The sequence below is a fragment of the Leucopleurus acutus genome (genome assembly GCF_964270905.1).
Source record: "Leucopleurus acutus genome assembly, chromosome: 4".
NCBI lineage: Eukaryota > Metazoa > Chordata > Mammalia > Artiodactyla > Delphinidae > Leucopleurus > Leucopleurus acutus.
The window spans coordinates 101,366,636-101,510,450 of NC_139146.1; positions in this window are offsets into that span (position 1 = coordinate 101,366,636).

Sequence of the window (143,815 nt, forward strand, 5' to 3'; positions counted from 1 at the left end):
TTCAGTTCCTGTGTAGCCAAGTATACATTCCGTGTAGTAGTGATATCTTATGATGTTTCTTTTTCTGTGTGACTTATTTCACCTAGAATCATCGTACCTGAATCCACTCATTATGCTGCTACGGGCCTGATGACATAGATTTCATTGCTGAGTGATATTGCATTGTACGTAAGTACCACAACTTCTTTATCCATTTTTCGCTTTCTGTGATATTGAACTTGTACCGTAAACGAGGTTCTTGTAAACAGAGCCGTCCCAAACTTTGGGGTGGCTGTGTCTTTTTGATTTTCATTTCCCTAAGCTATAGGACCATAAGTGGAAGTGCCCTAGGCTCTGTTGCTTTGTTTTTTGGATGTTTCAGGAAACACCATACACTTCTCCAGAGTGGCTGCTGGCAATTTACATCCCGCCCATCAGCATAAGAAGGCTCCTAGTTCTCCCTGTCCTGTCCTGCCTTTCTGGATTTTACACTTTTTTCAGATGGCCCTTTTGACGGGGGAGCTGTGAGACTTCATTGTAGTGCAGATTTCCTTTGCAAGCTTGCTTGGTTGGCCAAAAAGGGCGTATGCGTTTTTTCCTGAATATATTCAGGAAAAAACGCATACGCCCTTTTTGGCCAAGTGCATCATTGTGGACGTTCTGCCTCTTTTCCTATGCTTTACATGCAATTCCAGTCTACCTCCTGAAATCGGTTTCCTGCAATTCTGCCCCGCTTTCAACTATTCTTGGCTGCCTTACTTCAATATATTTTTGGAAGATAGCTGTCATTTATAACTCTGCAGGTTTGTGAATTACAGTGCCCCTGAGCTCCTTTCTTCAACTCGCTTTCTTGTGAGCTGGCCGCAACACCGCAGGATTGCTTCAGGCCCTAGTTTGGTTCCGGCATGGCATGTTGAGCCTTTGGTTAATTCCTCTTCCTGGTGGGAAATGAGAGTTAAATTTGCCCGTCCAGACACCTCCACCTAGTCTCTCATTGTTTCTCCCTATTCCTGTTCATTTTCCACAGAAATTGCAAACTGGGCCAAACAGGAGGTTAAAGGCACCGACTCTCCAAGTGGGGAGAGTGTTAGTAAAGCGTCTGGAATGTTGCACCCGAGTACCAGGGGACGAAAACTGAGACACATTTGAACACGTTTCCCGATCACACGGTGGATTATACTCTGGGTTCCACATGCATGTTTTAGCTGAAGGAAGAATCCCTTAAACATGGAGAGTTGAGACCCATGGAATGGGTACCATGCAATATGACTTCAAAGGGTCTGCATTTGCTCACCGAACCTCACCAATCCTATCACTGCTGTGTTTATGCCACTGTACACACGCTTGATTCTCTTTCGGAGACATATAAATCCATAGGTTTTAAGATTCTTACTAGTCAGGTATATTCTTAGGCGTTTAATATGGGGTGTTGAGTCCACTTCGTTGAGCAAGGAGTAGCTCTTGTCTATTACATATTTGGCTTATGGAACGGTATCTGTGCTAATTTCAATCTCTTGTTGTATGCAGCACCCCAACTCACCTTTCCCCTTAAGCAAGCATAAGTTGGTTTTCTACATTTGACACCCTGTTCTGTTTTGTAATTCAGTTCCTGTGTAGCCAAGTTTACATTCCGTGTAGTAGTGATATCTTATGATGTTTCTTTTTCTGTGTGACTTATTTCACTTACAATCATCGTACCTGAATCCACTCATTATGCTGCTACGGGCCTGATGACATAGATTTCATTGCTGAGTGATATTGCATTGTACGTAAGTACCACAACTTCTTTATCCATTTTTCGCTTTCTGTGATATTGAACTTGTACCGTAAACGAGGTTCTTGTAAACAGAGCCGTCCCAAACTTTGGGGTGGCTGTGTCTTTTTGATTTTAATTTCCCTAAGCTATAGGACCATAAGTGGAAGTGCCCTAGGCTCTGTTGCTTTGTTTTTTGGATGTTTCAGGAAACACCATACACTTTTCCAGAGTGGCTGCTGGCAATTTACATCCCGCCCATCAGCATAACAAGGCTCCCAGTTCTCCATGGCCTGTCCTGCTTTTCTGGGTTTTACACTCTTTTCAGATGGCCCTTTTGACCGGGGGGCAGTGAGACTTCATTGTAGTGCAGATTTCCTTTGCAAACTTGCTTGGTTGGCCAAAAAGGGCGTATGCGTCAGGAAAAAACGCATACGCCCTTTTTGGCCAAGTGCATCATTGTGGACGTTCTGCCTCTTTTCCTATGCTTTACATGCAATTCCAGTCTACCTCCTGAAATCGGTTTCCTGCAATTCTGCCCCGCTTTCAACTATTCTTGGCTGCCTTACTTCAATATAATTTTGGAAGATAGCTGTCATTTATAACTCTGCAGGTTTGTGAATTACAGTGCCCCTGAGCTCCTTTCTTCAACTCGCTTTCTTGTGAGCTGGCCGCAACACCGCAGGATTGCTTCAGGCCCTACTTTGTTTCCGGCATGGCATGTTGAGCCTTTGGTTAATTCCTCTTCCTGGTGGGAAATGAGAGTTAAATTTGCCCGTCCAGACACCTCCACCTAGTCTCTCATTGGTTCTCCCTATTCCTGTTCATTTTCCACAGAAATTGCAAACTGGGCCAAACAGGAGGTTAAAGGCACCGACTCTCCAAGTGGGGAGAGTGTTAGTAAAGCGTCTGGAATGTTGCACCCGAGTACCAGGGGACGAAAACTGAGACACATTTGAACACGTTTTCCGGTCACACAGTGGATCATACTCTGGGTTCCACATGCATGTTTTAGCTGAAGGAAGAATCCCTTAAACATGGAGAGTTGAGACCCATGGAATGGGTACCATGCAATATGACTTCAAAGGGTCTGCATTTGCTCACCGAACCTCACCAATCCTATCACTGCTGCGTTTATGCCGCTGTACACACGCTTGATCCTCTTTCGGAGACATATAAATCCATAGGTTTTAAGATTCTTACTAGTCAGGTATATTCTTAGGCGTTTAATATGGGGTGTTGAGTCCACTTCGTTGAGCAAGGAGTAGCTCTTGTCTATTACATATTTGGCTTATGGAACGGTATCTGTGCTAATTTCAATCTCTGGTTTTATGCAGCACCCCAACTCACCTTTCCACTTAAGCAAGCATAAGTTGGTTTTCTACATTTGACACCCTGTTCTGTTTTGTAATTCAGTTCCTGTGTAGCCAAGTTTACATTCCGTGTAGTAGTGATATCTTATGATGTTTCTTTTTCTGTGTGACTTATTTCACTTAGAATCATCGTACCTGAATCCACTCATTATGCTGCTACGGGCCTGATGACATAGATTTCATTTTTGAGTGATATTGCATTGTACATAAGTACCACAACTTCTTTATCCATTTTTCGCTTTCTGTGATATTCAACTTGTACCGTAAACGAGGTTCTTGTAAACAGAGCCGTCCCAAACTTTAGGGTGGCTGTGTCTTTTTGATTTTAATTTCCCTAAGCTATAGGACCATAAGTGGAAGTGCCCTAGGCTCTGTTGCTTTGTTTTTTGGATGTTTCAGGAAACACCATACACTTCTCCAGAGTGGCTGCTGGCAATTTACATCCCGCCCATCAGCATAACAAGGCTCCCAGTTCTCCATGGCCTGTCCTGCCTTTCTGGATTTTACACTTTTTTCAGATGGCCCTTTTGACCGGGGGGCAGTGAGACTTCATTGTAGTGCAGATTTCCTTTGCAAGCTTGCTTGGTTGGCCAAAAAGGGCGTTTGCGTTTTTTCCTGAATATATTCAGGAAAAAACGCATACGCCCTTTTTGGCCAAGTGCATCATTGTGGACGTTCTGCCTCTTTTCCTATGCTTTACATGCAATTCCAGTCTACCTCCTGAAATCGGTTTCCTGCAATTCTGCCCCGCTTTCAACTCCTCTTGGCAGCCTTACTTCAATATATTTTAGGAAGATAGCTGTCATTTATAACTCTGCAGGTTTGTGAATTACAGTGCCCCTGAGCTCCTTTCTTCAACTCACTTTCTTGTGAGCTGGCCGCAACATCGCAGGATTACTTCAGGCCCTAGTTTGGTTCCGGCACGGCATGCTGCGCCTTTGGTTAATTCCTCTTCCTGGTGGGAAATGAGAGTTAAATTTGCCCGTCCAGACACCTCCACCTAGTCTCTCATTGGTTCTCCCTATTCCTGTTCATTTTCCACAGAAATTGCAAACTGGGCCAAACAGGAGGTTAAAGGCACCGACTCTCCAAGTGGGGAGAGTGTTAGTAAAGCGTCTGGAATGTTGCACCCGAGTACCAGGGGACGAAAACTGAGACACATTTGAACACGTTTTCCGATCACACGGTGGATCATACTCTGGGTTCCACATGCATGTTTTAGCTGAAGGAAGAATCCCTTAAACCTGGAGAGTTGAGACCCATGGAATGGGTACCATGCAATATGACTTCAAAGGGTCTGCATTTGCTCACCGAACCTCACCAATCCTATCACTGCTGCGTTTATGCCGCTGTACACACGCTTGATTCTCTTTCGGAGACATATAAATCCATAGGTTTTAAGATTCTTACTAGTCAGGTAGATTCTTACTAGTCAGGTATATTCTTAGGCGTTTAATATGGGGTGTTGAGTCCACTTCGTTGAGCAAGGAGTAGCTCTTGTCTATTACATATTTGGCTTATGGAACAGTATCTGTGCTAATTTCAATCTCTGGTTTTATGCCGCACCCCAAGTCACCTTTCCCCTTAAGCAAGCATAAGTTGGTTTTCTACATTTCACACCCTGTTCTGTTTTGTAATTCAGTTCCTGTGTAGCCAAGTTTACATTCCGTGTAGTAGTGATATCTTATGATGTTTCTTTTTCTGTGTGACTTATTTCAGTTAGAATCATCGTACCTGAATCCACTCATTATGCTGCTACGGGCCTGATGACATAGATTTCATGGCTGAGTGATATTGCATTGTACGTAAGTACCACAACTTCTTTATCCATTTTTCGCTTTCTGTGATATTGAACTTGTACCGTAAAGGAGGTTCTTGTAAACAGAGCCGGCCGAAACTTTGGGGTGGCTGTGTCTTTTTGATTTTAATTTCCCTAAGCTATAGGACCATAAGTGGAAGTGCCCTAGGCTCTGTTGCTTTGTGTTTTAGATGTTTCAGGAAACACCATACACTTCTTCAGAGTGGCTGTTTGCAATTTACATCCCGCCCATCAGCATAACAAGGCTCCTAGTTCTCCATGGCCTCTCCTGCCTTTCTGGATTTTACACTTTTTTCAGATGGCCCTTTTGACCAGGGGGCAGTGAGTCTTCATTGTAGTGCAGATTTCCTTTGAAAGCTTGCTTGGTTGGCCAAAAAGGGCGTATGCGTTTTTTCCTGTATATATTCAGGAAAAAACGCATACGCCCTTTTTGGCCAAGTGCATCATTGTGGACGTTCTGCCTCTTTTCCTATGCTTTACATACAATTCCAGTCTACCTCCTGAAATCGGTTCCCTGCAATTCTGCCCCGCATTCAACTCCTCTTGGCAGCCTTACTGCAATATATTTTTGGAAGATAGCTGTCATTTATAACTCTGCATGTTTGTGAATTACAGTGCCCCTGAGCTCCTTTCTTCAACTCGCTTTCTTGTGAGCTGGCCGCAACACCGCAGGATTGCTTCAGGCCCTAGTTTGGTTCTGGCACGGCATGCTGAGCCTTTGGTTAATTCCTCTTCCTGGTGGGAAATGAGAGTTAAATTTGCCCGTCCAGACACCTCCACCTAGTCTCTCATTGGTTCTCCCTATTCCTGTTCATTTTCCACAGAAATTGCAAACTGGGCCAAACAGGATGTTAAAGGCACTGACTCTCCAAGTGGGGAGAGTGTTAGTAAAGCGTCTGGAATGTTGCACCCGAGTACCAGGGGACGAAAACTGAGACACATTTGAACACGTTTTCCGATCACACAGTGGATCGTACTCTGGGTTCCACATGCATGTTTTAGCTGAAGGAAGAATCCCTTAAACATGGAGAGTTGAGACCCATGGAATGGGTACCATGCAATATGACTTCAAAGAGTCTGCATTTGCTCACCGAACCTCACCAATCCTATCACTGCTGCGTTTATGCCACTGTACACACGTTTGATTCTCTTTCGGAGACATATAAATCCATAGGTTTTAAGATTCTTACTAGTCAGGTATATTCTTAGGCGTTTAATGTGGGGTGTTGAGTCCACTTCGTTGAGCAAGGAGTAGCTCTTGTCTATTACATATTTGGCTTATGGAACGGTATCTGTGCTAATTTCAATCTCTGGTTTTATGAAGCACCCCAACTCACCTTTCCCCTTAAGCAAGCATAAGTTGGTTTTCTACATTCCAGACACTGTTCTGTTTTGTAATTCAGTTCCTGTGCAGCCAAGTTTACATTCCGTGTAGTAGTGATATCTTATGATGTTTCTTTTTCTGTGTGACTTATTTCACTTAGAATCATCGTACCTGAATCCACTGATTATGCTGCTACGGGCCTGATGACATAGATTTCATTGCTGAGTGATATTGCATTGTACGTAAGTACCACAACTTCTTTATCCATTTTTCGCTTTCTGTGATATTGAACTTGTACCGTAAATGAGGTTCTTGTAAAGAGAGCCGGCCCAAACTTTGGGGTGGCTGTGTCTTTCGGATTTTAATTTCCCTAAGCTATAGGACCATAAGTGGAAGTGCCCTAGGCTCTGTTGCTTTGTTTTTTGGATGTTTCAGGAAACACCATACACTTCTCCAGAATGGCTGTTGGCAATTTACATGCCGCCCATCAGCATAACAAGGCTCCCAGTTCTCCATGGCCTGTCCTGCCTTTCTGGATTTTACACTTTTTTCAGATAGCCCTTTTGACCCGGGACAATGAGACTTCATTGTAGTGCAGATTTCCTTTTCAAGCTTGCTTGGTTGGCCAAAAAGGGCGTATGCGTTTTTTCCTGTATATATTCAGGAAAAAACGCATACGCCCTTTTTGGCCAAGTGCATCATTGTGGACGTTCTGCCTCTTTTCCTATGCTTTACATACAATTCCAGTCTACCTCCTGAAATCGGTTCCCTGCAATTCTGCCCCGCATTCAACTCCTCTTGGCAGCCTTACTGCAATATATTTTTGGAAGATAGCTGTCATTTATAACTCTGTAAGTTTGTGAATTTCAGTGCCCCTGAGCTCCTTTCTTCAACTCGCTTTCTTGTGAGCTGGCCGCAACACCGCAGGATCTCCTCAGGCCCTAATCTAGTTCCAGCATGGCACACGGAGCCTTTGGTTAATTCCTCTTCCTGGTGGGAAATGAGAGTTAAATTTGCCCGTCCAGACACCTCCACCTAGTCTCTCATTGGTTCTCCCTCTTCCTGTTTATCTTACGCAGAAATTGCAAACTGGGCCAAACAAGAGGTTAAAGGCACTGACTCTCCAAGTGGGGAGAGTGTTAGTAAAGCGTCTGGAATGTTGCACCCGAGTACCAGGGGACGAAAACTGAGACACATTTGAACACGTTTCCCGATCACACGGTGGATTATACTCTGGGTTCCACATGCATGTTTTAGCTGAAGGAAGAATCCCTTAAACATGGAGAGTTGAGACCCATGGAATGGGTACCATGCAATATGACTTCAAAGGGTCTGCATTTGCTCACCGAACCTCACCAATCCTATCACTGCTGCGTTTATGCCGCTGTACACACCCTTGATTCTCTTTCGGAGACATATAAATCCATAGGTTTTAAGATTCTTACTAGTCTGGTATATTCTTAGGCGTTTAATATTGGGTGTTGAGTCCACTTCGTTGAGCAAGGAGTAGCTCTTGTCTATTACATATTTGGCTTATGGAATGGTGTCTGTGCTAATTTCAATCTCTGGTTTCATGCAGCACCCCAACTCATCTTTCCCCTTAAGCAAGCATAAGTTTGTTTTCTACATTTGACACCCTGTTCTGTTTTGTAATTCAGTTCCTGTGTAGCCAAGTTTACATTCCGTGTAGTAGTGATATCTTATGATATTTCTTTTTCTGTGTGACTTATTTCTCTTAGAATCATCATACCTGAATCCACTCATTATGCTGTCACGGGCCTGATGACATAGATTTCTTTGCTGAGTGATATTGCATTGTACCTAAGTACCACAATTTCTTTATCCATTTTTCGCTTTCTGCGATATTGAACCTGTACCGTAAACGAGGTTCTTGTAAACAGAGCCGTCCCAAACTTTGGGGTGGCTGTGTCTTTTTGATTATTATTTCCCTAAGCTATACGACCATAAGTGGAAATGCCCTAGGCTCTGTTGCTTGGTTTTTTGTATGTTTCAGGAAACACCATACACTTCTCCAGAGTGGTTGTTGGCAATTTACATCCCGCCCATCAGCATAACAAGGCTCCCAGTTCTCCATGGCCTGTCCTGTCTTTCTGGATTTTACACTTTTTTCGGATGGCCCTTTTGACCGGGGGGCAGTGAGACTTCATTGTAGTGCAGATTTCCTTTGCAAGCTTGCTTGGTTGGCCAAAAAGGGCGTATGCGTTTTTTCCTGTATATATTCAGGAAGAAACGCATACGCACTTTTTGGCCAAGTGCATCATTGTGGACGTTCTGCCTCTTTTCCTATGCTTTACATGCAATTCCAGTCTACCTCCTGAAATCGGTTTCCTGCAATTCTGCCCCGCTTTCAACTCCTCTTGGCAGCCTTACTTTAAGATATTTTTGGAAGATGGCTGTCATTTATAACTCTGTAGGATTGTGAATTACAGTGCCCCTGAGCTCCTTTCATCAACTCGCTTTCTTGTGAGCTGGCCGCAACACCGCAGGATTGCTTCCGGCCCTAGTTTGGTTCCGGCACGGCATGCTGGGCCTTTGGTTAATTCCTCTTCCTGGTGGGAAATGAGAGTTAAATTTGCCCGTCCAGACACCTCCACCTAGTCTCTCATTGGTTCTCCCTATTCCTGTTCATTTTCCACAGAAATTGCAAACTGGGCCAAACAGGAGGTTAAAGGCACTGACTCTCCAAGTGGGGAGAGTGTTAGGAAAGGATCTGGAATGTTGCACCCGAGTACCAGGGGACGAAAACTGAGACACATTTGAACACGTTTTCCGATCACACGGTGGATCATACTCTGGGTTCCACATGCATGTTTTAGCTGAAGGAAGAATCCCTTAAACCTGGAGAGTTGAGACCCATGGAAAGGGTACCATGCAATATGACTTCAAAGGGTCTGCATTTGCTCACCGAACCTCACCAATCCTATCACTGCTGCGCTTATGCCGCTGTACACACGCTTGATTCTCTTTCGGAGACATATAAATCCATAGGTTTTAAGATTCTTACTAGTCAGATATATTCTTAGGCGTTTAATATGGGGTGTTGAGTCCACTTCGTTGAGCAAGGAGTAGCTCTTGTCTATTACATATTTGGCTTATGGAACGGTATCTGTGCTAATTTCAATCTCTGGTTTTATGAAGCACCCCAACTCACCTTTCCCCTTAAGCAAGCATAAGTTGGTTTTCTACATTTGAGGCCCTGTTCTGTTTTGTAATTCAGTTCTTATCTGGCCAAGTTTACATTCCGTGTAGTAGTGATATCTTATGATGTTTCTTTTTCTGTGTGACTTATTTCACTTAGAATCATCGTACCTGAATCCACTCATTATGCTGCTACGGGCCTGATGACATAGATTTCATTGCTGAGTGATATTGCATTGTACGTAAGTACCACAACTTCTTTATCCATTTTTCGCTTTCTGTGATATTGAACTTGTACCGTAAACGAGGTTCTTGTAAACAGAGCCGTCCCAAACTTTGGGGTGGCTGTGTCTTTTGGATTTTAATTTCCCTAAGCTATAGGACCATAAGTGGAAGTGCCCTAGGCTCTGTTGCTTTGTTTTTTGGATGTTTCAGGAAACACCATACACTTCTCCAGAGTGGCTGCTGGCAATTTACATGCCGCCCATCAGCATAACAAGGCTCCCGTTCTCCATGGCCTGTCCTGCCTTTCTGGATTTTACACTTTTTTCAGATAGCCCTTTTGACCGGGGGGCAGTGAGACTTCATTGTAGTGCAGATTTCCTTTGCAAGCTTGCTTGGTTGGCCAAAAAGGGCGTATGCGTTTTTTCCTGAATATATTCAGGAAAAAACGCATACGCCCTTTTTGGCCAAGTGCATCATTGTCGATGTTCTGCCTCTTTTCCTATGCTTTAAATGCAAATCCAGTCTACCTCCTGAAATCGGTTTCCTGAAATTCTGCCCCGCTTTCAAGTCCTCTTCGCAGCCTTACTTCAATATATTTTTGGACATTATCTGTCATTTATAACTCTCCAGGTTTGTGAATTACAGGGCCCCTGAGCTCCTTTCTTCAACTCGCTTTCTTGTGAGCTGGCCGCAAACCCGCAAGACTGCTTCAGGCCCTAATCTGCTTCTGGCAGGGCACGCTGAGCCTTTGGTTAATTTCTCTTCCTGGTGGGAAATGAGTGTTAAATATGCCCGTCCAGACACCTACCTCACTCTCAACCCCTTGGTGATGTGGGTCCTCTGGTTTGTGGCCACCTTTTCTGGGTTCCTCACCTTTCGATGATGTGGCCCCACTAGTGTGAGGACACTCCTGCCTGGTTCTCATCCACGTGGTTATGTGGACCCCCTGGTGAGAGTCTGTTCCTGGCTTTGTTCCTCACCCACCTGTGAGGGAGACCCTCTGCTGATAGGTCACTTCTGCATGGCTGGCACACATTGCCTTGGTGAAGTCAGCCGTGTGGTGGCAGTTGGAGCGTGCTGGGAATCTCCTCCCCCCGGTGATGAGGGCCCTCTTGCGTCAGGCCCTAACTGCTGGGCTCACCAACTTTTCTTAGGGAGCCCAGTGATGCTTTGGCACTCCTCTTAGGATCCCATCTCCATGGAGATGTGGGCCTTCTGCTCTGAGGTCCCAACGGCTGGGTTGTTCACATTTTCATGATGTGGGCTCTCTGGTGTTCACAGAGGCCTGGATCCCATAGCCTCTGTGCTCTTGGCCGCCTGCTGGGAGGTTCCAACTGCTGGATTCCTCACTTTTTTAATTTTTTGGGCCCTCTGTTGTGAGGATCCTCCTGCCTGCCTCACTCCCAGCCCCTTCGTGATGTGTGTCGTCTGGTTTGAGGCCACATGTGCTGGGTTCCTCACCTTTCGATGATGTGATACCAATGGTCTTAGGAGACTCCTGCCTGGTTCACATCCCCTTGGTGATGTGGGCCCTCTGTTGAGAGTCTGATCCTGGCTGGGTTCCTCACCCATCTGTGAGGTGGGCCGTCTGCTGTGAGGTCACTCCTGCCTGGCTTGCTCACCTCGCCTTGTGGACATGAGCCCTCTGGTGGCACTTGGAGCCTGCTGGGAGCCTCCTCTCCTGGGTGATGAGGGCCCTCTGGCGTCAGGCCCTAACTGCTGGGCTCCCCACATTTTGTGATGTGCGCCCAGTGGTGCGAGGACACTCCAGCCAGGTTCACATCCCCATTGGGATGTGGGCCTTCTGCTCTGAGGTCCCAAAGCCTGGGTTGCTCACAGTTTCATGATGTGGGCTCTCTGGTATTAGTTCACTCCTGCCTGCATCCCATAGCTTCTGTGCTCTGGGCCGCCTGCTGGGAGGTTCCAACTGCTGGATTCCTCACCTTTCTTATTCTTTGGGCCCTCTGTTTTTAGGCTACTCCTGCCTGCCTCACTCCCATTCCCTTTGTGATATGTGTCCTCTGATTTGAGGCCACATGTGCTGGGTTCCGCACCTTTCGATGATGTGACCCCACTGGAGGGAAGACAGTCCTGACTGGTTCCCATCCCCTTGCTGATGTGGGCCCTCAGGTGAGAGTCTGATCCTGGCTGGGTTCCTCACCCTTCTGTGAGGTGGGCCCTCTGCTGTGAGGTCAGTCATGCCTGTCTGGCACACGTCACCTTGGCGACGTGGGCCCTCTGGTGGCAGTTGGAGTGTGCTGGGATCCTCCTCCCCTCGGTGATGAGGGCCCTCTTGCCTTAGGCCATAACTGCTGGGCTCCCCACATTTTCTGATGTGCGCCAAGTGAGTGAGGACACTCTTGCCAGGTTCCCATCCCCATGGCGATATGGGCCTTCTGCTCTGAGGTCAAAACGGCTGGCTTGCTCACAGTACCAAGATGTGGGCCCTCTGCTGTGAGTTCACTCCGGCAAGGATCCCTTATCATCGGTGCTCTGAGCCGCCTGCTGGGAGGTTCCAACTGCTGGATTCCTCAACTTTTTTATTCTATGTGCCCTCTGTTGTGAGGCTCCTCCTGCCTGCCTCACTGCCAGCCCCTTGGTGATGACTGTCCTATGGCTTGAGGCCACATGTGCTGCGTTCCTCCTTTCGATGATGTGACCCCACTCGTGTGAGGACACTCCTGCCTGGTTCCCATCCCCTTGGTGAGGTGGGCCCTCTGGCGAGAGTCTAATCCTGGCTGGGTTCCTCAACGTTCTGTGAGGTAGGCCCTCTGCTGTGAGGTCACTCCTGCCTGGCTGGCACACGTCACCTTGGAGACGTGAGCCCTCTGGTGGCAGTTGGAGCGTGCAGGGCGCCTCCTCCTCTCGGTGATGACGGCCCTCTGGCGTCAGGCCCTAAATGGTGGGCTCCCCACATTTTCTGATGTGCGCCCAGTGGTGCGAGGACACTCCAGCCAGGTTCCCATTCCCATGGGGATGTGGTCCTTCTGCGCTGAGGTCTCAACTCCTGGGTTGCTCACAGTTTTGTGATGTGGGCCCTCTGCTGTGAGTTCACTGTGGCCTGGATCCCATAGCCTCGGTGTTCTGGGCCGCCTGCTGGAAGGTCTAAATGCTGGAATCCTCACGTTTTTTATATTATGTGCCCTGTGTTGTGAGGCTACTCCTGCCTGCCTCACTCCAAGGCCCTTGGTGATGTGGGTCCTCTGGTTTGAGGACACATGTGCTGGGTTCCTCACCTTAAGATGATGAGGCCCCACTGGTGTGAGGATAATCCTGACTGGGTCCCATCCCCTTTGTGATGTGGGCCCTCTGGTGAGAGTCTGATCCTGGCTGGGTTCCTCACCCATCTGTGAGGTGGGCCCTCTACTATCAGGTAACTCTTGCCTGGGTTGCTCACCTCGCCTTGTTGACATGAGCCCTCTGGTGGCAATTGGACCCTGCTGGGAGCCTCCTCAGCTCTGTGATGAGGGCCCTCTGACGTCAGGCCCTAACTGCTGGGCTCCCCAACTTTTCTTAGTGAGCCCAGTGTTGCTCAAGCACTCCTCTTAGGTTCCCATCCCCATGGGGATGTGGGCCTTCTGCTCTGAGGTTCCAACGGCTGGGTTGATCACAATTTCATGATGTGGGCTCTCTGGTGTTAGTTCACTGTGGCCTGGATCCCATAGCCTCTGTGGTCTTGGCTGCCTGCTGGGAGGTTCCAAATGCTCGATTCCTCAACTTTTGTATTCTATGGGTCCTGTGTTGTGATGCTCCTCCTGCCTGCCTCACTCGCAACCCCTTCGTGATGTGGGTCTTCTGGTTTGAGGCCACATGTGCTGGGTTAGGCAACTTTCAATGATGTGGCCCCACTGGTGTGAGGACACTCCTGTCTGGTTCCCATCCCCTTGGTGATGTGGGCCTTCTGGTGACAGTCTTATCCTGGCTGGGTTCCTCACTCTTCTGTGAGGTAGGCCCTCTGCTGTGAGGTCAATCCTGCCTGACTTGCACACATCACCTTGGCGACGTGGGCCCTCTGTTGGCACATGGAACCTGCTGGGAGCCTCCTGCCCTCGGTGATGACGGCCCTCTAGCATCAGGCTCTAACTGCTGGGCTCCCCACGTTTTCTGATGTGAGCCCAGTGATGCCAGGACACTCCTGTCAGGTTCCCATCCCCATGGGGATGTGGGCTTTCTGCTCTGAGGTCCCAATGCCTGGGTTGCTCACAGTTTCATGATGTGGGCTCTCTGGTGTTAGTTAACTCCTGCCTGCATCCCATAGCTTCTGTGCTCTCGGCCGCCTGCTGGGAGGTTCCAAATGCTGGATTCCTCACTTTTTTTATTCTTTGGGCCCTCTGTTTTTAGGCTACTCCTACCTGCCTCACTCCCATCCCCTTTGTGATGTATGTCCTCTGATATGAGGCCACATGTGCTGGGTTCCTCACCTTTCGATGATGTGGCCCCACTGGTGGGAGGACAGTCCTGACTGGTTCCCATCCCCTTGGTGTTGTGGGCCCTCTGGTGAGAGTCTCATCCTGCCTCGGTTCCTCACCCTTCTGTGAGATAGGCCCTCTGCTGTGAGGTCACTACTGCCTGGCTGGCGCATGCCACCTTGTAGACGTGGTCCCTCTGTTGGCAGTTGGAACCTGCTGGGAGTCTCCTCCCCTCAGTTATGAGGGCCCCCTGGCATCAGGCCCTAACTGCTGGGCTCCTAACATTTTCTGATATGTGCTAAGTGGTGCAAAGCCACTCCTGCCAGGTTCCCATCCCAGTGGGGATGTGGGCCTTCTGTTCTGAGGTCCCAACAGCTGGGCTGCTCACAGGTTCATGATGTGGGCCCTCTGCTGTGAGTTCACTGCGGCCTGGATCCCATAGCCTCGGTGCTCTGGGCCACTTGCTGGGAGGTTCCAACTGCTGGATTCCTCAACTTTTATATTCTATGGACCCTGTGTTGTGAGGCCAGTCCTGCCAGCCTCATTCCGAACCCCTTGGTGATGTGGTTCCTCTGGTTTGAGGACACATGTGCTGGGATCCTCACCTTTCGATGATGTTGTCCCACTGGTGTGGGGACACTCCTGCCTGGTTCCCATCCCCTTGGTGATGTGGGCCCTCTGGTGAGAGTCTGATCCTGGCTGTGTTCCTCACCCTTCTGTGAGGTGGGCCCTCTGCTGTGAGGTCATTCGTGCCTGGTTGGCACACATCGCCTTGGCGACGTCAGCCCTCTGGTGGCAGTTGGAGCCTGCTGGGAGCCTCCTTCCCTTGGTGATGAGGGTCCTCTGGCGTCAGGCCCTAACTGCTGGTCGCCCAAAATTTTCTGATACGTTCTCAGTGGTGCGAGGACACTCCTACCAGAATTCCATCCCCATGGGGATGTGGGCCTCCTGCTCTGAGGTCCCAATGGCTGGGTTGCTCAGTTTCATGACATGGGCCCTGTTCTGTGAGTTCACTGTGGCCTGGATCCCATAGCCTCGGTGCTCTGGGCTGCCTGCTGGGAGGTTCCAACTGCTGGATTCCTCACTTTTTTATTCTATGTGCCCAGTGTTGTGAGGCTACTCCTGCCTGCCTCACTCCGAGGTCCTTGGTGATGTGGGTCCTCTGGTTTGAGGACACATGTGCTGAGTACCTCAGCTTTCGATGATGTGGCCCCACTGATGTGAAGACACTCCTGCCTGGTTCCCATCCCCTTGGTGATGTGGGCCCTCTGGTGAGAGTCTGATGTTGGCTGGGTTTCTCACCCTTCTGTGAGGTGGGACCTCTGCTGTGAGGTAACTCCTGCCTGGCATGCTCACGTTGCCTTGGCAATGTGAGCCTTCAGGTGGCACTTGGAGCCTGCTGGGAATCTCCTCCCCTCAGTTATGAGAGCTCTGGATAAAACACATATGCCCTTTTTTGCCAAGTGCATTATTTTCCAAGTTCTGTCTCTTTTCCTATGCTTTAAGAGCTACTCCCGTGTACGTTCTGAAATCAGTTTCCAGCAATTCTGCCCCGCATTCAAGTCCTCTTCGCAGCCTTACTTCAGTATAATTTTGGATGATAGCTGTCATTTATAACTCCGCAGGTTTCTGAATTACAGTGTCCCTGAGCTCCTTTCTTCAACTCGCTTTCTTGTGAGCTGGCCGCAACACCGCAGGATCTCCTCAGGCCCTAATCTAGTTCCAGCATGGCACACGGAGCCTTTGGTTCATTTATCTTCCTGGTGGGAAATGAGAGTTAAATTTGCCCGTCCAGACACCTACAGATAGTCTCCCATTGCTTCTCCTTATTCCTGTTCATCTTCCGAAGAAATTGCAAACTGGGCCAAACAGGAGGTTAAAGGCACTGACTCTCCAAGTGGGGAGAGTGTTAGTAAAGCGTCTGGAATGTTGCACCCGAGTACCAGGGGACGAAAACTGAGACACATTTGAACACGTTTCCCGATCACACGGTGGATCATACTCTGGGTTCCACATGCATGTTTTAGCTGAAGGAAGAATCCCTTAAACCTGGAGAGTTGAGACCCATGGAATGGGTACCATGCAATATGACTTCAAAGAGTCTACATTTGCTAACCGAACCTCACCAATCCTATCACTGCTGCGTTTATGACACTGTACACACGCTTGATTCTCTTTCGGAGACATATAAATCCATAGGTTTTAAGATTCTTACTAGTCAGGTATATTCTTAGGCGTTTAATATGGGGTGTTGAGTCCACTTCGTTGAGCAAGGAGTAGCTCTTGTCTATTACATATTTGGCTTATGGAACAGTATCTGTGCTAATTTCAATCTCTGATTTTATGCCGCACCCCAACTCACCTTTCCCCTTAAGCAAGCATAAGTTGGTTTTCTACATTTGACACCCTGTTCTGTTTTGTAATTCAGTTCCTGTGTAGCCAAGTTTACATTCCGTGTAGTAGTGATATCTTATGATGTTTCTTTTTCTGTGTGACTTATTTCTCTTAGAATCATCATACCTGAATCCACTCATTATGCTGTCACGGGCCTGATGACATAGATTTCTTTGCTGAGTGATATTGCATTGTACGTAAGTACCACAATTTCTTTATCCATTTTTCGCTTTCTGCGATATTGAACCTGTACCGTAAACGAGGTTCTTGTAAACAGAGCCATCCCAAACTTTGGGGAGGCTGTGTCTTTTTGATTATTATTTCCCTAAGCTATACGACCATAAGTGGAAATGCCCTAGGCTCTGTTGCTTGGTTTTTTGGATGTTTCAGGAAACACCATACACTTCTCCAGAGTGGCTGTTGGCAATTTACATCCCGCCCATCAGCATAACAAGGCTCCCATTTCTCCATGGCCTGTTCTGCCTTTCTGGATTTTACACTTTTTTCAGATGGCCCTTTTGACCGGGGGGCAGTGAGACTTCATTGTAGTGCAGATTTCCTTTGCAAGCTTGCTTGGTTGGCCAAAAAGGGCGTATGCGTTTTTTCCTGAATATATTCAGGAAAAAACGCATACGCCCTTTTTGGCCAAGTGCATCATTGTGGACGTTCTGCCTCTTTTCCTATGCTTTACATGTAATTCCAGTGTACCTCCTGAAATCGGTTTCCTGCAATTCTGCCCCGCTTTCAAGTACTATTGGCCGCCTTACTTCAATATATTTTTGAAAGATAGCTGTCATTTATAACTCTGCAGGTTTGTGAATTACAGTGCCCCTGAGCTCCTTTCTTCAACTCGCTTTCTTGTGAGCTGGCCGCAACACCGCAGGATTGCTTCAGGCCCTAGTTTGGTTCCGGCACGGCATGCTGAGCCTTTGGTTAATTCCTCTTCCTGGTGGGAAATGAGAGTTAAATTTGCCCGTCCAGACACCTCCACCTAGTCTCTCATTGGTTCTCCCTATTCCTGTTCATTTTCCACAGAAATTGCAAACTGGGCCAAACAGGAGGTTAAAGGCACTGATCTCCAAGTGGGGAGAGTGTTAGTAAAGCGTCTGGAATGTTGCACCCGAGTACCAGGGGACGAAAACTGAGACACATTTGAACACGTTTCCCGATCACACGGTGGATCATACTCTGGGTTCCACATGAATGTTTTAGCTGAAGGAAGAATCCCTTAAACATGGAGAGTTGAGACCCATGGAATGGGTACCATGCAATATGACTTCAAAGGGTCTGCATTTGCTCACCGAACCTCACCAATCCTATCACTGCTGCGTTTATGCCGCTGTACACACGCTTGATTCTCTTTCGGAGACATATAAATCCATAGGTTTTAAGATTCTTACTAGTCAGGTATATTGTTAGGCATTTAATATGGGGTGTTGAGTCCACTTCGTTGAGCAAGGAGTAGCTCTTGTCTATTACATATTTGGCTTATGGAACGGTATCTGTGCTAATTTCAATCTCTGGTTTTATGCAGCACCCCAACTCACCTTTCCCCTTAAGCAATCATAAGTTGGTTTTCTACATTTGACACCCTGTTCTGTTTTGTAATTCAGTTCATGTGTAGCCAAGTTTACATTCCGTGTAGTAGTGATATCTTATGATGTTTCTTTTTCTGTGTGACTTATTTCACTTAGAATCATCGTACCTGAATCCACTCATTATGCTGCTACGGGCCTGATGACATAGATTTCATTGCTGAGTGATATTGCATTGTACGTAAGTACCACAACTTCTTTATCCATTTTTCGCTTTCTGTGATATTGAACTTGTACCGTAAACGAGGTTCTTGTAAACAGAGCCGGCCCAAACTTTGGGGTGGCTGTGTCTTTTGGATTTCAATTTCCCTAAGCTATAGGACCATAAGTGGAAGTGCCCTAGGCTCTGTTGCTTTGTTTTTTGGATGTTTCAGGAAACACCATACACTTCTCCAGAGTGGCTGCTGGCAATTTACATCCCGCCCATCAGCATAACAAGGCTCCCAGTCCTCCATGGCCTGTCCTGCCTTTCTGGATTTTACACTTTTTTCAGATGGCCCTTTTGACCGGGGGGCAGTGAGACTTCATTGTAGTGCAGATTTCCTTTGCAAGCTTGCTTGGTTGGCCAAAAAGGGCGTATGCGTTTTTTCCTGAATATATTCAGGAAAAAACGCATACGCCCTTTTTAGCCAAGTGCATCATTGTCGATGTTCTGTCTCTTTTCCTATGCTTTAAATGCAAATCCAGTCTACCTCCTGAAATCGGTTTCCTGAAATTCTGCCCTGCTTTCAAGTCCTCTTCGCAGCCTTACTTCAATATATTTTTGGACGTTATCTGTCATTTATAACTCTCCAGGTTTGTGAATTACAGGGCCCCTGAGCTCCTTTCTTCAACTCGCTTTCTTGTGAGCTGGCCGCAAACCCGCAAGACTGCTTCAGGCCCTAATCTGCTTCTGGCAGGGCACGCTGAGCCTTTGGTTAATTTCTCTTCCTGGTGGGAAATGAGTGTTAAATATGCCCGTCCAGACACCTACCTCACTCTCAACCCCTTGGTGATGTGGGTCCTCTGGTTTGTGGCCACCTTTTCTGGGTTCCTCACCTTTCGATGATGTGGCCCCACTAGTGTGAGGACACTCCTGCCTGGTTCTCATCCACGTGGTTATGTGGACCCCCTGGTGAGAGTCTGTTCCTGGCTTTGTTCCTCACCCACCTGTGAGGGAGACCCTCTGCTGATAGGTCACTCCTGCATGGCTGGCACACATTGCCTTGGTGAAGTCAGCCGTGTGGTGGCAGTTGGAGCGTGCTGGGAATCTCCTCCCCCCGGTGATGAGGGCCCTCTTGCGTCAGGCCCTAACTGCTGGGCTCACCAACTTTTCTTAGGGAGCCCAGTGATGCTTTGGCACTCCTCTTAGGATCCCATCTCCATGGAGATGTGGGCCTTCTGCTCTGAGGTCCCAACGGCTGGGTTGTTCACATTTTCATGATGTGGGCTCTCTGGTGTTCACAGAGGCCTGGATCCCATAGCCTCTGTGCTCTTGGCCGCCTGCTGGGAGGTTCCAACTGCTGGATTCCTCACTTTTTTAATTTTTTGGGCCCTCTGTTGTGAGGATCCTCCTGCCTGCCTCACTCCCAGCCCCTTCGTGATGTGTGTCGTCTGGTTTGAGGCCACATGTGCTGGGTTCCTCACCTTTCGATGATGTGATACCAATGGTCTTAGGAGACTCCTGCCTGGTTCACATCCCCTTGGTGATGTGGGCCCTCTGTTGAGAGTCTGATCCTGGCTGGGTTCCTCACCCATCTGTGAGGTGGGCCGTCTGCTGTGAGGTCACTCCTGCCTGGCTTGCTCACCTCGCCTTGTGGACATGAGCCCTCTGGTGGCACTTGGAGCCTGCTGGGAGCCTCCTCTCCTGGGTGATGAGGGCCCTCTGGCGTCAGGCCCTAACTGCTGGGCTCCCCACATTTTGTGATGTGCGCCCAGTGGTGCGAGGACACTCCAGCCAGGTTCACATCCCCATTGGGATGTGGGCCTTCTGCTCTGAGGTCCCAAAGCCTGGGTTGCTCACAGTTTCATGATGTGGGCTCTCTGGTATTAGTTCACTCCTGCCTGCATCCCATAGCTTCTGTGCTCTGGGCCGCCTGCTGGGAGGTTCCAACTGCTGGATTCCTCACCTTTCTTATTCTTTGGGCCCTCTGTTTTTAGGCTACTCCTGCCTGCCTCACTCCCATTCCCTTTTTGATATGTGTCCTCTGATTTGAGGCCACATGTGCTGGGTTCTGCACCTTTCGATGATGTGACCCCACTGGAGGGAAGACAGTCCTGACTGGTTCCCATCCCCTTGCTGATGTGGGCCCTCAGGTGAGAGTCTGATCCTGGCTGGGTTCCTCACCCTTCTGTGAGGTGGGCCCTCTGCTGTGAGGTCAGTCATGCCTGTCTGGCACACGTCACCTTGGCGACGTGGGCCCTCTGGTGGCAGTTGGAGTGTGCTGGGATCCTCCTCCCCTCGGTGATGAGGGCCCTCTTGCCTTAGGCCATAACTGCTGGGCTCCCCACATTTTCTGATGTGCGCCAAGTGAGTGAGGACACTCTTGCCAGGTTCCCATCCCCATGGCGATATGGGCCTTCTGCTCTGAGGTCAAAACGGCTGGCTTGCTCACAGTACCAAGATGTGGGCCCTCTGCTGTGAGTTCACTCCGGCAAGGATCCCTTATCATCGGTGCTCTGAGCCGCCTGCTGGGAGGTTCCAACTGCTGGATTCCTCAACTTTTTTATTCTATGTGCCCTCTGTTGTGAGGCTCCTCCTGCCTGCCTCACTGCCAGCCCCTTGGTGATGACTGTCCTATGGCTTGAGGCCACATGTGCTGCGTTCCTCACCTTTCAATGATGTGACCCCACTCGTGTGAGGACACTCCTGCCTGGTTCCCATCCCCTTGGTGAGGTGGGCCCTCTGGCGAGAGTCTAATCCTGGCTGGGTTCCTCAACGTTCTGTGAGGTAGGCCCTCTGCTGTGAGGTCACTCCTGCCTGGCTGGCACACGTCACCTTGGAGACGTGAGCCCTCTGGTGGCAGTTGGAGCATGCAGGGCGCCTCCTCCTCTCGGTGATGACGGCCCTCTGGCGTCAGGCCCTAAATGGTGGGCTCCCCACATTTTCTGATGTGTGCCCAGTGGTGCGAGGACACTCCAGCCAGGTTCCCATTCCCATGGGGATGTGGTCCTTCTGCGCTGAGGTCTCAACTCCTGGGTTGCTCACAGTTTTGTGATGTGGGCCCTCTGCTGTGAGTTCACTGTGGCCTGGATCCCATAGCCTCGGTGTTCTGGGCCGCCTGCTGGAAGGTCTAAATGCTGGAATCCTCACGTTTTTTATATTATGTGCCCTGTGTTGTGAGGCTACTCCTGCCTGCCTCACTCCAAGGCCCTTGGTGATGTGGGTCCTCTGGTTTGAGGACACATGTGCTGGGTTCCTCACCTTAAGATGATGAGGCCCCACTGGTGTGAGGATAATCCTGACTGGGTCCCATCCCCTTTGTGATGTGGGCCCTCTGGTGAGAGTCTGATCCTGGCTGGGTTCCTCACCCATCTGTGAGGTGGGCCCTCTACTATCAGGTAACTCTTGCCTGGGTTGCTCACCTCGCCTTGTTGACATGAGCCCTCTGGTGGCAATTGGACCCTGCTGGGAGCCTCCTCAGCTCTGTGATGAGGGCCCTCTGACGTCAGGCCCTAACTGCTGGGCTCCCCAACTTTTCTTAGTGAGCCCAGTGTTGCTCAAGCACTCCTCTTAGGTTCCCATCCCCATGGGGATGTGGGCCTTCTGCTCTGAGGTTCCAACGGCTGGGTTGATCACAATTTCATGATGTGGGCTCTCTGGTGTTAGTTCACTGTGGCCTGGATCCCATAGCCTCTGTGGTCTTGGCTGCCTGCTGGGAGGTTCCAAATGCTCGATTCCTCAACTTTTGTATTCTATGGGTCCTGTGTTGTGATGCTCCTCCTGCCTGCCTCACTCGCAACCCCTTCGTGATGTGGGTCTTCTGGTTTGAGGCCACATGTGCTGGGTTAGGCAACTTTCAATGATGTGGCCCCACTGGTGTGAGGACACTCCTGTCTGGTTCCCATCCCCTTGGTGATGTGGGCCTTCTGGTGACAGTCTTATCCTGGCTGGGTTCCTCACTCTTCTGTGAGGTAGGCCCTCTGCTGTGAGGTCAATCCTGCCTGACTTGCACACATCACCTTGGCGACGTGGGCCCTCTGTTGGCACATGGAACCTGCTGGGAGCCTCCTGCCCTCGGTGATGACGGCCCTCTAGCATCAGGCTCTAACTGCTGGGCTCCCCACGTTTTCTGATGTGAGCCCAGTGATGCCAGGACACTCCTGTCAGGTTCCCATCCCCATGGGGATGTGGGCTTTCTGCTCTGAGGTCCCAATGCCTGGGTTGCTCACAGTTTCATGATGTGGGCTCTCTGGTGTTAGTTAACTCCTGCCTGCATCCCATAGCTTCTGTGCTCTCGGCCGCCTGCTGGGAGGTTCCAAATGCTGGATTCCTCACTTTTTTTATTCTTTGGGCCCTCTGTTTTTAGGCTACTCCTACCTGCCTCACTCCCATCCCCTTTGTGATGTATGTCCTCTGATATGAGGCCACATGTGCTGGGTTCCTCACCTTTCGATGATGTGGCCCCACTGGTGGGAGGACAGTCCTGACTGGTTCCCATCCCCTTGGTGTTGTGGGCCCTCTGGTGAGAGTCTCATCCTGCCTCGGTTCCTCACCCTTCTGTGAGATAGGCCCTCTGCTGTGAGGTCACTACTGCCTGGCTGGCGCATGCCACCTTGTAGACGTGGTCCCTCTGTTGGCAGTTGGAACCTGCTGGGAGTCTCCTCCCCTCAGTTATGAGGGCCCCCTGGCATCAGGCCCTAACTGCTGGGCTCCTAACATTTTCTGATATGTGCTAAGTGGTGCAAAGCCACTCCTGCCAGGTTCCCATCCCAATGGGGATGTGGGCCTTCTGTTCTGAGGTCCCAACAGCTGGGCTGCTCACAGGTTCATGATGTGGGCCCTCTGCTGTGAGTTCACTGCGGCCTGGATCCCATAGCCTCGGTGCTCTGGGCCACTTGCTGGGAGGTTCCAACTGCTGGATTCCTCAACTTTTATATTCTATGGACCCTGTGTTGTGAGGCCAGTCCTGCCAGCCTCATTCCGAACCCCTTGGTGATGTGGTTCCTCTGGTTTGAGGACACATGTGCTGGGATCCTCACCTTTCGATGATGTTGTCCCACTGGTGTGGGGACACTCCTGCCTGGTTCCCATCCCCTTGGTGATGTGGGCCCTCTGGTGAGAGTCTGATCCTGGCTGTGTTCCTCACCCTTCTGTGAGGTGGGCCCTCTGCTGTGAGGTCATTCGTGCCTGGTTGGCACACATCGCCTTGGCGACGTCAGCCCTCTGGTGGCAGTTGGAGCCTGCTGGGAGCCTCCTTCCCTTGGTGATGAGGGTCCTCTGGCGTCAGGCCCTAACTGCTGGTCGCCCAAAATTTTCTGATACGTTCTCAGTGGTGCGAGGACACTCCTACCAGAATTCCATCCCCATGGGGATGTGGGCCTCCTGCTCTGAGGTCCCAATGGCTGGGTTGCTCAGTTTCATGACATGGGCCCTGTTCTGTGAGTTCACTGTGGCCTGGATCCCATAGCCTCGGTGCTCTGGGCCGCCTGCTGGGAGGTTCCAACTGCTGGATTCCTCACTTTTTTATTCTATGTGCCCAGTGTTGTGAGGCTACTCCTGCCTGCCTCACTCCGAGGTCCTTGGTGATGTGGGTCCTCTGGTTTGAGGACACATGTGCTGAGTACCTCAGCTTTCGATGATGTGGCCCCACTGATGTGAAGACACTCCTGCCTGGTTCCCATCCCCTTGGTGATGTGGGCCCTCTGGTGAGAGTCTGATGTTGGCTGGGTTTCTCACCCTTCTGTGAGGTGGGACCTCTGCTGTGAGGTAACTCCTGCCTGGCATGCTCACGTTGCCTTGGCAATGTGAGCCCTCAGGTGGCACTTGGAGCCTGCTGGGAATCTCCTCCCCTCAGTTATGAGAGCTCTGGATAAAACACATATGCCCTTTTTTGCCAAGTGCATTATTTTCCAAGTTCTGTCTCTTTTCCTATGCTTTAAGAGCTACTCCCGTGTACGTTCTGAAATCAGTTTCCAGCAATTCTGCCCCGCATTCAAGTCCTCTTCGCAGCCTTACTTCAGTATAATTTTGGATGATAGCTGTCATTTATAACTCCGCAGGTTTCTGAATTACAGTGTCCCTGAGCTCCTTTCTTCAACTCGCTTTCTTGTGAGCTGGCCGCAACACCGCAGGATCTCCTCAGGCCCTAATCTAGTTCCAGCATGGCACACGGAGCCTTTGGTTCATTCATCTTCCTGGTGGGAAATGAGAGTTAAATTTGCCCGTCCAGACACCTACAGATAGTCTCCCATTGCTTCTCCTTATTCCTGTTCATCATTGTGGACATTCTGCCTCTTTTCCTATGCTTTACATGCAATTCCAGTCTACCTCCTGAAATCGGTTTCCTGCAATTCTGCCCCGCTTTCAACTCCTCTTGGCAGCCTTACTTTAATATATTTTTGGAAGATGGCTGTCATTTATAACTCTGCAGGTTTGTGAATTACAGTGCCCCTGAGCTCCTTTCTTCAACTCGCTTTCTTGTGAGCTGGCCGCAACACCGCAGGATTGCTTCGGACCCTAGTGTGGTTCCGGCATGGCACGCTGAGCCTTTGGTTAATTCCTCTTCCTGGTGGGAAATGAGAGTTAAATTTGCCCGTCCGGACACCTCCACCTAGTCTCTCATTGGTTCTCCCTATTCCTGTTCATTTTCCACATAAATTGCAAACTGGGCCAAACAGGAGGTTAAAGTCACTGACACTCCAAGTGGGGAGAGTGTTAGTAAAGCATCTGGAATGTTGCACCCGAGTACCAGGGGACGAAAACTGAGACACATTTGAACACGTTTTCCGATCACACGGTGGATCATACTCTGGGTTCCACATGCATGTTTTAGCTGAAGGAAGAATCCCTTAAACCTGGAGAGTTGAGACCCATGGAATGGGTACCATGCAATATGACTTCAAAGGGTCTGCATTTGCTCACCGAACCTCACCAATCCTATCACTGCTGCGCTTATGCCGCTGTACACACGCTTGATTCTCTTTCGGAGACATATAAATCCATAGGTTTTAAGATTCTTACTAGTCAGGTATATTCTTAGGCGTTTAATATGGGGTGTTGAGTCCACTTCGTTGAGCAAGGAGTAGCTCTTGTCTATTACATATTTGGCTTATGGAACGGTATCTGTGCTAATTTCAATCTCTGGTTTTATGAAGCACCCCAACTCACCTTTCCCCTTAAGCAAGCATAAGTTGGTTTTCTACATTTGAGGCCCTGTTCTGTTTTGTAATTCAGTTCTTGTCTGGCCAAGTTTACATTCCGTGTAGTAGTGATATCTTATGATGTTTCTTTTTCTGTGTGACTTATTTCACTTAGAATCATCGTACCTGAATCCACTCATTATGCTGCTACGGGCCTGATGACATAGATTTCATTGCTGAGTGATATTGCATTGTACGTAAGTACCACAACTTCTTTATCCATTTTTCGCTTTCTGTGATATTGAACTTGTACCGTAAACGAGGTTCTTGTAAACAGAGCCGGCCCAAACTTTGGGGTGGCTGTGTCTTTTGGATTTTAATTTCCCTAAGCTATAGGACCATAAGTGGAAGTGCCCTAGGCTCTGTTGCTTTGTTTTTTGGATGTTTCAGGAAACACCATACACTTCTCCAGAGTGGCTGCTGGCAATTTACATCCCGCCCATCAGCATAACAAGGCTCCCAGTCCTCCATGGCCTGTCCTGCCTTTCTGGATTTTACACTTTTTTCAGATGGCCCTTTTGACCGGGGGGCAGTGAGACTTCATTGTAGTGCAGATTTCCTTTGCAAGCTTGCTTGGTTGGCCAAAAAGGGCGTATGCGTTTTTTCCTGAATATATTCAGGAAAAAACGCATACGCCCTTTTTGGCCAAGTGCATCATTGTCGATGTTCTGTCTCTTTTCCTATGCTTTAAATGCAAATCCAGTCTACCTCCTGAAATCGGTTTCCTGAAATTCTGCCCTGCTTTCAAGTCCTCTTTGCAGCCTTACTTCAATATATTTTTGGACGTTATCTGTCATTTATAACTCTCCAGGTTTGTGAATTACAGGGCCCCTGAGCTCCTTTCTTCAACTCGCTTTCTTGTGAGCTGGCCGCAAACCCGCAAGACTGCTTCAGGCCCTAATCTGCTTCTGGCAGGGCACGCTGAGCCTTTGGTTAATTTCTCTTCCTGGTGGGAAATGAGTGTTAAATATGCCCGTCCAGACACCTACCTCACTCTCAACCCCTTGGTGATGTGGGTCCTCTGGTTTGTGGCCACCTTTTCTGGGTTCCTCACCTTTCGATGATGTGGCCCCACTAGTGTGAGGACACTCCTGCCTGGTTCTCATCCACGTGGTTATGTGGACCCCCTGGTGAGAGTCTGTTCCTGGCTTTGTTCCTCACCCACCTGTGAGGGAGACCCTCTGCTGATAGGTCACTCCTGCATGGCTGGCACACATTGCCTTGGTGAAGTCAGCCGTGTGGTGGCAGTTGGAGCGTGCTGGGAATCTCCTCCCCCCGGTGATGAGGGCCCTCTTGCGTCAGGCCCTAACTGCTGGGCTCACCAACTTTTCTTAGGGAGCCCAGTGATGCTTTGGCACTCCTCTTAGGATCCCATCTCCATGGAGATGTGGGCCTTCTGCTCTGAGGTCCCAACGGCTGGGTTGTTCACATTTTCATGATGTGGGCTCTCTGGTGTTCACAGAGGCCTGGATCCCATAGCCTCTGTGCTCTTGGCCGCCTGCTGGGAGGTTCCAACTGCTGGATTCCTCACTTTTTTAATTTTTTGGGCCCTCTGTTGTGAGGATCCTCCTGCCTGCCTCACTCCCAGCCCCTTCGTGATGTGTGTCGTCTGGTTTGAGGCCACATGTGCTGGGTTCCTCACCTTTCGATGATGTGGGACCAATGGTCTTAGGAGACTCCTGCCTGGTTCACATCCCCTTGGTGATGTGGGCCCTCTGTTGAGAGTCTGATCCTGGCTGGGTTCCTCACCCATCTGTGAGGTGGGCCGTCTGCTGTGAGGTCACTCCTGCCTGGCTTGCTCACCTCGCCTTGTGGACATGAGCCCTCTGGTGGCACTTGGAGCCTGCTGGGAGCCTCCTCTCCTGGGTGATGAGGGCCCTCTGGCGTCAGGCCCTAACTGCTGGGCTCCCCACATTTTGTGATGTGCGCCCAGTGGTGCGAGGACACTCCAGCCAGGTTCACATCCCCATTGGGATGTGGGCCTTCTGCTCTGAGGTCCCAAAGCCTGGGTTGCTCACAGTTTCATGATGTGGGCTCTCTGGTATTAGTTCACTCCTGCCTGCATCCCATAGCTTCTGTGCTCTGGGCCGCCTGCTGGGAGGTTCCAACTGCTGGATTCCTCACCTTTCTTATTCTTTGGGCCCTCTGTTTTTAGGCTACTCCTGCCTGCCTCACTCCCATTCCCTTTGTGATATGTGTCCTCTGATTTGAGGCCACATGTGCTGGGTTCCGCACCTTTCGATGATGTGACCCCACTGGAGGGAAGACAGTCCTGACTGGTTCCCATCCCCTTGCTGATGTGGGCCCTCAGGTGAGAGTCTGATCCTGGCTGGGTTCCTCACCCTTCTGTGAGGTGGGCCCTCTGCTGTGAGGTCAGTCATGCCTGTCTGGCACACGTCACCTTGGCGACGTGGGCCCTCTGGTGGCAGTTGGAGTGTGCTGGGATCCTCCTCCCCTCGGTGATGAGGGCCCTCTTGCCTTAGGCCATAACTGCTGGGCTCCCCACATTTTCTGATGTGCGCCAAGTGAGTGAGGACACTCTTGCCAGGTTCCCATCCCCATGGCGATATGGGCCTTCTGCTCTGAGGTCAAAACGGCTGGCTTGCTCACAGTACCAAGATGTGGGCCCTCTGCTGTGAGTTCACTCCGGCAAGGATCCCTTATCATCGGTGCTCTGAGCCGCCTGCTGGGAGGTTCCAACTGCTGGATTCCTCAACTTTTTTATTCTATGTGCCCTCTGTTGTGAGGCTCCTCCTGCCTGCCTCACTGCCAGCCCCTTGGTGATGACTGTCCTATGGCTTGAGGCCACATGTGCTGCGTTCCTCCTTTCGATGATGTGACCCCACTCGTGTGAGGACACTCCTGCCTGGTTCCCATCCCCTTGGTGAGGTGGGCCCTCTGGCGAGAGTCTAATCCTGGCTGGGTTCCTCAACGTTCTGTGAGGTAGGCCCTCTGCTGTGAGGTCACTCCTGCCTGGCTGGCACACGTCACCTTGGAGACGTGAGCCCTCTGGTGGCAGTTGGAGCGTGCAGGGCGCCTCCTCCTCTCGGTGATGACGGCCCTCTGGCGTCAGGCCCTAAATGGTGGGCTCCCCACATTTTCTGATGTGCGCCCAGTGGTGCGAGGACACTCCAGCCAGGTTCCCATTCCCATGGGGATGTGGTCCTTCTGCGCTGAGGTCTCAACTCCTGGGTTGCTCACAGTTTTGTGATGTGGGCCCTCTGCTGTGAGTTCACTGTGGCCTGGATCCCATAGCCTCGGTGTTCTGGGCCGCCTGCTGGAAGGTCTAAATGCTGGAATCCTCACGTTTTTTATATTATGTGCCCTGTGTTGTGAGGCTACTCCTGCCTGCCTCACTCCAAGGCCCTTGGTGATGTGGGTCCTCTGGTTTGAGGACACATGTGCTGGGTTCCTCACCTTAAGATGATGAGGCCCCACTGGTGTGAGGATAATCCTGACTGGGTCCCATCCCCTTTGTGATGTGGGCCCTCTGGTGAGAGTCTGATCCTGGCTGGGTTCCTCACCCATCTGTGAGGTGGGCCCTCTACTATCAGGTAACTCTTGCCTGGGTTGCTCACCTCGCCTTGTTGACATGAGCCCTCTGGTGGCAATTGGACCCTGCTGGGAGCCTCCTCAGCTCTGTGATGAGGGCCCTCTGACGTCAGGCCCTAACTGCTGGGCTCCCCAACTTTTCTTAGTGAGCCCAGTGTTGCTCAAGCACTCCTCTTAGGTTCCCATCCCCATGGGGATGTGGGCCTTCTGCTCTGAGGTTCCAACGGCTGGGTTGATCACAATTTCATGATGTGGGCTCTCTGGTGTTAGTTCACTGTGGCCTGGATCCCATAGCCTCTGTGGTCTTGGCTGCCTGCTGGGAGGTTCCAAATGCTCGATTCCTCAACTTTTGTATTCTATGGGTCCTGTGTTGTGATGCTCCTCCTGCCTGCCTCACTCGCAACCCCTTCGTGATGTGGGTCTTCTGGTTTGAGGCCACATGTGCTGGGTTAGGCAACTTTCAATGATGTGGCCCCACTGGTGTGAGGACACTCCTGTCTGGTTCCCATCCCCTTGGTGATGTGGGCCTTCTGGTGACAGTCTTATCCTGGCTGGGTTCCTCACTCTTCTGTGAGGTAGGCCCTCTGCTGTGAGGTCAATCCTGCCTGACTTGCACACATCACCTTGGCGACGTGGGCCCTCTGTTGGCACATGGAACCTGCTGGGAGCCTCCTGCCCTCGGTGATGACGGCCCTCTAGCATCAGGCTCTAACTGCTGGGCTCCCCACGTTTTCTGATGTGAGCCCAGTGATGCCAGGACACTCCTGTCAGGTTCCCATCCCCATGGGGATGTGGGCTTTCTGCTCTGAGGTCCCAATGCCTGGGTTGCTCACAGTTTCATGATGTGGGCTCTCTGGTGTTAGTTAACTCCTGCCTGCATCCCATAGCTTCTGTGCTCTCGGCCGCCTGCTGGGAGGTTCCAAATGCTGGATTCCTCACTTTTTTTATTCTTTGGGCCCTCTGTTTTTAGGCTACTCCTACCTGCCTCACTCCCATCCCCTTTGTGATGTATGTCCTCTGATATGAGGCCACATGTGCTGGGTTCCTCACCTTTCGATGATGTGGCCCCACTGGTGGGAGGACAGTCCTGACTGGTTCCCATCCCCTTGGTGTTGTGGGCCCTCTGGTGAGAGTCTCATCCTGCCTCGGTTCCTCACCCTTCTGTGAGATAGGCCCTCTGCTGTGAGGTCACTACTGCCTGGCTGGCGCATGCCACCTTGTAGACGTGGTCCCTCTGTTGGCAGTTGGAACCTGCTGGGAGTCTCCTCCCCTCAGTTATGAGGGCCCCCTGGCATCAGGCCCTAACTGCTGGGCTCCTAACATTTTCTGATATGTGCTAAGTGGTGCAAAGCCACTCCTGCCAGGTTCCCATCCCAATGGGGATGTGGGCCTTCTGTTCTGAGGTCCCAACAGCTGGGCTGCTCACAGGTTCATGATGTGGGCCCTCTGCTGTGAGTTCACTGCGGCCTGGATCCCATAGCCTCGGTGCTCTGGGCCACTTGCTGGGAGGTTCCAACTGCTGGATTCCTCAACTTTTATATTCTATGGACCCTGTGTTGTGAGGCCAGTCCTGCCAGCCTCATTCCGAACCCCTTGGTGATGTGGTTCCTCTGGTTTGAGGACACATGTGCTGGGATCCTCACCTTTCGATGATGTTGTCCCACTGGTGTGGGGACACTCCTGCCTGGTTCCCATCCCCTTGGTGATGTGGGCCCTCTGGTGAGAGTCTGATCCTGGCTGTGTTCCTCACCCTTCTGTGAGGTGGGCCCTCTGCTGTGAGGTCATTCGTGCCTGGTTGGCACACATCGCCTTGGCGACGTCAGCCCTCTGGTGGCAGTTGGAGCCTGCTGGGAGCCTCCTTCCCTTGGTGATGAGGGTCCTCTGGCGTCAGGCCCTAACTGCTGGTCGCCCAAAATTTTCTGATACGTTCTCAGTGGTGCGAGGACACTCCTACCAGAATTCCATCCCCATGGGGATGTGGGCCTCCTGCTCTGAGGTCCCAATGGCTGGGTTGCTCAGTTTCATGACATGGGCCCTGTTCTGTGAGTTCACTGTGGCCTGGATCCCATAGCCTCGGTGCTCTGGGCCGCCTGCTGGGAGGTTCCAACTGCTGGATTCCTCACTTTTTTATTCTATGTGCCCAGTGTTGTGAGGCTACTCCTGCCTGCCTCACTCCGAGGTCCTTGGTGATGTGGGTCCTCTGGTTTGAGGACACATGTGCTGAGTACCTCAGCTTTCGATGATGTGGCCCCACTGATGTGAAGACACTCCTGCCTGGTTCCCATCCCCTTGGTGATGTGGGCCCTCTGGTGAGAGTCTGATGTTGGCTGGGTTTCTCACCCTTCTGTGAGGTGGGACCTCTGCTGTGAGGTAACTCCTGCCTGGCATGCTCACGTTGCCTTGGCAATGTGAGCCCTCAGGTGGCACTTGGAGCCTGCTGGGAATCTCCTCCCCTCAGTTATGAGAGCTCTGGATAAAACACATATGCCCTTTTTTGCCAAGTGCATTATTTTCCAAGTTCTGTCTCTTTTCCTATGCTTTAAGAGCTACTCCCGTGTACGTTCTGAAATCAGTTTCCAGCAATTCTGCCCCGCATTCAAGTCCTCTTCGCAGCCTTACTTCAGTATAATTTTGGATGATAGCTGTCATTTATAACTCCGCAGGTTTCTGAATTACAGTGTCCCTGAGCTCCTTTCTTCAACTCGCTTTCTTGTGAGCTGGCCGCAACACCGCAGGATCTCCTCAGGCCCTAATCTAGTTCCAGCATGGCACACGGAGCCTTTGGTTCATTCATCTTCCTGGTGGGAAATGAGAGTTAAATTTGCCCGTCCAGACACCTACAGATAGTCTCCCATTGCTTCTCCTTATTCCTGTTCATCATTGTGGACATTCTGCCTCTTTTCCTATGCTTTACATGCAATTCCAGTCTACCTCCTGAAATCGGTTTCCTGCAATTCTGCCCCGCTTTCAACTCCTCTTGGCAGCCTTACTTTAATATATTTTTGGAAGATGGCTGTCATTTATAACTCTGCAGGTTTGTGAATTACAGTGCCCCTGAGCTCCTTTCTTCAACTCGCTTTCTTGTGAGCTGGCCGCAACACCGCAGGATTGCTTCGGACCCTAGTGTGGTTCCGGCATGGCACGCTGAGCCTTTGGTTAATTCCTCTTCCTGGTGGGAAATGAGAGTTAAATTTGCCCGTCCGGACACCTCCACCTAGTCTCTCATTGGTTCTCCCTATTCCTGTTCATTTTCCACATAAATTGCAAACTGGGCCAAACAGGAGGTTAAAGTCACTGACACTCCAAGTGGGGAGAGTGTTAGTAAAGCATCTGGAATGTTGCACCCGAGTACCAGGGGACGAAAACTGAGACACATTTGAACACGTTTTCCGATCACACGGTGGATCATACTCTGGGTTCCACATGCATGTTTTAGCTGAAGGAAGAATCCCTTAAACCTGGAGAGTTGAGACCCATGGAATGGGTACCATGCAATATGACTTCAAAGGGTCTGCATTTGCTCACCGAACCTCACCAATCCTATCACTGCTGCGCTTATGCCGCTGTACACACGCTTGATTCTCTTTCGGAGACATATAAATCCATAGGTTTTAAGATTCTTACTAGTCAGGTATATTCTTAGGCGTTTAATATGGGGTGTTGAGTCCACTTCGTTGAGCAAGGAGTAGCTCTTGTCTATTACATATTTGGCTTATGGAACGGTATCTGTGCTAATTTCAATCTCTGGTTTTATGAAGCACCCCAACTCACCTTTCCCCTTAAGCAAGCATAAGTTGGTTTTCTACATTTGAGGCCCTGTTCTGTTTTGTAATTCAGTTCTTGTCTGGCCAAGTTTACATTCCGTGTAGTAGTGATATCTTATGATGTTTCTTTTTCTGTGTGACTTATTTCACTTAGAATCATCGTACCTGAATCCACTCATTATGCTGCTACGGGCCTGATGACATAGATTTCATTGCTGAGTGATATTGCATTGTACGTAAGTACCACAACTTCTTTATCCATTTTTCGCTTTCTGTGATATTGAACTTGTACCGTAAACGAGGTTCTTGTAAACAGAGCCGGCCCAAACTTTGGGGTGGCTGTGTCTTTTGGATTTTAATTTCCCTAAGCTATAGGACCATAAGTGGAAGTGCCCTAGGCTCTGTTGCTTTGTTTTTTGGATGTTTCAGGAAACACCATACACTTCTCCAGAGTGGCTGTTGGCAATTTACATGCCGCCCATCAGCATAACAAGGCTCCCAGTTCTCCATGGCCTGTCCTGCCTTTCTGGATTTTACACTTTTTTCAGATAGCCCTTTTGACCGGGGGGCAGTGAGACTTCATTGTAGTGCAGATTTCCTTTGCAAGCTTGCTTGGTTGGCCAAAAAGGGCGTATGCGTTTTTTCCTGAATATATTCAGGAAAAAACGCATACGCCCTTTTTGGCCAAGTGCATCATTGTCGATGTTCTGTCTCTTTTCCTATGCTTTAAATGCAAATCCAGTCTACCTCCTGAAATCGGTTTCCTGAAATTCTGCCCCGCTTTCAAGTCCTCTTCGCAGCCTTACTTCAATATATTTTTGGACGTTATCTGTCATTTATAACTCTCCAGGTTTGTGAATTACAGGGCCCCTGAGCTCCTTTCTTCAACTCGCTTTCTTGTGAGCTGGCCGCAAACCCGCAAGACTGCTTCAGGCCCTAATCTGCTTCTGGCAGGGCACGCTGAGCCTTTGGTTAATTTCTCTTCCTGGTGGGAAATGAGTGTTAAATATGCCCGTCCAGACACCTACCTCACTCTCAACCCCTTGGTGATGTGGGTCCTCTGGTTTGTGGCCACCTTTTCTGGGTTCCTCACCTTTCGATGATGTGGCCCCACTAGTGTGAGGACACTCCTGCCTGGTTCTCATCCACGTGGTTATGTGGACCCCCTGGTGAGAGTCTGTTCCTGGCTTTGTTCCTCACCCACCTGTGAGGGAGACCCTCTGCTGATAGGTCACTCCTGCATGGCTGGCACACATTGCCTTGGTGAAGTCAGCCGTGTGGTGGCAGTTGGAGCGTGCTGGGAATCTCCTCCCCCCGGTGATGAGGGCCCTCTTGCGTCAGGCCCTAACTGCTGGGCTCACCAACTTTTCTTAGGGAGCCCAGTGATGCTTTGGCACTCCTCTTAGGATCCCATCTCCATGGAGATGTGGGCCTTCTGCTCTGAGGTCCCAACGGCTGGGTTGTTCACATTTTCATGATGTGGGCTCTCTGGTGTTCACAGAGGCCTGGATCCCATAGCCTCTGTGCTCTTGGCCGCCTGCTGGGAGGTTCCAACTGCTGGATTCCTCACTTTTTTAATTTTTTGGGCCCTCTGTTGTGAGGATCCTCCTGCCTGCCTCACTCCCAGCCCCTTCGTGATGTGTGTCGTCTGGTTTGAGGCCACATGTGCTGGGTTCCTCACCTTTCGATGATGTGGGACCAATGGTCTTAGGAGACTCCTGCCTGGTTCACATCCCCTTGGTGATGTGGGCCCTCTGTTGAGAGTCTGATCCTGGCTGGGTTCCTCACCCATCTGTGAGGTGGGCCGTCTGCTGTGAGGTCACTCCTGCCTGGCTTGCTCACCTCGCCTTGTGGACATGAGCCCTCTGGTGGCACTTGGAGCCTGCTGGGAGCCTCCTCTCCTGGGTGATGAGGGCCCTCTGGCGTCAGGCCCTAACTGCTGGGCTCCCCACATTTTGTGATGTGCGCCCAGTGGTGCGAGGACACTCCAGCCAGGTTCACATCCCCATTGGGATGTGGGCCTTCTGCTCTGAGGTCCCAAAGCCTGGGTTGCTCACAGTTTCATGATGTGGGCTCTCTGGTATTAGTTCACTCCTGCCTGCATCCCATAGCTTCTGTGCTCTGGGCCGCCTGCTGGGAGGTTCCAACTGCTGGATTCCTCACCTTTCTTATTCTTTGGGCCCTCTGTTTTTAGGCTACTCCTGCCTGCCTCACTCCCATTCCCTTTGTGATATGTGTCCTCTGATTTGAGGCCACATGTGCTGGGTTCCGCACCTTTCGATGATGTGACCCCACTGGAGGGAAGACAGTCCTGACTGGTTCCCATCCCCTTGCTGATGTGGGCCCTCAGGTGAGAGTCTGATCCTGGCTGGGTTCCTCACCCTTCTGTGAGGTGGGCCCTCTGCTGTGAGGTCAGTCATGCCTGTCTGGCACACGTCACCTTGGCGACGTGGGCCCTCTGGTGGCAGTTGGAGTGTGCTGGGATCCTCCTCCCCTCGGTGATGAGGGCCCTCTTGCCTTAGGCCATAACTGCTGGGCTCCCCACATTTTCTGATGTGCGCCAAGTGAGTGAGGACACTCTTGCCAGGTTCCCATCCCCATGGCGATATGGGCCTTCTGCTCTGAGGTCAAAACGGCTGGCTTGCTCACAGTACCAAGATGTGGGCCCTCTGCTGTGAGTTCACTCCGGCAAGGATCCCTTATCATCGGTGCTCTGAGCCGCCTGCTGGGAGGTTCCAACTGCTGGATTCCTCAACTTTTTTATTCTATGTGCCCTCTGTTGTGAGGCTCCTCCTGCCTGCCTCACTGCCAGCCCCTTGGTGATGACTGTCCTATGGCTTGAGGCCACATGTGCTGCGTTCCTCCTTTCGATGATGTGACCCCACTCGTGTGAGGACACTCCTGCCTGGTTCCCATCCCCTTGGTGAGGTGGGCCCTCTGGCGAGAGTCTAATCCTGGCTGGGTTCCTCAACGTTCTGTGAGGTAGGCCCTCTGCTGTGAGGTCACTCCTGCCTGGCTGGCACACGTCACCTTGGAGACGTGAGCCCTCTGGTGGCAGTTGGAGCGTGCAGGGCGCCTCCTCCTCTCGGTGATGACGGCCCTCTGGCGTCAGGCCCTAAATGGTGGGCTCCCCACATTTTCTGATGTGCGCCCAGTGGTGCGAGGACACTCCAGCCAGGTTCCCATTCCCATGGGGATGTGGTCCTTCTGCGCTGAGGTCTCAACTCCTGGGTTGCTCACAGTTTTGTGATGTGGGCCCTCTGCTGTGAGTTCACTGTGGCCTGGATCCCATAGCCTCGGTGTTCTGGGCCGCCTGCTGGAAGGTCTAAATGCTGGAATCCTCACGTTTTTTATATTATGTGCCCTGTGTTGTGAGGCTACTCCTGCCTGCCTCACTCCAAGGCCCTTGGTGATGTGGGTCCTCTGGTTTGAGGACACATGTGCTGGGTTCCTCACCTTAAGATGATGAGGCCCCACTGGTGTGAGGATAATCCTGACTGGGTCCCATCCCCTTTGTGATGTGGGCCCTCTGGTGAGAGTCTGATCCTGGCTGGGTTCCTCACCCATCTGTGAGGTGGGCCCTCTACTATCAGGTAACTCTTGCCTGGGTTGCTCACCTCGCCTTGTTGACATGAGCCCTCTGGTGGCAATTGGACCCTGCTGGGAGCCTCCTCAGCTCTGTGATGAGGGCCCTCTGACGTCAGGCCCTAACTGCTGGGCTCCCCAACTTTTCTTAGTGAGCCCAGTGTTGCTCAAGCACTCCTCTTAGGTTCCCATCCCCATGGGGATGTGGGCCTTCTGCTCTGAGGTTCCAACGGCTGGGTTGATCACAATTTCATGATGTGGGCTCTCTGGTGTTAGTTCACTGTGGCCTGGATCCCATAGCCTCTGTGGTCTTGGCTGCCTGCTGGGAGGTTCCAAATGCTCGATTCCTCAACTTTTGTATTCTATGGGTCCTGTGTTGTGATGCTCCTCCTGCCTGCCTCACTCGCAACCCCTTCGTGATGTGGGTCTTCTGGTTTGAGGCCACATGTGCTGGGTTAGGCAACTTTCAATGATGTGGCCCCACTGGTGTGAGGACACTCCTGTCTGGTTCCCATCCCCTTGGTGATGTGGGCCTTCTGGTGACAGTCTTATCCTGGCTGGGTTCCTCACTCTTCTGTGAGGTAGGCCCTCTGCTGTGAGGTCAATCCTGCCTGACTTGCACACATCACCTTGGCGACGTGGGCCCTCTGTTGGCACATGGAACCTGCTGGGAGCCTCCTGCCCTCGGTGATGACGGCCCTCTAGCATCAGGCTCTAACTGCTGGGCTCCCCACGTTTTCTGATGTGAGCCCAGTGATGCCAGGACACTCCTGTCAGGTTCCCATCCCCATGGGGATGTGGGCTTTCTGCTCTGAGGTCCCAATGCCTGGGTTGCTCACAGTTTCATGATGTGGGCTCTCTGGTGTTAGTTAACTCCTGCCTGCATCCCATAGCTTCTGTGCTCTCGGCCGCCTGCTGGGAGGTTCCAAATGCTGGATTCCTCACTTTTTTTATTCTTTGGGCCCTCTGTTTTTAGGCTACTCCTACCTGCCTCACTCCCATCCCCTTTGTGATGTATGTCCTCTGATATGAGGCCACATGTGCTGGGTTCCTCACCTTTCGATGATGTGGCCCCACTGGTGGGAGGACAGTCCTGACTGGTTCCCATCCCCTTGGTGTTGTGGGCCCTCTGGTGAGAGTCTCATCCTGCCTCGGTTCCTCACCCTTCTGTGAGATAGGCCCTCTGCTGTGAGGTCACTACTGCCTGGCTGGCGCATGCCACCTTGTAGACGTGGTCCCTCTGTTGGCAGTTGGAACCTGCTGGGAGTCTCCTCCCCTCAGTTATGAGGGCCCCCTGGCATCAGGCCCTAACTGCTGGGCTCCTAACATTTTCTGATATGTGCTAAGTGGTGCAAAGCCACTCCTGCCAGGTTCCCATCCCAGTGGGGATGTGGGCCTTCTGTTCTGAGGTCCCAACAGCTGGGCTGCTCACAGGTTCATGATGTGGGCCCTCTGCTGTGAGTTCACTGCGGCCTGGATCCCATAGCCTCGGTGCTCTGGGCCACTTGCTGGGAGGTTCCAACTGCTGGATTCCTCAACTTTTATATTCTATGGACCCTGTGTTGTGAGGCCAGTCCTGCCAGCCTCATTCCGAACCCCTTGGTGATGTGGTTCCTCTGGTTTGAGGACACATGTGCTGGGATCCTCACCTTTCGATGATGTTGTCCCACTGGTGTGGGGACACTCCTGCCTGGTTCCCATCCCCTTGGTGATGTGGGCCCTCTGGTGAGAGTCTGATCCTGGCTGTGTTCCTCACCCTTCTGTGAGGTGGGCCCTCTGCTGTGAGGTCATTCGTGCCTGGTTGGCACACATCGCCTTGGCGACGTCAGCCCTCTGGTGGCAGTTGGAGCCTGCTGGGAGCCTCCTTCCCTTGGTGATGAGGGTCCTCTGGCGTCAGGCCCTAACTGCTGGTCGCCCAAAATTTTCTGATACGTTCTCAGTGGTGCGAGGACACTCCTACCAGAATTCCATCCCCATGGGGATGTGGGCCTCCTGCTCTGAGGTCCCAATGGCTGGGTTGCTCAGTTTCATGACATGGGCCCTGTTCTGTGAGTTCACTGTGGCCTGGATCCCATAGCCTCGGTGCTCTGGGCCGCCTGCTGGGAGGTTCCAACTGCTGGATTCCTCACTTTTTTATTCTATGTGCCCAGTGTTGTGAGGCTACTCCTGCCTGCCTCACTCCGAGGTCCTTGGTGATGTGGGTCCTCTGGTTTGAGGACACATGTGCTGAGTACCTCAGCTTTCGATGATGTGGCCCCACTGATGTGAAGACACTCCTGCCTGGTTCCCATCCCCTTGGTGATGTGGGCCCTCTGGTGAGAGTCTGATGTTGGCTGGGTTTCTCACCCTTCTGTGAGGTGGGACCTCTGCTGTGAGGTAACTCCTGCCTGGCATGCTCACGTTGCCTTGGCAATGTGAGCCCTCAGGTGGCACTTGGAGCCTGCTGGGAATCTCCTCCCCTCAGTTATGAGAGCTCTGGATAAAACACATATGCCCTTTTTTGCCAAGTGCATTATTTTCCAAGTTCTGTCTCTTTTCCTATGCTTTAAGAGCTACTCCCGTGTACGTTCTGAAATCAGTTTCCAGCAATTCTGCCCCGCATTCAAGTCCTCTTCGCAGCCTTACTTCAGTATAATTTTGGATGATAGCTGTCATTTATAACTCCGCAGGTTTCTGAATTACAGTGTCCCTGAGCTCCTTTCTTCAACTCGCTTTCTTGTGAGCTGGCCGCAACACCGCAGGATCTCCTCAGGCCTTAATCTAGTTCCAGCATGGCACACGGAGCCTTTGGTTCATTTATCTTCCTGGTGGGAAATGAGAGTTAAATTTGCCCGTCCAGACACCTACAGATAGTCTCCCATTGCTTCTCCTTATTCCTGTTCATCTTCCGAAGAAATTGCAAACTGGGCCAAACAGGAGGTTAAAGGCACTGACTCTCCAAGTGGGGAGAGTGTTAGTAAAGCGTCTGGAATGTTGCACCCGAGTACCAGGGGACGAAAACTGAGACACATTTGAACACGTTTCCCGATCACACGGTGGATCATACTCTGGGTTCCACATGCATGTTTTAGCTGAAGGAAGAATCCCTTAAACCTGGAGAGTTGAGACCCATGGAATGGGTACCATGCAATATGACTTCAAAGAGTCTACATTTGCTAACCGAACCTCACCAATCCTATCACTGCTGCGTTTATGACACTGTACACACGCTTGATTCTCTTTCGGAGACATATAAATCCATAGGTTTTAAGATTCTTACTAGTCAGGTATATTCTTAGGCGTTTAATATGGGGTGTTGAGTCCACTTCGTTGAGCAAGGAGTAGCTCTTGTCTATTACATATTTGGCTTATGGAACAGTATCTGTGCTAATTTCAATCTCTGATTTTATGCCGCACCCCAACTCACCTTTCCCCGTAAGCAAGCATAAGTTGGTTTTCTACATTTGACACCCTGTTCTGTTTTGTAATTCAGTTCCTGTGTAGCCAAGTTTACATTCCGTGTAGTAGTGATATCTTATGATGTTTCTTTTTCTGTGTGACTTATTTCTCTTAGAATCATCATACCTGAATCCACTCATTATGCTGTCACGGGCCTGATGACATAGATTTCTTTGCTGAGTGATATTGCATTGTACGTAAGTACCACAATTTCTTTATCCATTTTTCGCTTTCTGCGATATTGAACCTGTACCGTAAACGAGGTTCTTGTAAACAGAGCCATCCCAAACTTTGGGGAGGCTGTGTCTTTTTGATTATTATTTCCCTAAGCTATACGACCATAAGTGGAAATGCCCTAGGCTCTGTTGCTTGGTTTTTTGGATGTTTCAGGAAACACCATACACTTCTCCAGAGTGGCTGTTGGCAATTTACATCCCGCCCATCAGCATAACAAGGCTTCCAGTTCTCCATGGCCTGTCCTGCCTTTCTGGATTTTACACTTTTTTCAGATAGCCCTTTTGACCGGGGGGCAGTGAGACTTCATTGTAGTGCAGATTTCCTTTGCAAGCTTGCTTGGTTGGCCAAAAAGGGCGTATGCGTTTTTTCCTGAATATATTCAGGAAAAAACGCATACGCCCTTTTTGGCCAAGTGCATCATTGTGGACGTTCTGCCTCTTTTCCTATGCTTTACATGCAATTCCAGTCTACCTCCTGAAATCGGTTCCCTGCAATTCTGCCCCGCATTCAACTCCACTTGGAAGCCTTACTGCAATATATTTTTGGAAGATAACTGTCATTTATAACTCTGCATGTTTGTGAATTACAGTGCCCCTGAGCTCCTTTCTTCAACTCGCTTTCTTGTGAGCTGGCCGCAACACCGCAGGATTGCTTCAGGCCCTAGTTTGGTTCCGGCATGGCATGCTGAGCCTTTGGTTAATTCCTCTTCCTGGTGGGAAATGAGAGTTAAATTTGCCCGTCCGGACACCTCCACCTAGTCTCTCATTGGTTCTCCCTATTCCTGTTCATTTTCCACAGAAATTGCAAACTGGGCCAAACAGGAGGTTAAAGGCACTTACTCTCCAAGTGGGGAGAGTGTTAGTAAAGCATCTGGAATGTTGCACCCGAGTACCAGGGGACAAAAACTGAGACACATTTGAACACGTTTTCCGATCACACAGTGGATCGTACTCTGGGTTCCACATGCATGTTTTAGCTGAAGGAAGAATCCCTTAAACATGGAGAGTTGAGACCCATGGAATGGGTACCATGCAATATGACTTCAAAGAGTCTGCATTTGCTCACCGAACCTCACCAATCCTATCACTGCTGCGTTTATGCCACTGTACACACGCTTGATTCTCTTTCGGAGACATATAAATCCATAGGTTTTAAGATTCTTACTAGTCAGGTATATTCTTAGGCGTTTAATGTGGGGTGTTGAGTCCACTTCGTTGAGCAAGGAGTAGCTCTTGTCTATTACATATTTGGTTTATGGAACGGTATCTGTGCTAATTTCCATCTCTGGTTTTATGCCGCACCCCAACTCACCTTTCCCCTTAAGCAAGCATAAGTTGGTTTTCTACATTTGAGACCCTGTTCTGTTTTGTAATTCAGTTCCTGTGCAGCCAAGTTTACATTCCGTGTAGTAGTGATATCTTATGATGTTTCTTTTTCTGTGTGACTTATTTCACTTAGAATCATCGTACCTGAATCCACTCATTATGCTGCTACGGGCCTGATGACATAGATTTCATTGCTGAGTGATATTGCATTGTACATAAGTACCACAATTTCTTTATCCATTTTTCGCTTTCTGCGATATTGAACTTGTACCGTAAACGAGGTTCTTGTAAACAGAGCCGTCCCAAACTTTGGGGAGGCTGTGTCTTTTTGATTATTATTTCCCTAAGCTAAAGGACCATAAGTGGAAATGCCCTAGGCTCTGTTGCTTGGTTTTTTGGATGTTTCAGGAAACACCATACACTTCTCCAGAGTGGCTGTTGGCAATTTATATCCCGCCCATCAGCACAACAAGGTTCCCAGTTCTCCATGGCCTGTCCTGCCTTTCTGGATTTTACACTTTTTTCAGATGGCCCTTTTGACCGGGGGGCAGTGAGACTTCATTGTAGTGCAGATTTCCTTTGCAAGCTTGCTTGGTTGGCCAAAAAGGGCGTATGCGTTTTTTCCTGAATATATTCAGGAAAAAACGCATACGCCCTTTTTGGCCAAGTGCATCATTGTGGACGTTCTGCCTCTTTTCCTATGCTTTACATGCAATTCCAGTCTACCTCCTGAAATCGGTTTCCTGCAATTCTGCCCGGCTTTCAACACCTCTTGGCAGCCTCACTTTAATATATTTTTGGAAGATGGCTGTCATTTATAACTCTGCAGGTTTGTGAATTACAGTGCCCCTGAGCTCCTTTCTTCAACTCGCTTTCTTGTGAGCTGGCCGCAACACCGCAGGATTGCTTCGGGCCCTAGTGTGGTTCCGGCATGGCACGCTGAGCCTTTGGTTAATTCCTCTTCCTGGTGGGAAATGAGAGTTAAATTTGCCCGTCCGGACACCTCCACCTAGTCTCTCATTGGTTCTCCCTATTCCTGTTCATTTTCCACAGAAATTGCAAACTGAGCCAAACAGGAGTTTAAAGGCACTGACTCTCCAAGTGGGGAGAGTGTTAGTAAAGCATCTGGAATGTTGCACCCGAGTACCAGGGGACGAAAACTGAGACACATTTAAACACGTTTTCCGATCACACGGTGGATCATACTCTGGGTTCCACATGCATGTTTTAGCTGAAGGAAGAATCCCTTAAACATGGAGAGTTGAGACCCATGGAATGGGTACCATGCAATATGACTTGAAAGGGTCTGCATTTGCTCACCGAACCTCACCAATCCTATCACTGCTGCGCTTATGCCGCTGTACACACGCTTGATTCTCTTTCGGAGACATATAAATCCATAGGTTTTAAGATTCTTACTAGTCAGGTATATTCTTAGGCGTTTAATATGGGGTGTTGAGTCCACTTCGTTGAGCAAGGAGTAGCTCTTGTCTATTACATATTTGGCTTATGGAACGGTATCTGTGCTAATTTCAATCTCTGGTTTTATGAAGCACCCCAACTCACCTTTCCACTTAAGCAAGCATAAGTTGGTTTTCTACATTTGACACCCTGTTCTGTTTTGTAATTCAGTTCCTGTGTAGCCAAGTTTACATTCCCTGTGTTAGTGATACCTTATGATGTTTCTTTTTCTGTGTGACTTATTTCACTTAGAATCATCGTACCTGAATCCACTCATTATGCTGCTACGGGCCTGATGACATAGATTTCTTTGCTGAGTGATATTGCATTGTACGTAAGTACCACAATTTCTTTATCCATTTTTCGCTTTCTGCGATATTGAACCTGTACCGTAAACGAGGTTCTTGTAAACAGAGCCATCCCAAACTTTGGGGAGGCTGTGTCTTTTTGATTATTATTTCCCTAAGCTAAAGGACCATAAGTGGAAATGCCCTAGGCTCTGTTGCTTGGTTTTTTGGATGTTTCAGGAAACACCATACACTTCTCCAGAGTGGCTGTTGGCAATTTATATCCCGCCCATCAGCACAACAAGGTTCCCAGTTCTCCATGGCCTGTCCTGCCTTTCTGGATTTTACACTTTTTTCAGATGGCCCTTTTGACCGGGGGGCAGTGAGACTTCATTGTAGTGCAGATTTCCTTTGCAAGCTTGCTTGGTTGGCCAAAAAGGGCGTATGCGTTTTTTCCTGAATATATTCAGGAAAAAACGCATACGCCCTTTTTGGCCAAGTGCATCATTGTGGACGTTCTGCCTCTTTTCCTATGCTTTACATGTAATTCCAGTGTACCTCCTGAAATCGGTTTCCTGCAATTCTGCCCCGCTTTCAACTACTATTGGCCGCCTTACTTCAATATATTTTTGAAAGATAGCTGTCATTTATAACTCTGCAGGTTTGTGAATTACAGTGCCCCTGAGCTCCTTTCTTCAACTCGCTTTCTTGTGAGCTGGCCGCAACACCGCAGGATTGCTTCAGGCCCTAGTTTGGTTCCGGCACGGCATGCTGAGCCTTTGGTTAATTCCTCTTCCTGGTGGGAAATGAGAGTTAAATTTGCCCGTCCGGACACCTCCACCTAGTCTCTCATTGGTTCTCCCTATTCCTGTTCATTTTCCACAGAAATTGCAAACTGGGCCAAACAGGAGGTTAAAGGCACTGACTCTCCAAGTGGGGAGAGTGTTAGGAAAGCGTCTGGAATGTTGTACCCGAGTACCATGGGACGAAAACTGAGACACATTTGAACACGTTTCCCAATCACACGGTGGATCATACTCTGGGTTCTACATGAATGTTTTAGCTGAAGGAAGAATCCCTTAAACATGGAGAGTTGAGACCCATGGAATGGGTACCATGCAATATGACTTCAAAGGGTCTGCATTTGCTCACCGAACCTCACCAATCCTATCACTGCTGCGTTTATGCCGCTGTACACACGCTTGATTCTCTTTCGGAGACATATAAATCCATAGGTTTTAAGATTCTTACTAGTCAGGTATATTGTTAGGCATTTAATATGGGGTGTTGAGTCCACTTCGTTGAGCAAGGAGTAGCTCTTGTCTATTACATATTTGGCTTATGGAACGGTATCTGTGCTAATTTCAATCTCTGGTTTTATGCAGCACCCCAACTCACCTTTCCCCTTACGCAAGCATAAGTTGGTTTTCTACATTTGACACCCTGTTCTGTTTTGTAATTCAGTTCCTGTGTAGCCAAGTTTACATTCCGTGTAGTAGTGATATCTTATGATGTTTCTTTTTCTGTGTGACTTATTTCACTTAGAATCATCGTACCTGAATCCACTCATTATGCTGCTACGGGCCTGATGACATAGATTTCATTGCTGAGTGATATTGCATTGTACGTAAGTACCACAACTTCTTTATCCATTTTTCGCTTTCTGTGATATTGAACTTGTACCGTAAACGAGGTTCTTGTAAACAGAGCCGTCCCAAACTTTGGGGTGGCTGTGTCTTTTTGATTTCAATTTCCCTAAGCTATAGGACCATAAGTGGAAGTGCCCTAGGCTCTGTTGCTTTGTTTTTTGGATGTTTCAGGAAACACCATACACTTCTCCAGAGTGGCTGTTGGCAATTTACATGCCGCCCATCAGCATAACAAGGCTCCCAGTTCTCCATGGCCTGTCCTGCCTTTCTGGATTTTACACTTTTTTCAGGTAGCCCTTTTGACCGGGGGTCAGTGAGACTTCATTGTAGTGCAGATTTCCTTTGCAAGATTGCTTGGTTGGCCAAAAAGGGCGTATGCGTTTTTTCCTGAATATATTCAGGAAAAAACGCATACGCCCTTTTTGGCCAAGTGCATCATTGTGGACATTCTGCCTCTTTTCCTATGCTTTACATACAATTCCAGTCTACCTCCCGAAATCAGTTCCCTGCAATTCTGCCCCGCATTCAACTCCTCTTGGCAGCCTTACTGCAATATATTTTTGGAAGATAGCTGTCATTTATAACTCTGTAGGTTTGTGAATTACAATGCCCCTGAGCTCCTTTCTTCAACTCGCTTTCTTGTGAGCTGGCCGCAACACCGCAGGATTGCTTCCGGCCCTAGTTTGTTTCCGGCACGGCATGCTGAGCCTTTGGTTAATTCCTCTTCCTGGTGGGAAATGAGAGTTAAATTTGCCCGTCCAGACACCTCCAGCTAGTCTCTCATTGGTTCTCCCTCTTCCTGTTTATGTTACGCAGAAATTGCAAACTGGGCCAAACAAGAGGTTAAAGGCACTGACTCTCCAAGTGGGGAGAGTGTAAGTGAAGCGTCTATAATGTTGCACCCGAGTACCAGGGGACGAAAACTGAGACACATTTGAACACGTTTCCCGATCACACGGTGGATCATACTCTGGGTTCCACATGCATGTTTTAGCTGAAGGAAAAATCCCTTAAACATGGAGAGTTGAGACCCATGGAATGGGTACCATGCAATATGACTTCAAAGGGTCTGCATTTGCTCACCGAACCTCACCAATCCTATCACTGCTGCGCTTATGCCGCTGTACACACACTTGATTCTCTTTCGGAGACATATAAATCCATAGGTTTTAAGATTCTTACTAGTTAGGTATATTCTTAGGCGTTTAATATTGGGTGTTGAGTCCACTTCGTTGAGCAAGGAGTAGCTCTTGTCTATTACATATTTGGCTTATGGAACGGTGTCTGTGCTAATTTCAATCTCTGGTTTCATGCAGCACCCCAACTCACCTTTCCCATTAAGCAAGCATGAGTTGGTTTTCTACATTTGACACCCTGTTCTGCTTGGTAATTCTGTTCCTGTGTAGCCAAGTTTACATTCCGTGTATTAGTGATATCTTATGATGTTTCTTTTTCTGTGTGACTTATTTCACTTAGAATCATCGTACCTGAATCCACTCATTATGCTGCTACGGGCCTGATGACATAGATTTCATTGCTGAGTGATATTGCACTGTACGTAAGTACCACAACTTCTTTATCCATTTTTCGCTTTCTGTGATATTGAACTTGTACCGTAAACGAGGTTCTTGTAAACAGAGCCGTCCCAAACTTTGGGGTGGCTGTGTCTTTTTGATTTTAATTACCCTAAGCTATAGGACCATAAGTGGAAGTGCCCTAGGCTCTGTTGCTTTGTTTTTTGGATGTTTCAGGAAACACCATACACTTCTCCAGAGTGGCTGCTGGCAATTTACATCCCGCCCATCAGCATAACAAGGCTCCCAGTCCTCCATGGCCTGTCCTGCCTTTCTGGATTTTACACTTTTTTCAGATGGCCCTTTTGACCGGGGGGCAGTGAGACTTCATTGTAGTGCAGATTTCCTTTGCAAGCTTGCTTGGTTGGCCAAAAAGGGCGTATGCGTTTTTTCCTGAATATATTCAGGAAAAAACGCATACGCACTTTTTGGCCAAGTGCATCATTGTGGACGTTCTGCCTCTTTTCCTATGCTTTGCATGCAATTCCAGTCTACCTCCTGAAATCGGGTTTACTGCAATTCTGCCCCGGTTTCAACTCCTCTTGGCAGCCTTACTTCAATATATTTTTGGAAGATAGCTGTCATTTATAACTCTGCATGTTTGTGAATTACAGTGCCCCTGAGCTCCTTTCTTCAACTCGCTTTCTTCTGAGCTGGCCGCAACACCGCAGGATTGCTTCTGGCCCTACTGTGGTTCTGGCATGGCTCGCTGAGCCTTTGGTTAATTCCTCTTCCTGGTGGGATATGAGAGTTAAATTTGCCCGTCCGGACACCTCCACCTAGTCTCTCATTGGTTCTCCCTATTCCTGTTCATTTTCCACAGAAATTGCAAACTGGGCCAAACAGGAGGTTAAAGGCACTGACTGTCCAAGTGGGGAGAGTGTTAGTAAAGCGTCTGGAATGTTGCACCCGAGTACCAGGGGACGAAAACTGAGACACAGTTGAACACATTTCCCGATCACACGGTGGATCATACTCTGGGTTCCACATGCATGTTTTAGCTGAAGGAAGAATCCCTTAAACATGGAGAGTTGAGACCCATGAAATGGGTACCATGCAATATGACTTCAAAGGGTCTGCATTTGCTCACCGAACCTCACCAATCCTATCACTGCTGCGTTTATGCTGCTGTACACATGCTTGATTCTCTTTCGGAGACATATAAATCCATAGGTTTTAAGATTCTTACTAGTCAGGTATATTCTTAGGCGTTTAATGTGGGGTGTTGAGTCCACTTCGTTGAGCAAGGAGTAGCTCTTGTCTATTACATATTTGGCTTATGGAACGGTATCTGTGCTAATTTCAATCTCTTGTTGTATGCAGCACCCCAACTCACCTTTCCCCTTAAGCAAGCATGAGTTGGTTTTCTACATTTGACACCCTGTTCTGTTTGGTAATTCTGTTCCTGTGTAGCCAAGTTTACATTCCGTGTAGTAGTGATATCTTATGATGTTTCTTTTTCTGTGTGACTTATTTCACTTAGAATCATCGTACCTGAATCCACTCATTATGCTGCTACGGGCCTGATGACATAGATTTCATTGCTGAGTGATATTGCAGTGTACGTAAGTACCACAACTTCTTTATCCATTTTTCGCTTTCTGTGATATTGAACTTGTACCGTAAACAAGGTTCTTGTAAACAGAGCCGGCCGAAACTTTGGGGTGGCTGTGTCTTTTTGATTTTAATTTCCCTAAGCTATAGGACCATAAGTGGAAGTGCCCTAGGCTCTGTTGCTTTGTTTTTTGGATGTTTCAGGAAACACCATACACTTCTCCAGAGTGGCTGCTGGCAATTTACATCCCGCCCATCAGCATAACAAGGCTCCCAGTTCTCCATGGCCTGTCCTGCCTTTCTGGATTTTACACTTTTTTCAGATGGCCCTTTTGACCGGGGGGCAGTGAGGGTTCATTGTAGTGCAGATTTCCTTTGCAAGCTTGCTTGGTTGGCCAAAAAGGGCGTATGCGTTTTTTCCTGAATATATTCAGGAAAAAACGCATACGCCCTTTTTGGCCAAGTGCATTATTGTCAACGTTCTGCCTCTTTTCCTATGCTTTACATGTAATTCCAGTGTACCTCCTGAAATCGGTTTCCTGCAATTCTGCACCGCTTTCAACTACTATTGGCCGCCTTACTTCAATATATTTTTGAAAGATAGCTGTCATTTATAACTCTGCAGGTTTGTGAATTACAGTGCCCCTGAGCTCCTTTCTTCAACTCGCTTTCTTGTGAGCTGGCCGCAACACCGCAGGATTGCTTCAGGCCCTAGTTTGGTTCCGGCACGGCATGCTGAGCCTTTGGTTAATTCCTCTTCCTGGTGGGAAATGAGAGTTAAATTTGCCCGTCCAGACACCTCCACCTAGTCTCTCATTGGTTCTCCCTATTCCTGTTCATTTTCCACAGAAATTGCAAACTGGGCCAAACAGGAGGTTAAAGGCACTGATCTCCAAGTGGGGAGAGTGTTAGTAAAGCGTGTGGAATGTTGCACCCGAGTACCAGGGGACGAAAACTGAGACACATTTGAACACGTTTCCTGATCACACGGTGGATCATACTCTGGGTTCCACATGAATGTTTTAGCTGAAGGAAGAATCCCTTAAACATGGAGAGTTGAGACCCATGGAATGGGTACCATGCAATATGACTTCAAAGGGTCTGCATTTGCTCACCGAACCTCACCAATCCTATCACTGCTGCGTTTATGCCGCTGTACACACGCTTGATTCTCTTTCGGAGACATATAAATCCATAGGTTTTAAGATTCTTACTAGTCAGGTAGATTCTTACTAGTCAGGTATATTCTTAGGCGTTTAATATGGGGTGTTGAGTCCACTTCGTTGAGCAAGGAGTAGCTCTTGTCTATTACATATTTGGCTTATGGAACAGTATCTGTGCTAATTTCAATCTCTGGTTTTATGCCGCACCCCAAGTCACCTTTCCCCTTAAGCAAGCATAAGTTGGTTTTCTACATTTCACACCCTGTTCTGTTTTGTAATTCAGTTCCTGTGTAGCCAAGTTTACATTCCGTGTAGTAGTGATATCTTATGATGTTTCTTTTTCTGTGTGACTTATTTCAGTTAGAATCATCGTACCTGAATCCACTCATTATGCTGCTACGGGCCTGATGACATAGATTTCATTGCTGAGTGATATTGCATTGTACGTAAGTACCACAACTTCTTTATCCATTTTTCGCTTTCTGTGATATTGAACTTGTACCGTAAACGAGGTTCTTGTAAACAGAGCCGGCCGAAACTTTGGGGTGGCTGTGTCTTTTTGATTTTAATTTCCCTAAGCTATAGGACCATAAGTGGAAGTGCCCTAGGCTCTGTTGCTTTGTGTTTTAGATGTTTCAGGAAACACCATACACTTCTTCAGAGTGGCTGTTTGCAATTTACATCCCGCCCATCAGCATAACAAGGCTCCTAGTTCTCCATGGCCTCTCCTGCCTTTCTGGATTTTACACTTTTTTCAGATGGCCCTTTTGACCAGGGGGCAGTGAGTCTTCATTGTAGTGCAGATTTCCTTTGAAAGCTTGCTTGGTTGGCCAAAAAGGGCGTATGCGTTTTTTCCTGTATATATTCAGGAAAAAACGCATACGCCCTTTTTGGCCAAGTGCATCATTGTGGACGTTCTGCCTCTTTTCCTATGCTTTACATACAATTCCAGTCTACCTCCTGAAATCGGTTCCCTGCAATTCTGCACCGCATTCAACTCCTCTTGGCAGCCTTACTGCAATATATTTTTGGAAGATAGCTGTCATTTATAACTCTGCATGTTTGTGAATTACAGTGCCCCTGAGCTCCTTTCTTCAACTCGCTTTCTTGTGAGCTGGCCGCAACACCGCAGGATTGCTTCAGGCCCTAGTTTGGTTCTGGCACGGCATGCTGAGCCTTTGGTTAATTCCTCTTCCTGGTGGGAAATGAGAGTTAAATTTGCCCGTCCAGACACCTCCACCTAGTCTCTCATTGGTTCTCCCTATTCCTGTTCATTTTCCACAGAAATTGCAAACTGGGCCAAACAGGAGGTTAAAGGCACTGACTCTCCAAGTGGGGAGAGTGTTAGTAAAGCGTCTGGAATGTTGCACCCGAGTACCAGGGGACGAAAACTGAGACACATTTGAACACGTTTTCCGATCACACAGTGGATCGTACTCTGGGTTCCACATGCATGTTTTAGCTGAAGGAAGAATCCCTTAAACATGGAGAGTTGAGACCCATGGAATGGGTACCATGCAATATGACTTCAAAGAGTCTGCATTTGCTCACCGAACCTCACCAATCCTATCACTGCTGCGTTTATGCCACTGTACACACGTTTGATTCTCTTTCGGAGACATATAAATCCATAGGTTTTAAGATTCTTACTAGTCAGGTATATTCTTAGGCGTTTAATGTGGGGTGTTGAGTCCACTTCGTTGAGCAAGGAGTAGCTCTTGTCTATTACATATTTGGCTTATGGAACAGTATCTGTGCTAATTTCAATCTCTGGTTTTATGAAGCACCCCAACTCACCTTTCCCCTTAAGCAAGCATAAGTTGGTTTTCTACATTCCAGACACTGTTCTGTTTTGTAATTCAGTTCCTGTGCAGCCAAGTTTACATTCCGTGTAGTAGTGATATCTTATGATGTTTCTTTTTCTGTGTGACTTATTTCACTTAGAATCATCGTACCTGAATCCACTCATTATGCTTCTACGGGCCTGATGACATAGATTTCATTGCTGAGTGATATTGCATTGTACGTAAGTACCACAACTTCTTTATCCATTTTTCGCTTTCTGTGATATTGAACTTGTACCGTAAATGAGGTTCTTGTAAAGAGAGCCGGCCCAAACTTTGGGGTGGCTGTGTCTTTCGGATTTTAATTTCCCTAAGCTATAGGACCATAAGTGGAAGTGCCCTAGGCTCTGTTGCTTTGTTTTTTGGATGTTTCAGGAAACACCATACACTTCTCCAGAATGGCTGTTGGCAATTTACATGCCGCCCATCAGCATAACAAGGCTCCCAGTTCTCCATGGCCTGTCCTGCCTTTCTGGATTTTACACTTTTTTCAGATAGCCCTTTTGACCCGGGACAGTGAGACTTCATTGTAGTGCAGATTTCCTTTTCAAGCTTGCTTGGTTGGCCAAAAAGGGCGTATGCGTTTTTTCCTGTATATATTCAGGAAAAAAACGCATACGCCCTTTTTGGCCAAGTGCATCATTGTGGACGTTCTGCCTCTTTTCCTATGCTTTACATACAATTCCAGTCTACCTCCTGAAATCGGTTCCCTGCAATTCTGCCCCGCATTCAACTCCTCTTGGCAGCCTTACTGCAATATATTTTTGGAAGATAGCTGTCATTTATAACTCTGTAGGTTTGTGAATTTCAGTGCCCCTGAGCTCCTTTCTTCAACTCGCTTTCTTGTGAGCTGGCCGCAACACCGCAGGATCTCCTCAGGCCCTAATCTAGTTCCAGCATGGCACACGGAGCCTTTGGTTAATTCCTCTTCCTGGTGGGAAATGAGAGTTAAATTTGCCCGTCCAGACACCTCCACCTAGTCTCTCATTGGTTCTCCCTCTTCCTGTTTATCTTACGCAGAAATTGCAAACTGGGCCAAACAAGAGGTTAAAGGCACTGACTCTCCAAGTGGGGAGAGTGTTAGTAAAGCGTCTGGAATGTTGCACCCGAGTACCAGGGGACGAAAACTGAGACACATTTGAACACGTTTCCCGATCACACGGTGGATTATACTCTGGGTTCCACATGCATGTTTTAGCTGAAGGAAGAATCCCTTAAACATGGAGAGTTGAGACCCATGGAATGGGTACCATGCAGTATGATTTCAAAGGGTCTGCATTTGCTCACCGAACCTCACCAATCCTATCACTGCTGCGTTTATGCCGCTGTACACACCCTTGATTCTCTTTCGGAGACATATAAATCCATAGGTTTTAAGATTCTTACTAGTCAGGTATATTCTTAGGCGTTTAATATTGGGTGTTGAGTCCACTTCGTTGAGCAAGGAGTAGCTCTTGTCTATTACATATTTGGCTTATGGAACGGTGTCTGTGCTAATTTCAATCTCTGGTTTCATGCAGCACCCCAACTCACCTTTCCCCTTAAGCAAGCATAAGTTTGTTTTCTACATTTGACACCCTGTTCTGTTTTGTAATTCAGTTCCTGTGTAGCCAAGTTTACATTCCGTGTAGTAGTGATATCTTATGATATTTCTTTTTCTGTGTGACTTATTTCTCTTAGAATCATCATACCTGAATCCACTCATTATGCTGTCATGGGCCTGATGACATAGATTTCTTTGCTGAGTGATATTGCATTGTACCTAAGTACCACAATTTCTTTATCCATTTTTCGCTTTCTGCGATATTGAACCTGTACCGTAAACGAGGTTCTTGTAAACAGAGCCGTCCCAAACTTTGGGGTGGCTGTGTCTTTCGGATTTTAATTTCCCTAAGCTATAGGACCATAAGTGGAAGTGCCCTAGGCTCTGTTGTTTTGTTTTTTGGATGTTTCAGGAAACACCATACACTTCTCCAGAATGGCTGTTGGCAATTTACATGCCGCCCATCAGCATAACAAGGCTCCCAGTTCTCCATGGCCTGTCCTGCCTTTCTGGATTTTACACTTTTTTCAGATAGCCCTTTTGACCGGGGACAGTGAGACTTCATTGTAGTGCAGATTTCCTTTTCAAGCTTGCTTGGTTGGCCAAAAAGGGCGTATGCGTTTTTTCCTGTATATATTCAGGAAAAAACGCATACGCTCTTTTTGGCCAAGTGCATCATTGTGGACGTTCTGCCTCTTTTCCTATGCTTTACATACAATTCCAGTCTACCTCCTGAAATCGGTTCCCTGCAATTCTGCCCCGCATTCAACTCCTCTTGGCAGCCTTACTGCAATATATTTTTGGAAGATAGCTGTCATTTATAACTCTGTAGGTTTGTGAATTACAGTGCCCCTGAGCTCCTTTCTTCAACTCGCTTTCTTGTGAGCTGGCCGCAACACCGCAGGATCTCTTCAGGCCCTAATCTAGTTCCAGCATGGCACACGGAGCCTTTGGTTAATTCCTCTTCCTGGTGGGAAATGAGAGTTAAATTTGCCCGTCCAGACACCTCCACCTAGTCTCTCATTGGTTCTCCCTCTTCCTGTTTATCTTACGCAGAAATTGCAAACTGGGCCAAACAAGAGGTTAAAGGCACTGACTCTCCAAGTGGGGAGAGTGTTAGTAAAGCGTCTGGAATGTTGCACCCGAGTACCAGGGGACGAAAACTGAGACACATTTGAACACGTTTCCCGATCACACAGTGGATTATACTCTGGGTTCCACATGCATGTTTTAGCTGAAGGAAGAATCCCTTAAACCTGGAGAGTTGAGACCCATGGAATGGGTACCATGCAATATGACTTCAAAGGGTCTGCATTTGCTCACCGAACCTCACCAATCCTATCACTGCTGCGTTTATGCCGCTGTACACACCCTTGATTCTCTTTCGGAGACATATAAATCCATAGGTTTTAAGATTCTTACTAGTCAGGTATATTCTTAGGCGTTTAATATTGGGTGTTGAGTCCACTTCGTTTAGCAAGGAGTAACTCTTGTCTATTACATATTTGGCTTATGGAACGGTGTCTGTGCTAATTTCAATCTCTGGTTTCATGCAGCACCCCAACTCACCTTTCCCCTTAAGCAAGCATAAGTTGGTTTTCTACATTTGACACCCTGTTCTGTTTTGTAATTCAGTTCCTGTGTAGCCAAGTTTACATTCCGTGTAGTAGTGATATCTTATGATATTTCTTTTTCTGTGTGACTTATTTCTCTTAGAATCATCTTACCTGAATCCACTCATTATGCTGTCACGGGCCTGATGACATAGATTTCTTTGCTGAGTGATATTGCATTGTACCTAAGTACCACAATTTCTTTATCCATTTTTCGCTTTCTGCGATATTGAACCTGTACCGTAAACGAGGTTCTTGTAAACAGAGCCGTCCCAAACTTTGGGGTGGCTGTGTCTTTTTGATTATTATTTCCCTAAGCTATACGACCATAAGTGGAAATGCCCTAGGCTCTGTTGCTTGGTTTTTTGTATGTTTCAGGAAACACCATACACTTCTCCAGAGTGGTTGTTGGCAATTTACATCCCGCCCATCAGCATAACAAGGCTCCCAGTTCTCCATGGCCTGTCCTGTCTTTCTGGATTTTACACTTTTTTCGGATGGCCCTTTTGACCGGGGGGCAGTGAGACTTCATTGTAGTGCAGATTTCCTTTGCAAGCTTGCTTGGTTGGCCAAAAAGGGCGTATGCGTTTTTTCCTGTATATATTCAGGAAGAAACGCATACGCCCTTTTTGGCCAAGTGCATCATTGTGGACGTTCTGCCTCTTTTCCTATGCTTTACATGCAATTCCAGTCTACCTCCTGAAATCGGTTTCCTGCAATTCTGCCCCGCTTTCAACTCCTCTTGGCAGCCTTACTTTAAGATATTTTTGGAAGATGGCTGTCATTTATAACTCTCCAGGTTTGTGAATTACAGGGCCCCTGAGCTCCTTTCTTCAACTCGCTTTCTTGTGAGCTGGCCGCAAACCCGCAAGACTGCTTCAGGCCCTAATCTACTTCTGGCAGGGCACGCTGAGCCTTTGGTTAATTTTTCTTCCTGGTGGGAAATGAGTGTTAAATATGCCCGTCCAGACACCTACCTCACTCTCAACCCCTTGGTGATGTGGGTCCTCTGGTTTGTGGCCACCTTTTCTGGGTTCCTCACCTTTCGATGATGTGGCCCCACTAGTGTGAGGACACTCCTGCCTGGTTCTCATCCACGTGGTTATGTGGACCCCCTGGTGAGAGTCTGTTCCTGGCTTTGTTCCTCACCCACCTGTGAGGGAGACCCTCTGCTGATAGGTCACTCCTGCATGGCTGGCACACATTGCCTTGGTGAAGTCAGCCGTGTGGTGGCAGTTGGAGCGTGCTGGGAATCTCCTCCCCCCGGTGATGAGGGCCCTCTTGCGTCAGGCCCTAACTGCTGGGCTCACCAACTTTTCTTCGTGAGCCCAGTGATGCTTTGGCACTCCTCTTAGGATCCCATCTCCATGGAGATGTGGGCCTTCTGCTCTGAGGTCCCAACGGCTGGGTTGTTCACATTTTCATGATGTGGGCTCTCTGGTGTTCACAGAGGCCTGGATCCCATAGCCTCTGTGCTCTTGGCCGCCTGCTGGGAGGTTCCAACTGCTGGATTCCTCACTTTTTTAATTTTTTGGGCCCTCTGTTGTGAGGATCCTCCTGCCTGCCTCACTCCCAGCCCCTTCGTGATGTGTGTCGTCTGGTTTGAGGCCACATGTGCTGGGTTCCTCACCTTTCGATGATGTGATACCAATGGTCTTAGGAGACTCCTGCCTGGTTCACATCCCCTTGGTGATGTGGGCCCTCTGTTGAGAGTCTGATCCTGGCTGGGTTCCTCACCCATCTGTGAGGTGGGCCGTCTGCTGTGAGGTCACTCCTGCCTGGCTTGCTCACCTCGCCTTGTGGACATGAGCCCTCTGGTGGCACTTGGAGCCTGCTGGGAGCCTCCTCTCCTGGGTGATGAGGGCCCTCTGGCGTCAGGCCCTAACTGCTGGGCTCCCCACATTTTGTGATGTGCGCCCAGTGGTGCGAGGACACTCCAGCCAGGTTCACATCCCCATTGGGATGTGGGCCTTCTGCTCTGAGGTCCCAAAGCCTGGGTTGCTCACAGTTTCATGATGTGGGCTCTCTGGTATTAGTTCACTCCTGCCTGCATCCCATAGCTTCTGTGCTCTGGGCCGCCTGCTGGGAGGTTCCAACTGCTGGATTCCTCACCTTTCTTATTCTTTGGGCCCTCTGTTTTTAGGCTACTCCTGCCTGCCTCACTCCCATTCCCTTTGTGATATGTGTCCTCTGATTTGAGGCCACATGTGCTGGGTTCTGCACCTTTCGATGATGTGACCCCACTGGAGGGAAGACAGTCCTGACTGGTTCCCATCCCCTTGCTGATGTGGGCCCTCAGGTGAGAGTCTGATCCTGGCTGGGTTCCTCACCCTTCTGTGAGGTGGGCCCTCTGCTGTGAGGTCAGTCATGCCTGTCTGGCACACGTCACCTTGGCGACGTGGGCCCTCTGGTGGCAGTTGGAGTGTGCTGGGATCCTCCTCCCCTCGGTGATGAGGGCCCTCTTGCCTTAGGCCATAACTGCTGGGCTCCCCACATTTTCTGATGTGCGCCAAGTGAGTGAGGACACTCTTGCCAGGTTCCCATCCCCATGGCGATATGGGCCTTCTGCTCTGAGGTCAAAACGGCTGGCTTGCTCACAGTACCAAGATGTGGGCCCTCTGCTGTGAGTTCACTCCGGCAAGGATCCCTTATCATCGGTGCTCTGAGCCGCCTGCTGGGAGGTTCCAACTGCTGGATTCCTCAACTTTTTTATTCTATGTGCCCTCTGTTGTGAGGCTCCTCCTGCCTGCCTCACTGCCAGCCCCTTGGTGATGACTGTCCTATGGCTTGAGGCCACATGTGCTGCGTTCCTCACCTTTCAATGATGTGACCCCACTCGTGTGAGGACACTCCTGCCTGGTTCCCATCCCCTTGGTGAGGTGGGCCCTCTGGCGAGAGTCTAATCCTGGCTGGGTTCCTCAACGTTCTGTGAGGTAGGCCCTCTGCTGTGAGGTCACTCCTGCCTGGCTGGCACACGTCACCTTGGAGACGTGAGCCCTCTGGTGGCAGTTGGAGCATGCAGGGCGCCTCCTCCTCTCGGTGATGACGGCCCTCTGGCGTCAGGCCCTAAATGGTGGGCTCCCCACATTTTCTGATGTGTGCCCAGTGGTGCGAGGACACTCCAGCCAGGTTCCCATTCCCATGGGGATGTGGTCCTTCTGCGCTGAGGTCTCAACTCCTGGGTTGCTCACAGTTTTGTGATGTGGGCCCTCTGCTGTGAGTTCACTGTGGCCTGGATCCCATAGCCTCGGTGTTCTGGGCCGCCTGCTGGAAGGTCTAAATGCTGGAATCCTCACGTTTTTTATATTATGTGCCCTGTGTTGTGAGGCTACTCCTGCCTGCCTCACTCCAAGGCCCTTGGTGATGTGGGTCCTCTGGTTTGAGGACACATGTGCTGGGTTCCTCACCTTAAGATGATGAGGCCCCACTGGTGTGAGGATAATCCTGACTGGGTCCCATCCCCTTTGTGATGTGGGCCCTCTGGTGAGAGTCTGATCCTGGCTGGGTTCCTCACCCATCTGTGAGGTGGGCCCTCTACTATCAGGTAACTCTTGCCTGGGTTGCTCACCTCGCCTTGTTGACATGAGCCCTCTGGTGGCAATTGGACCCTGCTGGGAGCCTCCTCAGCTCTGTGATGAGGGCCCTCTGACGTCAGGCCCTAACTGCTGGGCTCCCCAACTTTTCTTAGTGAGCCCAGTGTTGCTCAAGCACTCCTCTTAGGTTCCCATCCCCATGGGGATGTGGGCCTTCTGCTCTGAGGTTCCAACGGCTGGGTTGATCACAATTTCATGATGTGGGCTCTCTGGTGTTAGTTCACTGTGGCCTGGATCCCATAGCCTCTGTGGTCTTGGCTGCCTGCTGGGAGGTTCCAACTGCTCGATTCCTCAACTTTTGTATTCTATGGGTCCTGTGTTGTGATGCTCCTCCTGCCTGCCTCACTCGCAACCCCTTCGTGATGTGGGTCTTCTGGTTTGAGGCCACATGTGCTGGGTTAGGCAACTTTCAATGATGTGGCCCCACTGGTGTGAGGACACTCCTGTCTGGTTCCCATCCCCTTGGTGATGTGGGCCTTCTGGTGACAGTCTTATCCTGGCTGGGTTCCTCACTCTTCTGTGAGGTAGGCCCTCTGCTGTGAGGTCAATCCTGCCTGACTTGCACACATCACCTTGGCGACGTGGGCCCTCTGTTGGCACATGGAACCTGCTGGGAGCCTCCTGCCCTCGGTGATGACGGCCCACTAGCATCAGGCTCTAACTGCTGGGCTCCCCACGTTTTCTGATGTGAGCCCAGTGATGCCAGGACACTCCTGTCAGGTTCCCATCCCCATGGGGATGTGGGCTTTCTGCTCTGAGGTCCCAATGCCTGGGTTGCTCACAGTTTCATGATGTGGGCTCTCTGGTGTTAGTTAACTCCTGCCTGCATCCCATAGCTTCTGTGCTCTCGGCCGCCTGCTGGGAGGTTCCAAATGCTGGATTCCTCACTTTTTTTATTCTTTGGGCCCTCTGTTTTTAGGCTACTCCTACCTGCCTCACTCCCATCCCCTTTGTGATGTATGTCCTCTGATATGAGGCCACATGTGCTGGGTTCCTCACCTTTCGATGATGTGGCCCCACTGGTGGGAGGACAGTCCTGACTGGTTCCCATCCCCTTGGTGTTGTGGGCCCTCTGGTGAGAGTCTCATCCTGCCTCGGTTCCTCACCCTTCTGTGAGATAGGCCCTCTGCTGTGAGGTCACTACTGCCTGGCTGGCGCATGCCACCTTGTAGACGTGGTCCCTCTGTTGGCAGTTGGAACCTGCTGGGAGTCTCCTCCCCTCAGTTATGAGGGCCCCCTGGCATCAGGCCCTAACTGCTGGGCTCCTAACATTTTCTGATATGTGCTAAGTGGTGCAAAGCCACTCCTGCCAGGTTCCCATCCCAGTGGGGATGTGGGCCTTCTGTTCTGAGGTCCCAACAGCTGGGCTGCTCACAGGTTCATGATGTGGGCCCTCTGCTGTGAGTTCACTGCGGCCTGGATCCCATAGCCTCGGTGCTCTGGGCCACTTGCTGGGAGGTTCCAACTGCTGGATTCCTCAACTTTTATATTCTATGGACCCTGTGTTGTGAGGCCAGTCCTGCCAGCCTCATTCCGAACCCCTTGGTGATGTGGTTCCTCTGGTTTGAGGACACATGTGCTGGGATCCTCACCTTTCGATGATGTTGTCCCACTGGTGTGGGGACACTCCTGCCTGGTTCCCATCCCCTTGGTGATGTGGGCCCTCTGGTGAGAGTCTGATCCTGGCTGTGTTCCTCACCCTTCTGTGAGGTGGGCCCTCTGCTGTGAGGTCATTCGTGCCTGGTTGGCACACATCGCCTTGGCGACGTCAGCCCTCTGGTGGCAGTTGGAGCCTGCTGGGAGCCTCCTTCCCTTGGTGATGAGGGTCCTCTGGCGTCAGGCCCTAACTGCTGGTCGCCCAAAATTTTCTGATACGTTCTCAGTGGTGCGAGGACACTCCTACCAGAATTCCATCCCCATGGGGATGTGGGCCTCCTGCTCTGAGGTCCCAATGGCTGGGTTGCTCAGTTTCATGACATGGGCCCTGTTCTGTGAGTTCACTGTGGCCTGGATCCCATAGCCTCGGTGCTCTGGGCTGCCTGCTGGGAGGTTCCAACTGCTGGATTCCTCACTTTTTTATTCTATGTGCCCAGTGTTGTGAGGCTACTCCTGCCTGCCTCACTCCGAGGTCCTTGGTGATGTGGGTCCTCTGGTTTGAGGACACATGTGCTGAGTACCTCAGCTTTCGATGATGTGGCCCCACTGATGTGAAGACACTCCTGCCTGGTTCCCATCCCCTTGGTGATGTGGGCCCTCTGGTGAGAGTCTGATGTTGGCTGGGTTTCTCACCCTTCTGTGAGGTGGGACCTCTGCTGTGAGGTAACTCCTGCCTGGCATGCTCACGTTGCCTTGGCAATGTGAGCCTTCAGGTGGCACTTGGAGCCTGCTGGGAATCTCCTCCCCTCAGTTATGAGAGCTCTGGATAAAACACATATGCCCTTTTTTGCCAAGTGCATTATTTTCCAAGTTCTGTCTCTTTTCCTATGCTTTAAGAGCTACTCCCGTGTACGTTCTGAAATCAGTTTCCAGCAATTCTGCCCCGCATTCAAGTCCTCTTCGCAGCCTTACTTCAGTATAATTTTGGATGATAGCTGTCATTTATAACTCCGCAGGTTTCTGAATTACAGTGTCCCTGAGCTCCTTTCTTCAACTCGCTTTCTTGTGAGCTGGCCGCAACACCGCAGGATCTCCTCAGGCCCTAATCTAGTTCCAGCATGGCACACGGAGCCTTTGGTTCATTTATCTTCCTGGTGGGAAATGAGAGTTAAATTTGCCCGTCCAGACACCTACAGATAGTCTCCCATTGCTTCTCCTTATTCCTGTTCATCTTCCGAAGAAATTGCAAACTGGGCCAAACAGGAGGTTAAAGGCACTGACTCTCCAAGTGGGGAGAGTGTTAGTAAAGCGTCTGGAATGTTGCACCCGAGTACCAGGGGACGAAAACTGAGACACATTTGAACACGTTTCCCGATCACACGGTGGATCATACTCTGGGTTCCACATGCATGTTTTAGCTGAAGGAAGAATCCCTTAAACATGGAGAGTTGAGACCCATGGAATGGGTACCATGCAATATGACTTCAAAGAGTCTACATTTGCTAACCGAACCTCACCAATCCTATCACTGCTGCGTTTATGACACTGTACACACGCTTGATTCTCTTTTGGAGACATATAAATCCATAGGTTTTAAGATTCTTACTAGTCAGGTATATTCTTAGTCGTTTAATATGGGGTGTTGAGTCCACTTCGTTGAGCAAGGAGTAGCTCTTGTCTATTACATATTTGGCTTATGGAACAGTATCTGTGCTAATTTCAATCTCTGATTTTATGCCGCACCCCAACTCACCTTTCCCCTTAAGCAAGCATAAGTTGGTTTTCTACATTTGACACCCTGTTCTGTTTTGTAATTCAGTTCCTGTGTAGCCAAGTTTACATTCCGTGTAGTAGTGATATCTTATGATGTTTCTTTTTCTGTGTGACTTATTTCTCTTAGAATCATCATACCTGAATCCACTCATTATGCTGTCACGGGCCTGATGACATAGATTTCTTTGCTGAGTGATATTGCATTGTACGTAAGTACCACAATTTCTTTATCCATTTTTCGCTTTCTGCGATATTGAACCTGTACCGTAAACGAGGTTCTTGTAAACAGAGCCATCCCAAACTTTGGGGAGGCTGTGTCTTTTTGATTATTATTTCCCTAAGCTATACGACCATAAGTGGAAATGCCCTAGGCTCTGTTGCTTTGTTTTTTGGATGTTTCAGGAAACACCATACACTTCTCCAGAGTGGCTGTTGGCAATTTACATCCCGCCCATCAGCATAACAAGGCTCCCTGTTCTCCATGGCCTGTCCTGCCTTTCTGGATTTTACACTTTTTTCAGATGGCCCTTTTGACCGGGGGGCAGTGAGACTTCATTGTAGTGCAGATTTCCTTTGCAAGCTTGCTTGGTTGGCCAAAAAGGGCGTATGCGTTTTTTCCTGAATATATTCAGGAAAAAACGCATACGCCCTTTTTGGCCAAGTGCATCATTGTGGACGTTCTGCCTCTTTTCCTATGCTTTACATGTAATTCCAGTGTACCTCCTGAAATCGGTTTCCTGCAATTCTGCCCCGCTTTCAAGTACTATTGGCCGCCTTACTTCAATATATTTTTGAAAGATAGCTGTCATTTATAACTCTGCAGGTTTGTGAATTACAGTGCCCCTGAGCTCCTTTCTTCAACTCGCTTTCTTGTGAGCTGGCCGCAACACCGCAGGATTGCTTCAGGCCCTAGTTTGGTTCCGGCACGGCATGCTGAGCCTTTGGTTAATTCCTCTTCCTGGTGGGAAATGAGAGTTAAATTTGCCCGTCCAGACACCTCCACCTAGTCTCTCATTGGTTCTCCCTATTCCTGTTCATTTTCCACAGAAATTGCAAACTGGGCCAAACAGGAGGTTAAAGGCACTGATCTCCAAGTGGGGAGAGTGTTAGTAAAGCGTCTGGAATGTTGCACCCGAGTACCAGGGGACGAAAACTGAGACACATTTGAACACGTTTCCCGATCACACGGTGGATCATACTCTGGGTTCCACATGAATGTTTTAGCTGAAGGAAGAATCCCTTAAACATGGAGAGTTGAGACCCATGGAATGGGTACCATGCAATATGACTTCAAAGGGTCTGCATTTGCTCACCGAACCTCACCAATCCTATCACTGCTGCGTTTATGCCGCTGTACACACGCTTGATTCTCTTTCGGAGACATATAAATCCATAGGTTTTAAGATTCTTACTAGTCAGGTATATTGTTAGGCATTTAATATGGGGTGTTGAGTCCACTTCGTTGAGCAAGGAGTAGCTCTTGTCTATTACATATTTGGCTTATGGAACGGTATCTGTGCTAATTTCAATCTCTGGTTTTATGCAGCACCCCAACTCACCTTTCCCCTTAAGCAATCATAAGTTGGTTTTCTACATTTGACACCCTGTTCTGTTTTGTAATTCAGTTCATGTGTAGCCAAGTTTACATTCCGTGTAGTAGTGATATCTTATGATGTTTCTTTTTCTGTGTGACTTATTTCACTTAGAATCATCGTACCTGAATCCACTCATTATGCTGCTACGGGCCTGATGACATAGATTTCATTGCTGAGTGATATTGCATTGTACGTAAGTACCACAACTTCTTTATCCATTTTTCGCTTTCTGTGATATTGAACTTGTACCGTAAACGAGGTTCTTGTAAACAGAGCCGTCCCAAACTTTGGGGTGGCTGTGTCTTTTTGATTTCAATTTCCCTAAGCTATAGGACCATAAGTGGAAGTGCCCTAGGCTCTGTTGCTTTGTTTTTTGGATGTTTCAGGAAACACCATACACTTCTCCAGAGTGGCTGCTGGCAATTTACATCCCGCCCATCAGCATAACAAGGCTCCCAGTCCTCCATGGCCTGTCCTGCCTTTCTGGATTTTACACTTTTTTCAGATGGCCCTTTTGACCGGGGGGCAGTGAGACTTCATTGTAGTGCAGATTTCCTTTGCAAGCTTGCTTGGTTGGCCAAAAAGGGCGCATGCGTTTTTTCCTGAATATATTCAGGAAAAAACGCATACGCCCTTTTTGGCCAAGTGCATCATTGTCGATGTTCTGTCTCTTTTCCTATGCTTTAAATGCAAATCCAGTCTACCTCCTGAAATCGGTTTCCTGAAATTCTGCCCTGCTTTCAAGTCCTCTTCGCAGCCTTACTTCAATATATTTTTGGACGTTATCTGTCATTTATAACTCTCCAGGTTTGTGAATTACAGGGCCCCTGAGCTCCTTTCTTCAACTCGCTTTCTTGTGAGCTGGCCGCAAACCCGCAAGACTGCTTCAGGCCCTAATCTGCTTCTGGCAGGGCACGCTGAGCCTTTGGTTAATTTCTCTTCCTGGTGGGAAATGAGTGTTAAATATGCCCGTCCAGACACCTACCTCACTCTCAACCCCTTGGTGATGTGGGTCCTCTGGTTTGTGGCCACCTTTTCTGGTTTCCTCACCTTTCGATGATGTGGCCCCACTAGTGTGAGGACACTCCTGCCTGGTTCTCATCCACGTGGTTATGTGGACCCCCTGGTGAGAGTCTGTTCCTGGCTTTGTTCCTCACCCACCTGTGAGGGAGACCCTCTGCTGATAGGTCACTCCTGCATGGCTGGCACACATTGCCTTGGTGAAGTCAGCCGTGTGGTGGCAGTTGGAGCGTGCTGGGAATCTCCTCCCCCCGGTGATGAGGGCCCTCTTGCGTCAGGCCCTAACTGCTGGGCTCACCAACTTTTCTTAGGGAGCCCAGTGATGCTTTGGCACTCCTCTTAGGATCCCATCTCCATGGAGATGTGGGCCTTCTGCTCTGAGGTCCCAACGGCTGGGTTGTTCACATTTTCATGATGTGGGCTCTCTGGTGTTCACAGAGGCCTGGATCCCATAGCCTCTGTGCTCTTGGCCGCCTGCTGGGAGGTTCCAACTGCTGGATTCCTCACTTTTTTAATTTTTTGGGCCCTCTGTTGTGAGGATCCTCCTGCCTGCCTCACTCCCAGCCCCTTCGTGATGTGTGTCGTCTGGTTTGAGGCCACATGTGCTGGGTTCCTCACCTTTCGATGATGTGGGACCAATGGTCTTAGGAGACTCCTGCCTGGTTCACATCCCCTTGGTGATGTGGGCCCTCTGTTGAGAGTCTGATCCTGGCTGGGTTCCTCACCCATCTGTGAGGTGGGCCGTCTGATGTGAGGTCACTCTTGCCTGGCTTGCTCACCTCGCCTTGTGGACATGAGCCCTCTGGTGGCACTTGGAGCCTGCTGGGAGCCTCCTCTCCTGGGTGATGAGGGCCCTCTGGCGTCAGGCCCTAACTGCTGGGCTCCCCACATTTTGTGATGTGTGCCCAGTGGTGCGAGGACACTCCAGCCAGGTTCACATCCCCATTGGGATGTGGGCCTTCTGCTCTGAGGTCCCAAAGCCTGGGTTGCTCACAGTTTCATGATGTGGGCTCTCTGGTATTAGTTCACTCCTGCCTGCATCCCATAGCTTCTGTGCTCTGGGCCGCCTGCTGGGAGGTTCCAACTGCTGGATTCCTCACCTTTCTTATTCTTTGGGCCCTCTGTTTTTAGGCTACTCCTGCCTGCCTCACTCCCATTCCCTTTGTGATATGTGTCCTCTGATTTGAGGCCACATGTGCTGGGTTCCGCACCTTTCGATGATGTGACCCCACTGGAGGGAAGACAGTCCTGACTGGTTCCCATCCCCTTGCTGATGTGGGCCCTCAGGTGAGAGTCTGATCCTGGCTGGGTTCCTCACCCTTCTGTGAGGTGGGCCCTCTGCTGTGAGGTCAGTCATGCCTGTCTGGCACACGTCACCTTGGCGACGTGGGCCCTCTGGTGGCAGTTGGAGTGTGCTGGGATCCTCCTCCCCTCGGTGATGAGGGCCCTCTTGCCTTAGGCCATAACTGCTGGGCTCCCCACATTTTCTGATGTGCGCCAAGTGAGTGAGGACACTCTTGCCAGGTTCCCATCCCCATGGCGATATGGGCCTTCTGCTCTGAGGTCAAAACGGCTGGCTTGCTCACAGTACCAAGATGTGGGCCCTCTGCTGTGAGTTCACTCCGGCAAGGATCCCTTATCATCGGTGCTCTGAGCCGCCTGCTGGGAGGTTCCAACTGCTGGATTCCTCAACTTTTTTATTCTATGTGCCCTCTGTTGTGAGGCTCCTCCTGCCTGCCTCACTGCCAGCCCCTTGGTGATGACTGTCCTATGGCTTGAGGCCACATGTGCTGCGTTCCTCACCTTTCAATGATGTGACCCCACTCGTGTGAGGACACTCCTGCCTGGTTCCCATCCCCTTGGTGAGGTGGGCCCTCTGGCGAGAGTCTAATCCTGGCTGGGTTCCTCAACGTTCTGTGAGGTAGGCCCTCTGCTGTGAGGTCACTCCTGCCTGGCTGGCACACATCACCTTGGAGACGTGAGCCCTCTGGTGGCAGTTGGAGCATGCAGGGCGCCTCCTCCTCTCGGTGATGACGGCCCTCTGGCGTCAGGCCCTAAATGGTGGGCTCCCCACATTTTCTGATGTGTGCCCAGTGGTGCGAGGACACTCCAGCCAGGTTCCCATTCCCATGGGGATGTGGTCCTTCTGCGCTGAGGTCTCAACTCCTGGGTTGCTCACAGTTTTGTGATGTGGGCCCTCTGCTGTGAGTTCACTGTGGCCTGGATCCCATAGCCTCGGTGTTCTGGGCCGCCTGCTGGAAGGTCTAAATGCTGGAATCCTCACGTTTTTTATATTATGTGCCCTGTGTTGTGAGGCTACTCCTGCCTGCCTCACTCCAAGGCCCTTGGTGATGTGGGTCCTCTGGTTTGAGGACACATGTGCTGGGTTCCTCACCTTAAGATGATGAGGCCCCACTGGTGTGAGGATAATCCTGACTGGGTCCCATCCCCTTTGTGATGTGGGCCCTCTGGTGAGAGTCTGATCCTGGCTGGGTTCCTCACCCATCTGTGAGGTGGGCCCTCTACTATCAGGTAACTCTTGCCTGGGTTGCTCACCTCGCCTTGTTGACATGAGCCCTCTGGTGGCAATTGGACCCTGCTGGGAGCCTCCTCAGCTCTGTGATGAGGGCCCTCTGACGTCAGGCCCTAACTGCTGGGCTCCCCAACTTTTCTTAGTGAGCCCAGTGTTGCTCAAGCACTCCTCTTAGGTTCCCATCCCCATGGGGATGTGGGCCTTCTGCTCTGAGGTTCCAACGGCTGGGTTGATCACAATTTCATGATGTGGGCTCTCTGGTGTTAGTTCACTGTGGCCTGGATCCCATAGCCTCTGTGGTCTTGGCTGCCTGCTGGGAGGTTCCAAATGCTCGATTCCTCAACTTTTGTATTCTATGGGTCCTGTGTTGTGATGCTCCTCCTGCCTGCCTCACTCGCAACCCCTTCGTGATGTGGGTCTTCTGGTTTGAGGCCACATGTGCTGGGTTAGGCAACTTTCAATGATGTGGCCCCACTGGTGTGAGGACACTCCTGTCTGGTTCCCATCCCCTTGGTGATGTGGGCCTTCTGGTGACAGTCTTATCCTGGCTGGGTTCCTCACTCTTCTGTGAGGTAGGCCCTCTGCTGTGAGGTCAATCCTGCCTGACTTGCACACATCACCTTGGCGACGTGGGCCCTCTGTTGGCACATGGAACCTGCTGGGAGCCTCCTGCCCTCGGTGATGACGGCCCTCTAGCATCAGGCTCTAACTGCTGGGCTCCCCACGTTTTCTGATGTGAGCCCAGTGATGCCAGGACACTCCTGTCAGGTTCCCATCCCCATGGGGATGTGGGCTTTCTGCTCTGAGGTCCCAATGCCTGGGTTGCTCACAGTTTCATGATGTGGGCTCTCTGGTGTTAGTTAACTCCTGCCTGCATCCCATAGCTTCTGTGCTCTCGGCCGCCTGCTGGGAGGTTCCAAATGCTGGATTCCTCACTTTTTTTATTCTTTGGGCCCTCTGTTTTTAGGCTACTCCTACCTGCCTCACTCCCATCCCCTTTGTGATGTATGTCCTCTGATATGAGGCCACATGTGCTGGGTTCCTCACCTTTCGATGATGTGGCCCCACTGGTGGGAGGACAGTCCTGACTGGTTCCCATCCCCTTGGTGTTGTGGGCCCTCTGGTGAGAGTCTCATCCTGCCTCGGTTCCTCACCCTTCTGTGAGATAGGCCCTCTGCTGTGAGGTCACTACTGCCTGGCTGGCGCATGCCACCTTGTAGACGTGGTCCCTCTGTTGGCAGTTGGAACCTGCTGGGAGTCTCCTCCCCTCAGTTATGAGGGCCCCCTGGCATCAGGCCCTAACTGCTGGGCTCCTAACATTTTCTGATATGTGCTAAGTGGTGCAAAGCCACTCCTGCCAGGTTCCCATCCCAGTGGGGATGTGGGCCTTCTGTTCTGAGGTCCCAACAGCTGGGCTGCTCACAGGTTCATGATGTGGGCCCTCTGCTGTGAGTTCACTGCGGCCTGGATCCCATAGCCTCGGTGCTCTGGGCCACTTGCTGGGAGGTTCCAACTGCTGGATTCCTCAACTTTTATATTCTATGGACCCTGTGTTGTGAGGCCAGTCCTGCCAGCCTCATTCCGAACCCCTTGGTGATGTGGTTCCTCTGGTTTGAGGACACATGTGCTGGGATCCTCACCTTTCGATGATGTTGTCCCACTGGTGTGGGGACACTCCTGCCTGGTTCCCATCCCCTGGGTGATGTGGGCCCTCTGGTGAGAGTCTGATCCTGGCTGGGTTCCTCACCCTTCTGTGAGGTGGGCCCTCTGCTGTGAGGTCATTCGTGCCTGGTTGGCACACATCGCCTTGGCGACGTCAGCCCTCTGGTGGCAGTTGGAGCCTGCTGGGAGCCTCCTCTTCTCGGTGATGAGTGCCCTCTGGCGTCAGGCCCTAACTGCTGGTCGCCCAAAATTTTCTGATATGTTCTCAGTGGTGCGAGGACACTCCTACCAGAATTCCATCCCCATGGGGATGTGGGCCTCCTGCTCTGAGGTCCCAATGGCTGGGTTGCTCAGTTTCATGACATGGGCCCTGTTCTGTGAGTTCACTGTGGCCTGGATCCCATAGCCTCAGTGCTCTGGGCCGCCTGCTGGGAGGTTCCAACTGCTGGATTCCTCACTTTTTTATTCTATGTGCCCAGTGTTGTGAGGCTACTCCTGCCTGCCTCACTCCGAGGTCCTTGGTGATGTGGGTCCTCTGGTTTGAGGACACATGTGCTGAGTACCTCAGCTTTCGATGATGTGGCCCCACTGATGTGAAGACACTCCTGCCTGGTTCCCATCCCCTTGGTGATGTGGGCCCTCTGGTGAGAGTCTGATGTTGGCTGGGTTTCTCACCCTTCTGTGAGGTGGGACCTCTGCTGTGAGGTAACTCCTGCCTGGCATGCTCACGTTGCCTTGGCAATGTGAGCCCTCAGGTGGCACTTGGAGCCTGCTGGGAATCTCCTCCCCTCAGTTATGAGAGCTCTGGATAAAACACATATGCCCTTTTTTGCCAAGTGCATTATTTTCCAAGTTCTGTCTCTTTTCCTATGCTTTAAGAGCTACTCCCGTGTACGTTCTGAAATCAGTTTCCAGCAATTCTGCCCCGCATTCAACTCCTCTTCGCAGACTTACTTCAGTATAATTTTGGATGATAGCTGTCATTTATAACTCCGCAGGTTTCTGAATTACAGTGCCCCTGAGCTCCTTTCTTCAACTCACTTTCTTGTGAGCTGGCCGCAACACCACAGGATCTCCTCAGGCCCTAATCTAGTTCCAGCATGGCACACGGAACCTTTGGTTCATTTATCTTCCTGGTGGGAAATGAGAGTTAAATTTGCCCGTCCAGACACCTACAGATAGTCTCCCATTGCTTCTCCTTATTCCTGTTCATCTTCCGAAGAAATTGCAAACTGGGCCAAACAGGAGGTTAAAGGCACTGACTCTCCAAGTGGGGAGAGTGTTAGTAAAGCGTCTGGAATGTTGCACCCAAGTACCAGGGGACGAAAACTGAGACACATTTGAACACGTTTCCCGATCACACGGTGGATCATACTCTGGGTTCCACATGCATGTTTTAGCTGAAGGAAGAATCCCTTAAACCTGGAGAGTTGAGACCCATGGAATGGGTACCATGCAATATGACTTCAAAGAGTCTGCATTTGCTAACCGAACCTCACCAATCCTATCACTGCTGCGTTTATGCCACTGTACACACGCTTGATTCTCTTTCGGAGACATATAAATCCATAGGTTTTAAGATTCTTACTAGTCAGGTATATTCTTAGGCGTTTAATATGGGGTGTTGAGTCCACTTCGTTGAGCAAGGAGTAGCTCTTGTCTATTACATATTTGGCTTATGGAACAGTATCTGTGCTAATTTCAATCTCTGATTTTATGCCGCACCCCAACTCACCTTTCCCCTTAAGCAAGCATAAGTTGGTTTTCTACATTTGACACCCTGTTCTGTTTTGTAATTCAGTTCCTGTGTAGCCAAGTTTACATTCCGTGTAGTAGTGATATCTTATGATGTTTCTTTTTCTGTGTGACTTATTTCTCTTAGAATCATCATACCTGAATCCACTCATTATGCTGTCACGGGCCTGATGACATAGATTTCTTTGCTGAGTGATATTGCATTGTACGTAAGTACCACAATTTCTTTATCCATTTTTCGCTTTCTGCGATATTGAACCTGTACCGTAAACGAGGTTCTTGTAAACAGAGCCATCCCAAACTTTGGGGAGGCTGTGTCTTTTTGATTATTATTTCCCTAAGCTATACGACCATAAGTGGAAATGCCCTAGGCTCTGTTGCTTGTTTTTTTGGATGTTTCAGGAAACACCATACACTTCTCCAGAGTGGCTGTTGGCAATTTACATCCCGCCCATCAGCATAACAAGGCTCCCAGTTCTCCATGGCCTGTCCTGCCTTTCTGGATTTTACACTTTTTTCAGATGGCCCTTTTGACCAGGGGGCAGTGAGACTTCATTGTAGTGCAGATTTCCTTTGCAAGCTTGCTTGGTTGGCCAAAAAGGGCGTATGCGTTTTTTCCTGAATATATTCAGGAAAAAACGCATACGCCCTTTTTGGCCAAGTGCATCATTGTGGACATTCTGCCTCTTTTCCTATGCTTTACATGCAATTCCAGTCTACCTCCTGAAATCGTTTTCCTGCAATTCTGCCCCGCTTTCAACTCCTCTTGGCAGCCTTACTTTAAGATATTTTTGGAAGATGGCTGTCATTTATAACTCTGCAGGTTTGTGAATTACAGTGCCCCTGAGCTCCTTTCTTCAACTCGCTTTCTTGTGAGCTGGCCGCAACACCGCAGGATTGCTTCGGACCCTAGTGTGGTTCCGGCATGGCACGCTGAGCCTTTGGTTAATTCCTCTTCCTGGTGGGAAATGAGAGTTAAATTTGCCCGTCCGGACACCTCCACCTAGTCTCTCATTGGTTCTCCCTATTCCTGTTCATTTTCCACAGAAATTGCAAACTGGGCCAAACAGGAGGTTAAAGTCACTGACACTCCAAGTGGGGAGAGTGTTAGTAAAGCATCTGGAATGTTGCACCCGAGTACCAGGGGACGAAAACTGAGACACATTTAAACACGTTTTCCGATCACACGGTGGATCATACTCTGGGTTCCACATGCATGTTTTAGCTGAAGGAAGAATCCCTTAAACATGGAGAGTTGAGACCCATGGAATGGGTACCATGCAATATGACTTGAAAGGGTCTGCATTTGCTCACCGAACCTCACCAATCCTATCACTGCTGCGCTTATGCCGCTGTACACACGCTTGATTCTCTTTCGGAGACATATAAATCCATAGGTTTTAAGATTCTTACTAGTCAGGTATATTCTTAGGCGTTTAATATGGGGTGTTGAGTCCACTTCGTTGAGCAAGGAGTAGCTCTTGTCTATTACATATTTGGCTTATGGAACGGTATCTGTGCTAATTTCAATCTCTGGTTTTATGAAGCACCCCAACTCACCTTTCCCCTTAAGCAAGCATAAGTTGGTTTTCTACATTTGAGGCCCTGTTCTGTTTTGTAATTCAGTTCTTGTCTGGCCAAGTTTACATTCCGTGTAGTAGTGATATCTTATGATGTTTCTTTTTCTGTGTGACTTATTTCACTTAGAATCATCGTACCTGAATCCACTCATTATGCTGCTACGGGCCTGATGACATAGATTTCATTGCTGAGTGATATTGCATTGTACGTAAGTACCACAACTTCTTTATCCATTTTTCGCTTTCTGTGATATTGAACTTGTACCGTAAACGAGGTTCTTGTAAACAGAGCCGGCCCAAACTTTGGGGTGGCTGTGTCTTTTGGATTTTAATTACCCTAAGCTATAGGACCATAAGTGGAAGTGCCCTAGGCTCTGTTGCTTTGTTTTTTGGATGTTTCAGGAAACACCATACACTTCTCCAGAGTGGCTGCTGGCAATTTACATCCCGCCCATCAGCATAACAAGGCTCCCAGTCCTCCATGGCCTGTCCTGCCTTTCTGGATTTTACACTTTTTTCAGATGGCCCTTTTGACCGGGGGTCAGTGAGACTTCATTGTAGTGCAGATTTCCTTTGCAAGCTTGCTTGGTTGGCCAAAAAGGGCGTATGCGTTTTTTCCTGAATATATTCAGGAAAAAACGCATACGCCCTTTTTGGCCAAGTGCATCATTGTGGACGTTCTGTCTCTTTTCCTATGCTTTAAATGCAAATCCAGTCTACCTCCTGAAATCGGTTTCCTGAAATTCTGCCCTGCTTTCAAGTCCTCTTCGCAGCCTTACTTCAATATATTTTTGGACGTTATCTGTCATTTATAACTCTCCAGGTTTGTGAATTACAGGGCCCCTGAGCTCCTTTCTTCAACTCGCTTTCTTGTGAGCTGGCCGCAAACCCGCAAGACTGCTTCAGGCCCTAATCTGCTTCTGGCAGGGCACGCTGAGCCTTTGGTTAATTTCTCTTCCTGGTGGGAAATGAGTGTTAAATATGCCCGTCCAGACACCTACCTCACTCTCAACCCCTTGGTGATGTGGGTCCTCTGGTTTGTGGCCACCTTTTCTGGGTTCCTCACCTTTCGATGATGTGGCCCCACTAGTGTGAGGACACTCCTGCCTGGTTCTCATCCACGTGGTTATGTGGACCCCCTGGTGAGAGTCTGTTCCTGGCTTTGTTCCTCACCCACCTGTGAGGGAGACCCTCTGCTGATAGGTCACTCCTGCATGGCTGGCACACATTGCCTTGGTGAAGTCAGCCGTGTGGTGGCAGTTGGAGCGTGCTGGGAATCTCCTCCCCCCGGTGATGAGGGCCCTCTTGCGTCAGGCCCTAACTGCTGGGCTCACCAACTTTTCTTAGGGAGCCCAGTGATGCTTTGGCACTCCTCTTAGGATCCCATCTCCATGGAGATGTGGGCCTTCTGCTCTGAGGTCCCAACGGCTGGGTTGTTCACATTTTCATGATGTGGGCTCTCTGGTGTTCACAGAGGCCTGGATCCCATAGCCTCTGTGCTCTTGGCCGCCTGCTGGGAGGTTCCAACTGCTGGGTTCCTCACTTTTTTAATTTTTTGGGCCCTCTGTTGTGAGGATCCTCCTGCCTGCCTCACTCCCAGCCCCTTCGTGATGTGTGTCGTCTGGTTTGAGGCCACATGTGCTGGGTTCCTCACCTTTCGATGATGTGGGACCAATGGTCTTAGGAGACTCCTGCCTGGTTCACATCCCCTTGGTGATGTGGGCCCTCTGTTGAGAGTCTGATCCTGGCTGGGTTCCTCACCCATCTGTGAGGTGGGCCGTCTGCTGTGAGGTCACTCCTGCCTGGCTTGCTCACCTCGCCTTGTGGACATGAGCCCTCTGGTGGCACTTGGAGCCTGCTGGGAGCCTCCTCTCCTCGGTGATGAGGGCCCTCTGGCGTCAGGCCCTAACTGCTGGGCTCCCCACATTTTGTGATGTGCGCCCAGTGGTGCGAGGACACTCCAGCCAGGTTCACATCCCCATTGGGATGTGGGCCTTCTGCTCTGAGGTCCCAAAGCCTGGGTTGCTCACAGTTTCATGATGTGGGCTCTCTGGTATTAGTTCACTCCTGCCTGCATCCCATAGCTTCTGTGCTCTGGGCCGCCTGCTGGGAGGTTCCAACTGCTGGATTCCTCACCTTTCTTATTCTTTGGGCCCTCTGTTTTTAGGCTACTCCTGCCTGCCTCACTCCCATTCCCTTTGTGATATGTGTCCTCTGATTTGAGGCCACATGTGCTGGGTTCCGCACCTTTCGATGATGTGACCCCACTGGAGGGAAGACAGTCCTGACTGGTTCCCATCCCCTTGCTGATGTGGGCCCTCAGGTGAGAGTCTGATCCTGGCTGGGTTCCTCACCCTTCTGTGAGGTGGGCCCTCTGCTGTGAGGTCAGTCATGCCTGTCTGGCACACGTCACCTTGGCGACGTGGGCCCTCTGGTGGCAGTTGGAGTGTGCTGGGATCCTCCTCCCCTCGGTGATGAGGGCCCTCTTGCCTTAGGCCATAACTGCTGGGCTCCCCACATTTTCTGATGTGCGCCAAGTGAGTGAGGACACTCTTGCCAGGTTCCCATCCCCATGGCGATATGGGCCTTCTGCTCTGAGGTCAAAACGGCTGGCTTGCTCACAGTACCAAGATGTGGGCCCTCTGCTGTGAGTTCACTCCGGCAAGGATCCCTTATCATCGGTGCTCTGAGCCGCCTGCTGGGAGGTTCCAACTGCTGGATTCCTCAACTTTTTTATTCTATGTGCCCTCTGTTGTGAGGCTCCTCCTGCCTGCCTCACTGCCAGCCCCTTGGTGATGACTGTCCTATGGCTTGAGGCCACATGTGCTGCGTTCCTCCTTTCGATGATGTGACCCCACTCGTGTGAGGACACTCCTGCCTGGTTCCCATCCCCTTGGTGAGGTGGGCCCTCTGGCGAGAGTCTAATCCTGGCTGGGTTCCTCAACGTTCTGTGAGGTAGGCCCTCTGCTGTGAGGTCACTCCTGCCTGGCTGGCACACGTCACCTTGGAGACGTGAGCCCTCTGGTGGCAGTTGGAGCGTGCAGGGCGCCTCCTCCTCTCGGTGATGACGGCCCTCTGGCGTCAGGCCCTAAATGGTGGGCTCCCCACATTTTCTGATGTGCGCCCAGTGGTGCGAGGACACTCCAGCCAGGTTCCCATTCCCATGGGGATGTGGTCCTTCTGCGCTGAGGTCTCAACTCCTGGGTTGCTCACAGTTTTGTGATGTGGGCCCTCTGCTGTGAGTTCACTGTGGCCTGGATCCCATAGCCTCGGTGTTCTGGGCCGCCTGCTGGAAGGTCTAAATGCTGGAATCCTCACGTTTTTTATATTATGTGCCCTGTGTTGTGAGGCTACTCCTGCCTGCCTCACTCCAAGGCCCTTGGTGATGTGGGTCCTCTGGTTTGAGGACACATGTGCTGGGTTCCTCACCTTAAGATGATGAGGCCCCACTGGTGTGAGGATAATCCTGACTGGGTCCCATCCCCTTTGTGATGTGGGCCCTCTGGTGAGAGTCTGATCCTGGCTGGGTTCCTCACCCATCTGTGAGGTGGGCCCTCTACTATCAGGTAACTCTTGCCTGGGTTGCTCACCTCGCCTTGTTGACATGAGCCCTCTGGTGGCAATTGGACCCTGCTGGGAGCCTCCTCAGCTCTGTGATGAGGGCCCTCTGACGTCAGGCCCTAACTGCTGGGCTCCCCAACTTTTCTTAGTGAGCCCAGTGTTGCTCAAGCACTCCTCTTAGGTTCCCATCCCCATGGGGATGTGGGCCTTCTGCTCTGAGGTTCCAACGGCTGGGTTGATCACAATTTCATGATGTGGGCTCTCTGGTGTTAGTTCACTGTGGCCTGGATCCCATAGCCTCTGTGGTCTTGGCTGCCTGCTGGGAGGTTCCAAATGCTCGATTCCTCAACTTTTGTATTCTATGGGTCCTGTGTTGTGATGCTCCTCCTGCCTGCCTCACTCGCAACCCCTTCGTGATGTGGGTCTTCTGGTTTGAGGCCACATGTGCTGGGTTAGGCAACTTTCAATGATGTGGCCCCACTGGTGTGAGGACACTCCTGTCTGGTTCCCATCCCCTTGGTGATGTGGGCCTTCTGGTGACAGTCTTATCCTGGCTGGGTTCCTCACTCTTCTGTGAGGTAGGCCCTCTGCTGTGAGGTCAATCCTGCCTGACTTGCACACATCACCTTGGCGACGTGGGCCCTCTGTTGGCACATGGAACCTGCTGGGAGCCTCCTGCCCTCGGTGATGACGGCCCTCTAGCATCAGGCTCTAACTGCTGGGCTCCCCACGTTTTCTGATGTGAGCCCAGTGATGCCAGGACACTCCTGTCAGGTTCCCATCCCCATGGGGATGTGGGCTTTCTGCTCTGAGGTCCCAATGCCTGGGTTGCTCACAGTTTCATGATGTGGGCTCTCTGGTGTTAGTTAACTCCTGCCTGCATCCCATAGCTTCTGTGCTCTCGGCCGCCTGCTGGGAGGTTCCAAATGCTGGATTCCTCACTTTTTTTATTCTTTGGGCCCTCTGTTTTTAGGCTACTCCTACCTGCCTCACTCCCATCCCCTTTGTGATGTATGTCCTCTGATATGAGGCCACATGTGCTGGGTTCCTCACCTTTCGATGATGTGGCCCCACTGGTGGGAGGACAGTCCTGACTGGTTCCCATCCCCTTGGTGTTGTGGGCCCTCTGGTGAGAGTCTCATCCTGCCTCGGTTCCTCACCCTTCTGTGAGATAGGCCCTCTGCTGTGAGGTCACTACTGCCTGGCTGGCGCATGCCACCTTGTAGACGTGGTCCCTCTGTTGGCAGTTGGAACCTGCTGGGAGTCTCCTCCCCTCAGTTATGAGGGCCCCCTGGCATCAGGCCCTAACTGCTGGGCTCCTAACATTTTCTGATATGTGCTAAGTGGTGCAAAGCCACTCCTGCCAGGTTCCCATCCCAGTGGGGATGTGGGCCTTCTGTTCTGAGGTCCCAACAGCTGGGCTGCTCACAGGTTCATGATGTGGGCCCTCTGCTGTGAGTTCACTGCGGCCTGGATCCCATAGCCTCGGTGCTCTGGGCCACTTGCTGGGAGGTTCCAACTGCTGGATTCCTCAACTTTTATATTCTATGGACCCTGTGTTGTGAGGCCAGTCCTGCCAGCCTCATTCCGAACCCCTTGGTGATGTGGTTCCTCTGGTTTGAGGACACATGTGCTGGGATCCTCACCTTTCGATGATGTTGTCCCACTGGTGTGGGGACACTCCTGCCTGGTTCCCATCCCCTTGGTGATGTGGGCCCTCTGGTGAGAGTCTGATCCTGGCTGTGTTCCTCACCCTTCTGTGAGGTGGGCCCTCTGCTGTGAGGTCATTCGTGCCTGGTTGGCACACATCGCCTTGGCGACGTCAGCCCTCTGGTGGCAGTTGGAGCCTGCTGGGAGCCTCCTTCCCTTGGTGATGAGGGTCCTCTGGCGTCAGGCCCTAACTGCTGGTCGCCCAAAATTTTCTGATACGTTCTCAGTGGTGCGAGGACACTCCTACCAGAATTCCATCCCCATGGGGATGTGGGCCTCCTGCTCTGAGGTCCCAATGGCTGGGTTGCTCAGTTTCATGACATGGGCCCTGTTCTGTGAGTTCACTGTGGCCTGGATCCCATAGCCTCGGTGCTCTGGGCCGCCTGCTGGGAGGTTCCAACTGCTGGATTCCTCACTTTTTTATTCTATGTGCCCAGTGTTGTGAGGCTACTCCTGCCTGCCTCACTCCGAGGTCCTTGGTGATGTGGGTCCTCTGGTTTGAGGACACATGTGCTGAGTACCTCAGCTTTCGATGATGTGGCCCCACTGATGTGAAGACACTCCTGCCTGGTTCCCATCCCCTTGGTGATGTGGGCCCTCTGGTGAGAGTCTGATGTTGGCTGGGTTTCTCACCCTTCTGTGAGGTGGGACCTCTGCTGTGAGGTAACTCCTGCCTGGCATGCTCACGTTGCCTTGGCAATGTGAGCCCTCAGGTGGCACTTGGAGCCTGCTGGGAATCTCCTCCCCTCAGTTATGAGAGCTCTGGATAAAACACATATGCCCTTTTTTGCCAAGTGCATTATTTTCCAAGTTCTGTCTCTTTTCCTATGCTTTAAGAGCTACTCCCGTGTACGTTCTGAAATCAGTTTCCAGCAATTCTGCCCCGCATTCAAGTCCTCTTCGCAGCCTTACTTCAGTATAATTTTGGATGATAGCTGTCATTTATAACTCCGCAGGTTTCTGAATTACAGTGTCCCTGAGCTCCTTTCTTCAACTCGCTTTCTTGTGAGCTGGCCGCAACACCGCAGGATCTCCTCAGGCCCTAATCTAGTTCCAGCATGGCACACGGAGCCTTTGGTTCATTTATCTTCCTGGTGGGAAATGAGAGTTAAATTTGCCCGTCCAGACACCTACAGATAGTCTCCCATTGCTTCTCCTTATTCCTGTTCATCTTCCGAAGAAATTGCAAACTGGGCCAAACAGGAGGTTAAAGGCACTGACTCTCCAAGTGGGGAGAGTGTTAGTAAAGCGTCTGGAATGTTGCACCCGAGTACCAGGGGACGAAAACTGAGACACATTTGAACACGTTTCCCGATCACACGGTGGATCATACTCTGGGTTCCACATGCATGTTTTAGCTGAAGGAAGAATCCCTTAAACCTGGAGAGTTGAGACCCATGGAATGGGTACCATGCAATATGACTTCAAAGAGTCTACATTTGCTAACCGAACCTCACCAATCCTATCACTGCTGCGTTTATGACACTGTACACACGCTTGATTCTCTTTCGGAGACATATAAATCCATAGGTTTTAAGATTCTTACTAGTCAGGTATATTCTTAGGCGTTTAATATGGGGTGTTGAGTCCACTTCGTTGAGCAAGGAGTAGCTCTTGTCTATTACATATTTGGCTTATGGAACAGTATCTGTGCTAATTTCAATCTCTGATTTTATGCCGCACCCCAACTCACCTTTCCCCGTAAGCAAGCATAAGTTGGTTTTCTACATTTGACACCCTGTTCTGTTTTGTAATTCAGTTCCTGTGTAGCCAAGTTTACATTCCGTGTAGTAGTGATATCTTATGATGTTTCTTTTTCTGTGTGACTTATTTCTCTTAGAATCATCATACCTGAATCCACTCATTATGCTGTCACGGGCCTGATGACATAGATTTCTTTGCTGAGTGATATTGCATTGTACGTAAGTACCACAATTTCTTTATCCATTTTTCGCTTTCTGCGATATTGAACCTGTACCGTAAACGAGGTTCTTGTAAACAGAGCCATCCCAAACTTTGGGGAGGCTGTGTCTTTTTGATTATTATTTCCCTAAGCTATACGACCATAAGTGGAAATGCCCTAGGCTCTGTTGCTTGGTTTTTTGGATGTTTCAGGAAACACCATACACTTCTCCAGAGTGGCTGTTGGCAATTTACATCCCGCCCATCAGCATAACAAGGCTTCCAGTTCTCCATGGCCTGTCCTGCCTTTCTGGATTTTACACTTTTTTCAGATAGCCCTTTTGACCGGGGGGCAGTGAGACTTCATTGTAGTGCAGATTTCCTTTGCAAGCTTGCTTGGTTGGCCAAAAAGGGCGTATGCGTTTTTTCCTGAATATATTCAGGAAAAAACGCATACGCCCTTTTTGGCCAAGTGCATCATTGTGGACGTTCTGCCTCTTTTCCTATGCTTTACATGCAATTCCAGTCTACCTCCTGAAATCGGTTCCCTGCAATTCTGCCCCGCATTCAACTCCACTTGGCAGCCTTACTGCAATATATTTTTGGAAGATAACTGTCATTTATAACTCTGCATGTTTGTGAATTACAGTGCCCCTGAGCTCCTTTCTTCAACTCGCTTTCTTGTGAGCTGGCCGCAACACCGCAGGATTGCTTCAGGCCCTAGTTTGGTTCCGGCACGGCATGCTGAGCCTTTGGTTAATTCCTCTTCCTGGTGGGAAATGAGAGTTAAATTTGCCCGTCCAGACACCTCCACCTAGTCTCTCATTGGTTCTCCCTATTCCTGTTCATTTTCCACAGAAATTGCAAACTGGGCCAAACAGGAGGTTAAAGGCACTTACTCTCCAAGTGGGGAGAGTGTTAGTAAAGCATCTGGAATGTTGCACCCGAGTACCAGGGGACAAAAACTGAGACACATTTGAACACGTTTTCCGATCACACAGTGGATCGTACTCTGGGTTCCACATGCATGTTTTAGCTGAAGGAAGAATCCCTTAAACATGGAGAGTTGAGACCCATGGAATGGGTACCATGCAATATGACTTCAAAGAGTCTGCATTTGCTCACCGAACCTCACCAATCCTATCACTGCTGCGTTTATGCCACTGTACACACGCTTGATTCTCTTTCGGAGACATATAAATCCATAGGTTTTAAGATTCTTACTAGTCAGGTATATTCTTAGGCGTTTAATGTGGGGTGTTGAGTCCACTTCGTTGAGCAAGGAGTAGCTCTTGTCTATTACATATTTGGTTTATGGAACGGTATCTGTGCTAATTTCAATCTGTGGTTTTATGCCGCACCCCAACTCACCTTTCCCCTTAAGCAAGCATAAGTTGGTTTTCTACATTTGAGACCCTGTTCTGTTTTGTAATTCAGTTCCTGTGCAGCCAAGTTTACATTCCGTGTAGTAGTGATATCTTATGATGTTTCTTTTTCTGTGTGACTTATTTCACTTAGAATCATCGTACCTGAATCCACTCATTATGCTGCTACGGGCCTGATGACATAGATTTCATTGCTGAGTGATATTGCAGTGTACGTAAGTACCACAACTTCTTTATCCATTTTTCGCTTTCTGTGATATTGAACTTGTACCGTAAACAAGGTTCTTGTAAACAGAGCCGGCCGAAACTTTGGGGTGGCTGTGTCTTTTTGATTTTAATTTCCCTAAGCTATAGGACCATAAGTGGAAGTGCCCTAGGCTCTGTTGCTTTGTTTTTTGGATGTTTCAGGAAACACCATACACTTCTCCAGAGTGGCTGCTGGCAATTTACATCCCGCCCATCAGCATAACAAGGCTCCCAGTTCTCCATGGCCTGTCCTGCCTTTCTGGATTTTACACTTTTTTCAGATGGCCCTTTTGACCGGGGGGCAGTGAGGGTTCATTGTAGTGCAGATTTCCTTTGCAAGCTTGCTTGGTTGGCCAAAAAGGGCGTATGCGTTTTTTCCTGAATATATTCAGGAAAAAACGCATACGCCCTTTTTGGCCAAGTGCATCATTGTGGACGTTCTGCCTCTTTTCCTATGCTTTACATGTAATTCCAGTGTACCTCCTGAAATCGGTTTCCTGCAATTCTGCCCCGCTTTCAACTACTATTGGCCGCCTTACTTCAATATATTTTTGAAAGATAGCTGTCATTTATAACTCTGCAGGTTTGTGAATTACAGTGCCCCTGAGCTCCTTTCTTCAACTCGCTTTCTTGTGAGCTGGCCGCAACACCGCAGGATTGCTTCAGGCCCTAGTTTGGTTCCGGCACGGCATGCTGAGCCTTTGGTTAATTCCTCTTCCTGGTGGGAAATGAGAGTTAAATTTGCCCGTCCGGACACCTCCACCTAGTCTCTCATTGGTTCTCCCTATTCCTGTTCATTTTCCACAGAAATTGCAAACTGGGCCAAACAGGAGGTTAAAGGCACTGACTCTCCAAGTGGGGAGAGTGTTAGGAAAGCGTCTGGAATGTTGCACCCGAGTACCATGGGACGAAAACTGAGACACATTTGAACACGTTTCCCAATCACACGGTGGATCATACTCTGGGTTCTACATGAATGTTTTAGCTGAAGGAAGAATCCCTTAAACATGGAGAGTTGAGACCCATGGAATGGGTACCATGCAATATGACTTCAAAGGGTCTGCATTTGCTCACCGAACCTCACCAATCCTATCACTGCTGCGTTTATGCCGCTGTACACACGCTTGATTCTCTTTCGGAGACATATAAATCCATAGGTTTTAAGATTCTTACTAGTCAGGTATATTGTTAGGCATTTAATATGGGGTGTTGAGTCCACTTCGTTGAGCAAGGAGTAGCTCTTGTCTATTACATATTTGGCTTATGGAACGGTATCTGTGCTAATTTCAATCTCTGGTTTTATGCAGCACCCCAACTCACCTTTCCCCTTACGCAAGCATAAGTTGGTTTTCTACATTTGACACCCTGTTCTGTTTTGTAATTCAGTTCATGTGTAGCCAAGTTTACATTCCGTGTAGTAGTGATATCTTATGATGTTTCTTTTTCTGTGTGACTTATTTCACTTAGAATCATCGTACCTGAATCCACTGATTATGCTGCTACGGGCCTGATGACATAGATTTCATTGCTGAGTGATATTGCATTGTACGTAAGTACCACAACTTCTTTATCCATTTTTCGCTTTCTGTGATATTGAACTTGTACCGTAAACGAGGTTCTTGTAAACAGAGCCGTCCCAAACTTTGGGGTGGCTGTGTCTTTTTGATTTCAATTTCCCTAAGCTATAGGACCATAAGTGGAAGTGCCCTAGGCTCTGTTGCTTTGTTTTTTGGATGTTTCAGGAAACACCATACACTTCTCCAGAGTGGCTGTTGGCAATTTACATGCCGCCCATCAGCATAACAAGGCTCCCAGTTCTCCATGGCCTGTCCTGCCTTTCTGGATTTTACACTTTTTTCAGGTAGCCCTTTTGACAGGGGGTCAGTGAGACTTCATTGTAGTGCAGATTTCCTTTGCAAGCTTGCTTGGTTGGCCAAAAAGGGCGTATGCGTTTTTTCCTGAATATATTCAGGAAAAAACGCATACGCCCTTTTTGGCCAAGTGCATCATTGTGGACATTCTGCCTCTTTTCCTATGCTTTACATACAATTCCAGTCTACCTCCTGAAATCAGTTCCCTGCAATTCTGCCCCGCATTCAACTCCTCTTGGCAGCCTTCCTGCAATATATTTTTGGAAGATAGCTGTCATTTATAACTCTGTAGGTTTGTGAATTACAGTGCCCCTGAGCTCCTTTCTTCAACTCGCTTTCTTGTGAGCTGGCCGCAACACCGCAGGATTGCTTCCGGCCCTAGTTTGTTTCCGGCACGGCATGCTGAGCCTTTGGTTAATTCCTCTTCCTGGTGGGAAATGAGAGTTAAATTTGCCCGTCCAGACACCTCCAGCTAGTCTCTCATTGGTTCTCCCTCTTCCTGTTTATGTTACGCAGAAATTGCAAACTGGGCCAAACAAGAGGTTAAAGGCACTGACTCTCCAAGTGGGGAGAGTGTTAGTGAAGCGTCTATAATGTTGCACCCGAGCACCAGGGGACGAAAACTGAGACACATTTGAACACGTTTCCCGATCACACGGTGGATCATACTCTGGGTTCCACATGCATGTTTTAGCTGAAGGAAAAATCCCTTAAACATGGAGAGTTGAGACCCATGGAATGGGTACCATGCAATATGACTTCAAAGGGTCTGCATTTGCTCACCGAACCTCACCAATCCTATCAGTGCTGCGCTTATGCCGCTGTACACACACTTGATTCTCTTTCGGAGACATATAAATCCATAGGTTTTAAGATTCTTACTAGTTAGGTATATTCTTAGGCGTTTAATATTGGGTGTTGAGTCCACTTCGTTGAGCAAGGAGTAGCTCTTGTCTATTACATATTTGGCTTATGGAACGGTGTCTGTGCTAATTTCAATCTCTGGTTTCATGCAGCACCCCAACTCACCTTTCCCATTAAGCAAGCATGAGTTGGTTTTCTACATTTGACACCCTGTTCTGCTTGGTAATTCTGTTCCTGTGTAGCCAAGTTTACATTCCGTGTATTAGTGATATCTTATGATGTTTCTTTTTCTGTGTGACTTATTTCACTTAGAATCATCGTACCTGAATCCACTCATTATGCTGCTACGGGCCTGATGACATAGATTTCATTGCTGAGTGATATTGCACTGTACGTAAGTACCACAACTTCTTTATCCATTTTTCGCTTTCTGTGATATTGAACTTGTACCGTAAACGAGGTTCTTGTAAACAGAGCCGTCCCAAACTTTGGGGTGGCTGTGTCTTTTTGATTTTAATTACCCTAAGCTATAGGACCATAAGTGGAAGTGCCCTAGGCTCTGTTGCTTTGTTTTTTGGATGTTTCAGGAAACACCATACACTTCTCCAGAGTGGCTGCTGGCAATTTACATCCCGCCCATCAGCATAACAAGGCTCCCAGTCCTCCATGGCCTGTCCTGCCTTTCTGGATTTTACACTTTTTTCAGATGGCCCTTTTGACCGGGGGGCAGTGAGACTTCATTGTAGTGCAGATTTCCTTTGCAAGCTTGCTTGGTTGGCCAAAAAGGGCGTATGCGTTTTTTCCTGAATATATTCAGGAAAAAACGCATACGCCCTTTTTGGCCAAGTGCATCATTGTGGACGTTCTGCCTCTTTTCCTATGCTTTACATGCAATTCCAGTCTACCTCCTGAAATCGGGTTTACTGCAATTCTGCCCCGGTTTCAACTCCTCTTGGCAGCCTTACTTCAATATATTTTTTTGAAGATAGCTGTCATTTATAACTCTGCAGGTTTGTGAATTACAGTGCCCCTGAGCTCCTTTCTTCAACTCGCTTTCTTGTGAGCTGGCCGCAACACCGCAGGATTGCTTCTGGCCCTACTGTGGTTCTGGCATGGCTCGCTGAGCCTTTGGTTAATTCCTCTTCCTGGTGGGATATGAGAGTTAAATTTGCCCGTCCGGACACCTCCACCTAGTCTCTCATTGGTTCTCCCTATTCCTGTTCATTTTCCACAGAAATTGCAAACTGGGCCAAACAGGAGGTTAAAGGCACTGACTGTCCAAGTGGGGAGAGTGTTAGTAAAGCGTCTGGAATGTTGCACCCGAGTACCAGGGGACGAAAACTGAGACACAGTTGAACACATTTCCCGATCACACGGTGGATCATACTCTGGGTTCCACATGCATGTTTTAGCTGAAGGAAGAATCCCTTAAACATGGAGAGTTGAGACCCATGGAATGGGTACCATGCAATATGACTTCAAAGGGTCTGCATTTGCTCACCGAACCTCACCAATCCTATCACTGCTGCGTTTATGCTGCTGTACACATGCTTGATTCTCTTTCGGAGACATATAAATCCATAGGTTTTAAGATTCTTACTAGTCAGGTATATTCTTAGGCGTTTAATGTGGGGTGTTGAGTCCACTTCGTTGAGCAAGGAGTAGCTCTTGTCTATTACATATTTGGCTTATGGAACGGTATCTGTGCTAATTTCAATCTCTTGTTGTATGCAGCACCCCAACTCACCTTTCCCCTTAAGCAAGCATGAGTTGGTTTTCTACATTTGACACCCTGTTCTGTTTGGTAATTCTGTTCCTGTGTAGCCAAGTTTACATTCCGTGTAGTAGTGATATCTTATGATGTTTCTTTTTCTGTGTGACTTATTTCACTTAGAATCATCGTACCTGAATCCACTCATTATGCTGCTACGGGCCTGATGACATAGATTTCATTGCTGAGTGATATTGCAGTGTACGTAAGTACCACAACTTCTTTATCCATTTTTCGCTTTCTGTGATATTGAACTTGTACCGTAAACAATGTTCTTGTAAACAGAGCCGGCCGAAACTTTGGGGTGGCTGTGTCTTTTTGATTTTAATTTCCCTAAGCTATAGGACCATAAGTGGAAGTGCCCTAGGCTCTGTTGCTTTGTTTTTTGGATGTTTCAGGAAACACCATACACTTCTCCAGAGTGGCTGCTGGCAATTTACATCCCGCCCATCAGCATAACAAGGCTCCCAGTTCTCCATGGCCTGTCCTGCCTTTCTGGATTTTACACTTTTTTCAGATGGCCCATTTGACCGGGGGGCAGTGAGGGTTCATTGTAGTGCAGATTTCCTTTGCAAGCTTGCTTGGTTGGCCAAAAAGGGCGTATGCGTTTTTTCCTGAATATATTCAGGAAAAAACGCATACGCCCTTTTTGGCCAAGTGCATCATTGTCAACGTTCTGCCTCTTTTCCTATGCTTTACATGTAATTCCAGTGTACCTCCTGAAATCGGTTTCCTGCAATTCTGCACCGCTTTCAACTACTATTGGCCGCCTTACTTCAATATATTTTTGAAAGATAGCTGTCATTTATAACTCTGCAGGTTTGTGAATTACAGTGCCCCTGAGCTCCTTTCTTCAACTCGCTTTCTTGTGAGCTGGCCGCAACACCGCAGGATTGCTTCAGGCCCTAGTTTGGTTCCGGCACGGCATGCTGAGCCTTTGGTTAATTCCTCTTCCTGGTGGGAAATGAGAGTTAAATTTGCCCGTCCAGACACCTCCACCTAGTCTCTCATTGGTTCTCCCTATTCCTGTTCATTTTCCACAGAAATTGCAAACTGGGCCAAACAGGAGGTTAAAGGCACTGATCTCCAAGTGGGGAGAGTGTTAGTAAAGCGTGTGGAATGTTGCACCCGAGTACCAGGGGACGAAAACTGAGACACATTTGAACACGTTTCCTGATCACACGGTGGATCATACTCTGGGTTCCACATGAATGTTTTAGCTGAAGGAAGAATCCCTTAAACATGGAGAGTTGAGACCCATGGAATGGGTACCATGCAATATGACTTCAAAGGGTCTGCATTTGCTCACCGAACCTCACCAATCCTATCACTGCTGCGTTTATGCCGCTGTACACACGCTTGATTCTCTTTCGGAGACATATAAATCCATAGGTTTTAAGATTCTTACTAGTCAGGTAGATTCTTACTAGTCAGGTATATTCTTAGGCGTTTAATATGGGGTGTTGAGTCCACTTCGTTGAGCAAGGAGTAGCTCTTGTCTATTACATATTTGGCTTATGGAACAGTATCTGTGCTAATTTCAATCTCTGGTTTTATGCCGCACCCCAAGTCACCTTTCCCCTTAAGCAAGCATAAGTTGGTTTTCTACATTTCACACCCTGTTCTGTTTTGTAATTCAGTTCCTGTGTAGCCAAGTTTACATTCCGTGTAGTAGTGATATCTTATGATGTTTCTTTTTCTGTGTGACTTATTTCAGTTAGAATCATCGTACCTGAATCCACTCATTATGCTGCTACGGGCCTGATGACATAGATTTCATTGCTGAGTGATATTGCATTGTACGTAAGTACCACAACTTCTTTATCCATTTTTCGCTTTCTGTGATATTGAACTTGTACCGTAAACGAGGTTCTTGTAAACAGAGCCGGCCGAAACTTTGGGGTGGCTGTGTCTTTTTGATTTTAATTTCCCTAAGCTGTAGGACCATAAGTGGAAGTGCCCTAGGCTCTGTTACTTTGTGTTTTAGATGTTTCAGGAAACACCATACACTTCTTCAGAGTTGCTGTTTGCAATTTACATCCCGCCCATCAGCATAACAAGGCTCCTAGTTCTCCATGGCCTCTCCTGCCTTTCTGGATTTTACACTTTTTTCAGATGGCCCTTTTGACCAGGGGGCAGTGAGTCTTCATTGTAGTGCAGATTTCCTTTGAAAGCTTGCTTGGTTGGCCAAAAAGGGCGTATGCGTTTTTTCCTGTATATATTCAGGAAAAAACGCATACGCCCTTTTTGGCCAAGTGCATCATTGTGGACGTTCTGCCTCTTTTCCTATGCTTTACATACAATTCCAGTCTACCTCCTGAAATCGGTTCCCTGCAATTCTGCCCCGCATTCAACTCCTCTTGGCAGCCTTACTGCAATATATTTTTGGAAGATAGCTGTCATTTATAACTCTGCATGTTTGTGAATTACAGTGCCCCTGAGCTCCTTTCTTCAACTCGCTTTCTTGTGAGCTGGCCGCAACACCGCAGGATTGCTTCAGGCCCTAGTTTGGTTCTGGCACGGCATGCTGAGCCTTTGGTTAATTCCTCTTCCTGGTGGGAAATGAGAGTTAAATTTGCCCGTCCAGACACCTCCACCTAGTCTCTCATTGGTTCTCCCTATTCCTGTTCATTTTCCACAGAAATTGCAAACTGGGCCAAACAGGATGTTAAAGGCACTGACTCTCCAAGTGGGGAGAGTGTTAGTAAAGCGTCTGGAATGTTGCACCCGAGTACCAGGGGACGAAAACTGAGACACATTTGAACACGTTTTCCGATCACACAGTGGATCGTACTCTGGGTTCCACATGCATGTTTTAGCTGAAGGAAGAATCCCTTAAACATGGAGAGTTGAGACCCATGGAATGGGTACCATGCAATATGACTTCAAAGAGTCTGCATTTGCTCACCGAACCTCACCAATCCTATCACTGCTGCGTTTATGCCGCTGTACACACCCTTGATTCTCTTTCGGAGACATATAAATCCATAGGTTTTAAGATTCTTACTAGTCAGGTATATTCTTAGGCGTTTAATATTGGGTGTTGAGTCCACTTCGTTGAGCAAGGAGTAGCTCTTGTCTATTACATATTTGGCTTATGGAACGGTGTCTGTGCTAATTTCAATCTCTGGTTTCATACAGCACCCCAACTCACCTTTCCCCTTAAGCAAGCATAAGTTTGTTTTCTACATTTGACACCCTGTTCTGTTTTGTAATTCAGTTCCTGTGTAGCCAAGTTTACATTCCGTGTAGTAGTGATATCTTATGATATTTCTTTTTCTGTGTGACTTATTTCTCTTAGAATCATCATACCTGAATCCACTCATTATGCTGTCACGGGCCTGATGACATAGATTTCTTTGCTGAGTGATATTGCATTGTACCTAAGTACCACAATTTCTTTATCCATTTTTCGCTTTCTGCGATATTGAACCTGTACCGTAAACGAGGTTCTTGTAAACAGAGCCGTCCCAAACTTTGGGGTGGCTGTGTCTTTCGGATTTTAATTTCCCTAAGCTATAGGACCATAAGTGGAAGTGCCCTAGGCTCTGTTGTTTTGTTTTTTGGATGTTTCAGGAAACACCATACACTTCTCCAGAATGGCTGTTGGCAATTTACATGCCGCCCATCAGCATAACAAGGCTCCCAGTTCTCCATGGCCTGTCCTGCCTTTCTGGATTTTACACTTTTTTCAGATAGCCCTTTTGACCGGGGACAGTGAGACTTCATTGTAGTGCAGATTTCCTTTTCAAGCTTGCTTGGTTGGCCAAAAAGGGCGTATGCGTTTTTTCCTGTATATATTCAGGAAAAAACGCATACGCTCTTTTTGGCCAAGTGCATCATTGTGGACGTTCTGCCTCTTTTCCTATGCTTTACATACAATTCCAGTCTACCTTCTGAAATCGGTTCCCTGCAATTCTGCCCCGCATTCAACTCCTCTTGGCAGCCTTACTGCAATATATTTTTGGAAGATAGCTGTCATTTATAACTCTGTAGGTTTGTGAATTACAGTGCCCCTGAGCTCCTTTCTTCAACTCGCTTTCTTGTGAGCTGGCCGCAACACCGCAGGATCTCCTCAGGCCCTAATCTAGTTCCAGCATGGCACACGGAGCCTTTGGTTAATTCCTCTTCCTGGTGGGAAATGAGAGTTAAATTTGCCCGTCCAGACACCTCCACCTAGTCTCTCATTGGTTCTCCCTCTTCCTGTTTATCTTACGCAGAAATTGCAAACTGGGCCAAACAAGAGGTTAAAGGCACTGACTCTCCAAGTGGGGAGAGTGTTAGTAAAGCGTCTGGAATGTTGCACCCGAGTACCAGGGGACGAAAACTGAGACACATTTGAACACGTTTCCCGATCACACAGTGGATTATACTCTGGGTTCCACATGCATGTTTTAGCTGAAGGAAGAATCCCTTAAACCTGGAGAGTTGAGACCCATGGAATGGGTGCCATGCAATATGACTTCAAAGGGTCTGCATTTGCTCACCGAACCTCACCAATCCTATCACTGCTGCGTTTATGCCGCTGTACACACCCTTGATTCTCTTTCGGAGACATATAAATCCATAGGTTTTAAGATTCTTACTAGTCAGGTATATTCTTAGGCGTTTAATATTGGGTGTTGAGTCCACTTCGTTTAGCAAGGAGTAGCTCTTGTCTATTACATATTTGGCTTATGGAACGGTGTCTGTGCTAATTTCAATCTCTGGTTTCATGCAGCACCCCAACTCACCTTTCCCCTTAAGCAAGCATAAGTTGGTTTTCTACATTTGACACCCTGTTCTGTTTTGTAATTCAGTTCCTGTGTAGCCAAGTTTACATTCCGTGTAGTAGTGATATCTTATGATATTTCTTTTTCTGTGTGACTTATTTCTCTTAGAATCATCTTACCTGAATCCACTCATTATGCTGTCACGGGCCTGATGACATAGATTTCTTTGCTGAGTGATATTGCATTGTACCTAAGTACCACAATTTCTTTATCCATTTTTCGCTTTCTGTGATATTGAACCTGTACCGTAAACGAGGTTCTTGTAAACAGAGCCGTCCCAAACTTTGGGGTGGCTGTGTCTTTTTGATTATTATTTCCCTAAGCTATACGACCATAAGTGGAAATGCCCTAGGCTCTGTTGCTTGGTTTTTTGTATGTTTCAGGAAACACCATACACTTCTCCAGAGTGGTTGTTGGCAATTTACATCCCGCCCATCAGCATAACAAGGCTCCCAGTTCTCCATGGCCTGTCCTGCCTTTCTGGATTTTACACTTTTTTCAGATGGCCCTTTTGACCGGGGGGCAGTGAGGGTTCATTGTAGTGCAGATTTCCTTTGCAAGCTTGCTTGGTTGGCCAAAAAGGGCGTATGCGTTTTTTCCTGTATATATTCAGGAAGAAACGCATACGCCCTTTTTGGCCAAGTGCATCATTGTGGACGTTCTGCCTCTTTTCCTATGCTTTACATGCAATTCCAGTCTACCTCCTGAAATCGGTTTCCTGCAATTCTGCCCCGCTTTCAACTCCTCTTGGCAGCCTTACTTTAAGATATTTTTGGAAGATGGCTGTCATTTATAACTCTGTAGGATTGTGAATTACAGTGCCCCTGAGCTCCTTTCTTCAACTCGCTTTCTTGTGAGCTGGCCGCAACACCGCAGGATTGCTTCCGGCCCTAGTTTGGTTCCGGCACGGCATGCTGGGCCTTTGGTTAATTCCTCTTCCTGGTGGGAAATGAGAGTTAAATTTGCCCGTCCAGACACCTCCACCTAGTCTCTCATTGGTTCTCCCTATTCCTGTTCATTTTCCACAGAAATTGCAAACTGGGCCAAACAGGAGGTTAAAGGCACTGACTCTCCAAGTGGGGAGAGTGTTAGGAAAGGATCTGGAATGTTGCACCCGAGTACCAGGGGACGAAAACTGAGACACATTTGAACATGTTTTCCGATCACACGGTGGATCATACTCTGGGTTCCACATGCATGTTTTAGCTGAAGGAAGAATCCCTTAAACCTGGAGAGTTGAGACCCATGGAAAGGGTACCATGCAATATGACTTCAAAGGGTCTGCATTTGCTCACCGAACCTCACCAATCCTATCACTGCTGCGCTTATGCCGCTGTACACACGCTTGATTCTCTTTCGGAGACATATAAATCCATAGGTTTTAAGATTCTTACTAGTCAGATATATTCTTAGGCGTTTAATATGGGGTGTTGAGTCCACTTCGTTGAGCAAGGAGTAGCTCTTGTCTATTACATATTTGGCTTATGGAACGGTATCTGTGCTAATTTCAATCTCTGGTTTTATGAAGCACCCCAACTCACCTTTCCCCTTAAGCAAGCATAAGTTGGTTTTCTACATTTGAGGCCCTGTTCTGTTTTGTAATTCAGTTCTTGTCTGGCCAAGTTTACATTCCGTGTAGTAGTGATATCTTATGATGTTTCTTTTTCTGTGTGACTTATTTCACTTAGAATCATCGTACCTGAATCCACTCATTATGCTGCTACGGGTCTGATGACATAGATTTCATTGCTGAGTGATATTGCATTGTACGTAAGTACCACAACTTCTTTATCCATTTTTCGCTTTCTGTGATATTGAACTTGTACCGTAAACGAGGTTCTTGTAAACAGAGCCGTCCCAAACTTTGGGGTGGCTGTGTCTTTTGGATTTTAATTTCCCTAAGCTATAGGACCATAAGTGGAAGTGCCCTAGGCTCTGTTGCTTTGTTTTTTGGATGTTTCAGGAAACACCATACACTTCTCCAGAGTGGCTGTTGGCAATTTACATGCCGCCCATCAGCATAACAAGGCTCCCGTTCTCCATGGCCTGTCCTGCCTTTCTGGATTTTACACTTTTTTCAGATAGCCCTTTTGACCGGGGGGCAGTGAGACTTCATTGTAGTGCAGATTTCCTTTGCAAGCTTGCTTGGTTGGCCAAAAAGGGCGTATGCGTTTTTTCCTGAATATATTCAGGAAAAAACGCATACGCCCTTTTTGGCCAAGTGCATCATTGTCGATGTTCTGCCTCTTTTCCTATGCTTTAAATGCAAATCCAGTCTACCTCCTGAAATCGGTTTCCTGAAATTCTGCCCCGCTTTCAAGTCCTCTTCGCAGCCTTACTTCAATATATTTTTGGACATTATCTGTCATTTATAACTCTCCAGGTTTGTGAATTACAGGGCCCCTGAGCTCCTTTCTTCAACTCGCTTTCTTGTGAGCTGGCCGCAAACCCGCAAGACTGCTTCAGGCCCTAATCTGCTTCTGGCAGGGCACGCTGAGCCTTTGGTTAATTTCTCTTCCTGGTGGGAAATGAGTGTTAAATATGCCCGTCCAGACACCTACCTCACTCTCAACCCCTTGGTGATGTGGGTCCTCTGGTTTGTGGCCACCTTTTCTGGGTTCCTCACCTTTCGATGATGTGGCCCCACTAGTGTGAGGACACTCCTGCCTGGTTCTCATCCACGTGGTTATGTGGACCCCCTGGTGAGAGTCTGTTCCTGGCTTTGTTCCTCACCCACCTGTGAGGGAGACCCTCTGCTGATAGGTCACTCCTGCATGGCTGGCACACATTGCCTTGGTGAAGTCAGCCGTGTGGTGGCAGTTGGAGCGTGCTGGGAATCTCCTCCCCCCGGTGATGAGGGCCCTCTTGCGTCAGGCCCTAACTGCTGGGCTCACCAACTTTTCTTAGGGAGCCCAGTGATGCTTTGGCACTCCTCTTAGGATCCCATCTCCATGGAGATGTGGGCCTTCTGCTCTGAGGTCCCAACGGCTGGGTTGTTCACATTTTCATGATGTGGGCTCTCTGGTGTTCACAGAGGCCTGGATCCCATAGCCTCTGTGCTCTTGGCCGCCTGCTGGGAGGTTCCAACTGCTGGATTCCTCACTTTTTTAATTTTTTGGGCCCTCTGTTGTGAGGATCCTCCTGCCTGCCTCACTCCCAGCCCCTTCGTGATGTGTGTCGTCTGGTTTGAGGCCACATGTGCTGGGTTCCTCACCTTTCGATGATGTGGGACCAATGGTCTTAGGAGACTCCTGCCTGGTTCACATCCCCTTGGTGATGTGGGCCCTCTGTTGAGAGTCTGATCCTGGCTGGGTTCCTCACCCATCTGTGAGGTGGGCCGTCTGCTGTGAGGTCACTCCTGCCTGGCTTGCTCACCTCGCCTTGTGGACATGAGCCCTCTGGTGGCACTTGGAGCCTGCTGGGAGCCTCCTCTCCTGGGTGATGAGGGCCCTCTGGCGTCAGGCCCTAACTGCTGGGCTCCCCACATTTTGTGATGTGCGCCCAGTGGTGCGAGGACACTCCAGCCAGGTTCACATCCCCATTGGGATGTGGGCCTTCTGCTCTGAGGTCCCAAAGCCTGGGTTGCTCACAGTTTCATGATGTGGGCTCTCTGGTATTAGTTCACTCCTGCCTGCATCCCATAGCTTCTCTGCTCTGGGCCGCCTGCTGGGAGGTTCCAACTGCTGGATTCCTCACCTTTCTTATTCTTTGGGCCCTCTGTTTTTAGGCTACTCCTGCCTGCCTCACTCCCATTCCCTTTGTGATATGTGTCCTCTGATTTGAGGCCACATGTGCTGGGTTCTGCACCTTTCGATGATGTGACCCCACTGGAGGGAAGACAGTCCTGACTGGTTCCCATCCCCTTGCTGATGTGGGCCCTCAGGTGAGAGTCTGATCCTGGCTGGGTTCCTCACCCTTCTGTGAGGTGGGCCCTCTGCTGTGAGGTCAGTCATGCCTGTCTGGCACACGTCACCTTGGCGACGTGGGCCCTCTGGTGGCAGTTGGAGTGTGCTGGGATCCTCCTCCCCTCGGTGATGAGGGCCCTCTTGCCTTAGGCCATAACTGCTGGGCTCCCCACATTTTCTGATGTGCGCCAAGTGAGTGAGGACACTCCTGCCTGGTTCCCATCCCCTTGGTGAGGTGGGCCCTCTGGCGAGAGTCTAATCCTGGCTGTGTTCCTCAACGTTCTGTGAGGTAGGCCCTCTGCTGTGAGGTCACTCCTGCCTGGCTGGCACACGTCACCTTGGAGACGTGAGCCCTCTGGTGGCAGTTGGAGCATGCAGGGCGCCTCCTCCTCTCGGTGATGACGGCCCTCTGGCGTCAGGCCCTAAATGGTGGGCTCCCCACATTTTCTGATGTGCGCCCAGTGGTGCGAGGACACTCCAGCCAGGTTCCCATTCCCATGGGGATGTGGTCCTTCTGCGCTGAGGTCTCAACTCCTGGGTTGCTCACAGTTTTGTGATGTGGGCCCTCTGCTGTGAGTTCACTGTGGCCTGGATCCCATAGCCTCGGTGTTCTGGGCCGCCTGCTGGAAGGTCTAAATGCTGGAATCCTCACGTTTTTTTATATTATGTGCCCTGTGTTGTGAGGCTACTCCTGCCTGCCTCACTCCAAGGCCCTTGGTGATGTGGGTCCTCTGGTTTGAGGACACATGTGCTGGGTTCCTCACCTTAAGATGATGAGGCCCCACTGGTGTGAGGATAATCCTGACTGGGTCCCATCCCCTTTGTGATGTGGGCCCTCTGGTGAGAGTCTGATCCTGGCTGGGTTCCTCACCCATCTGTGAGGTGGGCCCTCTACTATCAGGTAACTCTTGCCTGGGTTGCTCACCTCGCCTTGTTGACATGAGCCCTCTGGTGGCAATTGGACCCTGCTGGGAGCCTCCTCAGCTCTGTGATGAGGGCCCTCTGACGTCAGGCCCTAACTGCTGGGCTCCCCAACTTTTCTTAGTGAGCCCAGTGTTGCTCAAGCACTCCTCTTAGGTTCCCATCCCCATGGGGATGTGGGCCTTCTGCTCTGAGGTTCCAACGGCTGGGTTGATCACAATTTCATGATGTGGGCTCTCTGGTGTTAGTTCACTGTGGCCTGGATCCCATAGCCTCTGTGGTCTTGGCTGCCTGCTGGGAGGTTCCAACTGCTCGATTCCTCAACTTTTGTATTCTATGGGTCCTGTGTTGTGATGCTCCTCCTGCCTGCCTCACTCGCAACCCCTTCGTGATGTGGGTCTTCTGGTTTGAGGCCACATGTGCTGGGTTAGGCAACTTTCAATGATCTGGCCCCACTGGTGTGAGGACACTCCTGTCTGGTTCCCATCCCCTTGGTGATGTGGGCCTTCTGGTGACAGTCTTATCCTGGCTGGGTTCCTCACTCTTCTGTGAGGTAGGCCCTCTGCTGTGAGGTCAATCCTGCCTGACTTGCACACATCACCTTGGCGACGTGGGCCCTCTGTTGGCACATGGAACCTGCTGGGAGCCTCCTGCCCTCGGTGATGACGGCCCTCTAGCATCAGGCTCTAACTGCTGGGCTCCCCACGTTTTCTGATGTGAGCCCAGTGATGCCAGGACACTCCTGTCAGGTTCCCATCCCCATGGGGATGTGGGCTTTCTGCTCTGAGGTCCCAATGCCTGGGTTGCTCACAGTTTCATGATGTGGGCTCTCTGGTGTTAGTTAACTCCTGCCTGCATCCCATAGCTTCTGTGCTCTCGGCCGCCTGCTGGGAGGTTCCAAATGCTGGATTCCTCACTTTTTTTATTCTTTGGGCCCTCTGTTTTTAGGCTACTCCTACCTGCCTCACTCCCATCCCCTTTGTGATGTATGTCCTCTGATATGAGGCCACATGTGCTGGGTTCCTCACCTTTCGATGATGTGGCCCCACTGGTGGGAGGACAGTCCTGACTGGTTCCCATCCCCTTGGTGTTGTGGGCCCTCTGGTGAGAGTCTCATCCTGCCTCGGTTCCTCACCCTTCTGTGAGATAGGCCCTCTGCTGTGAGGTCACTACTGCCTGGCTGGCGCATGCCACCTTGTAGACGTGGTCCCTCTGTTGGCAGTTGGAACCTGCTGGGAGTCTCCTCCCCTCAGTTATGAGGGCCCCCTGGCATCAGGCCCTAACTGCTGGGCTCCTAACATTTTCTGATATGTGCTAAGTGGTGCAAAGCCACTCCTGCCAGGTTCCCATCCCAGTGGGGATGTGGACCTTCTGTTCTGAGGTCCCAACAGCTGGGCTGCTCACAGGTTCATGATGTGGGCCCTCTGCTGTGAGTTCACTGCGGCCTGGATCCCATAGCCTCGGTGCTCTGGGCCACTTGCTGGGAGGTTCCAACTGCTGGATTCCTCAACTTTTATATTCTATGGACCCTGTGTTGTGAGGCCAGTCCTGCCAGCCTCATTCCGAACCCCTTGGTGATGTGGTTCCTCTGGTTTGAGGACACATGTGCTGGGATCCTCACCTTTCGATGATGTTGTCCCACTGGTGTGGGGACACTCCTGCCTGGTTCCCATCCCCTTGGTGATGTGGGCCCTCTGGTGAGAGTCTGATCCTGGCTGTGTTCCTCACCCTTCTGTGAGGTGGGCCCTCTGCTGTGAGGTCATTCGTGCCTGGTTGGCACACATCGCCTTGGCGACGTCAGCCCTCTGGTGGCAGTTGGAGCCTGCTGGGAGCCTCCTTCCCTTGGTGATGAGGGTCCTCTGGCGTCAGGCCCTAACTGCTGGTCGCCCAAAATTTTCTGATACGTTCTCAGTGGTGCGAGGACACTCCTACCAGAATTCCATCCCCATGGGGATGTGGGCCTCCTGCTCTGAGGTCCCAATGGCTGGGTTGCTCAGTTTCATGACATGGGCCCTGTTCTGTGAGTTCACTGTGGCCTGGATCCCATAGCCTCGGTGCTCTGGGCCGCCTGCTGGGAGGTTCCAACTGCTGGATTCCTCACTTTTTTATTCTATGTGCCCAGTGTTGTGAGGCTACTCCTGCCTGCCTCACTCCGAGGTCCTTGGTGATGTGGGTCCTCTGGTTTGAGGACACATGTGCTGAGTACCTCAGCTTTCGATGATGTGGCCCCACTGATGTGAAGACACTCCTGCCTGGTTCCCATCCCCTTGGTGATGTGGGCCCTCTGGTGAGAGTCTGATGTTGGCTGGGTTTCTCACCCTTCTGTGAGGTGGGACCTCTGCTGTGAGGTAACTCCTGCCTGGCATGCTCACGTTGCCTTGGCAATGTGAGCCCTCAGGTGGCACTTGGAGCCTGCTGGGAATCTCCTCCCCTCAGTTATGAGAGCTCTGGATAAAACACATATGCCCTTTTTTGCCAAGTGCATTATTTTCCAAGTTCTGTCTCGTTTCCTATGCTTTAAGAGCTACTCCCGTGTACGTTCTGAAATCAGTTTCCAGCAATTCTGCCCCGCATTCAAGTCCTCTTCGCAGCCTTACTTCAGTATAATTTTGGATGATAGCTGTCATTTATAACTCCGCAGGTTTCTGAATTACAGTGTCCCTGAGCTCCTTTCTTCAACTCGCTTTCTTGTGAGCTGGCCGCAACACCGCAGGATCTCCTCAGGCCCTAATCTAGTTCCAGCATGGCACACGGAGCCTTTGGTTCATTTATCTTCCTGGTGGGAAATGAGAGTTAAATTTGCCCGTCCAGACACCTACAGATAGTCTCCCATTGCTTCTCCTTATTCCTGTTCATCTTCCGAAGAAATTGCAAACTGGGCCAAACAGGAGGTTAAAGGCACTGACTCTCCAAGTGGGGAGAGTGTTAGTAAAGCGTCTGGAATGTTGCACCCGAGTACCAGGGGACAAAAACTGAGACACATTTGAACACGTTTCCCGATCACACGGTGGATCATACTCTGGGTTCCACATGCATGTTTTAGCTGAAGGAAGAAACCCTTAAACCTGGAGAGTTGAGACCCATGGAATGGGTACCATGCAATATGACTTCAAAGAGTCTACATTTGCTAACCGAACCTCACCAATCCTATCACTGCTGCGTTTATGACACTGTACACACGCTTGATTCTCTTTTGGAGACATATAAATCCATAGGTTTTAAGATTCTTACTAGTCAGGTATATTCTTAGTCGTTTAATATGGGGTGTTGAGTCCACTTCGTTGAGCAAGGAGTAGCTCTTGTCTATTACATATTTGGCTTATGGAACAGTATCTGTGCTAATTTCAATCTCTGATTTTATGCCGCACCCCAACTCACCTTTCCCCTTAAGCAAGCATAAGTTGGTTTTCTACATTTGACACCCTGTTCTGTTTTGTAATTCAGTTCCTGTGTAGCCAAGTTTACATTCCGTGTAGTAGTGATATCTTATGATGTTTCTTTTTCTGTGTGACTTATTTCTCTTAGAATCATCATACCTGAATCCACTCATTATGCTGTCACGGGCCTGATGACATAGATTTCTTTGCTGAGTGATATTGCATTGTACGTAAGTACCACAATTTCTTTATCCATTTTTCGCTTTCTGCGATATTGAACCTGTACCGTAAACGAGGTTCTTGTAAACAGAGCCATCCCAAACTTTGGGGAGGCTGTGTCTTTTTGATTATTATTTCCCTAAGCTATACGACCATAAGTGGAAATGCCCTAGGCTCTGTTGCTTGGTTTTTTGGATGTTTCAGGAAACACCATACACTTCTCCAGAGTGGCTGTTGGCAATTTACATCCCGCCCATCAGCATAACAAGGCTCCCTGTTCTCCATGGCCTGTCCTGCCTTTCTGGATTTTACACTTTTTTCAGATGGCCCTTTTGACCAGGGGGCAGTGAGACTTCATTGTAGTGCAGATTTCCTTTGCAAGCTTGCTTGGTTGGCCAAAAAGGGCGTATGCGTTTTTTCCTGAATATATTCAGGAAAAAACGCATACGCCCTTTTTGGCCAAGTGCATCATTGTGGACGTTCTGCCTCTTTTCCTATGCTTTACATGTAATTCCAGTGTACCTCCTGAAATCGGTTTCCTGCAATTCTGCCCCGCTTTCAAGTACTATTGGCCGCCTTACTTCAATATATTTTTGAAAGATAGCTGTCATTTATAACTCTGCAGGTTTGTGAATTACAGTGCCCCTGAGCTCCTTTCTTCAACTCGCTTTCTTGTGAGCTGGCCGCAACACCGCAGGATTGCTTCAGGCCCTAGTTTGGTTCCGGCACGGCATGCTGAGCCTTTGGTTAATTCCTCTTCCTGGTGGGAAATGAGAGTTAAATTTGCCCGTCCAGACACCTCCACCTAGTCTCTCATTGGTTCTCCCTATTCCTGTTCATTTTCCACAGAAATTGCAAACTGGGCCAAACAGGAGGTTAAAGGCACTGATCTCCAAGTGGGGAGAGTGTTAGTAAAGCGTCTGGAATGTTGCACCCGAGTACCAGGGGACGAAAACTGAGACACATTTGAACACGTTTCCCGATCACACGGTGGATCATACTCTGGGTTCCACATGAATGTTTTAGCTGAAGGAAGAATCCCTTAAACATGGAGAGTTGAGACCCATGGAATGGGTACCATGCAATATGACTTCAAAGGGTCTGCATTTGCTCACCGAACCTCACCAATCCTATCACTGCTGCGTTTATGCCGCTGTACACACGCTTGATTCTCTTTCGGAGACATATAAATCCATAGGTTTTAAGATTCTTACTAGTCAGGTATATTGTTAGGCATTTAATATGGGGTGTTGAGTCCACTTCGTTGAGCAAGGAGTAGCTCTTGTCTATTACATATTTGGCTTATGGAACGGTATCTGTGCTAATTTCAATCTCTCGTTTTATGCAGCACCCCAACTCACCTTTCCCGTTAAGCAATCATAAGTTGGTTTTCTACATTTGACACCCTGTTCTGTTTTGTAATTCAGTTCATGTGTAGCCAAGTTTACATTCCGTGTAGTAGTGATATCTTATGATGTTTCTTTTTCTGTGTGACTTATTTCACTTAGAATCATCGTACCTGAATCCACTCATTATGCTGCTACGGGCCTGATGACATAGATTTCATTGCTGAGTGATATTGCATTGTACGTAAGTACCACAACTTCTTTATCCATTTTTCGCTTTCTGTGATATTGAACTTGTACCGTAAACGAGGTTCTTGTAAACAGAGCCGTCCCAAACTTTGGGGTGGCTGTGTCTTTTTGATTTCAATTTTCCTAAGCTATAGGACCATAAGTGGAAGTGCCCTAGGCTCTGTTGCTTTGTTTTTTGGATGTTTCAGGAAACACCATACACTTCTCCAGAGTGGCTGCTGGCAATTTACATCCCGCCCATCAGCATAACAAGGCTCCCAGTCCTCCATGGCCTGTCCTGCCTTTCTGGATTTTACACTTTTTTCAGATGGCCCTTTTGACCGGGGGGCAGTGAGACTTCATTGTAGTGCAGATTTCCTTTGCAAGCTTGCTTGGTTGGCCAAAAAGGGCGTATGCGTTTTTTCCTGAATATATTCAGGAAAAAACGCATACGCCCTTTTTGGCCAAGTGCATCATTGTCGATGTTCTGTCTCTTTTCCTATGCTTTAAATGCAAATCCAGTCTACCTCCTGAAATCGGTTTCCTGAAATTCTGCCCTGCTTTCAAGTCCTCTTCGCAGCCTTACTTCAATATATTTTTGGACGTTATCTGTCATTTATAACTCTCCAGGTTTGTGAATTACAGGGCCCCTGAGCTCCTTTCTTCAACTCGCTTTCTTGTGAGCTGGCCGCAAACCCGCAAGACTGCTTCAGGCCCTAATCTGCTTCTGGCAGGGCACGCTGAGCCTTTGGTTAATTTCTCTTCCTGGTGGGAAATGAGTGTTAAATATGCCCGTCCAGACACCTACCTCACTCTCAACCCCTTGGTGATGTGGGTCCTCTGGTTTGTGGCCACCTTTTCTGGTTTCCTCACCTTTCGATGATGTGGCCCCACTAGTGTGAGGACACTCCTGCCTGGTTCTCATCCACGTGGTTATGTGGACCCCCTGGTGAGAGTCTGTTCCTGGCTTTGTTCCTCACCCACCTGTGAGGGAGACCCTCTGCTGATAGGTCACTCCTGCATGGCTGGCACACATTGCCTTGGTGAAGTCAGCCGTGTGGTGGCAGTTGGAGCGTGCTGGGAATCTCCTCCCCCCGGTGATGAGGGCCCTCTTGCGTCAGGCCCTAACTGCTGGGCTCACCAACTTTTCTTCGTGAGCCCAGTGATGCTTTGGCACTCCTCTTAGGATCCCATCTCCATGGAGATGTGGGCCTTCTGCTCTGAGGTCCCAACGGCTGGGTTGTTCACATTTTCATGATGTGGGCTCTCTGGTGTTCACAGAGGCCTGGATCCCATAGCCTCTGTGCTCTTGGCCGCCTGCTGGGAGGTTCCAACTGCTGGATTCCTCACTTTTTTAATTTTTTGGGCCCTCTGTTGTGAGGATCCTCCTGCCTGCCTCACTCCCAGCCCCTTCGTGATGTGTGTCGTCTGGTTTGAGGCCACATGTGCTGGGTTCCTCACCTTTCGATGATGTGGGACCAATGGTCTTAGGAGACTCCTGCCTGGTTCACATCCCCTTGGTGATGTGGGCCCTCTGTTGAGAGTCTGATCCTGGCTGGGTTCCTCACCCATCTGTGAGGTGGGCCGTCTGCTGTGAGGTCACTCCTGCCTGGCTTGCTCACCTCGCCTTGTGGACATGAGCCCTCTGGTGGCACTTGGAGCCTGCTGGGAGCCTCCTCTCCTCGGTGATGAGGGCCCTCTGGCGTCAGGCCCTAACTGCTGGGCTCCCCACATTTTGTGATGTGCGCCCAGTGGTGCGAGGACACTCCAGCCAGGTTCACATCCCCATTGGGATGTGGGCCTTCTGCTCTGAGGTCCCAAAGCCTGGGTTGCTCACAGTTTCATGATGTGGGCTCTCTGGTATTAGTTCACTCCTGCCTGCATCCCATAGCTTCTGTGCTCTGGGCCGCCTGCTGGGAGGTTCCAACTGCTGGATTCCTCACCTTTCTTATTCTTTGGGCCCTCTGTTTTTAGGCTACTCCTGCCTGCCTCACTCCCATTCCCTTTGTGATATGTGTCCTCTGATTTGAGGCCACATGTGCTGGGTTCCGCACCTTTCGATGATGTGACCCCACTGGAGGGAAGACAGTCCTGACTGGTTCCCATCCCCTTGCTGATGTGGGCCCTCAGGTGAGAGTCTGATCCTGGCTGGGTTCCTCACCCTTCTGTGAGGTGGGCCCTCTGCTGTGAGGTCAGTCATGCCTGTCTGGCACACGTCACCTTGGCGACGTGGGCCCTCTGGTGGCAGTTGGAGTGTGCTGGGATCCTCCTCCCCTCGGTGATGAGGGCCCTCTTGCCTTAGGCCATAACTGCTGGGCTCCCCACATTTTCTGATGTGCGCCAAGTGAGTGAGGACACTCTTGCCAGGTTCCCATCCCCATGGCGATATGGGCCTTCTGCTCTGAGGTCAAAACGGCTGGCTTGCTCACAGTACCAAGATGTGGGCCCTCTGCTGTGAGTTCACTCCGGCAAGGATCCCTTATCATCGGTGCTCTGAGCTGCCTGCTGGGAGGTTCCAACTGCTGGATTCCTCAACTTTTTTATTCTATGTGCCCTCTGTTGTGAGGCTCCTCCTGCCTGCCTCACTGCCAGCCCCTTGGTGATGACTGTCCTATGGCTTGAGGCCACATGTGCTGCGTTCCTCACCTTTCAATGATGTGACCCCACTCGTGTGAGGACACTCCTGCCTGGTTCCCATCCCCTTGGTGAGGTGGGCCCTCTGGCGAGAGTCTAATCCTGGCTGGGTTCCTCAACGTTCTGTGAGGTAGGCCCTCTGCTGTGAGGTCACTCCTGCCTGGCTGGCACACGTCACCTTGGAGACGTGAGCCCTCTGGTGGCAGTTGGAGCATGCAGGGCGCCTCCTCCTCTCGGTGATGACGGCCCTCTGGCGTCAGGCCCTAAATGGTGGGCTCCCCACATTTTCTGATGTGTGCCCAGTGGTGCGAGGACACTCCAGCCAGGTTCCCATTCCCATGGGGATGTGGTCCTTCTGCGCTGAGGTCTCAACTCCTGGGTTGCTCACAGTTTTGTGATGTGGGCCCTCTGCTGTGAGTTCACTGTGGCCTGGATCCCATAGCCTCGGTGTTCTGGGCCGCCTGCTGGAAGGTCTAAATGCTGGAATCCTCACGTTTTTTATATTATGTGCCCTGTGTTGTGAGGCTACTCCTGCCTGCCTCACTCCAAGGCCCTTGGTGATGTGGGTCCTCTGGTTTGAGGACACATGTGCTGGGTTCCTCACCTTAAGATGATGAGGCCCCACTGGTGTGAGGATAATCCTGACTGGGTCCCATCCCCTTTGTGATGTGGGCCCTCTGGTGAGAGTCTGATCCTGGCTGGGTTCCTCACCCATCTGTGAGGTGGGCCCTCTACTATCAGGTAACTCTTGCCTGGGTTGCTCACCTCGCCTTGTTGACATGAGCCCTCTGGTGGCAATTGGACCCTGCTGGGAGCCTCCTCAGCTCTGTGATGAGGGCCCTCTGACGTCAGGCCCTAACTGCTGGGCTCCCCAACTTTTCTTAGTGAGCCCAGTGTTGCTCAAGCACTCCTCTTAGGTTCCCATCCCCATGGGGATGTGGGCCTTCTGCTCTGAGGTTCCAACGGCTGGGTTGATCACAATTTCATGATGTGGGCTCTCTGGTGTTAGTTCACTGTGGCCTGGATCCCATAGCCTCTGTGGTCTTGGCTGCCTGCTGGGAGGTTCCAAATGCTCGATTCCTCAACTTTTGTATTCTATGGGTCCTGTGTTGTGATGCTCCTCCTGCCTGCCTCACTCGCAACCCCTTCGTGATGTGGGTCTTCTGGTTTGAGGCCACATGTGCTGGGTTAGGCAACTTTCAATGATGTGGCCCCACTGGTGTGAGGACACTCCTGTCTGGTTCCCATCCCCTTGGTGATGTGGGCCTTCTGGTGACAGTCTTATCCTGGCTGGGTTCCTCACTCTTCTGTGAGGTAGGCCCTCTGCTGTGAGGTCAATCCTGCCTGACTTGCACACATCACCTTGGCGACGTGGGCCCTCTGTTGGCACATGGAACCTGCTGGGAGCCTCCTGCCCTCGGTGATGACGGCCCTCTAGCATCAGGCTCTAACTGCTGGGCTCCCCACGTTTTCTGATGTGAGCCCAGTGATGCCAGGACACTCCTGTCAGGTTCCCATCCCCATGGGGATGTGGGCTTTCTGCTCTGAGGTCCCAATGCCTGGGTTGCTCACAGTTTCATGATGTGGGCTCTCTGGTGTTAGTTAACTCCTGCCTGCATCCCATAGCTTCTGTGCTCTCGGCCGCCTGCTGGGAGGTTCCAAATGCTGGATTCCTCACTTTTTTTATTCTTTGGGCCCTCTGTTTTTAGGCTACTCCTACCTGCCTCACTCCCATCCCCTTTGTGATGTATGTCCTCTGATATGAGGCCACATGTGCTGGGTTCCTCACCTTTCGATGATGTGGCCCCACTGGTGGGAGGACAGTCCTGACTGGTTCCCATCCCCTTGGTGTTGTGGGCCCTCTGGTGAGAGTCTCATCCTGCCTCGGTTCCTCACCCTTCTGTGAGATAGGCCCTCTGCTGTGAGGTCACTACTGCCTGGCTGGCGCATGCCACCTTGTAGACGTGGTCCCTCTGTTGGCAGTTGGAACCTGCTGGGAGTCTCCTCCCCTCAGTTATGAGGGCCCCCTGGCATCAGGCCCTAACTGCTGGGCTCCTAACATTTTCTGATATGTGCTAAGTGGTGCAAAGCCACTCCTGCCAGGTTCCCATCCCAGTGGGGATGTGGGCCTTCTGTTCTGAGGTCCCAACAGCTGGGCTGCTCACAGGTTCATGATGTGGGCCCTCTGCTGTGAGTTCACTGCGGCCTGGATCCCATAGCCTCGGTGCTCTGGGCCACTTGCTGGGAGGTTCCAACTGCTGGATTCCTCAACTTTTATATTCTATGGACCCTGTGTTGTGAGGCCAGTCCTGCCAGCCTCATTCCGAACCCCTTGGTGATGTGGTTCCTCTGGTTTGAGGACACATGTGCTGGGATCCTCACCTTTCGATGATGTTGTCCCACTGGTGTGGGGACACTCCTGCCTGGTTCCCATCCCCTGGGTGATGTGGGCCCTCTGGTGAGAGTCTGATCCTGGCTGGGTTCCTCACCCTTCTGTGAGGTGGGCCCTCTGCTGTGAGGTCATTCGTGCCTGGTTGGCACACATCGCCTTGGCGACGTCAGCCCTCTGGTGGCAGTTGGAGCCTGCTGGGAGCCTCCTCTTCTCGGTGATGAGTGCCCTCTGGCGTCAGGCCCTAACTGCTGGTCGCCCAAAATTTTCTGATATGTTCTCAGTGGTGCGAGGACACTCCTACCAGAATTCCATCCCCATGGGGATGTGGGCCTCCTGCTCTGAGGTCCCAATGGCTGGGTTGCTCAGTTTCATGACATGGGCCCTGTTCTGTGAGTTCACTGTGGCCTGGATCCCATAGCCTCAGTGCTCTGGGCCGCCTGCTGGGAGGTTCCAACTGCTGGATTCCTCACTTTTTTATTCTATGTGCCCAGTGTTGTGAGGCTACTCCTGCCTGCCTCACTCCGAGGTCCTTGGTGATGTGGGTCCTCTGGTTTGAGGACACATGTGCTGAGTACCTCAGCTTTCGATGATGTGGCCCCACTGATGTGAAGACACTCCTGCCTGGTTCCCATCCCCTTGGTGATGTGGGCCCTCTGGTGAGAGTCTGATGTTGGCTGGGTTTCTCACCCTTCTGTGAGGTGGGACCTCTGCTGTGAGGTAACTCCTGCCTGGCATGCTCACGTTGCCTTGGCAATGTGAGCCCTCAGGTGGCACTTGGAGCCTGCTGGGAATCTCCTCCCCTCAGTTATGAGAGCTCTGGATAAAACACATATGCCCTTTTTTGCCAAGTGCATTATTTTCCAAGTTCTGTCTCTTTTCCTATGCTTTAAGAGCTACTCCCGTGTACGTTCTGAAATCAGTTTCCAGCAATTCTGCCCCGCATTCAACTCCTCTTCGCAGACTTACTTCAGTATAATTTTGGATGATAGCTGTCATTTATAACTCCGCAGGTTTCTGAATTACAGTGCCCCTGAGCTCCTTTCTTCAACTCACTTTCTTGTGAGCTGGCCGCAACACCACAGGATCTCCTCAGGCCCTAATCTAGTTCCAGCATGGCACACGGAACCTTTGGTTCATTTATCTTCCTGGTGGGAAATGAGAGTTAAATTTGCCCGTCCAGACACCTACAGATAGTCTCCCATTGCTTCTCCTTATTCCTGTTCATCTTCCGAAGAAATTGCAAACTGGGCCAAACAGGAGGTTAAAGGCACTGACTCTCCAAGTGGGGAGAGTGTTAGTAAAGCGTCTGGAATGTTGCACCCAAGTACCAGGGGACGAAAACTGAGACACATTTGAACACGTTTCCCGATCACACGGTGGATCATACTCTGGGTTCCACATGCATGTTTTAGCTGAAGGAAGAATCCCTTAAACCTGGAGAGTTGAGACCCATGGAATGGGTACCATGCAATATGACTTCAAAGAGTCTGCATTTGCTAACCGAACCTCACCAATCCTATCACTGCTGCGTTTATGCCACTGTACACACGCTTGATTCTCTTTCGGAGACATATAAATCCATAGGTTTTAAGATTCTTACTAGTCAGGTATATTCTTAGGCGTTTAATATGGGGTGTTGAGTCCACTTCGTTGAGCAAGGAGTAGCTCTTGTCTATTACATATTTGGCTTATGGAACAGTATCTGTGCTAATTTCAATCTCTGATTTTATGCCGCACCCCAACTCACCTTTCCCCTTAAGCAAGCATAAGTTGGTTTTCTACATTTGACACCCTGTTCTGTTTTGTAATTCAGTTCCTGTGTAGCCAAGTTTACATTCCGTGTAGTAGTGATATCTTATGATGTTTCTTTTTCTGTGTGACTTATTTCTCTTAGAATCATCATACCTGAATCCACTCATTATGCTGTCACGGGCCTGATGACATAGATTTCTTTGCTGAGTGATATTGCATTGTACGTAAGTACCACAATTTCTTTATCCATTTTTCGCTTTCTGCGATATTGAACCTGTACCGTAAACGAGGTTCTTGTAAACAGAGCCATCCCAAACTTTGGGGAGGCTGTGTCTTTTTGATTATTATTTCCCTAAGCTATACGACCATAAGTGGAAATGCCCTAGGCTCTGTTGCTTGTTTTTTTGGATGTTTCAGGAAACACCATACACTTCTCCAGAGTGGCTGTTGGCAATTTACATCCCGCCCATCAGCATAACAAGGCTCCCAGTTCTCCATGGCCTGTCCTGCCTTTCTGGATTTTACACTTTTTTCAGATGGCCCTTTTGACCAGGGGGCAGTGAGACTTCATTGTAGTGCAGATTTCCTTTGCAAGCTTGCTTGGTTGGCCAAAAAGGGCGTATGCGTTTTTTCCTGAATATATTCAGGAAAAAACGCATACGCCCTTTTTGGCCAAGTGCATCATTGTGGACATTCTGCCTCTTTTCCTATGCTTTACATGCAATTCCAGTCTACCTCCTGAAATCGTTTTCCTGCAATTCTGCCCCGCTTTCAACTCCTCTTGGCAGCCTTACTTTAAGATATTTTTGGAAGATGGCTGTCATTTATAACTCTGCAGGTTTGTGAATTACAGTGCCCCTGAGCTCCTTTCTTCAACTCGCTTTCTTGTGAGCTGGCCGCAACACCGCAGGATTGCTTCGGACCCTAGTGTGGTTCCGGCATGGCACGCTGAGCCTTTGGTTAATTCCTCTTCCTGGTGGGAAATGAGAGTTAAATTTGCCCGTCCGGACACCTCCACCTAGTCTCTCATTGGTTCTCCCTATTCCTGTTCATTTTCCACAGAAATTGCAAACTGGGCCAAACAGGAGGTTAAAGTCACTGACACTCCAAGTGGGGAGAGTGTTAGTAAAGCATCTGGAATGTTGCACCCGAGTACCAGGGGACGAAAACTGAGACACATTTGAACACGTTTTCCGATCACACGGTGGATCATACTCTGGGTTCCACATGCATGTTTTAGCTGAAGGAAGAATCCCTTAAACCTGGAGAGTTGAGACCCATGGAATGGGTACCATGCAATATGACTTCAAAGGGTCTGCATTTGCTCACCGAACCTCACCAATCCTATCACTGCTGCGCTTATGCCGCTGTACACACGCTTGATTCTCTTTCGGAGACATATAAATCCATAGGTTTTAAGATTCTTACTAGTCAGGTATATTCTTAGGCGTTTAATATGGGGTGTTGAGTCCACTTCGTTGAGCAAGGAGTAGCTCTTGTCTATTACATATTTGGCTTATGGAACGGTATCTGTGCTAATTTCAATCTCTGGTTTTATGAAGCACCCCAACTCACCTTTCCCCTTAAGCAAGCATAAGTTGGTTTTCTACATTTGAGGCCCTGTTCTGTTTTGTAATTCAGTTCTTGTCTGGCCAAGTTTACATTCCGTGTAGTAGTGATATCTTATGATGTTTCTTTTTCTGTGTGACTTATTTCACTTAGAATCATCGTACCTGAATCCACTCATTATGCTGCTACGGGCCTGATGACATAGATTTCATTGCTGAGTGATATTGCATTGTACGTAAGTACCACAACTTCTTTATCCATTTTTCGCTTTCTGTGATATTGAACTTGTACCGTAAACGAGGTTCTTGTAAACAGAGCCGGCCCAAACTTTGGGGTGGCTGTGTCTTTTGGATTTTAATTTCCCTAAGCTATAGGACCATAAGTGGAAGTGCCCTAGGCTCTGTTGCTTTGTTTTTTGGATGTTTCAGGAAACACCATACACTTCTCCAGAGTGGCTGTTGGCAATTTACATGCCGCCCATCAGCATAACAAGGCTCCCAGTTCTCCATGGCCTGTCCTGCCTTTCTGGATTTTACACTTTTTTCAGATAGCCCTTTTGACCAGGGGGCAGTGAGACTTCATTGTAGTGCAGATTTCCTTTGCAAGCTTGCTTGGTTGGCCAAAAAGGGCGTATGCGTTTTTTCCTGAATATATTCAGGAAAAAACGCATACGCCCTTTTTGGCCAAGTGCATCATTGTCGATGTTCTGTCTCTTTTCCTATGCTTTAAATGCAAATCCAGTCTACCTCCTGAAATCGGTTTCCTGAAATTCTGCCCTGCTTTCAAGTCCTCTTCGCAGCCTTACTTCAATATATTTTTGGACGTTATCTGTCATTTATAACTCTCCAGGTTTGTGAATTACAGGGCCCCTGAGCTCCTTTCTTCAACTCGCTTTCTTGTGAGCTGGCCGCAAACCCGCAAGACTGCTTCAGGCCCTAATCTGCTTCTGGCAGGGCACGCTGAGCCTTTGGTTAATTTCTCTTCCTGGTGGGAAATGAGTGTTAAATATGCCCGTCCAGACACCTACCTCACTCTCAACCCCTTGGTGATGTGGGTCCTCTGGTTTGTGGCCACCTTTTCTGGGTTCCTCACCTTTCGATGATGTGGCCCCACTAGTGTGAGGACACTCCTGCCTGGTTCTCATCCACGTGGTTATGTGGACCCCCTGGTGAGAGTCTGTTCCTGGCTTTGTTCCTCACCCACCTGTGAGGGAGACCCTCTGCTGATAGGTCACTCCTGCATGGCTGGCACACATTGCCTTGGTGAAGTCAGCCGTGTGGTGGCAGTTGGAGCGTGCTGGGAATCTCCTCCCCCCGGTGATGAGGGCCCTCTTGCGTCAGGCCCTAACTGCTGGGCTCACCAACTTTTCTTAGGGAGCCCAGTGATGCTTTGGCACTCCTCTTAGGATCCCATCTCCATGGAGATGTGGGCCTTCTGCTCTGAGGTCCCAACGGCTGGGTTGTTCACATTTTCATGATGTGGGCTCTCTGGTGTTCACAGAGGCCTGGATCCCATAGCCTCTGTGCTCTTGGCCGCCTGCTGGGAGGTTCCAACTGCTGGATTCCTCACTTTTTTAATTTTTTGGGCCCTCTGTTGTGAGGATCCTCCTGCCTGCCTCACTCCCAGCCCCTTCGTGATGTGTGTCGTCTGGTTTGAGGCCACATGTGCTGGGTTCCTCACCTTTCGATGATGTGGGACCAATGGTCTTAGGAGACTCCTGCCTGGTTCACATCCCCTTGGTGATGTGGGCCCTCTGTTGAGAGTCTGATCCTGGCTGGGTTCCTCACCCATCTGTGAGGTGGGCCGTCTGCTGTGAGGTCACTCCTGCCTGGCTTGCTCACCTCGCCTTGTGGACATGAGCCCTCTGGTGGCACTTGGAGCCTGCTGGGAGCCTCCTCTCCTGGGTGATGAGGGCCCTCTGGCGTCAGGCCCTAACTGCTGGGCTCCCCACATTTTGTGATGTGCGCCCAGTGGTGCGAGGACACTCCAGCCAGGTTCACATCCCCATTGGGGTGTGGGCCTTCTGCTCTGAGGTCCCAAAGCCTGGGTTGCTCACAGTTTCATGATGTGGGCTCTCTGCTGTTAGTTCACTCCTGCCTGCATCCCATAGCTTCTGTGCTCTGGGCCGCCTGCTGGGAGGTTCCAACTGCTGGATTCCTCACCTTTCTTATTCTTTGGGCCCTCTGTTTTTAGGCTACTCCTGCCTGCCTCACTCCCATTCCCTTTGTGATATGTGTCCTCTGATTTGAGGCCACATGTGCTGGGTTCCGCACCTTTCGATGATGTGACCCCACTGGAGGGAAGACAGTCCTGACTGGTTCCCATCCCCTTGCTGATGTGGGCCCTCAGGTGAGAGTCTGATCCTGGCTGGGTTCCTCACCCTTCTGTGAGGTGGGCCCTCTGCTGTGAGGTCAGTCATGCCTGTCTGGCACACGTCACCTTGGCGACGTGGGCCCTCTGGTGGCAGTTGGAGTGTGCTGGGATCCTCCTCCCCTCGGTGATGAGGGCCCTCTTGCCTTAGGCCATAACTGCTGGGCTCCCCACATTTTCTGATGTGCGCCAAGTGAGTGAGGACACTCTTGCCAGGTTCCCATCCCCATGGCGATATGGGCCTTCTGCTCTGAGGTCAAAACGGCTGGCTTGCTCACAGTACCAAGATGTGGGCCCTCTGCTGTGAGTTCACTCCGGCAAGGATCCCTTATCATCGGTGCTCTGAGCCGCCTGCTGGGAGGTTCCAACTGCTGGATTCCTCAACTTTTTTATTCTATGTGCCCTCTGTTGTGAGGCTCCTCCTGCCTGCCTCACTGCCAGCCCCTTGGTGATGACTGTCCTATGGCTTGAGGCCACATGTGCTGCGTTCCTCCTTTCGATGATGTGACCCCACTCGTGTGAGGACACTCCTGCCTGGTTCCCATCCCCTTGGTGAGGTGGGCCCTCTGGCGAGAGTCTAATCCTGGCTGGGTTCCTCAACGTTCTGTGAGGTAGGCCCTCTGCTGTGAGGTCACTCCTGCCTGGCTGGCACACGTCACCTTGGAGACGTGAGCCCTCTGGTGGCAGTTGGAGCGTGCAGGGCGCCTCCTCCTCTCGGTGATGACGGCCCTCTGGCGTCAGGCCCTAAATGGTGGGCTCCCCACATTTTCTGATGTGCGCCCAGTGGTGCGAGGACACTCCAGCCAGGTTCCCATTCCCATGGGGATGTGGTCCTTCTGCGCTGAGGTCTCAACTCCTGGGTTGCTCACAGTTTTGTGATGTGGGCCCTCTGCTGTGAGTTCACTGTGGCCTGGATCCCATAGCCTCGGTGTTCTGGGCCGCCTGCTGGAAGGTCTAAATGCTGGAATCCTCACGTTTTTTTATATTATGTGCCCTGTGTTGTGAGGCTACTCCTGCCTGCCTCACTCCAAGGCCCTTGGTGATGTGGGTCCTCTGGTTTGAGGACACATGTGCTGGGTTCCTCACCTTAAGATGATGAGGCCCCACTGGTGTGAGGATAATCCTGACTGGGTCCCATCCCCTTTGTGATGTGGGCCCTCTGGTGAGAGTCTGATCCTGGCTGGGTTCCTCACCCATCTGTGAGGTGGGCCCTCTACTATCAGGTAACTCTTGCCTGGGTTGCTCACCTCGCCTTGTTGACATGAGCCCTCTGGTGGCAATTGGACCCTGCTGGGAGCCTCCTCAGCTCTGTGATGAGGGCCCTCTGACGTCAGGCCCTAACTGCTGGGCTCCCCAACTTTTCTTAGTGAGCCCAGTGTTGCTCAAGCACTCCTCTTAGGTTCCCATCCCCATGGGGATGTGGGCCTTCTGCTCTGAGGTTCCAACGGCTGGGTTGATCACAGTTTCATGATGTGGGCTCTCTGGTGTTAGTTCACTGTGGCCTGGATCCCATAGCCTCTGTGGTCTTGGCTGCCTGCTGGGAGGTTCCAACTGCTCGATTCCTCAACTTTTGTATTCTATGGGTCCTGTGTTGTGATGCTCCTCCTGCCTGCCTCACTCGCAACCCCTTCGTGATGTGGGTCTTCTGGTTTGAGGCCACATGTGCTGGGTTAGGCAACTTTCAATGATGTGGCCCCACTGGTGTGAGGACACTCCTGTCTGGTTCCCATCCCCTTGGTGATGTGGGCCTTCTGGTGACAGTCTTATCCTGGCTGGGTTCCTCACTCTTCTGTGAGGTAGGCCCTCTGCTGTGAGGTCAATCCTGCCTGACTTGCACACATCACCTTGGCGACGTGGGCCCTCTGTTGGCACATGGAACCTGCTGGGAGCCTCCTGCCCTCGGTGATGACGGCCCTCTAGCATCAGGCTCTAACTGCTGGGCTCCCCACGTTTTCTGATGTGAGCCCAGTGATGCCAGGACACTCCTGTCAGGTTCCCATCCCCATGGGGATGTGGGCTTTCTGCTCTGAGGTCCCAATGCCTGGGTTGCTCACAGTTTCATGATGTGGGCTCTCTGGTGTTAGTTAACTCCTGCCTGCATCCCATAGCTTCTGTGCTCTCGGCCGCCTGCTGGGAGGTTCCAAATGCTGGATTCCTCACTTTTTTTATTCTTTGGGCCCTCTGTTTTTAGGCTACTCCTACCTGCCTCACTCCCATCCCCTTTGTGATGTATGTCCTCTGATATGAGGCCACATGTGCTGGGTTCCTCACCTTTCGATGATGTGGCCCCACTGGTGGGAGGACAGTCCTGACTGGTTCCCATCCCCTTGGTGTTGTGGGCCCTCTGGTGAGAGTCTCATCCTGCCTCGGTTCCTCACCCTTCTGTGAGATAGGCCCTCTGCTGTGAGGTCACTACTGCCTGGCTGGCGCATGCCACCTTGTAGACGTGGTCCCTCTGTTGGCAGTTGGAACCTGCTGGGAGTCTCCTCCCCTCAGTTATGAGGGCCCCCTGGCATCAGGCCCTAACTGCTGGGCTCCTAACATTTTCTGATATGTGCTAAGTGGTGCAAAGCCACTCCTGCCAGGTTCCCATCCCAATGGGGATGTGGGCCTTCTGTTCTGAGGTCCCAACAGCTGGGCTGCTCACAGGTTCATGATGTGGGCCCTCTGCTGTGAGTTCACTGCGGCCTGGATCCCATAGCCTCGGTGCTCTGGGCCACTTGCTGGGAGGTTCCAACTGCTGGATTCCTCAACTTTTATATTCTATGGACCCTGTGTTGTGAGGCCAGTCCTGCCAGCCTCATTCCGAACCCCTTGGTGATGTGGTTCCTCTGGTTTGAGGACACATGTGCTGGGATCCTCACCTTTCGATGATGTTGTCCCACTGGTGTGGGGACACTCCTGCCTGGTTCCCATCCCCTTGGTGATGTGGGCCCTCTGGTGAGAGTCTGATCCTGGCTGTGTTCCTCACCCTTCTGTGAGGTGGGCCCTCTGCTGTGAGGTCATTCGTGCCTGGTTGGCACACATCGCCTTGGCGACGTCAGCCCTCTGGTGGCAGTTGGAGCCTGCTGGGAGCCTCCTTCCCTTGGTGATGAGGGTCCTCTGGCGTCAGGCCCTAACTGCTGGTCGCCCAAAATTTTCTGATACGTTCTCAGTGGTGCGAGGACACTCCTACCAGAATTCCATCCCCATGGGGATGTGGGCCTCCTGCTCTGAGGTCCCAATGGCTGGGTTGCTCAGTTTCATGACATGGGCCCTGTTCTGTGAGTTCACTGTGGCCTGGATCCCATAGCCTCGGTGCTCTGGGCCGCCTGCTGGGAGGTTCCAACTGCTGGATTCCTCACTTTTTTATTCTATGTGCCCAGTGTTGTGAGGCTACTCCTGCCTGCCTCACTCCGAGGTCCTTGGTGATGTGGGTCCTCTGGTTTGAGGACACATGTGCTGAGTACCTCAGCTTTCGATGATGTGGCCCCACTGATGTGAAGACACTCCTGCCTGGTTCCCATCCCCTTGGTGATGTGGGCCCTCTGGTGAGAGTCTGATGTTGGCTGGGTTTCTCACCCTTCTGTGAGGTGGGACCTCTGCTGTGAGGTAACTCCTGCCTGGCATGCTCACGTTGCCTTGGCAATGTGAGCCCTCAGGTGGCACTTGGAGCCTGCTGGGAATCTCCTCCCCTCAGTTATGAGAGCTCTGGATAAAACACATATGCCCTTTTTTGCCAAGTGCATTATTTTCCAAGTTCTGTCTCTTTTCCTATGCTTTAAGAGCTACTCCCGTGTACGTTCTGAAATCAGTTTCCAGCAATTCTGCCCCGCATTCAAGTCCTCTTCGCAGCCTTACTTCAGTATAATTTTGGATGATAGCTGTCATTTATAACTCCGCAGGTTTCTGAATTACAGTGTCCCTGAGCTCCTTTCTTCAACTCGCTTTCTTGTGAGCTGGCCGCAACACCGCAGGATCTCCTCAGGCCCTAATCTAGTTCCAGCATGGCACACGGAGCCTTTGGTTCATTTATCTTCCTGGTGGGAAATGAGAGTTAAATTTGCCCGTCCAGACACCTACAGATAGTCTCCCATTGCTTCTCCTTATTCCTGTTCATCTTCCGAAGAAATTGCAAACTGGGCCAAACAGGAGGTTAAAGGCACTGACTCTCCAAGTGGGGAGAGTGTTAGTAAAGCGTCTGGAATGTTGCACCCGAGTACCAGGGGACGAAAACTGAGACACATTTGAACACGTTTCCCGATCACACGGTGGATCATACTCTGGGTTCCACATGCATGTTTTAGCTGAAGGAAGAATCCCTTAAACCTGGAGAGTTGAGACCCATGGAATGGGTACCATGCAATATGACTTCAAAGAGTCTACATTTGCTAACCGAACCTCACCAATCCTATCACTGCTGCGTTTATGACACTGTACACACGCTTGATTCTCTTTCGGAGACATATAAATCCATAGGTTTTAAGATTCTTACTAGTCAGGTATATTCTTAGGCGTTTAATATGGGGTGTTGAGTCCACTTCGTTGAGCAAGGAGTAGCTCTTGTCTATTACATATTTGGCTTATGGAACAGTATCTGTGCTAATTTCAATCTCTGATTTTATGCCGCACCCCAACTCACCTTTCCCCTGAAGCAAGCATAAGTTGGTTTTCTACATTTGACACCCTGTTCTGTTTTGTAATTCAGTTCCTGTGTAGCCAAGTTTACATTCCGTGTAGTAGTGATATCTTATGATGTTTCTTTTTCTGTGTGACTTATTTCTCTTAGAATCATCATACCTGAATCCACTCATTATGCTGTCACGGGCCTGATGACATAGATTTCTTTGCTGAGTGATATTGCATTGTACGTAAGTACCACAATTTCTTTATCCATTTTTCGCTTTCTGCGATATTGAACCTGTACCGTAAACGAGGTTCTTGTAAACAGAGCCATCCCAAACTTTGGGGAGGCTGTGTCTTTTTGATTATTATTTCCCTAAGCTATACGACCATAAGTGGAAATGCCCTAGGCTCTGTTGCTTGGTTTTTTGTATGTTTCAGGAAACACCATACACTTCTCCAGAGTGGCTGTTGGCAATTTACATCCCGCCCATCAGCATAACAAGGCTCCCAGTTCTCCATGGCCTGTCCTGCCTTTCTGGATTTTACACTTTTTTCAGATGGCCCTTTTGACCAGGGGGCAGTGAGACATCATTGTAGTGCAGATTTCCTTTGCAAGCTTGCTTGGTTGGCCAAAAAGGGCGTATGCGTTTTTTCCTGAATATATTCAGGAAAAAACGCATACGCCCTTTTTGGCCAAGTGCATCATTGTGGACATTCTGCCTCTTTTCCTATGCTTTACATGCAATTCCAGTCTACCTCCTGAAATCGGTTTCCTGCAATTCTGCCCCGCTTTCAACTCCTCTTGGCAGCCTTACTTTAATATATTTTTGGAAGATGGCTGTCATTTATAACTCTGCAGGTTTGTGAATTACAGTGCCCCTGAGCTCCTTTCTTCAACTCGCTTTCTTGTGAGCTGGCCGCAACACCGCAGGATTGCTTCGGAACCTAGTGTGGTTCTGGCATGGCACGCTGAGCCTTTGGTTAATTCCTCTTCCTGGTGGGAAATGAGAGTTAAATTTGCCCGTCCGGACAACTCCACCTAGTCTCTGATTGGTTCTCCCTATTCCTGTTCATTTTCCACAGAAATTGCAAACTGGGCCAAACAGGAGGTTAAAGTCACTGACACTCCAAGTGGGGAGAGTGTTAGTAAAGCATCTGGAATGTTGCACCCGAGTACCAGGGGACGAAAACTGAGACACATTTGAACACGTTTTCCGATCACACGGTGGATCATACTCTGGGTTCCACATGCATGTTTTAGCTGAAGGAAGAATCCCTTAAACCTGGAGAGTTGAGACCCATGGAATGGGTACCATGCAATATGACTTCAAAGGGTCTGCATTTGCTCACCGAACCTCACCAATCCTATCACTGCTGCGCTTATGCCGCTGTACACACGCTTGATTCTCTTTCAGAGACATATAAATCCATAGGTTTTAAGATTCTTACTAGTCAGGTATATTCTTAGGCGTTTAATATGGGGTGTTGAGTCCACTTCGTTGAGCAAGGAGTAGCTCTTGTCTATTACATATTTGGCTTATGGAACGGTATCTGTGCTAATTTCAATCTCTGGTTTTATGAAGCACCCCAACTCACCTTTCCCCTTAAGCAAGCATAAGTTGGTTTTCTACATTTGAGGCCCTGTTCTGTTTTGTAATTCAGTTCTTGTCTGGTCAAGTTTACATTCCGTGTAGTAGTGATATCTTATGATGTTTCTTTTTCTGTGTGACTTATTTCACTTAGAATCATCGTACCTGAATCCACTCATTATGCTGCTACGGGCCTGATGACATAGATTTCATTGCTGAGTGATATTGCATTGTACGTAAGTACCACAACTTCTTTATCCATTTTTCGCTTTCTGTGATATTGAACTTGTACCGTAAACGAGGTTCTTGTAAACAGAGCCCGCCCAAACTTTGGGGTGGCTGTGTCTTTTGGATTTTAATTTCCCTAAGCTATAGGACCATAAGTGGAAGTGCCCTAGGCTCTGTTGCTTTGTTTTTTGGATGTTTCAGGAAACACCATACACTTCTCCAGAGTGGCTGTTGGCAATTTACATGCCGCCCATCAGCATAACAAGGCTCCCAGTTCTCCATGGCCTGTCCTGCCTTTCTGGATTTTACACTTTTTTCAGATAGCCCTTTTGACCAGGGGGCAGTGAGACTTCATTGTAGTGCAGATTTCCTTTGCAAGCTTGCTTGGTTGGCCAAAAAGGGCGTATGCGTTTTTTCCTGAATATATTCAGGAAAAAACGCATACGCCCTTTTTGGCCAAGTGCATCATTGTGGACATTCTGCCTCTTTTCCTATGCTTTACATGCAATTCCAGTCTACCTCCTGAAATCGGTTTCCTGCAATTCTGCCCCGCTTTCAACTCCTCTTGGCAGCCTTACTTTAATATATTTTTGGAAGATGGCTGTCATTTATAACTCTGCAGGTTTGTGAATTACAGTGCCCCTGAGCTCCTTTCTTCAACTCGCTTTCTTGTGAGCTGGCCGCAACACCGCAGGATTGCTTCGGAACCTAGTGTGGTTCTGGCATGGCACGCTGAGCCTTTGGTTAATTCCTCTTCCTGGTGGGAAATGAGAGTTAAATTTGCCCGTCCGGACACCTCCACCTAGTCTCTCATTGGTTCTCCCTATTCCTGTTCATTTTCCACAGAAATTGCAAACTGGGCCAAACAGGAGGTTAAAGTCACTGACACTCCAAGTGGGGAGAGTGTTAGTAAAGCATCTGGAATGTTGCACCCGAGTACCAGGGGACGAAAACTGAGACACATTTGAACACGTTTTCCGATCACACGGTGGATCATACTCTGGGTTCCACATGCATGTTTTAGCTGAAGGAAGAATCCCTTAAACCTGGAGAGTTGAGACCCATGGAATGGGTACCATGCAATATGACTTCAAAGGGTCTGCATTTGCTCACCGAACCTCACCAATCCTATCACTGCTGCGCTTATGCCGCTGTACACACGCTTGACTCTCTTTCGGAGACATATAAATCCATAGGTTTTAAGATTCTTACTAGTCAGGTATATTCTTAGGCGTTTAATATGGGGTGTTGAGTCCACTTCGTTGAGCAAGGAGTAGCTCTTGTCTATTACATATTTGGCTTATGGAACGGTATCTGTGCTAATTTCAATCTCTGGTTTTATGAAGCACCCCAACTCACCTTTCCCCTTAAGCAAGCATAAGTTGGTTTTCTACATTTGAGGCCCTGTTCTGTTTTGTAATTCAGTTCTTTTCTGGTCAAGTTTACATTCCGTGTAGTAGTGATATCTTATGATGTTTCTTTTTCTGTGTGACTTATTTCACTTAGAATCATCGTACCTGAATCCACTCATTATGCTGCTACGGGCCTGATGACATAGATTTCATTGCTGAGTGATATTGCATTGTACGTAAGTACCACAACTTCTTTATCCATTTTTCGCTTTCTGTGATATTGAACTTGTACCGTAAACGAGGTTCTTGTAAACAGAGCCGGCCCAAACTTTGGGGTGGCTGTGTCTTTTGGATTTTAATTTCCCTAAGCTATAGGACCATAAGTGGAAGTGCCCTAGGCTCTGTTGCTTTGTTTTTTGGATGTTTCAGGAAACACCATACACTTCTCCAGAGTGGCTGTTGGCAATTTACATGCCGCCCATCAGCATAACAAGGCTCCCAGTTCTCCATGGCCTGTCCTGCCTTTCTGGATTTTACACTTTTTTCAGATAGCCCTTTTGACCAGGGGGCAGTGAGACTTCATTGTAGTGCAGATTTCCTTTGCAAGCTTGCTTGGTTGGCCAAAAAGGGCATATGCGTTTTTTCCTGAATATATTCAGGAAAAAACGCATACGCCCTTTTTGGCCAAGTGCATCATTGTCGATGTTCTGTCTCTTTTCCTATGCTTTAAATGCAAATCCAGTCTACCTCCTGAAATCGGTTTCCTGAAATTCTGCCCTGCTTTCAAGTCCTCTTCGCAGCCTTACTTCAATATATTTTTGGACGTTATCTGTCATTTATAACTCTCCAGGTTTGTGAATTACAGGGCCCCTGAGCTCCTTTCTTCAACTCGCTTTCTTGTGAGCTGGCCGCAAACCCGCAAGACTGCTTCAGGCCCTAATCTGCTTCTGGCAGGGCACGCTGAGCCTTTGGTTAATTTCTCTTCCTGGTGGGAAATGAGTGTTAAATATGCCCGTCCAGACACCTACCTCACTCTCAACCCCTTGGTGATGTGGGTCCTCTGGTTTGTGGCCACCTTTTCTGGGTTCCTCACCTTTCGATGATGTGGCCCCACTAGTGTGAGGACACTCCTGCCTGGTTCTCATCCACGTGGTTATGTGGACCCCCTGGTGAGAGTCTGTTCCTGGCTTTGTTCCTCACCCACCTGTGAGGGAGACCCTCTGCTGATAGGTCACTCCTGCATGGCTGGCACACATTGCCTTGGTGAAGTCAGCCGTGTGGTGGCAGTTGGAGCGTGCTGGGAATCTCCTCCCCCCGGTGATGAGGGCCCTCTTGCGTCAGGCCCTAACTGCTGGGCTCACCAACTTTTCTTAGGGAGCCCAGTGATGCTTTGGCACTCCTCTTAGGATCCCATCTCCATGGAGATGTGGGCCTTCTGCTCTGAGGTCCCAACGGCTGGGTTGTTCACATTTTCATGATGTGGGCTCTCTGGTGTTCACAGAGGCCTGGATCCCATAGCCTCTGTGCTCTTGGCCGCCTGCTGGGAGGTTCCAACTGCTGGATTCCTCACTTTTTTAATTTTTTGGGCCCTCTGTTGTGAGGATACTCCTGCCTGCCTCACTCCCAGCCCCTTCGTGATGTGTGTCGTCTGGTTTGAGGCCACATGTGCTGGGTTCCTCACCTTTCGATGATGTGGGACCAATGGTCTTAGGAGACTCCTGCCTGGTTCACATCCCCTTGGTGATGTGGGCCCTCTGTTGAGAGTCTGATCCTGGCTGGGTTCCTCACCCATCTGTGAGGTGGGCCGTCTGCTGTGAGGTAACTCCTGCCTGGCTTGCTCACCTCGCCTTGTGGACATGAGCCCTCTGGTGGCACTTGGAGCCTGCTGGGAGCCTCCTCTCCTGGGTGATGAGGGCCCTCTGGCGTCAGGACCTAACTGCTGGGCTCCCCACATTTTGTGATGTGCGCCCAGTGGTGCGAGGACACTCCAGCCAGGTTCACATCCCCATTGGGATGTGGGCCTTCTGCTCTGAGGTCCCAAAGCCTGGGTTGCTCACAGTTTCATGATGTGGGCTCTCTGGTATTAGTTCACTCCTGCCTGCATCCCATAGCTTCTGTGCTCTGGGCCGCCTGCTGGGAGGTTCCAACTGCTGGATTCCTCACCTTTCTTATTCTTTGGGCCCTCTGTTTTTAGGCTACTCCTGCCTGCCTCACTCCCATTCCCTTTGTGATATGTGTCCTCTGATTTGAGGCCACATGTGCTGGGTTCCTCACCTTTCGATGATGTGACCCCACTCGTGTGAGGACACTCCTGCCTGGTTCCCATCCCCTTGGTTAGGTGGGCCCTCTGGCGAGAGTCTAATCCTGGCTGGGTTCCTCAACGTTCTGTGAGGTAGGCCCTCTGCTGTGAGGTCACTCCTGCCTGGCTGGCACACGTCACCTTGGAGACGTGAGCCCTCTGGTGGCAGTTGGAGCGTGCAGGGCGCCTCCTCCTCTCGGTGATGACGGCCCTCTGGCGTCAGGCCCTAAATGGTGGGCTCCCCACATTTTCTGATGTGCGCCCAGTGGTGCGAGGACACTCCAGCCAGGTTCCCATTCCCATGGGGATGTGGTCCTTCTGCGCTGAGGTCTCAACTCCTGGGTTGCTCACAGTTTTGTGATGTGGGCCCTCTGCTGTGAGTTCACTGTGGCCTGGATCCCATAGCCTCGGTGTTCTGGGCCGCCTGCTGGAAGGTCTAAATGCTGGAATCCTCACGTTTTTTTATATTATGTGCCCTGTGTTGTGAGGCTACTCCTGCCTACCTCACTCCAAGGCCCTTGGTGATGTGGGTCCTCTGGTTTGAGGACACATGTGCTGGGTTCCTCACCTTAAGATGATGAGGCCCCACTGGTGTGAGGATAATCCTGACTGGGTCCCATCCCCTTTGTGATGTGGGCCCTCTGGTGAGAGTCTGATCCTGGCTGGGTTCCTCACCCATCTGTGAGGTGGGCCCTCTACTATCAGGTAACTCTTGCCTGGGTTGCTCACCTCGCCTTGTTGACATGAGCCCTCTGGTGGCAATTGGACCCTGCTGGGAGCCTCCTCAGCTCTGTGATGAGGGCCCTCTGACGTCAGGCCCTAACTGCTGGGCTCCCCAACTTTTCTTAGTGAGCCCAGTGTTGCTCAAGCACTCCTCTTAGGTCCCCATCCCCATGGGGATGTGGGCCTTCTGCTCTGAGGTTCCAACGGCTGGGTTGATCACAGTTTCATGATGTGGGCTCTCTGGTGTTAGTTCACTGTGGCCTGGATCCCATAGCCTCTGTGGTCTTGGCTGCCTGCTGGGAGGTTCCAACTGCTCGATTCCTCAACTTTTGTATTCTATGGGTCCTGTGTTGTGATGCTCCTCCTGCCTGCCTCACTCGCAACCCCTTCGTGATGTGGGTCTTCTGGTTTGAGGCCACATGTGCTGGGTTAGGCAACTTTCAATGATGTGGCCCCACTGGTGTGAGGACACTCCTGCCTGGTTCCCATCCCCTTGGTGATGTGGGCCTTCTGGTGACAGTCTTATCCTGGCTGGGTTCCTCAGTCTTCTGTGAGGTAGGCCCTCTGCTGTGAGGTCAATCCTGCCTGACTTGCACACATCACCTTGGCGACGTGGGCCCTCTGTTGGCACATGGAACCTGCTGGGAGCCTCCTGCCCTCGGTGATGACGGCCCTCTAGCATCAGGCTCTAACTGCTGGGCTCCCCACGTTTTCTGATGTGAGCCCAGTGATGCCAGGACACTCCTGTCAGGTTCCCATCCCCATGGGGATGTGGGCTTTCTGCTCTGAGGTCCCAATGCCTGGGTTGCTCACAGTTTCATGATGTGGGCTCTCTGGTGTTAGTTAACTCCTGCCTGCATCCCATAGCTTCTGTGCTCTCGGCCGCCTGCTGGGAGGTTCCAAATGCTGGATTCCTCACTTTTTTTATTCTTTGGGCCCTCTGTTTTTAGGCTACTCCTACCTGCCTCACTCCCATCCCCTTTGTGATGTATGTCCTCTGATATGAGGCCACATGTGCTGGGTTCCTCACCTTTCGATGATGTGGCCCCACTGGTGGGAGGACAGTCCTGACTGGTTCCCATCCCCTTGGTGTTGTGGGCCCTCTGGTGAGAGTCTCATCCTGCCTCGGTTCCTCACCCTTCTGTGAGATAGGCCCTCTGCTGTGAGGTCACTACTGCCTGGCTGGCGCATGCCACCTTGTAGACGTGGTCCCTCTGTTGGCAGTTGGAACCTGCTGGGAGTCTCCTCCCCTCAGTTATGAGGGCCCCCTGGCATCAGGCCCTAACTGCTGGGCTCCTAACATTTTCTGATATGTGCTAAGTGGTGCAAAGCCACTCCTGCCAGGTTCCCATCCCAATGGGGATGTGGGCCTTCTGTTCTGAGGTCCCAACAGCTGGGCTGCTCACAGGTTCATGATGTGGGCCCTCTGCTGTGAGTTCACTGCGGCCTGGATCCCATAGCCTCGGTGCTCTGGGCCACTTGCTGGGAGGTTCCAACTGCTGGATTCCTCAACTTTTATATTCTATGGACCCTGTGTTGTGAGGCCAGTCCTGCCAGCCTCATTCCGAACCCCTTGGTGATGTGGTTCCTCTGGTTTGAGGACACATGTGCTGGGATCCTCACCTTTCGATGATGTTGTCCCACTGGTGTGGGGACACTCCTGCCTGGTTCCCATCCCCTGGGTGATGTGGGCCCTCTGGTGAGAGTCTGATCCTGGCTGTGTTCCTCACCCTTCTGTGAGGTGGGCCCTCTGCTGTGAGGTCATTCGTGCCTGGTTGGCACACATCGCCTTGGCGACGTCAGCCCTCTGGTGGCAGTTGGAGCCTGCTGGGAGCCTCCTTCCCTTGGTGATGAGGGTCCTCTGGCGTCAGGCCCTAACTGCTGGTCGCCCAAAATTTTCTGATATGTTCTCAGTGGTGCGAGGACACTCCTACCAGAATTCCATCCCCATGGGGATGTGGGCCTCCTGCTCTGAGGTCCCAATGGCTGGGTTGCTCAGTTTCATGACATGGGCCCTGTTCTGTGAGTTCACTGTGGCCTGGATCCCATAGCCTCGGTGCTCTGGGCCGCCTGCTGGGAGGTTCCAACTGCTGGATTCCTCACTTTTTTATTCTATGTGCCCAGTGTTGTGAGGCTACTCCTGCCTGCCTCACTCCGAGGTCCTTGGTGATGTGGGTCCTCTGGTTTGAGGACACATGTGCTGAGTACCTCAGCTTTCGATGATGTGGCCCCACTGATGTGAAGACACTCCTGCCTGGTTCCCATCCCCTTGGTGATGTGGGCCCTCTGGTGAGAGTCTGATGTTGGCTGGGTTTCTCACCCTTCTGTGAGGTGGGACCTCTGCTGTGAGGTAACTCCTGCCTGGCATGCTCACGTTGCCTTGGCAATGTGAGCCCTCAGGTGGCACTTGGAGCCTGCTGGGAATCTCCTCCCCTCAGTTATGAGAGCTCTGGATAAAACACATATGCCCTTTTTTGCCAAGTGCATTATTTTCCAAGTTCTGTCTCTTTTCCTATGCTTTAAGAGCTACTCCCGTGTACGTTCTGAAATCAGTTTCCAGCAATTCTGCCCCGCATTCAAGTCCTCTTCGCAGCCTTACTTCAGTATAATTTTGGATGATAGCTGTCATTTATAACTCCGCAGGTTTCTGAATTACAGTGTCCCTGAGCTCCTTTCTTCAACTCGCTTTCTTGTGAGCTGGCCGCAACACCGCAGGATCTCCTCAGGCCCTAATCTAGTTCCAGCATGGCACACGGAGCCTTTGGTTCATTTATCTTCCTGGTGGGAAATGAGAGTTAAATTTGCCCGTCCAGACACCTACAGATAGTCTCCCATTGCTTCTCCTTATTCCTGTTCATCTTCCGAAGAAATTGCAAACTGGGCCAAACAGGAGGTTAAAGGCACTGACTCTCCAAGTGGGGAGAGTGTTAGTAAAGCGTCTGGAATGTTGCACCCGAGTACCAGGGGACGAAAACTGAGACACATTTGAACACGTTTCCCGATCACACGGTGGATCATACTCTGGGTTCCACATGCATGTTTTAGCTGAAGGAAGAATCCCTTAAACCTGGAGAGTTGAGACCCATGGAATGGGTACCATGCAATATGACTTCAAAGAGTCTACATTTGCTAACCGAACCTCACCAATCCTATCACTGCTGCGTTTATGACACTGTACACACGCTTGATTCTCTTTCGGAGACATATAAATCCATAGGTTTTAAGATTCTTACTAGTCAGGTATATTCTTAGGCGTTTAATATGGGGTGTTGAGTCCACTTCGTTGAGCAAGGAGTAGCTCTTGTCTATTACATATTTGGCTTATGGAACAGTATCTGTGCTAATTTCAATCTCTGATTTTATGCCGCACCCCAACTCACCTTTCCCCTGAAGCAAGCATAAGTTGGTTTTCTACATTTGACACCCTGTTCTGTTTTGTAATTCAGTTCCTGTGTAGCCAAGTTTACATTCCGTGTAGTAGTGATATCTTATGATGTTTCTTTTTCTGTGTGACTTATTTCTCTTAGAATCATCATACCTGAATCCACTCATTATGCTGTCACGGGCCTGATGACATAGATTTCTTTGCTGAGTGATATTGCATTGTACGTAAGTACCACAATTTCTTTATCCATTTTTCGCTTTCTGCGATATTGAACCTGTACCGTAAACGAGGTTCTTGTAAACAGAGCCATCCCAAACTTTGGGGAGGCTGTGTCTTTTTGATTATTATTTCCCTAAGCTATACGACCATAAGTGGAAATGCCCTAGGCTCTGTTGCTTGGTTTTTTGGATGTTTCAGGAAACACCATACACTTCTCCAGAGTGGCTGTTGGCAATTTACATCCCGCCCATCAGCATAACAAGGCTCCCATTTCTCCATGGCCTGTTCTGCCTTTCTGGATTTTACACTTTTTTCAGATGGCCCTTTTGACCGGGGGGCAGTGAGACTTCATTGTAGTGCAGATTTCCTTTGCAAGCTTGCTTGGTTGGCCAAAAAGGGCGTATGCGTTTTTTCCTGAATATATTCAGGAAAAAACGCATACGCCCTTTTTGGCCAAGTGCATCATTGTGGACGTTCTGCCTCTTTTCCTATGCTTTACATGTAATTCCAGTGTACCTCCTGAAATCGGTTTCCTGCAATTCTGCCCCGCTTTCAAGTACTATTGGCCGCCTTACTTCAATATATTTTTGAAAGATAGCTGTCATTTATAACTCTGCAGGTTTGTGAATTACAGTGCCCCTGAGCTCCTTTCTTCAACTCGCTTTCTTGTGAGCTGGCCGCAACACCGCAGGATTGCTTCAGGCCCTAGTTTGGTTCCGGCACGGCATGCTGAGCCTTTGGTTAATTCCTCTTCCTGGTGGGAAATGAGAGTTAAATTTGCCCGTCCAGACACCTCCACCTAGTCTCTCATTGGTTCTCCCTATTCCTGTTCATTTTCCACAGAAATTGCAAACTGGGCCAAACAGGAGGTTAAAGGCACTGATCTCCAAGTGGGGAGAGTGTTAGTAAAGCGTCTGGAATGTTGCACCCGAGTACCAGGGGACGAAAACTGAGACACATTTGAACACGTTTCCCGATCACACGGTGGATCATACTCTGGGTTCCACATGAATGTTTTAGCTGAAGGAAGAATCCCTTAAACATGGAGAGTTGAGACCCATGGAATGGGTACCATGCAATATGACTTCAAAGGGTCTGCATTTGCTCACCGAACCTCACCAATCCTATCACTGCTGCGTTTATGCCGCTGTACACACGCTTGATTCTCTTTCGGAGACATATAAATCCATAGGTTTTAAGATTCTTACTAGTCAGGTATATTGTTAGGCATTTAATATGGGGTGTTGAGTCCACTTCGTTGAGCAAGGAGTAGCTCTTGTCTATTACATATTTGGCTTATGGAACGGTATCTGTGCTAATTTCAATCTCTGGTTTTATGCAGCACCCCAACTCACCTTTCCCCTTAAGCAATCATAAGTTGGTTTTCTACATTTGACACCCTGTTCTGTTTTGTAATTCAGTTCATGTGTAGCCAAGTTTACATTCCGTGTAGTAGTGATATCTTATGATGTTTCTTTTTCTGTGTGACTTATTTCACTTAGAATCATCGTACCTGAATCCACTCATTATGCTGCTACGGGCCTGATGACATAGATTTCATTGCTGAGTGATATTGCATTGTACGTAAGTACCACAACTTCTTTATCCATTTTTCGCTTTCTGTGATATTGAACTTGTACCGTAAACGAGGTTCTTGTAAACAGAGCCGGCCCAAACTTTGGGGTGGCTGTGTCTTTTGGATTTCAATTTCCCTAAGCTATAGGACCATAAGTGGAAGTGCCCTAGGCTCTGTTGCTTTGTTTTTTGGATGTTTCAGGAAACACCATACACTTCTCCAGAGTGGCTGCTGGCAATTTACATCCCGCCCATCAGCATAACAAGGCTCCCAGTCCTCCATGGCCTGTCCTGCCTTTCTGGATTTTACACTTTTTTCAGATGGCCCTTTTGACCGGGGGGCAGTGAGACTTCATTGTAGTGCAGATTTCCTTTGCAAGCTTGCTTGGTTGGCCAAAAAGGGCGTATGCGTTTTTTCCTGAATATATTCAGGAAAAAACGCATACGCCCTTTTTAGCCAAGTGCATCATTGTCGATGTTCTGTCTCTTTTCCTATGCTTTAAATGCAAATCCAGTCTACCTCCTGAAATCGGTTTCCTGAAATTCTGCCCTGCTTTCAAGTCCTCTTCGCAGCCTTACTTCAATATATTTTTGGACGTTATCTGTCATTTATAACTCTCCAGGTTTGTGAATTACAGGGCCCCTGAGCTCCTTTCTTCAACTCGCTTTCTTGTGAGCTGGCCGCAAACCCGCAAGACTGCTTCAGGCCCTAATCTGCTTCTGGCAGGGCACGCTGAGCCTTTGGTTAATTTCTCTTCCTGGTGGGAAATGAGTGTTAAATATGCCCGTCCAGACACCTACCTCACTCTCAACCCCTTGGTGATGTGGGTCCTCTGGTTTGTGGCCACCTTTTCTGGGTTCCTCACCTTTCGATGATGTGGCCCCACTAGTGTGAGGACACTCCTGCCTGGTTCTCATCCACGTGGTTATGTGGACCCCCTGGTGAGAGTCTGTTCCTGGCTTTGTTCCTCACCCACCTGTGAGGGAGACCCTCTGCTGATAGGTCACTCCTGCATGGCTGGCACACATTGCCTTGGTGAAGTCAGCCGTGTGGTGGCAGTTGGAGCGTGCTGGGAATCTCCTCCCCCCGGTGATGAGGGCCCTCTTGCGTCAGGCCCTAACTGCTGGGCTCACCAACTTTTCTTAGGGAGCCCAGTGATGCTTTGGCACTCCTCTTAGGATCCCATCTCCATGGAGATGTGGGCCTTCTGCTCTGAGGTCCCAACGGCTGGGTTGTTCACATTTTCATGATGTGGGCTCTCTGGTGTTCACAGAGGCCTGGATCCCATAGCCTCTGTGCTCTTGGCCGCCTGCTGGGAGGTTCCAACTGCTGGATTCCTCACTTTTTTAATTTTTTGGGCCCTCTGTTGTGAGGATCCTCCTGCCTGCCTCACTCCCAGCCCCTTCGTGATGTGTGTCGTCTGGTTTGAGGCCACATGTGCTGGGTTCCTCACCTTTCGATGATGTGATACCAATGGTCTTAGGAGACTCCTGCCTGGTTCACATCCCCTTGGTGATGTGGGCCCTCTGTTGAGAGTCTGATCCTGGCTGGGTTCCTCACCCATCTGTGAGGTGGGCCGTCTGCTGTGAGGTCACTCCTGCCTGGCTTGCTCACCTCGCCTTGTGGACATGAGCCCTCTGGTGGCACTTGGAGCCTGCTGGGAGCCTCCTCTCCTGGGTGATGAGGGCCCTCTGGCGTCAGGCCCTAACTGCTGGGCTCCCCACATTTTGTGATGTGCGCCCAGTGGTGCGAGGACACTCCAGCCAGGTTCACATCCCCATTGGGATGTGGGCCTTCTGCTCTGAGGTCCCAAAGCCTGGGTTGCTCACAGTTTCATGATGTGGGCTCTCTGGTATTAGTTCACTCCTGCCTGCATCCCATAGCTTCTGTGCTCTGGGCCGCCTGCTGGGAGGTTCCAACTGCTGGATTCCTCACCTTTCTTATTCTTTGGGCCCTCTGTTTTTAGGCTACTCCTGCCTGCCTCACTCCCATTCCCTTTGTGATATGTGTCCTCTGATTTGAGGCCACATGTGCTGGGTTCTGCACCTTTCGATGATGTGACCCCACTGGAGGGAAGACAGTCCTGACTGGTTCCCATCCCCTTGCTGATGTGGGCCCTCAGGTGAGAGTCTGATCCTGGCTGGGTTCCTCACCCTTCTGTGAGGTGGGCCCTCTGCTGTGAGGTCAGTCATGCCTGTCTGGCACACGTCACCTTGGCGACGTGGGCCCTCTGGTGGCAGTTGGAGTGTGCTGGGATCCTCCTCCCCTCGGTGATGAGGGCCCTCTTGCCTTAGGCCATAACTGCTGGGCTCCCCACATTTTCTGATGTGCGCCAAGTGAGTGAGGACACTCTTGCCAGGTTCCCATCCCCATGGCGATATGGGCCTTCTGCTCTGAGGTCAAAACGGCTGGCTTGCTCACAGTACCAAGATGTGGGCCCTCTGCTGTGAGTTCACTCCGGCAAGGATCCCTTATCATCGGTGCTCTGAGCCGCCTGCTGGGAGGTTCCAACTGCTGGATTCCTCAACTTTTTTATTCTATGTGCCCTCTGTTGTGAGGCTCCTCCTGCCTGCCTCACTGCCAGCCCCTTGGTGATGACTGTCCTATGGCTTGAGGCCACATGTGCTGCGTTCCTCACCTTTCAATGATGTGACCCCACTCGTGTGAGGACACTCCTGCCTGGTTCCCATCCCCTTGGTGAGGTGGGCCCTCTGGCGAGAGTCTAATCCTGGCTGGGTTCCTCAACGTTCTGTGAGGTAGGCCCTCTGCTGTGAGGTCACTCCTGCCTGGCTGGCACACGTCACCTTGGAGACGTGAGCCCTCTGGTGGCAGTTGGAGCATGCAGGGCGCCTCCTCCTCTCGGTGATGACGGCCCTCTGGCGTCAGGCCCTAAATGGTGGGCTCCCCACATTTTCTGATGTGTGCCCAGTGGTGCGAGGACACTCCAGCCAGGTTCCCATTCCCATGGGGATGTGGTCCTTCTGCGCTGAGGTCTCAACTCCTGGGTTGCTCACAGTTTTGTGATGTGGGCCCTCTGCTGTGAGTTCACTGTGGCCTGGATCCCATAGCCTCGGTGTTCTGGGCCGCCTGCTGGAAGGTCTAAATGCTGGAATCCTCACGTTTTTTATATTATGTGCCCTGTGTTGTGAGGCTACTCCTGCCTGCCTCACTCCAAGGCCCTTGGTGATGTGGGTCCTCTGGTTTGAGGACACATGTGCTGGGTTCCTCACCTTAAGATGATGAGGCCCCACTGGTGTGAGGATAATCCTGACTGGGTCCCATCCCCTTTGTGATGTGGGCCCTCTGGTGAGAGTCTGATCCTGGCTGGGTTCCTCACCCATCTGTGAGGTGGGCCCTCTACTATCAGGTAACTCTTGCCTGGGTTGCTCACCTCGCCTTGTTGACATGAGCCCTCTCGTGGCAATTGGACCCTGCTGGGAGCCTCCTCAGCTCTGTGATGAGGGCCCTCTGACGTCAGGCCCTAACTGCTGGGCTCCCCAACTTTTCTTAGTGAGCCCAGTGTTGCTCAAGCACTCCTCTTAGGTTCCCATCCCCATGGGGATGTGGGCCTTCTGCTCTGAGGTTCCAACGGCTGGGTTGATCACAATTTCATGATGTGGGCTCTCTGGTGTTAGTTCACTGTGGCCTGGATCCCATAGCCTCTGTGGTCTTGGCTGCCTGCTGGGAGGTTCCAAATGCTCGATTCCTCAACTTTTGTATTCTATGGGTCCTGTGTTGTGATGCTCCTCCTGCCTGCCTCACTCGCAACCCCTTCGTGATGTGGGTCTTCTGGTTTGAGGCCACATGTGCTGGGTTAGGCAACTTTCAATGATGTGGCCCCACTGGTGTGAGGACACTCCTGTCTGGTTCCCATCCCCTTGGTGATGTGGGCCTTCTGGTGACAGTCTTATCCTGGCTGGGTTCCTCACTCTTCTGTGAGGTAGGCCCTCTGCTGTGAGGTCAATCCTGCCTGACTTGCACACATCACCTTGGCGACGTGGGCCCTCTGTTGGCACATGGAACCTGCTGGGAGCCTCCTGCCCTCGGTGATGACGGCCCTCTAGCATCAGGCTCTAACTGCTGGGCTCCCCACGTTTTCTGATGTGAGCCCAGTGATGCCAGGACACTCCTGTCAGGTTCCCATCCCCATGGGGATGTGGGCTTTCTGCTCTGAGGTCCCAATGCCTGGGTTGCTCACAGTTTCATGATGTGGGCTCTCTGGTGTTAGTTAACTCCTGCCTGCATCCCATAGCTTCTGTGCTCTCGGCCGCCTGCTGGGAGGTTCCAAATGCTGGATTCCTCACTTTTTTTATTCTTTGGGCCCTCTGTTTTTAGGCTACTCCTACCTGCCTCACTCCCATCCCCTTTGTGATGTATGTCCTCTGATATGAGGCCACATGTGCTGGGTTCCTCACCTTTCGATGATGTGGCCCCACTGGTGGGAGGACAGTCCTGACTGGTTCCCATCCCCTTGGTGTTGTGGGCCCTCTGGTGAGAGTCTCATCCTGCCTCGGTTCCTCACCCTTCTGTGAGATAGGCCCTCTGCTGTGAGGTCACTACTGCCTGGCTGGCGCATGCCACCTTGTAGACGTGGTCCCTCTGTTGGCAGTTGGAACCTGCTGGGAGTCTCCTCCCCTCAGTTATGAGGGCCCCCTGGCATCAGGCCCTAACTGCTGGGCTCCTAACATTTTCTGATATGTGCTAAGTGGTGCAAAGCCACTCCTGCCAGGTTCCCATCCCAATGGGGATGTGGGCCTTCTGTTCTGAGGTCCCAACAGCTGGGCTGCTCACAGGTTCATGATGTGGGCCCTCTGCTGTGAGTTCACTGCGGCCTGGATCCCATAGCCTCGGTGCTCTGGGCCACTTGCTGGGAGGTTCCAACTGCTGGATTCCTCAACTTTTATATTCTATGGACCCTGTGTTGTGAGGCCAGTCCTGCCAGCCTCATTCCGAACCCCTTGGTGATGTGGTTCCTCTGGTTTGAGGACACATGTGCTGGGATCCTCACCTTTCGATGATGTTGTCCCACTGGTGTGGGGACACTCCTGCCTGGTTCCCATCCCCTTGGTGATGTGGGCCCTCTGGTGAGAGTCTGATCCTGGCTGTGTTCCTCACCCTTCTGTGAGGTGGGCCCTCTGCTGTGAGGTCATTCGTGCCTGGTTGGCACACATCGCCTTGGCGATGTCAGCCCTCTGGTGGCAGTTGGAGCCTGCTGGGAGCCTCCTTCCCTTGGTGATGAGGGTCCTCTGGCGTCAGGCCCTAACTGCTGGTCGCCCAAAATTTTCTGATACGTTCTCAGTGGTGCGAGGACACTCCTACCAGAATTCCATCCCCATGGGGATGTGGGCCTCCTGCTCTGAGGTCCCAATGGCTGGGTTGCTCAGTTTCATGACATGGGCCCTGTTCTGTGAGTTCACTGTGGCCTGGATCCCATAGCCTCGGTGCTCTGGGCCGCCTGCTGGGAGGTTCCAACTGCTGGATTCCTCACTTTTTTATTCTATGTGCCCAGTGTTGTGAGGCTACTCCTGCCTGCCTCACTCCGAGGTCCTTGGTGATGTGGGTCCTCTGGTTTGAGGACACATGTGCTGAGTACCTCAGCTTTCGATGATGTGGCCCCACTGATGTGAAGACACTCCTGCCTGGTTCCCATCCCCTTGGTGATGTGGGCCCTCTGGTGAGAGTCTGATGTTGGCTGGGTTTCTCACCCTTCTGTGAGGTGGGACCTCTGCTGTGAGGTAACTCCTGCCTGGCATGCTCACGTTGCCTTGGCAATGTGAGCCCTCAGGTGGCACTTGGAGCCTGCTGGGAATCTCCTCCCCTCAGTTATGAGAGCTCTGGATAAAACACATATGCCCTTTTTTGCCAAGTGCATTATTTTCCAAGTTCTGTCTCTTTTCCTATGCTTTAAGAGCTACTCCCGTGTACGTTCTGAAATCAGTTTCCAGCAATTCTGCCCCGCATTCAAGTCCTCTTCGCAGCCTTACTTCAGTATAATTTTGGATGATAGCTGTCATTTATAACTCCGCAGGTTTCTGAATTACAGTGTCCCTGAGCTCCTTTCTTCAACTCGCTTTCTTGTGAGCTGGCCGCAACACCGCAGGATCTCCTCAGGCCCTAATCTAGTTCCAGCATGGCACACGGAGCCTTTGGTTCATTCATCTTCCTGGTGGGAAATGAGAGTTAAATTTGCCCGTCCAGACACCTACAGATAGTCTCCCATTGCTTCTCCTTATTCCTGTTCATCATTGTGGACATTCTGCCTCTTTTCCTATGCTTTACATGCAATTCCAGTCTACCTCCTGAAATCGGTTTCCTGCAATTCTGCCCCGCTTTCAACTCCTCTTGGCAGCCTTACTTTAATATATTTTTGGAAGATGGCTGTCATTTATAACTCTGCAGGTTTGTGAATTACAGTGCCCCTGAGCTCCTTTCTTCAACTCGCTTTCTTGTGAGCTGGCCGCAACACCGCAGGATTGCTTCGGACCCTAGTGTGGTTCCGGCATGGCACGCTGAGCCTTTGGTTAATTCCTCTTCCTGGTGGGAAATGAGAGTTAAATTTGCCCGTCCGGACACCTCCACCTAGTCTCTCATTGGTTCTCCCTATTCCTGTTCATTTTCCACATAAATTGCAAACTGGGCCAAACAGGAGGTTAAAGTCACTGACACTCCAAGTGGGGAGAGTGTTAGTAAAGCATCTGGAATGTTGCACCCGAGTACCAGTGGACGAAAACTGAGACACATTTGAACACGTTTTCCGATCACACGGTGGATCATACTCTGGGTTCCACATGCATGTTTTAGCTGAAGGAAGAATCCCTTAAACCTGGAGAGTTGAGACCCATGGAATGGGTACCATGCAATATGACTTCAAAGGGTCTGCATTTGCTCACCGAACCTCACCAATCCTATCACTGCTGCACTTATGCCGCTGTACACACGCTTGATTCTCTTTCGGAGACATATAAATCCATAGGTTTTAAGATTCTTACTAGTCAGGTATATTCTTAGGCGTTTAATATGGGGTGTTGAGTCCACTTCGTTGAGCAAGGAGTAGCTCTTGTCTATTACATATTTGGCTTATGGAACGGTATCTGTGCTAATTTCAATCTCTGGTTTTATGAAGCACCCCAACTCACCTTTCCCCTTAAGCAAGCATAAGTTGGTTTTCTACATTTGAGGCCCTGTTCTGTTTTGTAATTCAGTTCTTGTCTGGCCAAGTTTACATTCCGTGTAGTAGTGATATCTTATGATGTTTCTTTTTCTGTGTGACTTATTTCACTTAGAATCATCGTACCTGAATCCACTCATTATGCTGCTACGGGCCTGATGACATAGATTTCATTGCTGAGTGATATTGCATTGTACGTAAGTACCACAACTTCTTTATCCATTTTTCGCTTTCTGTGATATTGAACTTGTACCGTAAACGAGGTTCTTGTAAACAGAGCCGGCCCAAACTTTGGGGTGGCTGTGTCTTTTGGATTTTAATTTCCCTAAGCTATAGGACCATAAGTGGAAGTGCCCTAGGCTCTGTTGCTTTGTTTTTTGGATGTTTCAGGAAACACCATACACTTCTCCAGAGTGGCTCTTGGCAATTTACATGCCGCCCATCAGCATAACAAGGCTCCCAGTTCTCCATGGCCTGTCCTGCCTTTCTGGATTTTACACTTTTTTCAGATAGCCCTTTTGACCGGGGGGGCAGTGAGACTTCATTGTAGTGCAGATTTCCTTTGCAAGCTTGCTTGGTTGGCCAAAAAGGGCGTATGCGTTTTTTCCTGAATATATTCAGGAAAAAACGCATACGCCCTTTTTGGCCAAGTGCATCATTGTCGATGTTCTGTCTCTTTTCCTATGCTTTAAATGCAAATCCAGTCTACCTCCTGAAATCGGTTTCCTGAAATTCTGCCCTGCTTTCAAGTCCTCTTCGCAGCCTTACTTCAATATATTTTTGGACGTTATCTGTCATTTATAACTCTCCAGGTTTGTGAATTACAGGGCCCCTGAGCTCCTTTCTTCAACTCGCTTTCTTGTGAGCTGGCCGCAAACCCGCAAGACTGCTTCAGGCCCTAATCTGCTTCTGGCAGGGCACGCTGAGCCTTTGGTTAATTTCTCTTCCTGGTGGGAAATGAGTGTTAAATATGCCCGTCCAGACACCTACCTCACTCTCAACCCCTTGGTGATGTGGGTCCTCTGGTTTGTGGCCACCTTTTCTGGGTTCCTCACCTTTCGATGATGTGGCCCCACTAGTGTGAGGACACTCCTGCCTGGTTCTCATCCACGTGGTTATGTGGACCCCCTGGTGAGAGTCTGTTCCTGGCTTTGTTCCTCACCCACCTGTGAGGGAGACCCTCTGCTGATAGGTCACTCCTGCATGGCTGGCACACATTGCCTTGGTGAAGTCAGCCGTGTGGTGGCAGTTGGAGCGTGCTGGGAATCTCCTCCCCCCGGTGATGAGGGCCCTCTTGCGTCAGGCCCTAACTGCTGGGCTCACCAACTTTTCTTAGGGAGCCCAGTGATGCTTTGGCACTCCTCTTAGGATCCCATCTCCATGGAGATGTGGGCCTTCTGCTCTGAGGTCCCAACGGCTGGGTTGTTCACATTTTCATGATGTGGGCTCTCTGGTGTTCACAGAGGCCTGGATCCCATAGCCTCTGTGCTCTTGGCCGCCTGCTGGGAGGTTCCAACTGCTGGATTCCTCACTTTTTTAATTTTTTGGGCCCTCTGTTGTGAGGATCCTCCTGCCTGCCTCACTCCCAGCCCCTTCGTGATGTGTGTCGTCTGGTTTGAGGCCACATGTGCTGGGTTCCTCACCTTTCGATGATGTGGGACCAATGGTCTTAGGAGACTCCTGCCTGGTTCACATCCCCTTGGTGATGTGGGCCCTCTGTTGAGAGTCTGATCCTGGCTGGGTTCCTCACCCATCTGTGAGGTGGGCCGTCTGCTGTGAGGTCACTCCTGCCTGGCTTGCTCACCTCGCCTTGTGGACATGAGCCCTCTGGTGGCACTTGGAGCCTGCTGGGAGCCTCCTCTCCTGGGTGATGAGGGCCCTCTGGCGTCAGGCCCTAACTGCTGGGCTCCCCACATTTTGTGATGTGCGCCCAGTGGTGCGAGGACACTCCAGCCAGGTTCACATCCCCATTGGGATGTGGGCCTTCTGCTCTGAGGTCCCAAAGCCTGGGTTGCTCACAGTTTCATGATGTGGGCTCTCTGGTATTAGTTCACTCCTGCCTGCATCCCATAGCTTCTGTGCTCTGGGCCGCCTGCTGGGAGGTTCCAACTGCTGGATTCCTCACCTTTCTTATTCTTTGGGCCCTCTGTTTTTAGGCTACTCCTGCCTGCCTCACTCCCATTCCCTTTGTGATATGTGTCCTCTGATTTGAGGCCACATGTGCTGGGTTCTGCACCTTTCGATGATGTGACCCCACTGGAGGGAAGACAGTCCTGACTGGTTCCCATCCCCTTGCTGATGTGGGCCCTCAGGTGAGAGTCTGATCCTGGCTGGGTTCCTCACCCTTCTGTGAGGTGGGCCCTCTGCTGTGAGGTCAGTCATGCCTGTCTGGCACACGTCACCTTGGCGACGTGGGCCCTCTGGTGGCAGTTGGAGTGTGCTGGGATCCTCCTCCCCTCGGTGATGAGGGCCCTCTTGCCTTAGGCCATAACTGCTGGGCTCCCCACATTTTCTGATGTGCGCCAAGTGAGTGAGGACACTCTTGCCAGGTTCCCATCCCCATGGCGATATGGGCCTTCTGCTCTGAGGTCAAAACGGCTGGCTTGCTCACAGTACCAAGATGTGGGCCCTCTGCTGTGAGTTCACTCCGGCAAGGATCCCTTATCATCGGTGCTCTGAGCCGCCTGCTGGGAGGTTCCAACTGCTGGATTCCTCAACTTTTTTATTCTATGTGCCCTCTGTTGTGAGGCTCCTCCTGCCTGCCTCACTGCCAGCCCCTTGGTGATGACTGTCCTATGGCTTGAGGCCACATGTGCTGCGTTCCTCCTTTCGATGATGTGACCCCACTCGTGTGAGGACACTCCTGCCTGGTTCCCATCCCCTTGGTGAGGTGGGCCCTCTGGCGAGAGTCTAATCCTGGCTGGGTTCCTCAACGTTCTGTGAGGTAGGCCCTCTGCTGTGAGGTCACTCCTGCCTGGCTGGCACACGTCACCTTGGAGACGTGAGCCCTCTGGTGGCAGTTGGAGCGTGCAGGGCGCCTCCTCCTCTCGGTGATGACGGCCCTCTGGCGTCAGGCCCTAAATGGTGGGCTCCCCACATTTTCTGATGTGCGCCCAGTGGTGCGAGGACACTCCAGCCAGGTTCCCATTCCCATGGGGATGTGGTCCTTCTGCGCTGAGGTCTCAACTCCTGGGTTGCTCACAGTTTTGTGATGTGGGCCCTCTGCTGTGAGTTCACTGTGGCCTGGATCCCATAGCCTCGGTGTTCTGGGCCGCCTGCTGGAAGGTCTAAATGCTGGAATCCTCACGTTTTTTATATTATGTGCCCTGTGTTGTGAGGCTACTCCTGCCTGCCTCACTCCAAGGCCCTTGGTGATGTGGGTCCTCTGGTTTGAGGACACATGTGCTGGGTTCCTCACCTTAAGATGATGAGGCCCCACTGGTGTGAGGATAATCCTGACTGGGTCCCATCCCCTTTGTGATGTGGGCCCTCTGGTGAGAGTCTGATCCTGGCTGGGTTCCTCACCCATCTGTGAGGTGGGCCCTCTACTATCAGGTAACTCTTGCCTGGGTTGCTCACCTCGCCTTGTTGACATGAGCCCTCTCGTGGCAATTGGACCCTGCTGGGAGCCTCCTCAGCTCTGTGATGAGGGCCCTCTGACGTCAGGCCCTAACTGCTGGGCTCCCCAACTTTTCTTAGTGAGCCCAGTGTTGCTCAAGCACTCCTCTTAGGTTCCCATCCCCATGGGGATGTGGGCCTTCTGCTCTGAGGTTCCAACGGCTGGGTTGATCACAATTTCATGATGTGGGCTCTCTGGTGTTAGTTCACTGTGGCCTGGATCCCATAGCCTCTGTGGTCTTGGCTGCCTGCTGGGAGGTTCCAAATGCTCGATTCCTCAACTTTTGTATTCTATGGGTCCTGTGTTGTGATGCTCCTCCTGCCTGCCTCACTCGCAACCCCTTCGTGATGTGGGTCTTCTGGTTTGAGGCCACATGTGCTGGGTTAGGCAACTTTCAATGATGTGGCCCCACTGGTGTGAGGACACTCCTGTCTGGTTCCCATCCCCTTGGTGATGTGGGCCTTCTGGTGACAGTCTTATCCTGGCTGGGTTCCTCACTCTTCTGTGAGGTAGGCCCTCTGCTGTGAGGTCAATCCTGCCTGACTTGCACACATCACCTTGGCGACGTGGGCCCTCTGTTGGCACATGGAACCTGCTGGGAGCCTCCTGCCCTCGGTGATGACGGCCCTCTAGCATCAGGCTCTAACTGCTGGGCTCCCCACGTTTTCTGATGTGAGCCCAGTGATGCCAGGACACTCCTGTCAGGTTCCCATCCCCATGGGGATGTGGGCTTTCTGCTCTGAGGTCCCAATGCCTGGGTTGCTCACAGTTTCATGATGTGGGCTCTCTGGTGTTAGTTAACTCCTGCCTGCATCCCATAGCTTCTGTGCTCTCGGCCGCCTGCTGGGAGGTTCCAAATGCTGGATTCCTCACTTTTTTTATTCTTTGGGCCCTCTGTTTTTAGGCTACTCCTACCTGCCTCACTCCCATCCCCTTTGTGATGTATGTCCTCTGATATGAGGCCACATGTGCTGGGTTCCTCACCTTTCGATGATGTGGCCCCACTGGTGGGAGGACAGTCCTGACTGGTTCCCATCCCCTTGGTGTTGTGGGCCCTCTGGTGAGAGTCTCATCCTGCCTCGGTTCCTCACCCTTCTGTGAGATAGGCCCTCTGCTGTGAGGTCACTACTGCCTGGCTGGCGCATGCCACCTTGTAGACGTGGTCCCTCTGTTGGCAGTTGGAACCTGCTGGGAGTCTCCTCCCCTCAGTTATGAGGGCCCCCTGGCATCAGGCCCTAACTGCTGGGCTCCTAACATTTTCTGATATGTGCTAAGTGGTGCAAAGCCACTCCTGCCAGGTTCCCATCCCAGTGGGGATGTGGGCCTTCTGTTCTGAGGTCCCAACAGCTGGGCTGCTCACAGGTTCATGATGTGGGCCCTCTGCTGTGAGTTCACTGCGGCCTGGATCCCATAGCCTCGGTGCTCTGGGCCACTTGCTGGGAGGTTCCAACTGCTGGATTCCTCAACTTTTATATTCTATGGACCCTGTGTTGTGAGGCCAGTCCTGCCAGCCTCATTCCGAACCCCTTGGTGATGTGGTTCCTCTGGTTTGAGGACACATGTGCTGGGATCCTCACCTTTCGATGATGTTGTCCCACTGGTGTGGGGACACTCCTGCCTGGTTCCCATCCCCTTGGTGATGTGGGCCCTCTGGTGAGAGTCTGATCCTGGCTGTGTTCCTCACCCTTCTGTGAGGTGGGCCCTCTGCTGTGAGGTCATTCGTGCCTGGTTGGCACACATCGCCTTGGCGACGTCAGCCCTCTGGTGGCAGTTGGAGCCTGCTGGGAGCCTCCTTCCCTTGGTGATGAGGGTCCTCTGGCGTCAGGCCCTAACTGCTGGTCGCCCAAAATTTTCTGATACATTCTCAGTGGTGCGAGGACACTCCTACCAGAATTCCATCCCCATGGGGATGTGGGCCTCCTGCTCTGAGGTCCCAATGGCTGGGTTGCTCAGTTTCATGACATGGGCCCTGTTCTGTGAGTTCACTGTGGCCTGGATCCCATAGCCTCGGTGCTCTGGGCCGCCTGCTGGGAGGTTCCAACTGCTGGATTCCTCACTTTTTTATTCTATGTGCCCAGTGTTGTGAGGCTACTCCTGCCTGCCTCACTCCGAGGTCCTTGGTGATGTGGGTCCTCTGGTTTGAGGACACATGTGCTGAGTACCTCAGCTTTCGATGATGTGGCCCCACTGATGTGAAGACACTCCTGCCTGGTTCCCATCCCCTTGGTGATGTGGGCCCTCTGGTGAGAGTCTGATGTTGGCTGGGTTTCTCACCCTTCTGTGAGGTGGGACCTCTGCTGTGAGGTAACTCCTGCCTGGCATGCTCACGTTGCCTTGGCAATGTGAGCCCTCAGGTGGCACTTGGAGCCTGCTGGGAATCTCCTCCCCTCAGTTATGAGAGCTCTGGATAAAACACATATGCCCTTTTTTGCCAAGTGCATTATTTTCCAAGTTCTGTCTCTTTTCCTATGCTTTAAGAGCTACTCCCGTGTACGTTCTGAAATCAGTTTCCAGCAATTCTGCCCCGCATTCAAGTCCTCTTCGCAGCCTTACTTCAGTATAATTTTGGATGATAGCTGTCATTTATAACTCCGCAGGTTTCTGAATTACAGTGTCCCTGAGCTCCTTTCTTCAACTCGCTTTCTTGTGAGCTGGCCGCAACACCGCAGGATCTCCTCAGGCCTTAATCTAGTTCCAGCATGGCACACGGAGCCTTTGGTTCATTTATCTTCCTGGTGGGAAATGAGAGTTAAATTTGCCCGTCCAGACACCTACAGATAGTCTCCCATTGCTTCTCCTTATTCCTGTTCATCTTCCGAAGAAATTGCAAACTGGGCCAAACAGGAGGTTAAAGGCACTGACTCTCCAAGTGGGGAGAGTGTTAGTAAAGCGTCTGGAATGTTGCACCCGAGTACCAGGGGACGAAAACTGAGACACATTTGAACACGTTTCCCGATCACACGGTGGATCATACTCTGGGTTCCACATGCATGTTTTAGCTGAAGGAAGAATCCCTTAAACCTGGAGAGTTGAGACCCATGGAATGGGTACCATGCAATATGACTTCAAAGAGTCTACATTTGCTAACCGAACCTCACCAATCCTATCACTGCTGCGTTTATGACACTGTACACACGCTTGATTCTCTTTCGGAGACATATAAATCCATAGGTTTTAAGATTCTTACTAGTCAGGTATATTCTTAGGCGTTTAATATGGGGTGTTGAGTCCACTTCGTTGCGCAAGGAGTAGCTCTTGTCTATTACATATTTGGCTTATGGAACAGTATCTGTGCTAATTTCAATCTCTGATTTTATGCCGCACCCCAACTCACCTTTCCCCGTAAGCAAGCATAAGTTGGTTTTCTACATTTGACACCCTGTTCTGTTTTGTAATTCAGTTCCTGTGTAGCCAAGTTTACATTCCGTGTAGTAGTGATATCTTATGATGTTTCTTTTTCTGTGTGACTTATTTCTCTTAGAATCATCATACCTGAATCCACTCATTATGCTGTCACGGGCCTGATGACATAGATTTCTTTGCTGAGTGATATTGCATTGTACGTAAGTACCACAATTTCTTTATCCATTTTTCGCTTTCTGCGATATTGAACCTGTACCGTAAACGAGGTTCTTGTAAACAGAGCCATCCCAAACTTTGGGGAGGCTGTGTCTTTTTGATTATTATTTCCCTAAGCTATACGACCATAAGTGGAAATGCCCTAGGCTCTGTTGCTTGGTTTCTTGGATGTTTCAGGAAACACCATACACTTCTCCAGAGTGGCTGTTGGCAATTTACATCCCGCCCATCAGCATAACAAGGCTTCCAGTTCTCCATGGCCTGTCCTGCCTTTCTGGATTTTACACTTTTTTCAGATAGCCCTTTTGACCGGGGGGCAGTGAGACTTCATTGTAGTGCAGATTTCCTTTGCAAGCTTGCTTGGTTGGCCAAAAAGGGCGTATGCGTTTTTTCCTGAATATATTCAGGAAAAAACGCATACGCCCTTTTTGGCCAAGTGCATCATTGTGGACGTTCTGCCTCTTTTCCTATGCTTTACATGCAATTCCAGTCTACCTCCTGAAATCGGTTCCCTGCAATTCTGCCCCGCATTCAACTCCACTTGGCAGCCTTACTGCAATATATTTTTGGAAGATAACTGTCATTTATAACTCTGCATGTTTGTGAATTACAGTGCCCCTGAGCTCCTTTCTTCAACTCGCTTTCTTGTGAGCTGGCCGCAACACCGCAGGATTGCTTCAGGCCCTAGTTTGGTTCCGGCATGGCATGCTGAGCCTTTGGTTAATTCCTCTTCCTGGTGGGAAATGAGAGTTAAATTTGCCCGTCCAGACACCTCCACCTAGTCTCTCATTGGTTCTCCCTATTCCTGTTCATTTTCCACAGAAATTGCAAACTGGGCCAAACAGGAGGTTAAAGGCACTTACTCTCCAAGTGGGGAGAGTGTTAGTAAAGCATCTGGAATGTTGCACCCGAGTACCAGGGGACAAAAACTGAGACACATTTGAACACGTTTTCCGTTCACACAGTGGATCGTACTCTGGGTTCCACATGCATGTTTTAGCTGAAGGAAGAATCCCTTAAACATGGAGAGTTGAGACCCATGGAATGGGTACCATGCAATATGACTTCAAAGAGTCTGCATTTGCTCACCGAACCTCACCAATCCTATCACTGCTGCGTTTATGCCTCTGTACACACGCTTGATTCTCTTTCGGAGACATATAAATCCATAGGTTTTAAGATTCTTACTAGTCAGGTATATTCTTAGGCGTTTAATGTGGGGTGTTGAGTCCACTTCGTTGAGCAAGGAGTAGCTCTTGTCTATTACATATTTGGTTTATGGAACGGTATCTGTGCTAATTTCAATCTCTGGTTTTATGCCGCACCCCAACTCACCTTTCCCCTTAAGCAAGCATAAGTTGGTTTTCTACATTTGAGACCCTGTTCTGTTTTGTAATTCAGTTCCTGTGCAGCCAAGTTTACATTCCGTGTAGTAGTGATATCTTATGATGTTTCTTTTTCTGTGTGACTTATTTCACTTAGAATCATCGTACCTGAATCCACTCATTATGCTGCTACGGGCCTGATGACATAGATTTCATTGCTGAGTGATATTGCATTGTACATAAGTACCACAATTTCTTTATCCATTTTTCGCTTTCTGCGATATTGAACTTGTACCGTAAACGAGGTTCTTGTAAACAGAGCCGTCCCAAACTTTGGGGAGGCTGTGTCTTTTTGATTATTATTTCCCTAAGCTAAAGGACCATAAGTGGAAATGCCCTAGGCTCTGTTGCTTGGTTTTTTGGATGTTTCAGGAAACACCATACACTTCTCCAGAGTGGCTGTTGGCAATTTATATCCCGCCCATCAGCACAACAAGGTTCCCAGTTCTCCATGGCCTGTCCTGCCTTTCTGGATTTTACACTTTTTTCAGATGGCCCTTTTGACCGGGGGGCAGTGAGACTTCATTGTAGTGCAGATTTCCTTTGCAAGCTTGCTTGGTTGGCCAAAAAGGGCGTATGCGTTTTTTCCTGAATATATTCAGGAAAAAACGCATACGCCCTTTTTGGCCAAGTGCATCATTGTGGACGTTCTGCCTCTTTTCCTATGCTTTACATGCAATTCCAGTCTACCTCCTGAAATCGGTTTCCTGCAATTCTGCCCCGCTTTCAACACCTCTTGGCAGCCTCACTTTAATATATTTTTGGAAGATGGCTGTCATTTATAACTCTGCAGGTTTGTGAATTACAGTGCCCCTGAGCTCCTTTCTTCAACTCGCTTTCTTGTGAGCTGGCCGCAACACCGCAGGATTGCTTCGGGCCCTAGTGTGGTTCCGGCATGGCACGCTGAGCCTTTGGTTAATTCCTCTTCCTGGTGGGAAATGAGAGTTAAATTTGCCCGTCCGGAAACCTCCACCTAGTCTCTCATTGGTTCTCCCTATTCCTGTTCATTTTCCACAGAAATTGCAAACTGAGCCAAACAGGAGTTTAAAGGCACTGACTCTCCAAGTGGGGAGAGTGTTAGTAAAGCATCTGGAATGTTGCACCCGAGTACCAGGGGACGAAAACTGAGACACATTTAAACACGTTTTCCGATCACACGGTGGATCATACTCTGGGTTCCACATGCATGTTTTAGCTGAAGGAAGAATCCCTTAAACATGGAGAGTTGAGACCCATGGAATGGGTACCATGCAATATGACTTGAAAGGGTCTGCATTTGCTCACCGAACCTCACCAATCCTATCACTGCTGCGCTTATGCCGCTGTACACACGCTTGATTCTCTTTCGGAGACATATAAATCCATAGGTTTTAAGATTCTTACTAGTCAGGTATATTCTTAGGCGTTTAATATGGGGTGTTGAGTCCACTTCGTTGAGCAAGGAGTAGCTCTTGTCTATTACATATTTGGCTTATGGAACGGTGTCTGTGCTAATTTCAATCTCTGGTTTCATGTAGCACCCCAACTCACCTTTCCCCTTAAGCAAGCATAAGTTGGTTTTCTACATTTGACACCCTGTTCTGTTTGGTAATTCTGTTCCTGGGTAGCCAAGTTTACATTCCGTGTATTAGTGATATCTTATGATGTTTCTTTTTCTGTGTGACTTATTTCACTTAGAATCATCGTACCTGAATCCACTCATTATGCTGCTACGGGCCTGATGACATAGATTTCATTGCTGAGTGATATTGCATTGTACGTAAGTACCACAACTTCTTTATCCATTTTTCGCTTTCTGTGATATTGAACTTGTACCGTAAACGAGGTTCTTGTAAACAGAGCCGGCCGAAACTTTGGGGTGGCTGTGTCTTTTTGATTTTAATTTCCCTAAGCTATAGGACCATAAGTGGAAGTGCCCTAGGCTCTGTTGCTTTGTTTTTTGGATGTTTCAGGAAACACCATACACTTCTCCAGAGTGGCTGCTGGCAATTTACATCCCGCCCATCAGCATAACAAGGCTCCCAGTTCTCCATGGCCTGTCCTGCCTTTCTGGATTTTACACTTTTTTCAGATGGCCCTTTTGACCGGGGGGCAGTGAGGGTTCATTGTAGTGCAGATTTCCTTTGCAAGCTTGCTTGGTTGGCCAAAAAGGGCGTATGCGTTTTTTCCTGAATATATTCAGGAAAAAACGCATACGCCCTTTTTGGCCAAGTGCATCATTGTGGA